This window comes from Macrotis lagotis, chromosome 1 (assembly GCF_037893015.1).
Source record: "Macrotis lagotis isolate mMagLag1 chromosome 1, bilby.v1.9.chrom.fasta, whole genome shotgun sequence".
NCBI lineage: Eukaryota > Metazoa > Chordata > Mammalia > Peramelemorphia > Peramelidae > Macrotis > Macrotis lagotis.
In genome coordinates, this window is record NC_133658.1 from 917,398,648 (window position 1) to 917,539,902 (window position 141,255).

Genomic DNA, 141,255 nt, shown 5'->3' on the forward strand with positions numbered 1-141,255 from the left:
ATGATCTCTCAGATTTGGCCAGGTTTTTCTGTACAGGATAGAATGGAAGTCAGCTTATCTTTCCTAAGTTAGTGATAGATGCTTAATAATTGTTGCATTGCATTGAATGACTCACAGCAAGGTCCTCTGGTCTTCTCTGTCTGCTATCCTTCACAGCCATGTCTGTAGGCAAGAGCAGAGAGGTGGGGGTCAGGACCAGGGATTGTCCTAGGATCATTCACTTCCCACACCCAGGTCCAAGCATCTCCACTCTTACTCACACAGGATCTGTTCCTGCCCACCCCTGACTGGGCTGCAGCTGCAGAAGAAGACAGATGATGAGGAAGGAAGGAAAGGAGAGAGAAGGGCTCAAAAGGAAGATCTCTTTTGGGCCCCCTACCTCTTCAGGATCTCCTTGCCTTCTGTATCTCTTTTCTTGGTCTCTGCAAGAAGAGTCAAGGGTAAGACTCCAGAGGAGCTTGGTCATCCCCCATCAGTCCTTGTCCCCCCAGTCCCAACTCTAAGGACTCACCACATCTGGTCAGATGCTGGTGGTGGCAAAGGAAGAGGAAGAAGAGGAAGAAGAAGATGAGGACTAGTGAGATACCTGTCAGTATCCCTTTCCAGAACCTCAAGAGTCCTAAGGAAATGATAAATGAAGACAAAGGTGAGAAAAGACAGAGTTAACACCGTCTTACTCCTTAGGAATCCTCAGTTTGAGGCAGAGACAAAAATTTGTCTTAAGGGAGAATTTCTAGACATGTTTTCTCTTCTAAAACTTGAGATATCACCAAATGGAACAGGTTGGCCAGGGGATGGTGGGGTGCTCATTCCTGGTTGGGAGTCTTCAAGTTGGGATTAGACAACCTCTTTTATATTATAGAAGGGATTATTTGGGGGGGGGGTCATCCTGGGGCTGGCTGAAATCCCTTTAAAGATTTTCTTCTTGTTCAGTCTTTTTCAGTCCTCACTCTTTGTGACCCATTTGGGTTTTCCTGGCAAAGATGGATGAGGAAAATGAGACAAACAAGGTGAAGTGACTTAGCCAGGGTCACGTAACTAGTGGTAAGTATCTGAGGCCAGATTTGATCTCAGGTTTTCCTGACTCCAGTCTGGCATTCTATCCACTGAGATGCCACTTTCAGTTCTATGATTTTATAATTCTCTGACTTGCCTTCAGGGAGGGCCCATTCTGGGGGAATGACCTATAGCCTCATACTCAGGTGATCCCCTTTAAGGAGATGGAAAGAAAGGTTGCATTTGGGAATCGAGAAAGGCAGAGGAGGTTTTGAAGGAGCAGATCTGTGAGAGGAAGACCCTTGGGCAGAGGGGTCAGAAAATATGGCAGCATTTCACCCCCTAGTCCCTGCCTTTGTCCATTATCTCTCCTTGGACCCCACCTGGTGATGGGATAGCTCACCTGAAAGGTTGTCCTGAAGTTCAGGCCTTGAAATGGATTCTGGGAATGAGAAGAGGAGTGGGCTGAGAAGTTGAGCAGAAGTTGCCCAAGGAGTACCTTGGACTGGGGTTCCTCAAACTTGTCTTCTCTTGATGAACTGACTTCTGGTAAGAGTCTTTCCCATGGTGTTTTCACTTTCCTCTCTTAACTAGAGACTTAGATGCAATGAACTGAAAATACTTGTTTATCTTGACAAAGAAACATTCACAATCCAGACTGGAAGGGCTCAACCTCTCATTTTATAGATGAGGAAACTGAGGCAAACAGGTGGAAGGAACTTGCTCAGTTAGGAAGCGAACTCAGACCCTTTGACTCCAACTCTAGAATTCCTTCTTGTTCCTTGCCAGACCCTTTGCTCCAGTTCTCTCTTCTAAACCTTTGGCAGTTTGGCTTCTGATCCCATCACTCAGCCAAAACATATTGATCTCATTATTGCCAGATCCCTTAGTAATCCTCATATTTCCAAACTTGGATGTACCTAGGATTCTTCTATGGATCCTCCCCTCTTCTCTCTCTGTACCCCTCAGACCCTGATTACACAGTCATCATCTCAACATAAATGACTCCCTAGGTCTGCCCTTGTCCCCTCAGTATACCCACACTTTTAAAATGAGACACCTCCAAATCCCAGGTAAAACCTCTCAAACCTGTAAACTTAAAAAAAATGTAGATCCCCCAGTCAGGAGGAAAGGAGGCTAGGTAGAGGCCACCATACCTGTGACATTGAGCTTCAGGGGGTCACTGGGAGATGACCAGTAGTAAGGGGAGTTGCTGAAAAAACTGTAACATCTGTAGATGCCCCCATGGGCTGTGGTCACTTCAAGGATGGTGAAGTTGGCTTGAGACTTCCATTCAAAGCTCATGGAGGTCCTAGCTTCTCCCTCCTTGTACAAAGCAAACCTGTCAAAGTTGGATTTGGCCTGACACTGGAGGATCACTTTCTCCCCTGTGCCTACCAAGTGGCTAGGCAGGGCCATAAGAACTGGTTTCCCATGTATCCCTGGGAGGGAAGAAGAACCTGGGGTTAGATTTGCCCTCTTCCTTGCCCATGTTGGGACCTCAACTAGGGAAGAATAGGGCATCTGTCAGTCCATAGTTCTTTTGTTCTTTGACCTGGGGAGAATGGACTGGGCTGGAAGACTCTAGAGGAATCCTAGGCTGAGATTCTGGAACCAGATTTGACAAAACATAAAATGGAAGACTTAGAAGGGCCTTAAAAAGCATCTAGGCCAATGGTTCCCAAGAATCACCCCTTCCCCTGCTCATAATGTATATAAGAATCACCATTCCCCTTGGCCATGATGGTCTCAGAATTCCCCAAGATCATAATATGTAGGGCAAGTGGTGCACTGGCTTCTGATCCATAACCCTCTACAAGAGGCAACACACCACCTTGAAGGGCAACCCTCATGGAAGACAAGTTCATACTTACATTAGATCCCATTGCTCTCCCATTGAGTTTCTCCCATTGGTTCTGGGGCCCAGGGGCACATATCTCCTCTCTATTCCCCAGGATGGCCCTTGAGCTCCTCACAGGCACTCTCACATTTCCCCTCCCATTTCCCCTCTATCCCCACAGCTTCTGTTTTCTGAATGGAAGGTTCCCAGGTTCTCATATTCTCTGTTATTTCCAGGTTAGGTCTGACTTCTTAAATGAATGAATGATTGGGGGGTGGGGGTGGAGGCAAGTCCTAGTGACAAACATATAAAAGGGAAGACAGTCCCTGAAGAAGTAGGATCAAATGTGGGGAAGAAGGGAGCTGGGGAGAGAATGCAGGAGAGACCCTTACTAGCTAGCCTGGCAGAGGATACAGGGGGACTCTCCCCAGGGAGTCTCATCATGGGCTCATGGCCCCTGGGTCAGGAGAGGACCTGGGCTCCTGCTTGCCAGGAAGCCTAGTTCTGCCCCATATTGTCTGTGTGATCCTGGGGAGAGGGGGCTTCCTATATGCTAAGCACTTTCATAACTATTATTCAATTTGTTCTTCATGAGAACCCTGATTATTCCCATTTTATAGTTGAAAAAACTGAGACAAACAGAAATTGTGTGACTTGCCCAGGGTCACACAGTGTCTGAGGCAGAATTTTTAACTCAGGTCCTCCTGACTTCAGACCTAGCAGTCCAACCACAGAGCCACCTGACCTCTAGTTTGGCTAAGTCCTTTGCCCCAAGTGCCTCAGAAACTGGGACCTGTTTCCCCTTTGTCAAATAAAGAAACCAGACTCAGTGGGCTCGCATGTCTCTTCAGTTTTTCTATTCTCTGATTCTGACTTCGAGCTAGCTCTGAGAAGAAGAAGAGCAAGGTACAGATGGGGTGGGAAGATATCTTGGATGGAGATCATCCTGGGACTCAATGTACAAAGTCCCCAGGCCAGTGTGAGAGACAGGGGCCTTCCCTTACCTGTCACCACCAGGTCCTGGGGGTGACTGCACTGGGACCAGTGGGATTGGTTCCAATATTCACAGCAGTAGGATCCTACATCCTCCCTTGTCACAGAAGAAATGGGGAACACTGCCTGTGTCCGAGGCCAGGATGGGGCCCTGAACTGAGAGATCCCGAATTTGATCAAGCGCTATTGTTTTGTCCCAACTGGGCCCTGGCACCAGAGGGTCACATTTGTTTCCTTGGGGATCAGAGAGCTTGGCTCGGCCCAGAGGGAGGGTCTGGTGAAGGCATCTAGAAGAGAAGTTGGGTCACAGTTTCTATTCTATGCATGATACTCTCTTCCTGCTGTCCATTGACTCTCCCCTCCCTCTTCAAGTCACTCCATCAGCCCAACCCAGACCTTTCTGTCCTTGGTTCCCAGGAGCTGTTGGGAAGGGGAAGAGGAACAAGGGAAGGGTCAAGGCTGAAGGATGCACTTACCTTCATCTCCCATCCCCAGGTCCAGGAACAGCCCTATGAGAGAGTACCATTAGCACAGAAATCTGCATCCTCCCCCAAAACACTCATGGGTAGGGAAGCCTAGAATCAGAAGGAAAAACTGGACACCAGGAGATCAACATCCAAATTCTAATTCTGTCCCCAATTTATGGGAGGATCTCACTTCCTCTTCTTGCTTCTCTTGAAAATAGGTATGTGGGGGCAGTTAGGGGATGAGGGTGAGGCTCAACTAAGTTATCTCTAAGGGATCTTCCAGTTGGGAAACATCCCCTTTCTCTGAGATCTTGGATCACCTCTTCCCAGAATTTACCAAGGCTCAACAGGGCCATGGGGGAAACTCTTCATGGCTGTGAGAAGATGGACAGAAGTGAATGGATGGATGGACAAGCAAATGGCAAATAGAAGGTACAGGATGTGGTGCTCTGAACGCCACTCTGAATTTCCAATCACTCAGCCCCAACATAAGCGGAACCAACAACCTCTTCGATGTGGTTTCTGGAGAAGACCCAGGCCGAAGTCCAACAAGGGACCAGCTACAAGTTAGACCCCAGCTGAACAGGTCTGAGGCATCAACCCCAGATGGGTTGTCAGAGAGCCTCACTTCAAGATTAGACTCAGCCTACATCTACTGGATGGCCTTGATGAATTCCCTGACCTTCTCTAGGCCTCAAGTGTCTCCAGTGAATGGTGGGCAAGATTGTTCTCAGGAACATTTTCATTTTCATTGATTTGGGCTCCAAGTGTCTCAACCTGTTCCCTATACCAGAGCCTAGCTCTGGGCAACTTTCCTCTTCCATTCATTGCCACCTGAAGCTTGGCCAGATGGGCAGGCAGGAAACTCCATCTACTTGTTCTGTTTCTTTGCTTTTCTGACTCTGTTCCATTCATTCTATCTCCTAGCCAATGTCTCTCCTCTCTTGATCTCAGTGTGAGCCCTCTCTGACTTTCTGTCTTTTCCTTGATTCTCTCTCTCTCTACCATCTGTGTGTCTCCCTATTTATATCTCTTTGTTCTAGTTTCTTAATCCTTGTTTTGCTATCTCTATATGTGTGTTTTTCTCTTTCTGTCCTTGTATCCATCTCTCTTTCACTCTATTTGTTCCCATCTCTATGTTCCTCTCTCATTTGTTCCTGTTCTATGTTTTCCCTGTGTCTCCATCTCTCTCTCTCTCTCTCCCCCCCACTCTCCCTTCTCTCTTTCTATCTCTGTCCCTCTTTCTCTGCTTTCTGTCTCTGTCTTTCTGTTTCTTTCCCCACCTCTTTTTCTCTCAAGTCTCTGCTTCTCTTGGTTTCTTTTTTGTCTGTGTTCCCTTCTGTCTCCAAGCCTCTGTCTATCTGACCATCCCTTTTTTCTCTGCCTTTCTCTCATCAATAAAGGCCAGAGAGGGCCATATAAAAGTAGATAATTTTGATCATATAAAAATTAAAGAGCTTTTGTATCAACAAAATTAAGCTGATTAAAAAAAAGAAATTACTAGGAAAAAAACAAGCTTTACAGAAAGTTTCTCTGATGAAGGTTTCTTTTTCAAGATATTTAAGAATTGATTCAAATCAATAAGAATAAAAGCTACCTCCCAAATAATATATGGTTGAAGAATATAAAGAGATAGCTTTTTTATTTATTTTATTTTTAAATTTTTCCCCCAAGCCACATGCAAAGACAAGTTTCAACACTGACTTCCAAAACCTTGAGTGTCATATTCTTTCCCTTCATTTTACCCCACTCCCCACACTGAGAAAGCAAGCTACTTAGTGAAGGTTAAAAATATATAGCCATGAAAAACATTACTACAATAATCATGTTGTAAAAGTAAACACAAAGAAAGAAAACTAAAGTGAGAAAAAAAGTATGTTTCAGACAGTGTTCATATAGCATCAGCACTGTCTTTGGGATGGACAGCAATCTTTATCATAAGTCCATCAGAGAAATTGCTTCAGCAGGAATGTCCCTCTGTCCTTTCACCCTGTTCCTCCTCAAAAGTGTATTGCATCTGACTACCTTCTCCCATTCTTCTATCACTTACAGTCCACTTCCTCTCACCCTATCCCCTTTTCTCTCCTATTTTCCTCTAGAATAAGATATTTCTATCCCAACTGAGTGTGTATGAAATTCCCTCTCTGAACTATTTTTTTTTAGGTTTTTGCAAGGGAAATGGGGTTAAGTGGCTTGCCCAAGGCCACACAGCTAGGTAATTATTAAGTATCTGAGGCAAGATTTGAACTCAGGTACTCCTGACTCAAGGACCAGTGCTCTATCCACTTCACCAGCTAGCCGCTCCTCCGAGCTACTTCTGATGAGAGTAGGACTCACTCACTACCCCTCACTTTCCCCCCTTCTGATCTACTGCAAAAACTTTTCTTGCCTCTTTTATATAAAATAATTTACCTTATTCTACCTCTCCTTTCCCTTTCTCCCAGTACATTTCTTTCTCCCCTATTAACTCAAGTTCAATTCAGTGTTGGTCTTAGCTGTTAGTTGGTCCAACTTTTATGGAATATTGGAGAATTATGTCCCTAACATCATTATATGTGCTCTTTGGCCCAAGTGATACCACTACTGAAATCTCAAGGGATCAAAGAAGGAAGAAGACTATAGGTGTTTTAATATATTCGTGCATGTATGTAACTGAAAACAAAGTTGTTGGTACCATATGAGTATGGGTACCATAACTGGGAATGATTGAACAAATTATAGTAAAATATTATTGTTATAAGAATAAAAATCACTGTTTCAAAGAAATTTTCAGAACTGATACAGAATAAATTGAAAAATATTTAAACATAAACATTGTAAACACAGCAACTTTGATAAGACATGGAAACTTTGGAATGAGGCAGTAGATAAATGCAATGACAATTATGAGTTCCAGAAGACTGATGGAGACTGCTACTCACCTCCAGAGAGAAGAGTAATTGAACATGGCCAATATGGGATTTGTTTGTTTAACTCTGCATATATGTTACAAGGGTTTATACTTTTTTCCTTTAAAGAGAGAATTTAAATGCTTGTTATTGAAAAATACAATATAATAGAAGTAAAAATTAAGCACCTATTAATGAAACAAATTTACACAGTTGGCAATGAATGAAATTGTCTCATCTTGCCCCCTAATTCCAACCCCTCTCTGTCAGGAAATGTATAATATGCTCAAACGTGTTTTGATCATCGCCAGGTTCAGAGTGCTTAAGTCTTGAAAAATGGATTTTCTTTATATATTGCTATTATTGGAAAATCTTGGTTCTATTCTTTTTACCTTGCATCAATTCATTTCTTCCCACACACTAATATTTTATTACCTCTGTATAATATAATTTGTTCATCCTTTGTTCAGTTGAGAGAAACTCTTAATTTTTGGTTCTTTAATTAATTAATTAATTAGGTTTATATATTTTGCTTTTTCTATGAACCCTTTATTAAAATTCATTCTCCAAAGGTGAAGTTTGGTCACTTCATGACTCATGTTCACCTCAAATAGTCACTCATGACTATTTCCCCCAATTTTCAATATTTCTTTGACCCCTAGTTCTTCTCTGAACAGCACATGTCTTGTCATTAGAGTTATCTCCTTTATGGTATCATATTTCCCAAAACTCTTTCTAATGAGCATTCTCTACTTAGTAGTGAAAGGAGGAGGTTCTGGTTTGATGAAACAATTTCTTGACTCAGAAAGCTGGACAGTGGTTACATCAAAGCTGCACTGAAGAAGGGTCACTGAACTAGATTTTAAGAGATTTCTTGATCTCTCTTCTTTTCTTTGGAACATGTTGGCATGCTACTGATTCTCTGCCTTTTTTCTCTCTCATTCAAGATCTTCCTCAGACTTCCCCTTTCAGGACTACCTAAGTGAACTTAAGCTTGGGTCTCAGGTTATTGACAGTTTTTTTCTGCTTCCTTGCTTGAGCATAGTTGACTATAAATAGATTCTGGGATATGGACTTTCTCCAGTGATTGAATCAGGAGCTATTGGTTCCCTCAGCTGATGGACCATAATGGACCATATCCCCTGTAGCTACTTTAGCATCTTAGAGAAGATGACTATGGACAAAGTGAGGAGTATATATAACCAGAAGATTTTTGACCTTGAACTATTTAGTTAGTCTGTCAGTCAATGAACATTTATCAAATTATGTGTCAGTTGTTGTGTTAAGTGCAGAGGATAAAAAAAAAGACAGTCCCTGCCTTCAAGGAGCTTACAATTTAATGAAGACAGCATACTTAGGAAAGCCAAAAATGAAGGAAGGAAGGCATGTAGCATGGGGACATGATGGAGTCTAGTCCAGTACAATGTAGATGTGTGGGAAATAAGAGATGACTGACCTGTCTGGTATTCTTTTTCTTCCCCACTTCTACATCTAGGATCCCTGACTTCCTTCAATGCTCAGTTCATGTACCTTTCCTAGGGATACCTTTCCTGATGCACTTAGCTATCAGTTCTCTCTCCCTTTTCCATTAAGCATGTATAATTTATCTTTTTAAACACTATCCCCTCTCTACTTCCCCCCCCCCCAGCTCCAGCATAAGCTCCTTGAAGAAAGGGACTGTTTTAGTTTTGTCTTGGTATCTCTTAGCACCACTTTGAACATAATAGATTACTTACTGGATTGGCTTGGTTCACAAAAGCAGGGAGTGTAACAATGCCAAAGGTTGTAGAGCTCAAGATTGAGTCTCCAGGAAAAAAATGTCATATTTTATCATTAGAAATGTAGATTTGGGGGTGACTAGGTGGCACAATGGATAGAGCACCAGCCCTGGAGTCAGGAGTATCTGAGTTCAAATCTGGCCTCAGATACTTAATAATTACCTAGCTGTGTGGCCTTGGGCAAGCCACTTAACCCCATTGCCTTGCAAAAAAAAGAAGTGTAGATTTGGAAGGAAGTCAGCCCAGAAGGTTGAGAATTATATGGGAGGTCAGGAAGTAGAGGTGATTATTTCTGCATTGGCAAAGTTGGATCCTTGTTAATGCTTTGTTCTCTTGTTGATGAAGTCTCCCTATAGAGAGGGCAAACATCTCCCCAATCCCATTTGAAGCTTATCCTAGGCCTGGGCTCTTTCCCTGGGCTTAGACTTATAAAAGTGAAAGCTACAGTCAATGAATGGAGAAAATCAGAGCTGAAAGAGATTCAGACTCATTTCCAGAGGAGACAGTGTCTGGAGGGAGCAAGAAGGAATTCTTGAATGAGCTGAGGGATTCCAAGACCCAGTCTCTTGGGCAAAGCCTCTCCAGATGTCCATACTTGCTCCTTTCTCAAATGATCTTCCATTATCTGTGTGCCCTCAGGACAAGGTAAATCTGAATACATTATTCATTTTTCTATCTTTAGTTTGCTTTTTAACCATACTTATTTTTAGACATACTCCTACATGTTCTTCTCTCCCTATATCATCGAGGAATATTCTCTTGTGAAAAACAAAACAAACAAGAACAATTGAGAAAACCAGAGACCATCTGACAGTATATATTCCACTCTATACTAAAGTCAACCACAGCTAGATAGTTATTAAACCATCTTCTTCCATATCAAAGGTAAGAGTAGGCCATGATTCCCAGGCCTAGGTACATTCTTATCAGATGGCACTGCTCAGCCCAAGTGAAGTGTGTTGGGGAGGGTTAAGCAATAGTCAATAGGCAATAGTTTTTTATAGACTGCTTTAAGGTTTGCAAAACATATCTTAAATCATTTTATCTTCACACCAACCCTGGATGACAGATGCTATTACCACTTCCATTTTATAAATGAGAGAAATTGAATACTTTACCAGTGTCAGGGGCAGGATTTAGATTCCTATGGTCCTGTGCTCTATCCACTGTGCACCTAGATGTCCCCATGGGAATCAGAGACTTCTAGTTGGCCTAGAAGGAGGGTCTGGGGAGTATTCCAAGAAAAGAATTTTTTGGGTGGTATTATTCACCAAGGATTCTCTGGACCATTCTTATAAATATACTCTAGAGTCTCTTATGCTTCAGCTGAAGTAAAAAAAAACACTGCAGGTAGTAATCATGATCTCAGACAAAGTAAAAACAAAAACAGATTGTATTGTGATTTTAATGAGGTTTGGATTCATTCCTGTAAATGACACTCTCACACAGTTGAAAATAAAAGTATTTAATAATGCAAGGAATAGATTGCTTACAATGATATTCTATATAGCAAATAATATATATATATATTATATATATATATGAGAAAGGATTATTAATACTATAACAAAAGTAGAAGAGAAAGATAAAGAAAACATCACCAATTCAGGGGAGCACCAACTCGTAATCAGTTTGGCTGGATAATTCTGGTTCAACAGCCATGAGTCTTGAATGGGAGAGCCACAGGCAGAATGTCTTCTCCACGGGTGGGATCCCCTTTCTTCTGCTTCTCCTTCTTCTGAATGATTGGAGTTTTAGGACATTTATTAGGGGAGAACAAAGGTTTGTTGCCAAATTCAATTGCAAAGGATCCCAGAGTTCTTATCATAAACATAGGAAGTCAGTAAGTGTTATGATGTTAGGAAGATGTCATATGGGGCCGTAAGACACAACATAACTAAGGTCAGTACTGTGAGAATAGCCAGTTCTTTTCAGTACTGTTTATGTTCCAAGGAATGGCTAGTTCCTGGGACTCTAAAAGTACAATCAAATCACATAGCACATGTTCCAGGGGGAAGGACACGTTCTCATACAGGCTCGAGTGAACTTACTCATATAAGAATTTCATTTTCTTATACATTTGGCCTTAAGGTCATGAGAAATATATGAGGATGGGTCTGTGGGAATAAACTGATTATAACAATTACAAATGCATAATAATAGGAAGAAAATCATTAACAATAATACAGGAATAGCTAAACTGTTAAAATATTTAGTATAAAGAAGTATAGGAAAGGTAACAATTTGGGTACCCAAATCAAATTCTTAATAACATCTGTATCGGGGAAAAGTAAAAATCATCACCCTGCCAGAGCAAATTCTTAAGAACATCTGTATCAGGGGAAGAGCAAAAACAAACCATCACCCCAACAGTGGAGATATGTACTTCATCCACTTGGTCAGAGTAAAAATCATCACCCTGCTAGTGTAGGAAAGAGATGTTAGCAAGACATCCAGAAAAAGGGGGGTTTCTGTGAGACAGAGGCTAAATCAGTACTATTATTAGAGGTTAAACAAATGTATTGGGAAGATACTTCATATAACATTGAAAAGTTAGAAATAGGACATACAGTTAAGTCACATAGGTTAGAGGAGTGTGAGAGAAGGCAGGGCTCCATCTGCCAGGTCATCATCCCACATGCAATACCTTGGTTAGTAAAAGTACAGTCCTGTAAAGTATGAGTTACATTGTCTTGATCTACATAGCTTCTATATACATGTGGCAAAGCAAAATAATCATGTAACACAAAAGGAATCACATGGAATTGACACATAATTTTCCACATATGAACTTGATAATATACTACAGTCCCAGTACACCAAAGGGCATCGAGCTTGTTCAGGTTTGTTTTGCTTCCAATATTTCATCATATTTGGGAGCAGCACATCCCAGATATGGGTATCTCCTTCTTGTAACAACCTCTGAGCATTCTCTTTTTGTCTTAAAGCATACATATTTTGTAAAGAACATTTGGGCCATTGAAACAGGGCACTTATCTGGGTATCCACCTGTATATTAGCTAGAATGCTATCATTAAAAACTTGTAAGAATTAGCCTTGGTATTTCAAAGTACCTTGGTGTGGCAGGATCATTGTGGGCAACCAATTAGCATTAATTGTTAAAGCTTGAGATACATCTTGTCCAGCACTGCACAGTCTGTTGGCCAAGGTCTCAAGATATATAGAATTTACTATACCCAAACCTGTTCCAGCTCCACCAAGTAGAGTATCATACCAGGTTCTTTTAAATCTATTACAGGGCAATAAAGGTGGGAAGGACACATTATAACAAAGTACTATTTTATGTTGAGCAATAGATACATTTATACAAGATTTAAGAACTTGGACTACTGAAGGAGGATGCTGATTAGGTGGAGTCTCTGGCAACAATGGTATATATTGTATCCATGTAGTTCGGTTAACTATAGTGGAAGCATTAGAGCAGACTAAATACCGGTATCTATTTTCAGTAGTAACCTTTATATTATAAGTAGAATTATCTATATTCCACTGTGTACAATTCTTAATTAGTTCTGGTTCCATTGTTGATGGACAAATTTCAATTAATCTGTTACCCCGTGAGGCCGGGGATGCAAAGGGAAGAGGAGTAATACAACATGAAATGTTTACTAACGAAGTAAAACTTAAGTTTACAGAAGAAGGCCCTTTCAGGATATAGGACTAAGGAGTCTGATAAAATGTAGCATTAGTGACAGCCCAATTAGCAACGTTACAAAAGTTGAATGTGCAGGGCAGGTATAATTTCCCTGTTGTGAAGGGTTAATAGCCGACCACCAATTCAATTGGATCTTGTCCCCAGAGAATCTCAACCGGGCTCCCAGAGTCCAAGTCTGTACTGCAGCATAAAACCAGAAGTCTATAAAACACTTAATTGTGAATAAACATTTGGGTTAGTGGAACATGATGCCAAGTGTCATCTCCCGAATAACAAATAATAGCTTTATTATTCCCTGGGACTATTAATTCAGCTGGCCTAGGAGCTCCTGTAGGGTGTCCTTTTTATCCATACTTTGGTTCCTGGGATTATCTTCTCAGGTACCCATTGCATGTCATCTGAGCTACCAAATCCTTGATCCCCTTTAGTAATTTTATCAGGGGATTGAGTTCTTTCTGTCCATTGTCCAATGAGGTATGGTAATATAACCATCTGACATATCCTTTCATTGGTCTTACAGGAGTAGGTTTCAGACACATGGGAATTATGCAACCAAACTTTAATTTCTCCTCTATAATCATTATCTATTACTCCTCCCAGTACATGTGCCTTATTGGCCAAGCTGGATCTAGAGAATAGCTGACCATAATATCCAGTAGGTAGTTTGACCCCAATACCGGGATTACATGATAATTGGCCTTGAGGTTTTATTTCCACATCATGTACTACATATAAATCATAGCCTGTGGACCCAAGTGAGGCCCTCCAAGGTTCCCTGGCATTATCATGAAATTTCCACCACTGTATGGTAAGAATGTTAGATGCTTTCCTTATTTGTAAGTTAGGAGTCATCATTCTGGACAATGGAGTACCTTCCCTGTCAGACAATGGTCTATTACTTAACTGTTTGAGAGCCTCAAATAGATTTTCCTTCCATTTGTTTAGGTTATTGTCTCCTAATTTCCTCAACTTTTCTTTCAATAGGCCATTCATTCTTTCAATGAGGCATGCTGCTTGTGGATAGTAAGGAATGTGATATATCCATTCGATATTATTATATCCACAGTCAATATCAATTTCTTTTCCTTTAAAATGAGTCCCATTGTCACTCTGGATTTGCATAGGGATGCCATAATATAAGGAAATAATATCAATAGTCTTACAAGTATTCTTTTGAGTTGCTCATCTATATGGGTAAGCAATTAATATTCCTGAATAAGTCTCTACACAAGTACAAGCATATTGACACCCTTGATTTAGAGGTAATTTGCCAAATTTGGGCAGGCAAAGTGCCTCTAGCCAATTCTCTAGTTACAGTTCGAGGTATGGAGCGCTGACTGAAGAGCTGGCATTTGGGGCACTCCTGAGTTATCTGTTTAAAAATATCTAAAGGAATATTAATTCCTCTAGCCAATGCCCACCTGTAAGATGCAAGAGCGCCAAGATGGCCTGCAGCGATATGAATCCATTTTCCTAGTGTCAAATCATCCCTATTCTCCAGGGGCATTATTTGCAGGGATTTTCCTTCTACTTTTGAGAGTTCATCAGCTTGGGCATTGTACTCATGTATTACTCACGAATTAGCTTTCACGTGGGCATATACATGAAACACAGACACATTAGTATACTGGACCCAAATACTTTTATCTTTCCACATTTCATAAGCCCAAACTTGTTTCACATAAAAATCCCAATTTTTTTGCATGTCATATGGTCATCTAAGTGGTTAGGCCATTTGCCACTACCCAGGTGTCTGTAAAAAATAAATAAATTATGATATTGTCTCCCCTTCTCCTGTTTCAATACTTGACATACAGCCATCAGTTTTGTCCACTGACTGCTTTCCTGTTCTTTCTAAAATATTATTTGTTACAGCCTTCCAATACCTAATTTATACTAAATATCTAGCAGAGCCATCCATTAAACCAAGTGTTTTTCTTTTATTCAGGATTCAAGGCATCATATCCTTGATTCCATTTAATTGGTGAAACTGCCTTCTGAGGGGGAGTGGTCAGTGGAGACTGCACTGAGGTTAATCCAGATACTTTCTCAGGCAGGGGAGAGATGCCAGATTCTTCTGGATTAGTTCTGTATGTACCATTTCCATTTAATTATGCTGGACTTCTGTGCATGTCCTATCTTATGAGAGATCAGAGTCTCCATTTATCCAGCTCATAATAGTTATTTGGGGCCTTAACAGAACTTCATGATTTAAAGGGAGCTGTTCAGTTTCTACTAATGCCCAACATGCAACTAGCAAATGTTCAAAAGGAGTATAGTTCTCTCCCACAGGTAGCAGTCTAATATTAATTTTTTTTAAATTGCTCCAATCACTTTTAAGAACACATCTCAATTTAGTACAAATCTGGGTTGCCAATCCCAGAAGAAATTCCATAACTTATTAGTTGATTCATAGCTCTCAATGTTCTTTCCTACTTTACATTGATTTTAAATCAATTCTCAAAACTTCCAAAACCAATATCTTATTTATACAAAGTCAAAATTGCTCATACCTTCATTCTACATGCTTTAGCTTCCATAAATTAAAAAAGAACCTAACCTCCTCTATGCCTCTTCATTTTTCTTTGCACCCCCTTTCATTATTCTCTTCACAGTCCCTTAAATCCAGTATTCAGACTGCACAACTTGCATTTTCTCTTAACATACTACTTAAGCATATTTCAGACTTTATTCACCCCTCCTTTCTTCTTCTTTTATTTTAACACATATTGTTCATGAACAGATCCAATGATTTATTTAAAACCTTACTTTTGCAGCTAAATAGGCATAGTTCTATTTACAAGTTCTTGGGCAAGATTTTTCAATGTCCCTAATTCCATTGTATACTTAAAATTTTACAGATTGTAATGGTCTTTGTACTTTTGCAAGAATAATTTCTCATCAGGTAAATTGAGAGTCATCCCCCTTAAAATGTACTAATATGTACTCTGGGAGAAAGGGAACAATCATCACTGAGTACTCCTTTTTGGGTAATTGACCTACCTTCATCATTATTTTAACTTGTTTTACCTAAATTTCTTTTTCTCCCAAGCCTGTAATTGTAACAGACATTCCATTTCTAAATATACTAGGATTGCCATCCATCAAAGAGGTCTCGCCCCAATTTCAAAACAAAACAAAACAAAGAAGCAAACAAACTTCAGTAACAGTTGTATATCCATTTTTCCAATTTATAATCAAAGGCACGTGGGGTCTATAATCATTGTGTAGGGTGTGGACATGTAAGGCTTGACCATTACCCTATTGTCCTTTAAAATGTTCTAATGAAGGATACAAGGAGGGGGGGCATAACTGTAGGCCCCACATTCAAGGTAGAAATTTTTCCTTTAATTCCCACTTTCTTATCCAAAGCTTGACATACCTTCCCATAAGGTTAAAAGAGCCCATCCCCTTCTGCAAATACCATTCCTCTCCTTTCCCTTTTCTATGGTAATTTTACTTAAGCACTCGGGAAGTTGGGGAGGCTTTCCAACCCTAACTGGCTTCCCCAATCTTCACACCAGCCCATATTTTGAGCCCAGACCTTTGCTAAAGTAGAAAAGGGAGGGTCTTCCCATCCCGGTACTTCAATTGGGATGGGGATCTCTGCTGTTTTCTTAACTAGAGACATTTACACAACAAATCCTGTTCCCGATGCCAATCAATGTATTGTGATTTTAATGAGGTTTGGATTCATTCCTGTAAATGATGCTCTCACACAGTTGAAAATGAAAGTATTTTAATAATGCAAGGAATAAATTGCTTACAATAATATTCTATATAGCAAATAATAATATATATATATATATGAAAGGATTATTAATACTATAACAAAAGTAGAAGAGAAAGATAAAGAAAACATCACCAATTCAGGGGAGCACCAACTCTTAATCAGTTTGGCTGGATAATTCCGGTTCAACAACCATGAGTCCTCAATGGGAGAGCCACAGGCAGAATGTCTTCTCCATGGGTGGGATCCCCTTTCTTCTTCTTCTCCTTCTTCTGAATGATTGGAGTCTCAGGACATTTATTAGGGGAGAACAAAGGTTTGTTGCCAAATTCAATTGGAAAGGATCCCAGAGTTCTTATCATGAACATAGGAAGTCAGTAAGTGTTATGATGTTAGGAAGATGTCATATGGGGCCGTAAGACACAACATAACTAAGGTCAGTACTGTGAGAATAGCCAGTTCTTTTCAGTACTGTTTATGTTCCAAGGAATGGCTAGTTCCTGGGACTCTAAGAATGCAGTCAAATCACATAGGACATGTTCCAGGGGGAAGGACATGTTCTCATACAGGCTCAAGTGAACTTACTCATACAAGAATTTCATTTTCTTATACACAGATCTAATTAAAAGAGACAAAGAATCAAACTACATCTTACTAAAAATACCATAGACAATGAGGCAATAGCAATATTAAACATATATGTACCAATTGGAATAGCAAGACATAGTTTTATCTGTCAGATCTATAGAGAAAGGAATAATTTGTGACCAAACAAGAAATAGTCATGACATGCAAGAAGAATATTTTTTGTTATATTAAATTTAAAAAGTTTTGCACAAACAAAACCAAAGCAAATATGATTTATAAGGAAAGCAGAAAAGTGGAAAATAATTTTTAAAGTCAGTATTTTTGATAAAGCCATCATTTCTCAAATATATGGAGAACTTAGTCAAATTTAAAAGAATACAAGTTATTCCCCAATTGATAATTTGATATTTAATGGTCAAAGGATTTGAACAGGTAATTTTCAGATGAAGAAATTAAAGCTATCTATAAGGAAATAATGCTCCAAATCACTACTGATTAGAAAAATGCAATTTAAACATGCAATTTAAATGCAATTTAAAACAATTTTGCAGTACCATTTCACACCTATTAGCTAATATGACAGAAAGGGGAAATGATAAATTTAGGTGAAGATATGAGAAAATGGGTGCATTAATGCATTGTTGGTAGAGGCATGAACTGATCCAGCCATGCTAGAGAAAAAGTTAAGGATTATCAATCTGTGCATACCCTTTGATCCAGTCAAACCCCTACTAGGTCTATATCCTAATGAAATCATAAAAAAGAGGGAAAAGATCTGCAGGTATAAACTCTAGAGCAAATTATTTTGTGATGGCAAAGAACTGGAAATTAAAAGAATGTCCATCAATTGGGGAAAGACTGGGCAAGTTGTGCTATGTGAATGTAATGAATACTATTGTGTTATAAGAGATGATAAGCAGATGGATTTTAGGAAGACCTGGAAAAGACTTAACATAAACTAATCCTGATGGATGAGCAGAACCAGGAGAATATTGTACACAGAAACATTGTATGATGATCAACTATGATATATTCCTCCCTCCATTCCTCCCTCCATTCCTCCCTCCATTCCTCCTCTCAGCAATACAATGATCCAAGACAATTCCAAAACATAGGAAAATACTAAGTACTGATTGAATCTGAATGCATATCAGAATTTACTATTTTCACTTTCTTTAATTTCTTTCCCATGATTTATTTTTGTTCTGTTTCTTCTTTCAGAGCATGACTAATGTAGAAATAAGTTTGACATGATTACACATATTTAACGCATATCAGATTGCTTACCACCTTAGGGAGGGGGAGTGGGGAAAATTTGGAACTCAAAATCTCACAAAAAAAATTAATGCTGAAATCTATCTTTATATGTAATTGGAAAAAATAAAATATTATCTACATAAAAATTAGGATAAGGAAACAATAAAAAGAATGAAAGTGGATAAAGAGCTGGTGAAACAGATGACTGGTGTGGCTTAGGGGCATGATGTAATATAGTAATAAAAGTACCTTCTGTTTATCCATACACTTGCTGGAAATTTCTTTTACTTCTTCCTTTTGTGAAACCAAAAGTTCAGAATCCATTTGCATAAGACTCTTTTCATTAAAGAGGATTGATTACTCAGTCTCCTCTAGTACCAGACCAGGAAGTTGGGGAACTTCTGAGAGGGGACACATTTTGGATTTCTGGCTTCCTGCTTCAAGAGAGAAGAAGACATTCAGATTCTCTTCAGCTCCTGAAGAGAAAGAAATACTCTGGAAATTCCTACATAAAGGAGGGAATTGTTTGATCTCTCTGTTGCAAGTTTATTATAATTTTCAGGTAATTTCCTACTAGATGAGCTATAGGAGAACTCATTTACTCCATCTGTTATCTGCTAAGTTTGTATTCTCATTTGCTTACCTACTTTGAGTTTAGTTTGCTAATTAGGTTTGAATAAAAGGAGGCCAATCCATATAGTATGAATCCTAAAATTATAAAAACCTCAAAAAACACAAGGTTAAAACAACAGAACAGAAAAATATAGATTATTTATGAAGTTTTATTCTCTGGGATTTACTGAGAAAAATCTATAGGTAATGGAGACCATCCCATGAGGGTCACAGAGAAACTGGGAAAACAAATGGATTCTTATACCATTTGGGAAATGGGAAAAATCCTTAAAATCCTATGCATAGGAACAATCAATACACCATGGGCTTAATATTTTTTTTTAGGTTTTTGCAAGGCAAATGGGGTTAAGTGGCTTGCCCAAGGCCACACAGCTAGGTCATTATTAAGTGTCTGAGACTGGATTTGAACCCAGGTACTCCTGACTCCAGGGCCAGTGCTTTATCCACTGCGCCACCTAGCTGCCCCCTAGGGGCTTAATTTCTAACTAGTAGGGCAAGATGACCTGATCTGAAGTCTAGTATTCTTTAAATGAAATTAATCTTCCATCACAATATAGTTACGAGAAATTATTATTGCTTTGACAATAGCTTTAGACATTTCCATTCCATGATGGGAGAGTGAATAGAAATTCATTATGATTGTTTCATTAGTTCACAATTATCATTTTAAAATTATTTCCATTAGACTAATAATATTTAAATGTAATATTTGTCTTGGATGCTTTCTCTGAAGAGAATACAGTGGCCAGACTCTTGGCACCAATTCCATGTTTTCCCTCTGGGCAATAATCAAAGCCTCCCTTGAAGAAGGGGAGACAGAGGAGATTCTAGAATCATCCCTCCAGTTGCTACATTCCTAGACAGACTCAATGTGGAGACATATAACCTACATAGGCAACATACAAATGAATACAGTCAACATTAATACCTTCTTGACTATTCTTAATAATAATTTCATCTATTCAAAGGTGGAGGAATGAATGGGGGAAATTCTATTCTGGATAACTAACTAAATAATAGGAATTTGGTGTTGGGGTGGAAATAATAGGAATTTTGAGAAAGAGGGGAGAGTCCTAGGGATGTTGTAAGGCTCAAATGAGTTAGTCGATATCAAACACTTTGCAAACCTTCAAGTGATATATAAATATCAGTTGTTGTTCCTGTTTCTCCTCCTCCTCCTCCTCCTCCTCCAGCCCCTGTTTTGAAGGAGATCACAATCTAATGAAAGAAACAACTTGCAAAAACTATATACAAACAAATTATATACAGAATAAATTGTATAATCAGAGGAGATGGGGTGCAAAAATGCCTGTATTCAAGTATTTGAAAGCTTGTCATAGAGTGGAAGAAGAGAGGGAACAAGCATTCAATAACTTCCAAGTGCTTTATAGATGTTATTTAACAATTGAGGAAACTGAGGCATACAAAAGTTAAATGATTTACCCAGAGTCACACATCTAGTAACCCAGGACATTAGGCAAAAGACACAAAGAGACATATTTAGACTTGATATCTGGAAAATAATTCCATTCAGTTGCAGCTTCCCAAGCTAGAATGGATTGTCCTGGGAGATAACTGGTGCCCCAGCTTTGGAAGTCTTACTTGATAACCATTTGTCTGGCTTTTAAGAGTGGGAATTTCTTTCAGGGATATGGGTTGTCCTAGAGAGCTGCTGAAATTCCTTCCAACTCTCAGATTCTGTGATTCTATAAAGAAGGTTAGGGACAGGGCAGCTAGGTGGCACAGTGGATAGAGCACTGGCCTTGGAGTCAGGAATACCTGAGTTCAAATCCGGCCTCAGACACTTAATAATGACCTAGCTGTGTGGCCTTGGGCAAGTCACTTAACCCCATTGCCTTGGGAAAAACAAAAAGGTTAGGGACAAATTGGAAGCAAGGACTAGGCATCTTGTATCCTGATACTATAACCCATAGACAACCCTATCAGTGAGTAACCTGATTATATAGAGCTTCTCATATCCTCTTCATCAGATTCCTCAGGTGATAACAGACCCAGAACCCAGGCATAAAAACTGGATTGAGAGAGTACAGCCAGAGATCAAGAATACAAGAGTCCTTTCCCTGACCCTACTCTCACTTGTTGTATGTCTGTAGTCTATTGAGTTTTTCCCTTTGGGTCTCGGTTTTCTCTGTAAAATGTAGGAGAGAAAGACTGGTCTGCAAGGTCCCTTCCAGTCTTGAAATCCCTATAGCTAGGATCCTGGGCCCCTCCATCCCCAAGGACTCACCACAAGATAGAAGAATAATGTTCATGGACATGGTAATCCTTGCTGGTAAAGGGGTGACAGAAATATGGAGACCTAGGTCTTGGCATGAACAAAACCCTGCTTCATATTTTCCAGTCCTTCAGTCCTTCTGCTCCCATAAACAGCTTCTTCCTTACTGTGGTTTTTTAATTCATGGAATGCACCTTGGCATAAGAAAAGGAGATATAAGGGAATGGTAGACTCAGACAAAAGATAAAGGCAGGATCTGAAGGCTAGTGCTTAGGGACCTGACTTTTTAGTAACAGTCAGACCTGGGTTGGTAGGCACTTGGGGGAAGAGTCTTGAAGAGAAATCAAGATGCTGCAATTTTAGTGTTAGCTCTGACCTGGTTTTGCTATGTCCTCTTAGAGTAATCCCTAGATCTTGCCAGGCTTACATTTTCTATCCTCTACAATGAGTAGAAATTAATTTCAGTGAATTCTAAACCCCCTGGAAACCCTAGTCAAGTATGATTATTAATTTGATCCCCAAAATCTCCTGACCTGACACTTAAACACAAACATAAATTCTCTTTTAACCAAGCTTATCTTTAACTGGACAATTCAGTTCAGTTTTAGATGAATTTAATTCAATAAACTTTAAAAAAATTACTAAGTTCAGAAAGGTGGGGATTTCTCTGAAATAGTCAAAGAATGAAAATGAAACATACAGTTTAACTGTATAGGGCTTGTGGGTGTTTAGACTGCAACTAACTGTGGTCCCAGAATAAGCCTTTATATGGTTTTGGAAACATCCTCACTAGCTTCAGTTTGCCTGTTTGTTTTGAACCATCCCTTGTAACAGTGAAAATTGATTAAATGAAAATGCCTGTAGAGAGGAAACTGGTCTTTGACCAATTGACTTCTGATTCCCAATCTAAGGACTGAAGGCAAAGGCAAGAAAACAGACAATGGGACACTCATGTCTCACCAAAGTGTTGATTAAGACACATATAGGATGCAGGTAGGACCATTTACACTTTGCATCACCACTCTTAAAAGCCCTAGCTCTATTCTCCCTACTGTTTCCTAAAACTATTAAAGTTTACACACCTTTAGTATAGGACAGGCTAATTTAAGTTATAGAAACCATATGGGATGGCCAGGTGCTCAGTGGATAGAGCACAGGCCCTGGAATCAGGAGTACCTGAGTTTAAATCTGGCCTCAGATTTTAATAATTACCTAGTTGTGTGGTCTTGGGTAAGCCACTTAACCCCATTGCTTTGCAAAAAATACTAAAAAAAAAAAGGAAACAATATTGGGGGGGAACCTCAAAAGATATTTTTCTTTTTTCTCTGTGTCCCCTGTCCCTAAAGTTATTCCTTTTAATATCCAGGCAAAGGTCTTCAAAAAGGGACAGCACCAATACTTATTCAGGATTCTAGGAAGATGGTAAAATAAGAAACCAAACACCAGGTTCTCCAAAATTATTCTACAGATAAGATAAAATCTTGCCTCATTGTGAACTTTTGATAGCAGAAAAAATTAAAAGGTTGGGTAAAAGAGCAGTTCTCCTAAGATACCTTGGGACCTTAGTAAAGATTTGGCTGGGTTAAAGTGAAAACACAGCCAGGGAGATGCAGCTGATTAAAAAAAAAAAGCCCTGATAGTAACTAAGTTTGGTGGCAGATTCAGCTGGCCAGTGTGGAGGTTGGGCAACTGAAAAGGGGAAAATTTAAGAGCCCTCTGCTCATCTGGGATGCCAGGCACAGTTATGTTGATGATCCTTGGTTCTGACTGTGGTTGAGTACATGCCCAGTGAGTATGGTTGCAGAAGGGCAGGGAATTTGCTGACTGTGGGCATTTGTAGGAGAGAAGAGTCTTCATTTCAATTTCAGGACGTTGGGGTGAACTCAAGTTGGCAGCCAAGTGAGAGACCAGAGGGAGTATAATCATGGTGAATTGTGGATGTAGGCCCCAGCTGTGGCTCAAGGGTAGAGAAGAGTGCTTGAAGTCATGCCCCCGGCAGAATTCAGAAAACAACAGATACAAAAAATCTAAGGCTTGAGGAATCATCCCCCACACCTCAGGACTAGAACCTGACTGTAATAATAAGCTGCTTAAAAACAACAAGCAAGCAAAGGAGAAGGAATCTAATCACAGTAACAATGGGAATAGAAAAATTCTCGGTTCACACGTAGAAGAAGATAGCGAAGTTAAAAAAAACAATCCTACTTCAAAGAAAAATGTCAAATGGTCACAAGCCCAAAAAGAATTCTTAGAAGAGCTTTAAAAGACTAATAATTAAATAAGAGAGGCTGACAAAACAATTGACCTTAATAGAGCATAAAAACATTATAACTAAATGCAGAGAAGTATAAATATTAAATGCATGCTTTCAGATCATAAGACAACAAAAATTAAATTCAACAAGTGAACATGGAAACAGAATAAAAGCAAAAAGGAGACTAGGCTAATATTAAATACTGAGCAGGTTAACAAATATATTTTTAAAAAATCAATAATTTCATTATAGTGACAATAATGAGTCAACATATCCAGACCTATGGATGGAGTAAAAGCAGTAATCAGAAAAAAAAAAGATTTATATCTCTAAATGAAGATAGAGCAGACCAATAAATTGGGTAGGCAAGTAGTAACAACAAAAATAAACAAATTAAACATCACCAACTGAACGGCAATTGGAAAACTTAAAAATTAAATGTAAAATTAATAAAGTTAAATGTAAAAAACCCATTGAGTTAATATATAAAACTAGAGAATGATTTTATGAATAAAACAATAAAATAGATAAACTATTGGTTTGTGATTAATAAAAATAGAGAAAAAACAAATTATAAGTATTAATGAAGAGCGAATACACCACATTTGAAAGTGAAATTAAAGCAATTATTTGTTCTTTTGCCCAATTATATGCTAATAAATTTAATAATTTCAGTGAAATGTAAAAATATTCACATAATATAAACTGCTTAGATTAACAGAAAAGAAAATAGAATATCTAAATAGGCCTATTCTAGAAAAAATTTGAACAGGTCACAAATGAACTTCCTTAGAAAAAAGCATCAGGAGCTAACATATTTTTACAAGTGATTTCTACTAAGAATTAGCATCATTTAATTCCAATTATGAAGCACATGATTTGAAATAAAAGTGAAAAAGGGAGTTCTGCCTCTTTTTACCAAGTGCACAAATAAAGAAAATTATATACCAATTTCACCAAAGAATATAAATGCAAAATTCTTAAATAAAATACCATCTAGGATAATACAACTAATACAATATATTACATAGGGAGCAGAGCCAAGATGGTTATGTGGAGGCAAGAATTCCCAGAAGCTCTCTTCCAAAATGTTCTAAACAACTTAAAATTACAGCTCTAACCAAATTCTAGAAGGAACTTCTCCGACACACTTGTTTTTTTCCTATAAATACTTCTTAATTTATTTTTAAAAAAAAAAAATTGTGCTGTTAACCCTTTACAGGGCAATGAGCTATGTGAACAGTACTGAACTTTTTGTCAAAGGTGATATTGAGAGTGCTTTTGACATAGTTCACTGGTTTATCATCTGGATCAGTATATACTGCGCAATAGCAAGGATAGAATCCATGACCCAAGCTGCAAAGATCTCAGGCTAAATAATGCAGAGAGATTTAGAGAAACAAGAGAAGGAAATAACTTTCCTATCTAACATATACTCTTCAGACTAAAGCACTTTCTATCAAGCCTTCTAAACTGTTAAATAAAGTTTTCCAAACAAGTATTTAAACTTCATTACACAGAAGAGCAGCAAGAATGGTAGCATGGTAGCCCGCCAGACAAAAAGGAAGGAAGGAAATATATATATATATATATATATATATATATATATATATACACACATATATATACTGAGTTCAATGAGTAGCCTGAATGTAGCACAGTTCTTCACAACCCATGGCGGGGGGGGCATAATTCAACACAGTATCCAACAATGTTCTAAGGATGTGCTTCATGTCAACTGGCTACTATGAAGCAAGGTGGTAAAATGTTTGGTCCCGATTGAGTTTCAGAAATTGCTCTTTTTTTTCATGATGAGCATGTCTGATGCACTTATGATAAAGAATGCGACCATTCCAGACACAAACCGATGTTATCTGAACATAGACTGAAGTACAATGTTTTCCTGTTTTTTTCTTTTTCTTTCACTTTATTTTTCATGGGACTTCCTTGTCTTTCTGGGAGGGGATAATATGTTTACTTTGCAACTAGACTATTTTAGTAATGTGTAAATTAATTAGTTAGTTAGTTAGTTAATTACTTAGTTAAAATTTAAAAGAAAAAGATTGAGGCCACTCTTCTTGGTCACCAAAAACAAGCATTTATTTAGTGCTTACTGTGGGTCAGGCACCATATCAAGTTCCAGAAATACCAATAGAAGCAAAAAAGAAAGTCATTCTCTGCCTTCAAGGAGCTTACACTCTAATGAAGGAAGGCAACATGTAAAATAAGGCTAAAAAGTAGGATAGGAGTAAGAAGAAGGTAATAGTAAAGAAAGTTCAAGGAAATCAGGAACAGGACCCAGAGAAAAATGAAGAAGTGACTCAAGCTGATGTTGAGTGAGAGTGGCATGACCCTTATCATAGACTGATTGTCTATTTAAAAAGAGGAATGATCTCAGAGGAAGAGTGATTCATTATATGATTGAATGGGGCATGAAGAGAATATGCCCCTTGGTATGTATGGGGAATGTCTAAAAAAAAAATCTGTTACTTTTTTATTTTCTCAGCTATGCTTTTGCAAAAGCTAATAAAATTTAATGGATTAAAGGGAATTGGGGTTTTAATCCTTGATGATTAATAGCAGGGAGAACACACAAGACCATAAGCTTGAGCTGCTGTCCTCAACATCCCAGGGGTGTCTTTAGAACCTTGAGGGGAAAATGCAGCTGGCCTGCCTCTGGAAGTCCAGAATCTTTCTATATTCTTGTGGCTTCACAGAACAGATTATCAGAGTCTTAAGAATATTAAGGGTTGTTTGTCTGATAGTTTAGATGTGAGAAAGGGGAAGAAGCCATAGATAAAAACAATTCTCTGATATTTTATCTCTTTTTGACATGAACATAAGGTTTAAAATCAGAGTCTACCCAGATTCCGTTTTGCTTTTTGAAATTTGTTCCCATACAGATAATGCTACATGGCAGTGGACCTGGACTTCATCTGAACATTTAAGAACCTAGTGCCATCTGGTGGCCAATGGAGATACCATCATCTTTTTTGCTCATTTTTACAAGGATGTAAATTTCTCTCAAAAGAATGGTTAAAAATCCTTCTCCACAATAAATGTGCATGGTCCAGCAAATGGTATGTTTCATATTCAATCTTGTGAATTCTTGAATTAATCAGCATCCAAAGTCTTTCAAAATTGTTTTTTTCCTCTATATGCATGTCATTATTTAAATTGTTCTCTAAATTCTGTTCACTTCACTCCCCATTAACGATGTCCTCTCAGAGCTTCCTCTAAAAGCCTTTTTTTCTATTTCTTATGGCACACTAATATTTCATTTCATTCATATGCAACAATTTGTTTATCCATTCCCCTATATAGACATTTGTTTAGATTTTCTTTTACCTACTATGAAAGAAGCATCTTTAAATATTTTTTTGTGTATATGATTCCCTTTCCTCTTTGATATCTTGGGACATAGGACTTGTAGTGGCATAGTTGGGTCAAAGAATAAGTACAGATTCAAATTCCCTTCTATAAGAGCCAGATCAATTTGCAACTCCACCAATAATTAGTATGTCTGTTTTTCTGTTACCCCTCCAACATTGGTCATTTCCTTCTTTCATTATCTTTGACAAACAGGTATAAAATAAAAACTGAGAACTACTTTACTTTGTATTTATCTAATTATTAATATTTGGGAAATTTTTCATATGATCTTTAATAGTTTGTATTTCTTACATTTCCTGTCCTTCCTATTCTTGGTTTTTGACCATTTATCTATTAATCTCAATTTGAATCACCATATAATATCTTAAATATGAGATCAGAGAAATTTATTACAAGGATTTCCCCCAGTTCCCCAGAAACTGCTTTTCTGCTAATTTTTTTTAGGTTTTTTTTTTTGTAAGGCAATGGGGTTAAGTGGCTTGCCCAAGGCCACATGGCTAGGCAGTTACTAAGTGTCTGAGGCCATTCCAGGGATGATGCTCTATCCACTATACCACCTAGCCACCCGCTTTTCCACTAATTTTAACTACATAAAATTTGTGCAAAAAATTCATTTCTACTTATTCAAAACTTCTCATTGTATTTTCTATGATCCTATCATTTGTTTAGTCATGTTCTTCTGTTCTCCATAGATCTGAAAGGTATTTTTTTGGTTCCCCTTTGCATGTGATATCATATTTTATGTTTAAGTTATATATATTCATTTTGGAGTTTATCTTTGTATAAAGTGTGGGACAGTGGTCTACCAGACTTTCTGATTTTCCCAGGAGTTTGTCTTAAATAGTGATTCCTTATCCACAGTTACCAATACACTAAGCATTCATTATATAATCTTTGAGTTTATCAAACACCAATTTGCTGTATTTGCTTGCTTCTGAATGCTAGATGCCTAAGCTGATCAATTTTATTGGGAGGGTAGAGTTATAGATTGCTTACCAACTGCATGGATGCCATCATTGTGTACTCTCCAGGATAAGCTCATCACCAGGAAACTCATCATCCCTCAGATTTTATCAACTTTGGTAACTTCAGTGCACTTGATCCCCCACCCCTTTTGATTGAAGTTCTGCAGGATGGAACCAAAAAAAATTCTTCCCAAAGTCAGCTTTTCATTTTCCATCAGTTGCTTTGCTTGATTTTTGACTTCACCAGCATTATTACGCCCCTGAGCTGAATACTTTCTGCCTCACCTACTTTCTGGCTTCCCTTTTTTGATTGTTTCCTTTATGAGAAGAGAAGCTCCTTTTAGGCAAGGAACAACTTTCTTATTTGTATAACCAGAGCTTGGCACAAAGAAAACACTTAACAAGTGCTTCTTATATTGATAGATACCCTATCCCTGCCTTTGCTATGATCCCTCCAGTATCACCTTCAAAATTTTTCTATCTCAAAAAAGAAAATTATTATTTTGCATGATGGGGCAGTTAGATGGCATTGTGAAGAGTGTATGATCTGGAAAACTCATCTTCCTGAGTTCAAATATAGTAACAGTAAACAGATATGTTCATTGGGCAAGTCTGTTTTCCTCAATTTCCTCATCTGTAAAATGAGCTGGAGAAAGAAATGGAAAATCACTCCCATATCATTGCCAAGAAAATCCAAATGGGATTCCAATATGACAGACACTACTGAAACAACTGAACAAAACTAAGTGTCAAATAAATAATTCAGATACTATTGCCATTTTAATTATATTTGTATGGTCTACCCATAAGCAAGCATTAGATTTATCTTTTTTTTCTACAAAGTAAGTTTTATAGAGACCACTAGGTGGCGCAGTGGATAGAGCACCAGCCCTGGAGTCAGAGGACCTGACTTCAAATCCTCCTCAGACACTTAATAATTATCTAGCTGTGTGAACTTGGGCAAGCCACTTAACCCCGTTGCCTTACAAAAATATAAAAAAAAAGTTTTATAGTTTAATTACAAGATGTAATTTGATAGATACATTTCAAAATATTTGGGAGCGTCTATAGTTATTTTGATTGGAATTTCTCTTTCAAGCTATTTCTGTTGGATGAGGTTGTTAATATGCATAAATGCTGATGCCTTAGCTAAACTTGCTTTATATCCTGTTATTTTGCTGAATTTTTTAATTATTTAAATTAATTTTTATGATTGATCCATTCCTTTATTCTACTTAGACAAGAAAACAATTCTTATAGGACCACTTCACTGAATAACTTAAATCCTTCTCTGCCCCTCTGATCAAACAGTCTAGTGCAACCCTTCTTCCCTAGAGGCTTAAGGAATAATCCACCTATATAACCAACAAGTGATCATTTCTTTTCCTATATTAATGTTCCAATGAGAAGACTGATACACACTCTTTCCCAAGGCTGCCCATTTCACTTCTGGATGACTCCAAATATTAGGAAGTTTTCCCACTACATTTGACCTGAATTTTTCTGTTTGAAGTTTCTACCCCATCACCCCATCCAAGGGAGCATGCAGAGCAAGTCTGTCTTCCTTTGCTTGAGGAGAGCTATCATGCCCTCCCTGAGACTATCCTCTAAGCTCAATGTTTCACCCGTTTTTGCCTGAGATTCTAATAATATGGATTCAAGGCCATTTACCATCCATATTTTCCTTCTCTGGGCCATTCTAAGTTTTTCTGCCTCAACTTTTTTAGTTGGGTTTGGAGGCCATTATTAGAGATCTATGAGACTGATCTTTCAGGGAGAGGTTCTAGGTGCTATGTTCTTGTTCGGGCACTTCCAATTCTTTGAGACTCCATTTGGGTTTGCCTGGCAAAGATATTGGCTTGCAAAAGTCCACCAAAAAAGGAAGAAAAGAAATAACATTGTCCAAGGAACAACAGACATATACAGAAAGGACACTGAGCATCCCAGAGACCCTGGAAACAGGGACAATTATGTCAAATGAGGCTAGGATGATGACATCTTTCCCAATCCCTGGGACTCCACAGTAGCAGAGATATGCATTGACCTTCCACTGCCACTGCCCATTTCCTACATGTGGGTCCCTCCTTACACATCCTCAATCTCCCCATTGGTGGTACCTATATTGATGGTACCTATATTGATGGTACCTATATTGATGGTACCTATATTGGTGGGAACATGTTCCCTTATGTTGGAGCAAGGTCCTGCAAAACATCTTACTTAACTCTTTCATTAAATATCTTTGCTTTGAAGCAATTGTGTGTCTGTCAAACTTGAGAAAAAGTAAACACATTGGGGAGAGACTAGTAAACTATTGTTTTTAGAACCTTGAATCTGCTGTAACTATCTTGGGGGTCCCATATGAGAGAAAGGGGTCTCAAAAGAGATACAGGGCCATAAAAATAAGAGTGTCACAGAATGAGAACTGAGTTAAGTTAACACAGAGTTAAGAGAGAAGATAAAGAAAAAACAAGAGAGGATGGGGACAGAGAAAATCAGATGACCCCCAAATTCTCAGTGAGTGACCCAGGGTGGAGGAAAGTCTAGGTCTTAGAAACTATTACTCTTCCCCCAACTTCTATCATTGAACCTGTTGTTTCCCCAAATGTCTTGGGGTGCCATGATTTCTTGGATCCCTTGGCCTTGGTCTTGGTCCTCCAGAAGGACTGAATCCATAAACTAGCTCCAAAATTTTGCATCAGAGATAGAAATATAATGGAGAATATCAGAATATGCATAACAATGAACTTCTTAGGTCAGTAAGAAGTGCTAGTAAAATAGGAATTATCAGTGAGATTTGATGGTCCTATCACTCTGACAAGATTGTAAGATCTAAGATTCCCATGGATGTGGATCTGTGTCCCACCCCTTGACTGAGAGAACTGCTCTGACTGTTCTCTAATAAGTTCTGGCATAGGTCTAGGAGAATGGACTCTAGACTTTACTACCCTTTGGATCTATCTCTTTCAAACATGTAGCCAAGTGGATGTGGTTGGAGGGAGGGACAGTTGATTCTTTTCTCTCCTCCAGATCAAGAATAACAATAATGATTGAAAAAATAGTTCAGGAATCTAATTCCTAAAGTCATCTTTTGACTTTCTGTTTCCTTTTCTCAGGCCAGATCAGAGACCAGCAATTCTGAGAATAGATATTTTTAGTCTTCCATATTAGTCATGTAATGCTGAATCAGAAAGTTCTTATGGTTGAGAATTGGGTGCTGCCCAACTAGATGTTGAAACTTTCTTCAGTGGCACAATTTTGAAGAAAAATGCAGCAGGATCCAGAGATTGGAGGCTCAGTGTGGGGAGATCCTAAAGCCAACTATGTTTCTTTTAAGTAAGGAAATCACAAAGCTGTCTGACTCAGGGAAATTTAATAGGTATAAATTTTAATTCACAGATTACTGCAAAAATTTGCAAGTTAATTCACGGAATTCTTTAGAAAGGTATAGAATGTGAAAGCTTTTTTATTTTTACTTTTTTAGGTTTTTGCTAGGCAAACGGGGTTAAGTGGCTTGCCCAAGGCCACATGGCTAGGTAAGTATTAATCATCTGAGACCAGATTTGAACCCAGGTACTCCTGACACCAGGGCCAGTGCTTTATCCACTACACCACCTAGCCGCCCCTATGTGAAAGCTTTTTTTAAAAAGGAGATAATAAGTTTAAGGAAAGAAGAAATGGCTCCAAGAAGACATCAAGGATAGTAAAGAATGGGAAAGGGGGAAGCAAGAAGAGGGATAAAGCTTTAACTAACCAGCCAGGCTGATTAGTTAAAGTCAATTTATTCATTAGTTTGGAAAAGGTGAGCAGAACTCTTATAGGGAGTGTAGCACACCTCCTTTGTAAGGGAGGAGTTAGAGGAGAAGTTAGGGTGGCATTGGGGGAACTAAGTAGTGACTGAAAACATGATATAACAATGTGTTTGTGCATGTCTGGGGAATGGAGTTTTAGATTAACCTTAAATTCTCAAATCTAGGTTAAGCCTTAACTGAAGGCATCAGCATAACTGGGAGTTGGGTCTTTATTAAACTGGGTCTCATGATTTAACATCACCACCAGAATCAACCCAAAATAGCCTCAGGGAATTTATGATGTATAACTAGAAGAACCCGGTAAGATCATTTGGAGACACTGTTTGAGATAAGAACATATAGCAGACTGCAACAGAATCAATACAGGGAAGGTTAACAGTTTCAAAGGGTTAACTATTTTTAACAGAGTGCCTGCTAGGTATAGTCCATGCTAATAAAGATTTGCTGGTATTATAACACATGTCTCTTAATACAGAAAAGGGGAAAAGACTACAATATTTCTTTCTGCTCAGGGGTACCTGCTTCAAAAGAAACATCCTATAGCTATAGGAGCATTCATGCAATGAGGGACTTGGAAGTTTGAGCCTTGCTTGTCTTCCATGATAATTACTATGAGTTGCTTACATAGTGATTTTTTTTTCAAGACAATGAGGTTAAGTGACTTGCCCAAGGCCACACAACTAGGTAATTATTAAGTGTCTGAAGTCAAATTTGAACTCAGGTCCTCCTGACTCTAGGGCTGGTACTCTATCCACTATGCCACCTAGCTACCCATCAGTTGTTTACATAGTGAAGACCTGAAATGAATGGTAGGTATTTTTTTTCTTTTTAGTTTAAAGGACCTTTACCTTCTAGGAGAAATCTCAGAGAACACTAGAGTAAATTATTTCCTATTGCTGACCTCCATGAGATTGACCTTGAAAATAAATGGGGCAGCTGGATGGTGCAGTGGATAGAGCACCAGTCCTGAGTTCAAATCCAGCCTCAGACACTTAATAATTACCTTGCTGTGTGACCTTGGGCAATCCACTTAACCCCATTGCCTTGCAAAAACATAATGATAATAATAATAATAATAATAATAATTTTAAGTTAAATATATGTTAGCTTTCAAAATTTGTCCTAAGCCGGGGAAAATGTTTATGTTCAGAGTTTGACCTCAAGAAAGAGTAAAACAGAATTAGGCTTACATACAAATGTCTTAATATTTCTCTAAGTTCACTAATTATGCAGGTATGTGGCTAGAAAACCAGACTCCCCAACTGGAATCTTAAAAAAGAGGGTTCTTATACTTTCAACTATCAGATAATAAGATCTGAAAAAAATGGCTTCTGGCTTTGTCCATCAACTCAGGATGGAGCAAGATAGCAGTCATACCTCCTAAGAGGTATATCCAGGATAACATGCCAGGAGAGATAGTTTCTCTCAGGATCTTTGTGCCTTACCAGTGATGCTAAGATCTCCATAAAACAATGGAAAATATTTTCACTTCAGGGTGTCACTGCCCAGTGACAATTAATAGGGATTAGAAGTCATCATTTTAATTCTTCAGGAGTTCCTGCCAGCATTTTTCACTTTACATATACTTAGTAGTGAAGTGAATTCCTGATCCATATTGTTTATCGAGTACTTTTGAGGGAGGGAATCTATTACCAGCATATGAAACTGTAGACAAGAATCATCTGGGCTTTGCTTTAGACATTTCCCTGGTGTTTTCCTCTTTGAGGGGAACAGATGCAGAGAAAGAACCTGAATTCTCTGGCATTAGTGTTCCAGGATTAAACCCTAGTTCATGGGACCCCAGAGACCCTTGTAGAGAGTAGATCCTTCATAAGGATCCCTAGAAGAAGGAAGTTCAGAAAGGAGCACTAAGAAGCAAGGTACTTTCCATAATAGACTCACTTTGAGAAGCCAGCTCTTGCTTACTGTTTGAACTTCACCTTCACCTGCTGCCTGGGAGCTGAGACCCTTAAATCTCATATGATTTAACATCACCATCTGTCACAAGGTTGGACATCGCTATGGATTTCTCAGGAGTCACTGAGAGTCTTCTGGAAATCAATCTATGGTTAGCCTCCTTCAACTCCATCATACTCTATCCCAGTTGATCTGAAACCCTGGCTGTCATTGTACAAATGTCATTCCTCATTCCTCTGCTACCCAATCCCTTATTTCCATCCCAATCAATCCTTCTCCTCCCCAATATCCCATTCCTGATCTACCATTATTTTCTCTATGCCCTCTGGAATGCCTGCTCTATTGGTAACCAAGTGCTTTCTTCTTAAACAGTTTCCTTTCCCTCTCCCTCCATAATCTGACTCTCACTGAGATACACCTACCCTACTGATGGCACATCCTCCCAGGCCACATTTTCAGTACTAGTTGCACTTTCATTCATGATCTCCCATCCTCCATTCACAGGTCATCATTGTGAGAGTGTCAGAACACTACTTGTCTCACCATTAATACTTCTAGATTCTCCCTCAACCTATTACTCAATATAATCTCTACCATTGAAGTTAATCTAATCCAATTTATCTCTCAGTCAAGGTTCTGGTAGTTATCTACTGCCCTCAAGACCCACTTATCTTACTTCCTCAATGAGGTCAATGTCTAGCTTATATTGTTTCCTCCCTAAGTCCTGCCCTTGAATTAGGAGACTCAATATAAATTTTGATACTTCATCAAATACCTAAATTTGCCATTTCCACAATTAACATTTCCTATGAATGGCTCCTCTTCTCTTTACCAGCTACCATGTCTGCTTTCTGGTTCCCTTTTTCCAAAGAGGAAAGAAACTTCCAGGGACTCTCTCCTTCAAAAATCTATGGGGGAAGGGATTGACTATAGGAAAGCAGTCAGATTTTATAAATTTCATAGGAATGACATAGTAAGAAGAGAAGTGGGAACAGAGGCTCTAGACAAGTAAAGGGTAGGAGAAAAATGTCCAGCAAACCATAATCTGTGTACTCTCTAAATTCAATGTTCTTGGAATGGAGGAAGACCTCTGCCAAGAGAAGCAGCCCAGTTTAGGAGAGGATTCTGTCTTAATTTAGATGACCAGGGGTGTAGCTCCCACCTCAAAATGTACAGTTAGCACTGGATTAAGAGAGGTTTTCCCCTGTGGCTATGAAGGAAGCTCTGGAGAAACATTCCTGGATGGGTAAGAAAGAAGTTGGGAAGGGTCAGATTGTCCCTTTGCCTTCATATATGTTCAAAGGGCAGCTTAGTAGTGCATTGGATACAGCACCAGCCTGGAGTCAGAAAGCCCTGACACTTGACACATATTAGCTATGGTATCTTAGGGTAAGTCACTTATCCTTGATTGCCTCCCATCTGGGTCATCTCTGGTCATCCTGATTCATATCTAGCCACTGAACTAGAAGAGAAAACAAGGCTTGTGACTTAGCACAGCCCCCCTCACTCATATCCAATTCATGTTCATGTCATGGCATCACCTCCCTGATGTCATGGTCTTCTTTCAGAACAAAAGACAGACATCATTATCATCACCTCTTCAAATGACTTGGAGGTGCTATCTGTTGACCATGGCATTCCTAACCCAGAAGCATGGTTTTGGGGAAGCCGTGCTGGTAGGTTGATACGCACCATCCATCTCCTTACCAAGATGGGAGGAACTAAAGTCATATTTTGGAAGTACTGGTCATTATCAAGGAAAGTGGGGAGCAAGGGATTTCCTGGAGGCAAGAAAGGAAGTAGAGACAGATCGGAGGTTGTCAGTCTGGAGGGGCAGAACTAGAAGGACCACCCAAACACAGCAATAAGGAAGACAGGAAAGCTGTAGGGAAAAGATGTTAAGTTGGGCTAGCCTGGGTACAAGAAATTGATTTCAAGGGAGGCATCTTCTATAAAGGGAGGTCTTGGAAGAAGATCATTGCTCCGCCTTCCGTCATCCAATCAAAAAACAATGAGATTTCAGGAAAAAATTATTTGTGGGGAAGCAGTATGTTCATGGAATTAAAACAAGTAGAACAGCAGATGGGAAATGAAGAGGAGGAGACATATAAGAAAGCTGTGACTATAGAAAGACAAGACTTAGCAATAGATTTTCTGTGTGGGGTGAGAGAGAGGAATTGAACTTGACTAAGATTATGAGACTGGGTGACTGGGATGAAGGTACTATCTTTGACAGTAATAGCAAAGTCCAGAAAAGAGAAGAGTTTGGGAGTTGCTGGAGCTGGTTCCTCTTTTTGTTTCTTTTGGATATCTTAATTTCCTTTTGACTGTCTTAAATTTGGAACATTGAAACTTTGAGATATTAAAAGGGATATTCAAGATTGGAAATCAAGGGAAAAATTTAGGGATCTTGGGATGTGGGAGTCACCTGTGTAGAGAAGATAGTTGGACCCATAGATCCATGAATGAAGTCATCATGAGAAGAAGTTTTGACTTTTGCGTAAGAAGAAGACTCTGAACCCAATCTTAGGTCCATTCCATGCTTCTTGGATATGATCTGAAGGTCTCAACCATAATCCATCAAATAAAAGGAGAGCTGAATATATCCAGTCTCCCAGGCTGGGAGAGTCAGATTGAGAAGACTGTATTTCTGGGCTCCTTCAACCCACACCCACCATTCTGGGAGGCGCCTTCATGGCCTAACTGGCACCAAATTAGCAAATGTGTTAAGATAGAATCTAAAAAAGCTTCCTGCACCTGGGTCACCCACTCAGTTTTCAGCCCCTTACAATCTGGTTTCAGACACCACCACTGAGCAAAAATTTTTCTCTGCAAGGATAGAGAAATCCCTTGATTTCTATATTCCATGATCCTTTCTCAGCCCTCATCATTCTCCTTTGTACAATTTCTGATACTGTCTGCACTGGCTTTTCCTCCCTTAAAATTTTGGAAACACTGCTATCTCCAGCTTGTCCTCTTTCAATTCTGATTGCCACTTCTCAGTCTCCTTCCCAGGATCATCGCTAACTGGTGACTCTTGTCCAAGGTTCTAACCTGGATTCTCTCCTTTTTCTATACTTTCTTTCTTTGGGATTTCATCAGCTACCATAGATTGCATTTTATCTCTATGAAGGACAAGCACCTCTGGTGTGAGGGCATTTTGAGTCCTTATCAGGTTACTCAACCTCCTTTGGTGTCCACCTTCACCCAACTCTCACTGGTGCTCCAAGAAACTAGTACATACAGAGGCCACACCCTGTTAAACCATTTTGACAGATAAGCTAAACTAGGCTGAGAGTAACCAATGGGCCTCAAACTTGTGGGTGAATTAGGGATATGCCTACTCCAAATTTGTGAAGACTTACCCCTGTTGGAATGGGTAGATGAAGACAATTTGCTCCAACAACCATGAAGGCGGCTAAAGTAGATATTATGGAGAATTTAGGATTCAGTCAGACATTGAGGACCCCAAGGTCATCCATTGTATCCTGATTGTGGCTAGTCATCTTGACTTGTATTGCCACTGCAATTTGATGACTCTGGAAGACAGAGTGAGACTGATGACTTTGTGAACACCATCTCACTTAAATCCAGTTCATATGCAAGCCTGAGATATCAATGATCCTCTTTGAAGATCTCTCTAAAGAACTTTAGAAATGATTATGTAACATGGGAGACACTGGCACAGAACCACCCATCATGGTGTGTCCTCATCTGAGAGGGGGCTGTGCTCTATGAGCAAGGCAGAATTTGAAGCAACTCAAAGGAAACGAGAGATACATAAATTTAGAGGAATCACTTCAGGTGTTCACATGGACTAGTTGTACCCATTCTATGGTAGAGCAAACCAAGCTTATATTGGTCTGAACAGCCACAGTTGTATGCACTGTTTTTTGCCTCTAACCTAAAGATGTCATTTTGATCTTCTTCGAAAACAAAGAACAAGAGCCTAACCTAACCTCTTTGAAAAAGTACAACAATAATCCTTCATCTTTCACTGCCTATAGCACTCCTCCAAAAGAGCGTTCCTTAGACACTGCAAAGTCAATCAATTCCATTCTTCCCTGCACTCCTCACTCCCCCTACCCATCTCTCTTCCACAATTCCCTATTTCTGTCGAAAGCCCCGCCACCTCTCCAATGACCTTACTTCATGAATTCCCAAGTACTCCCTGACTCATTCTTATCCCATACCTATCACTCGATAGATAATCAGAACAACTACTTGAAAGGCTTGCAAAGTGCTGTACAGAAATTATCCCATTTGATGCTAACAGCAATTTTGGGGGGAGGGGAGGAGAAACTATCATCATCTGCATTTTACAAATGAGGAAATAGAGGTTAAGTGATTTATCCAAGGTCTCCCACAACCAGGAAGCATGAGGCAGAATTTGAAGTCAAGTCTTCCAACACGCCATCTACTGCCTCATTTTTTAAAACTTAGATAAGTGCTGTCAAGCAGTTCAGCCCCTTGGTGTGGCACTCCCTTGCTTATTGGGCCTGGTGGTCTCAGCTGGGAGCCTGATTCCTGTTGAGGCTTGCACTTCTCAGAACTGGCTCCTCACCAGGCCAGGCTGCAGTAGCCACTGGCAGGCTCTGCTTCTCAACTCTTGTAGTTAAGCTTTTCTGTGGAAAAACTGGGAGATCTGAAGTTCTGTAGTTCATTACCTTGACCATTCCCACTCTGTTACTTTTCTTAATTTAGAAAAGCATAAACACAGAAGCAGCTCCATGACCTCTGGTCCTTTTGGAGGGGGAGGGGCTGGACACCCACAGCAGTCACCAGAGGAGAGAAAAATGTTTCAATGGATCCTGTGTTCTATACCCATCTTCAGTGCTGGCTCAACAACCCCTCTGTCACCATGCAGTAAACTGATAAAAATTGATGAGAGGACTCTCTCCCCCAATCTGATACATCATTCATTAGCTCAATTCAAAAATATATTAGGCAAAGAGTAAGGCAAAGGAAGGACCCCAGAGACAGGTGCCAGGGGGCAGGTGGGGCTTAGCCTCACTCCCTTACTCTGGCTGGATGTAGAGCTGCTTTCTCAGAATCTCAGTGATTAGAGAGGGGTCCATGCCAGTCCTGTGTCTCCAGTTCCTGCTCCCCCACTCTAGTTAATCCTCTGGATGGAAGTGGGGCTATTAAAAAATCCAGGACACTATGAATGAGGCAGACAGATCAGCTAAGGGGCCAGTTTTCCAAAGTCAAGGGAAGGGAGGAATGGGGATAAGCCCTCCTAGAGGGTTCTGCCTGAGTCCGCCCCCCCCACCCCACTTTGCCAGGGACAGCTAACTACAGGGAGGAGTTTATTTGGAAGTCCTTTCCAGGGATAGGACACCCAATGAACAAACACCAGCTCACCTTTATCTCCCCACCTAATGGCCATCACCAGGGGCCCTGGGGCAGCTAGCATTTTGAGAGGAAAGAGGGCTAATTACAAAGTATCAAAGGGCTCCTTTTATTGAATCTGTGCAAAGAAAGAAAACAGTGTATACAGTTGGGCAGTCCAGTCTACTGACAAGGTGGCCAAAGGGTCTAAGTCTTGTTACAAATTCACTGGTTCCCAACTTTGTCTTGCTCTTTGGCCTGGTGTGGCTGCTCAAGCCAGGGCTTCTGGCCAGTTTTGCGGTGCCTCCTCTGGCTGAACCAGGCTTCCATCAACACGACCCCAAGGATAATGAGGACCAACCCAGCCAGGCTGAGGCGAATGAGATTTCCCACAGTGTAGTTCTGAGGGGAAGTATCTGGTGAGGGAAAGGTTGTGGTTATCTTCCTTCCTGGGGTTGGTCAGGGGAGAAGGGGCCTGGTTGTGTGGGAAAGAGGACAAACCTGCCTCTTTCTACGGCCTCTCCCCCAGATGATCCTCCTCCTTGACCTAGGTCTGTCCCCATGACTGACCCTCCCATCATACAGAGATGAGGATGGGCATGGGGGGCTAGGAGGATATACTTCCCCTGACCTGAGAGTCTCTGGTTACTTACCAGTTAATGAGTCTGTTGATTTCCAGGCTTTGGTGGAAATTTGGGGATCCTCAGTGGTTCCTGGAAATAAGTTGAAGAGAAGAGAAAGGGTTGGGAGTGCTTTTCTTGTCTGCTTCCTTCCCTCCCCACCCACCTCATTTCTTCCTCTTCCTACTCCAGGCCAGGCCTTGCGAATTTCCCATTCTTTCCATCTATGTTCTACAGTTTTTAGATTCCTCTACCTCCTCCATCACCATTCCCTCTGACCCCTGCCTCAGAACCCACCCACTCTCCCAGTGAGCCCTGGGGTCTCCCTTCCCCAAATGCACCTGGCCTCTGGGCTCCCAGGGGCAGAGTCAGTTTGGTCAGACATTGCATTTAAAGCTAACAGGTAAATAAGAGTCCAGGCTGGAGCTCGCTCACCTCTGACCCTGAGCTCCAGGGGATCACTGGGGTCTGACCATTCATAGGGAGTGTCACTGTGAAAACCGTAGCATCTGTAGGAGCCTCTATGAGCAGTAGTCACCTCAGGGATATGGAAATTTGCATGGTACCAGCTTCCTTGACTCTGGGAAGGGGAGGCTTCGCCTTCCTTGTGAAGTGCATATTTTTCAAACCAACTCTGGGACCTACATTGAAGGGTAACATTTTCTCCCAAGATCACCTCTGGACTGGGCAGAGCTGAGAGAGAAGGTTTGTCATACCAACCTGGGGTGGGGGGAGAAGTAGACTGTAGTTAAAGAAGAAATGGTTCCTTTCCTGGGCTGATCTAGGGGCTGAAGTAGCAACTGTGGATCCCTTCTCTTTCATCTATTGGATTTGGTAGAGTCCTCCATCCCCATCCTAGCAAGACCAGGCTAAGTCCCAAGATCTAGCCTGTTTATTGAGGTTGGAGCTGAGGGTCCTCTATCATCTCCATTCCCAAGATTGAATCTGACTCCCTCAGAAAGGACCAGTCCCTGATAGGGGTGAAAGGAAGGCCTGGGGGTACCCTCCCACCTGTCATCACTAGTGCCAGGGGCTCACTGGGCTTTGACCACTGGGACTGGTGCTGGTAGAGGCAGTGATAGCTCCCAGTTGTGTTCAGTGTCACAGAGGAGATGTAGAACTCAGCCTCCCTTCCATCTGTGTCCTGAGAGCTTCCTTCTTTTCTCAAGCGGTACTTATCAGCCCCAGGAAATCCTTGACACCGCAGAGTGACAGATTTCTTCTGAGGGATCAGAGGGCCTGGGTCAGCCTGGAGGGTGGGTCTGGGGAGTGTTCCTGGAAGAGATGAGAGCCCAGAGGTCTCAGAGGGGCTTCTATACCTGTTATCTGCAGGCTCCCCTCCCAGAGAGCCCATCAGCCAACCCCATCTCCCATGTATTTCCTTCCCAGCTGTACAATGCAAACTAAATCTAGATAAGGGACAGGAGATGGGAAGGAGAAACACTCACCATCTTGGGCTCTAATCCATTGGCTCAGCCATAATCCTGCCAGAGAAGATCTCTATCAGACATGGATCAATACCCCCTTCCCAGTAAACCTTGGGTAGGCAGCCAGTGAGTCATTCAATAAACATTGTTTCAGAAGGCAGTTAGGTGGTACCATAGTTCATAGAATGCCAGGCTTGGAGTCAGGAAGATTCATTTTCCAGAGTTCAAACCCAGCCTCAGACACTCACTGGCTGTGCCACCTTGAGCAAGTCATTTCACCTTATTTTTCTCAGTTTCCTCATTTGTAAAATGAGTTGGAGAAGGAAAATGTAAATACCCCAGTGTCCTTGCCAAGAAAACCCCCAATTAGAGTCAAGAATGGTTGAACATGACTGAAAAAATGACTAAAACAAATGACCCTGGTGCTATGCTAAAGCTGGGAGAGAGGAAAGAGGGAGAAGCCTTAGGGTCTGGGGATGACTGGCTGGGCAGCAGAAGACTTGGGTTCCATTCCTGGCCCTGCCCCCACTTACTGTGTGACCTTCTGAAAATTAGTTCCTCTATCAGAACCTCAGACTTCCCCTCTGTAAATGGCAGAGATAAAAAAGGGAGTTGGAACTTGGGGTCTCTGGTGCCTCCCTGGTCTTTGTATCCCCTTCCCCACTTACCAAAACCCAACAAGGTGATGACCAAGGGGGGCATGATGGTTCCAGGCTCTGGTGAAAAGGAAGATAGGTTACTGTTCAGGCAAGCTGACTGAGACAAAAAATATACCCAGGGTCAGCTCCACCCATAATTTCCCAATCTTTCTGAGTCTTTCTGAGAACGCTTCTTCCTCCTGTGTGCATGGTAGCCGGGGGGGTGGGGGGTGATGTTCTGGAGAAGAGTAGATTAAGGTACATAATCTTGGCCCCAATCTGTATCTGTCTATCTGTGACTTTTTTCTCATGTTCCCTCTTTGTACAAATTGGCATCCTTCCAACTCTAGGATGCTAAATATTTTCTTTAATTTTATTGATTTCCCTCCCCCTGGGGCCTATCCCTTCCTGTAAATCTATCTCCTATAATAAAGAAAAAAAAAGGAAAAAAAGAGAAAAATTAGCAGAACTAATCAATCAACTTTGGCGTTCTGTCCAATGCTCCGTATCACACTAAGTGAGAGGAGAGGTCTTCTCATAGCTCTTCTTTGGTGTTGTTTGGTCATTATAATTTCACAACATTCAATTTCGATTACTTTATTTTGGTTGTTTTGTTTTTTCTATTTTTTGCAATTGTTGTGAATATAGCACCTGCTTACTTCTCTTTGCATTGATGTCCATGTTTTCCCTAACTGGGTACTCAGATCATTCATTGTGCCTCACATCATCATCATTTTCCAGCTGGAGCAACTGAGTGGTGCTGTGTATAGAATACCACTGGGCCTGGAGGATTAGTTCCTCTACATATAGAGAGAGCTTTCAGAAATGATGAGCAAGATGGTTCAAAAAAACATGAAAAGACTTAAAAATGAACTGATACAAAATGAGAAGAACCAAGATAAAATTGTACATTTTAATAGCAACAGTGTGTGATGGTCAACCATGAAAAACTTAGTTTATCGACAATTATCTAAGGCAATTTCAAAGGACTCATGATTTAAAAAAAACTATTCCCCTCCAGGTTGAGATTTTGTGTGTGTGTGTGTGTGTGTGTGTGTGTGTGTGTGTGTGTGTGTGTATGCATTTTCTTTTGTAGCATGACTAAAATAGAAATGATGTTGTTGTTCCTAATGTTATTTGTCCTTTTTTCTTGAAGAAGACCCTGACATCAGGGAGGTGATGCCATGACATAAACGCGAAATGGATTTGAGTGAGAGAGTTCTGTGCTAAGTCACCCGTCTCACCTTGTCCTCTGGAGTCATCTGGGTCCAGGGGTTAGCTATGAATCAGTATGAGAGGGAGACAATCGGGTTTTAAGCCACTTGTCCAAAGATGCACAGCTATAAGGATCAAGTGTCTGAATAGATTTGAACTCAAGTCCTTTTCAAGAGCATTGGGAAGGAGCAGGAAGGAGAAAGAGAATTTGGAACTTAAAGTTTTAAGGAAATGATTGTTAATTTTTAAAAATATATAATTGAAAAATATCTACCAAAATAAACATAAATATATTAAAAATAAAATTTAGAATAGGAAAAGAGTAGAGAGAAACAAAGCTGTGAATTGTGTCTGGCCCTTCTCTTTAGTTTATCAGCCAATGACCAAAGTTTCCTGGCAGGTGCATTTCTAGAGAATGGAAGAGAGAACACTGCTACCACCTTCTGTCTAGTCCAGAGTAGATAAATACTGACTCAACCAGCAGTGGCAGGGAATTCCTTTTCTCTTAGATTCATAGATCATCAACTAAGACTGATAGATTCAAAGTCTATAGTGTCTGCAAAGCCCACTTTCTCCTTTAGCTTTAGGAGGTGCTAAGACCTCTACTATGATTTTTAGCAATTTTGGCACTTTCATGGGTGGGTAGTCTAATTTCACACAACTTGACTGGTCATCACCAAAGAGAGGAAGAACTGAGCAAAGCTTACACAACTATCCTTGAGACAGCGTTCAGTTAAAAATATGCCCAGAGGGAAAATAAAATCTTACGCTGAGCTCAAAATAATCTGGTCAAGTACCAAGAAGTCTGAACAATGAAATGATCTATCACTATTATTTTTCATTATTATACTAAAAATGGGGGCACTTAATTGAAGCAGTGAATAGAGCATGGCCTTAGAATCAGGAGGACCTGAGTTCAAATTCAGTCTCAATCATTTGATACTTGTGACCTTAGGCAAATCACAGGTAGGTAATACAGTGGATAGTACACTAGCCCTGGAATCAGAAGGACCTGAGTTCAAATCTGACCTCAGACACTCAATACCTACTTAGCTGTGTGACCTTAGGCAAGTCACTTAATCCCATTGCCTTGCAAAACCAAAAAAAAAATTACTAAAAATGCTAGCCATAACAATAAGAAATGTAAAGAATAGAATAGACAATAAGGAAAGAAAATTATCACTTTGCAGATGATATGATGGTATTCTAGGAGAATCCCAGAGATTCAACTAAAAATGTAGTGCAAATGATTTACGACTTTGAAAAAAGTTATAGGATATAAAATAAGTCCACACAAATGATCAGCATTTCTATATATTACCAACAAAGCCCAGCAAGAAGAGATAGAAAGAGAATTTCTATTTAAAAAACTGTAGACAATATGAAGTTGCTTGGGAATCTGCCTGCCAGGACAAAACCAATAACACATGAGGTGCTGAATACAATTACAAAACATTTTTCACACAAATAAAAGTAGATGTGAACAATTGGAAAAATATTTATTGCTCATGGGTAGGATGAGTCAATATAACGAGCATGAAAAAATTAATTTCCTAAACTAATTTACTTATTCAATGCCAAACCTATCAAAGTAACAAAAATTATTTTATAGTACTAGGAAACATAATAACAAAACACATCTGAAAGCACAAAATGCCAAGAGTATCATGGAAATTAAGAAGTGAAGGAAGGTGACTTAGCCATAATAGATCTCACATTGTGTCATATGGTGGCATTCATCAAAATAATCTGCTCCTGGCACAGTGATAAAGCGGTGGATCAATGGAATAGATTATACACAATACAATGTAGTAAATCACCAAAGTAATTTAATATCTGATAAACCCAAAGATCCAAGTTTTGGGACAAGAACTCACTAGTTGACAGAAGCTACTGAGAAAACTGGAAAGCACATATAGAAACAGAAAGTATATATAGACAAATCTCTTATACCTTATTATACCTTATAACAAGATAAGATCAAAATGGGTACATCATTTAGACATAAGGAGACATACCATAAGCAAATTCGGGAAACATGTAATAATTTATCTGTCAGATGTGAGGCTAAGGGAAGATTTATGAACAAACAAAAGATAGAAAACATTATAGGATGTAAATGGATATTGTTGATTATGTTAATCAAAAAGGTTTTGCACAAACAAAACCAATGAAACCAAGATTAGAAGGAAAACAAAAGCAAGGAGTAGTTAAATTTTTACAGCAAGTTTCTCTAATTAAAGATTCATTTCTCAAATATATAGAGAAATGAGTTATTTGTTTAAAATGTTAAAAAATGTGAACCAGGCTGTTTTCAGAAGAAGTAATCAAACTATCTACCCATTTGAAAAAAAATACTCTAAAGAACTATTGATTAGAGAAATAGAAATTAAAACAACTCTGAGGTACTACCTCATACCTATCAAATTGACTAATATGATAAAAAAGGAAAATGACAAATGTTGGAGGAATTGTGGAAAAATCTGGGTACTAATGCACAGTTGGTGAAGTTGTGAACTCATCATCTGGAGAACAATTTGGAACTATGTACAAAGGTCTACTCTTTGATCCAACAATACCATGACTTGGCATATTCCAAAGAGATCATAAAAAAGGCTAGAAGATCCACATGTACAAAAATATTTATTGCTAAGAACTGGAAATTAAGAGGATGCTCATCAGTTGGAGAATGACTGAACAAGTTGTAGTTGATGGAATACCATTGTTGTAGAACAGATGATGAGCAGGCAGATTTCAGTAAAACCTGGAAAGACGTACATGAACTGTGGCTAGGTGCAGTGGGAAGAGCCAGGAGAATTGTGTGATGACCAACTATGAAAGACTTAGCTCTTCAGTGATCAAAGACAGTCCTAAAAGACTTCTGATGGAAAATGCTATCCACATCCAAAGAAAGAACTATGGAGTATGAATGCAGATGAAAGCATCCTATTTTCAATTTGTAAAAATTTGTTTTTGTTTTTGCTTTCTCAGACTTTTTCCTCTTCTGTTCTGATACTTCTTTCACAACATGAGTAATATAAAAATGTTTTGCATAATTACATATGTGTAAACTTTATCAAAAGCCTTCTCAATGAGATGAGAAGGAAAAAGGGAGAAAACAAAAGAATTTGAAATTCAAAATTTAAAAAACCCTAATGTTAAAAAGTGTTTTAAAGGGGCAGCTAGGTGGCACAGTGGATAAAGCACCAGCCCTGGAGTCAGGAGTACCTGGGTTCAAATCCAGTCTCAGACACTTAATAATTACCTAGCCGTGTGGCCTTGGGCAAGCCACTTAACCCCATTTGCCTTGCAAAAATAAAAAACCTAAAAAAAAGTGTTTTACATGAAAAGACCAATAGAAATTAAAATATAATATATTTAAAATTAAATGCTAAATATTGTTAAAATATATTAAACACTAAAAATAAAATATTGAGTAAAATATTCTATAATAAAGTAAAATACTTTTAAAAAAGAATGTATCCCATGAAATCCATCTCCCCTGGTATTGTACAGATAAGAAAGTGTCTCAAAAGTAGCTATAATGATAGAATAGGATAGCTATGGATCATACTTCAAGGACCATGGATAGTAAATATAAGATTACTAATCCAATGATCAAATAATTTCTGACTTTGAAGCCATAGCCATCACAGTAGAAACTGAAAAATATACTCTTGCAAATTATGAAGGAATTCTTACTCAAGAATTGGGGTGGGGGGCACTAGGTAACATAGTGGAAGGAGTCCCAGCCCTGGAGTCAGGAGCATCTGAGTTCATATCTGACCTCAGATATTGGCCACTTAATAGTTATGTGATCCTGGGCAAGTTACTTAATGCTGATTGCCAAGTGGGGGGGAAAAGAAGAAAGAAGAAAGAAGAGGAGGAGGAGGAGGAGGAGGAAGAAGAAGAAGGAGGAGAACAAGAAGAGAAAAAGGAAAGAAAGAAAGAGAAAAAGGAAAGAAAGAGAAAAAGGAAAGAAAGAAAGAAAGAAAGAAAGAAAGAAAGAAAGAAAGAAAGAAAGAAAGAAAGAAAGAAAGAAAGAAAGAAAGAAAGAAGGAAGGAAGGAAGGAAAGGCAAAGAATAGACTTGATTTTGAAGGGGTGGTTATATTTTTCACTATAGAAGTAGAGAATGAGATGAGAAAAATGGAGGAATAATGGACAAGTGACCAAGATTTAACTAAAAGCTCTAAGTCAAGTCACATGGAAGTATAACAGTAGTAGAGACAAGTGATCTCTGAATTGGTGAGTTAAGTCAGGAGAATAAAGAATATAGCATTTGTAGTTATATTCAACTCTTTGTGACCAAATTTGGGGAAACAACTGATTTGCCATTTCCTTCTCCAGCTCATTTCATAGATGAGGAAACTGAGGCAAACAGGATGGAGTGACTTACCCAAGGTCATATAGCTATTAAGTGTCTGAAGCTGTTTTTGAACTCAGGAAGATGAATCTTTGTGTCTCCAGCCCCAGTGTTCTATGCACTATACCACTCTGCTTCCCTTTGTGCCCCATATCTAACCACAAAATCTTTAGAGAAGAAAAAGAAATAGTTTTCTGCTTAGAAACCAGAGTCTGTTTACTAAATGGATTTACATCAGATTTATGAAGACTTCCTTAAAAAAAAATACACAGAGGAAATGGATGATTCTTGGCTGTTAAAATGAAAGAGGAAACATATAATGTTTACCTATCAGATAATGAATCTGTCAGGGTAGAACAAAATGGGGTTAAAAGTCCGGGAATGATTTATAATTGAGAGGAGCCTGACACAATTGAGGCAATGGTAGCAGAAGGCACATAAATGGCAAAGCATTATTTTATATTGGATTTTTCAGGCTTGGAGGAAGTGACAGTTCATCCTTCTCCTCCCCACCCCAATACAAATGAAAAACTATTTCTGAAGCACAGTTGCTATTAAAAATGACCCTAGTAGGATGAATATACTTAGAATTGAATAAAGATAAAGGAAGACCAGAACTATTAGAGTAAATTATACAAATGAAGAGGATATCAATTAGGGCAGGTGCAAACAGTGATTAAAACTGTGCACATCTCCTTTTTAGGAGGAGTGGAGACTACAGAATATGCCAAACATCTTGACCACTGAATGAGGACCTTAGCTCAGAAGCTAAATATACACTCTTCTTGGAGAAAAGAGGGTCTAGGTGTTGTAAAAATAAATTCAAGGGGCAAGATAGGGACAACTGTATTAATAACTTCAGAGGATGAGGATATATGACCAAAGGTAAAATAGACCCAATCTCTTTATACAGGTTAATCAGGCTAAGGTTAATATTCAAGCCCTGATAGGATAGGTCTTTATTTTACTATGGGAATGTAACAGTTCTCTTGCTAATTTTTGAAAGGAAAACAATTGCCCCTACTAGCAATTTGACATAATACTGATCAAGACCACCACATGTTAACTGTATTAGACACTGATTTATAAACAATTGTATTCAGAAAGAGAAAATGAGATTCCATATGGTAACTAGATACAGAAAAAGAAAATGGGGAAAAAAAGATATACCTCACAACAAAATCTGAATATATGATTTCAGAAACTCCATGCTGGGAAGTATAAAGAAAACTGATAATTATAGCTTGGTCAGAAAAACTTATGGAATAGAGGCCACAATTGTATTGGAACAACTGAGTGGCTTTGGCAATCTGGGCTTTTCCTACTTCCCCTCTGTTCTTTGTGCTCTTTAAACCCAAGTATTTTCTCTGTTCATCCTCCATGTCTGGAATGCTTTCTCACCTCATCTCTACCTCCTGACTTCCTTCAAGTTCCAGCTAAAATCCCATTTTCTCTGGAAAGTATTTTTCAAACCCTCCTAATTTGAGTTCCTTCTTCTGTTGATTGTTTCTGATTCATCCTTCATGTGTCTTGACTGCACACATATACATGAGCATGTGTCTCCCCTGTTGAGGGCAGGGACAGTTTTCACCTTTCTTTGTATCCTCAGAGTGTTTAGCACAATTTTGTTGTTGTTTAGTTATTTTTCAGTTGTGTCTGATTCTACATGATTTCCTTTAATGTTCTCTTGGTTTGCCATTTTCTTCTCCAGCTCATTTTACAGAGGAGGAAACTGAGGCAAATGAGATAACACAGGTAATAAGTGTCTGAGGCTGAATTTGAACTCAGGAAGATGAGTTTTTCTGATTCTCTGCACACTGTGGCACCACCTATGGTCCATTCTGGCACATGGTAGATAGCAACCCTAAATGTTTATCGATTGACTAGGAGGATCACCTTCCACATTCATTTTATCTATCTTGCATGGACAGTTTTTACCCCTTGTCTTCCTATTTAGATATAAACTCCATGAGGTCAGGGACTATATTTTCATCTTCCTCTGTATGGCTGCTAGGTGTCACCATAGTGTAGAGAGCACCACGCCTGGAGTCAGAAAGACACATCTTCCTGAGTTCACATTTGGTCTCAGACACAAGCTGTGTGACTTTGGGCAAGTCACTTTACCTTGTCAGCCTGTTTCCTCCTCTGGAAAATGAACTAGAGAAGGAAATGGGAAATCTCTCCAGTGTCTCTGCCAAGATAAACTCACAGTGAACAACAGAATTTAGTGGATTGCCAGTGTATAATGTTTACTGTGTTGATTTGTTGATGGTTGTAGAACAGGTGGAGTCAAAGGGACAGTGGTCAGTGTGAAGGTTGAGTTGGGGTGGAAGAGCTAGAAATAGTCTATTCCTTCAGGTTGCTCCTGAGTTGGTGATGATGCTAGAGCAGTGCCATACTAAGGCTCTGGGCTGGTGATGATTCCAGTGCAATGCCATACTGAAAGTCTAGGGAAGGTCCAGTAACAGGGCCACAATTCTGAGATTCTGCCTTCTTGGCAATCTCTGCCTCCCATTTTGGTGCTCAGGGTCTGAAGGAGTTAGAAGTAAACCCCTCCCCACAAGTCCATCATTTCATTCACAAGCCCCTGTTGCCCAGAAGATCCAGTTCAGCAGGGCCTCACATCCTCAGTCAATCCCAAAGGGAGAGGAACAATCTCTTGGGACAGTTCCAGCATCCAGTAGTGGCCAGCTAGCCAAATATGAAGGAAGGTCTCCAGCCCCACTCTTTTGAACAAGAAGAAAACCCAGTTTTGCCCTTGTGGACTAGACAGCATGATGTCATCCTGGATTAAAGGGGAAGGAAGGAGATTTGCTTGGGGGGACAAAACACTTGGGTCTTGAAAGGAGTAAGTGAAAGGAAGTTGTGTTTTCAGGGTAGGATTTCAAGAAAGATGATGAGCAAATAATGCAGCCCTATTCTTATTTTATTCATTTCATTTACTTCCTTTTTCAGTCAATTTCCTTGATTTAGCAGAATAAGGACAAAAAATATTTACTGGAGTAGGGAAGCCATCATCAGCCCCTGCACCCTTCTGGGCTGGGGGGGGGGGGATGGGGTAAAAGTGTAAGTGATGCTTACCCAGGTCTCAGTACAGTAAATGGCATGTAGTAGGTACTCAATAAAGGGTTTTTGATTGGACTATTGACCACAGAGCTGTAATGTTTAGAGGTGTTCTGTAGAGTCTCCAGGTCAGGGTCGAAGCTACTCTACTGTTCAAATTCCTGAGTGTCTGATGTTCAATGTCAATGAGGCTTTGAAATCTGTCCTGTGGTTGAGAATATGGTCTACCCCAGGGAAGGCACTAGGTGCTGTACTATGTGCTTACTGGATGGCCAATGGAGTATAGAGGATGGACTCTCCTGGTGGGAATGGTGGAAGGCATTCAAGATGCTGACTAGGGGTCTTGTGGATCAGGTGAGCATAGATCACTTCCTGAGAGTCTTTAGCCTCCTGAGAGAGAGGAGAAAAGATGGGAGGTGAGTCATTCAAGTAAGAAATAGTCATAAAGAGGGGACATATGACTTCTACACTCAGATCTTCTGGCTCCTTTGTCCTGAACCTGTCATCTTTTCCCAGATTTCAACTCTGTATTATTTACACCATCATTACTCACTCCATTTGACGCATGTGCTTCTGAACTCAGCAGGAGGAAGTTCCACAATTATGCAGAATCATAAGTTCATTCATATACAACCTCAACAGGGCTATCACGGCAGTAAGGTAGTCCTTTTATTCCATCCCCCCCCCAGCTGATTCCCCCTTTCCATGTTTCTGCAGCTCTCTCAAATTTTCTTTCCCTTTTGAAGCTCCTATAAGTCCTCTTAATAGACTCCCCAGGTATAGACCTTACCTCTTATTTTATGATGTGAGTTTCTTCTCCCATTCTCTTTACCTTGAAATCCCTGGAATTCATCCCTCTCCTCCTTTCTCCAGTCATTGACAAAGAGGTGCCCTTTCTACTTACAGAGGTCAACTCTTCCATAAGTGCTCTTGATCCTGTCCCTTCCCATATTCTCCAGTAGATTGTGTCCTTGAGTATTAATGGAGGACTAGCACTAAACATTTTCCCTGATTCTGTGACCTCTCAAACCTCTCCAAAATAGGAATTATGTGCCAAAGAAAAAGCAATTTTGCTACCTCCATGATCTAAGAAGCAAAGAACTCAAACAAGATAAAAACAATGAGAGGGGCAGCTAGGTGGCTAGTGGATAAAGCACTAGCCCTGGAGTCAGGAGTACCTGGGTTCAAATCCATCCTCAGACACTTAATTACCTAGCTGTGTGGCCTTGGGCAGGCCACTTAACCCCATTTGCCTTGCAAAAAAAAGATAAAAACAATGAATTAACAAGAGAGAAGATCAGAACTCTCTAACATAGGCTTGTTCAGCTCTTCCAAAGCTCATCATACAGTAGTCCTGTGCTCTTGCAATAGAACTCACCTTTACATTCTGACTCCCCTTCCCCAAGCCCAAGTTTTTAGAGCCGTTGAGAGAAATGAGCTCACAATACCCCTCGGACAGCATACAGGGAACTGGGACAGACAGGGCCTGGGAACTGAGGAGCAGAGGAAGCAGGGTAGAACATATGGAGGCAAGGGATTATGTGGCATTCCACTAAGCCTGAGGAAAATAGTCCATTGTCCATCTGGAACACATTCTGTCCCCCTAAAAGTCATTTGGGGTCAGGACCTAGACTGATCAACCCTAAATTGTCTTATGGGAGGAGACTGAGATATTTTGAGATCCAGGCCTCAGGGAAATTGTCATCAAAGGAGAGGGAGTCAGAACAATAGGAGAAAATATAGGAGAAAAAAATCTTGTAACTACCAAAGATATCAGAAGGAATAAAGCTCAAAGGAAAAACCTTGAGACAAACAAATGGGGAAGATAGTGATGGTACAGGGCAAAGAGCAAGGTTAAGTAAGAGAATTCAAACATCTATGAATAAATATTGCAGAACAAAGGAAAGTGTATCAAATTTGGGTGAAGCAGAGGCCCCTGTGGCTTCCCTTGAGAGTCTGAGGCAGCAGAATGGTGCTGTTCAATGGTTAAAAGAGAAATAAGAATTAGGAGAGCAGAATCTGAACATAAACAATAGAACAGAATACTTGAATCCACAGTAATATGTCTTGTCAAAGAAACAAAAGAGAGAATAACTGATTGATGATGGACAGAAATGGAAGTAAAGGACAATCTGGAAGAAGAGAAGCTAAAAGTAACAACATTCAAAGAAAGCAATGTCTCCAAATAACAAAACATATTTATCCCAAGACAGGGTGAACAAAGACAACTTAAGAATCACAGATCTTTCCAAAGAACAAAACAAGTCAAAAAATCTAAACAAAATAATGCAAGAAAATTATATATGTATATATATATATATGTATATATATACATATATATATATATATATATATATATAAGAAAACTTCCTAGAATTGCTGAAAACATAAAAAGAACCAATAAAAAAATCTATCAGATTGTTCCAAAGAAAAAAGAGTGGTTAAACTAAGCAATTCTTTTGGGAAAAAAACAAATGAATTAAGCAAGTTGCCAAGAGAAAATCTTCAAAAACAAAAGAAAGTAAAATTAAATAATACAAGATTATTCTACATCAACCAGAAACCACAGGAGGGAATAGAAAGTGTTCGGAAGAGGAAAGGAGCTAAAGATGCAATCCAAAGGGACTGTCCTACAAATTAGAGCCTAACCACAAATGAAAAAAAAAATGGAAATTCTTTAGAAAAGAGGTAATTAAAACTTTTCTAGGGAAAAAAACAAAACAACATCAGAGGGATGATTAAGCTATTTCTTTCAAGAATTATACAAGAAGAGTGAAGGCAGAAGCTAAATAGATGTGACAGTGGAGAAACAGGCCTGAAGTGTCATAGTCTACACTTCACAAAATTCTGTCTACACACTTCTTGTGGGTTAATAGGGATGGTAGATAGGGATAACAATAAGGAGGCTGGTACATTAATCCAGGGGAGAGGGGACCAAGACATACACAAGGGAAGTGAGTACTGTGGGAGAGGTCCACATGAGTTGTTAATTTATAAACTGATATAGTAAGAGCTATGGCCACATCCACTTTGTTGAGTTGGATGAACAGACTCACCAAAGCATTGGGCTTCCTGTGCTCATCCATCTGGACATGCTCCACAGATACATCTGGAGGACAAAATGGAAGAGAAGGATCTTGGTTCTTCCCAGGCCTAGACAATCCCCTCCAGTACCCCAGCCCCTGATACACTCCCCTTCCACTTACATAGGGACTCCGGGGGAGCATCCTTAGCCTGGCTGCAGTTATGGAAGAAAAGAAAAAAAATTAAGAAAGAGGAGTGAGATAGGAGGAGGGTACACTGGGAGGGGAAGAGGACAGAGAGATCAGGGTATTTCTAGGGCCCTACCTCCTGAGGGTCTCTTCAACACCTGCCTCTTTGTCTGCAGTCCCTACAAAGAGAATTGAAGATCAGATGCTATGACCCATCAAGATCCCAGACCAAATTACCCTCAGTCCCAAGGACTTACGGAGTCTGGCTCGATGGTGGTATGGTTGAAGGAGGAAGAAAAGGAAGAAGATGAGAAATAGCAGGATAGGGAGTGTTGAGATGCCTATCAAGATGCCTGCTTGGAGTCTGGGAAGACCTGAGAAAGTCAAGGGTGGACAAGAGTTGTAGGGACTGTTAGCTCCCTCCTGGTCCTTGGGGACTCCCAGTATGACTTAGGATAAAAGTCGAAGCACTGTCCTCAGAGAATCCCCAGTCTGAGGGGACATTGAAACACATTCTTGGAAAGCATGGCCAGGGGTTGAAGGACTGGGGGGTAGGGGAAGGGAAAAAGTAACAAAGCAGAGACATATGGGGGTGGTGCTTGGCCCTGGAACTGGCAGGAGGGAGAGTTCCATCCTCATTTAGCCTCTAGCCCCTACCTCCTTCCCACCCCCCACCCCCAGCACTGAGACTCCCCTCATTACTTACCAAAAAGCAAATCTGGAGGTTCCAGTCCTGGATCAGATGTGCCTGGGACTTGAGAAGAAACAGAATTAGGAGCTGAGCAGAAGTAGTTTAAAGAGGTCCTGGAAAGAGACCCCGGAAACCTGGGTTTGAGACTTGAGTCTGCCTTTACTCAATGGCTGTGAGATATGGGGACCATATTTTAACCTCTCCAAGTCCTTCGGCCACTGACATTAAATGGTTCCAGTATTCCTATGAATATCTGTATTTATTTGGCCTTCTGGAATACAAAGGGAAAATGAGGAAGACCTGTGAAGGAGCTGGTGTAGGAGAGAAGGAGCCTTCTCAGGACCCTCTGTATTGCCCTGGACTCACAGATTTCCCCTTTGTGCTAGTAGACAGAACCCTGAATTAGTCAGGGGCAGCAGTGTTAGGATCAAGAAGGGATGTTCCCAGGAAAGGGTGACTTCCCCATGGGAGGTGAACTAAGAACATGTGGGACACCCTCCTGCCCCCCCATTCCATCCCAGAACTGGAGGAATCAGGGCTAGGGAAACATCTAGGTGTTCTGGGGATTCCTTGCCCCCTTACCCCAACCTAAGAGGCTCTCAGGTTGGAGGTGGAACTTAGGTGTGCTGATAATCACAGGGTCACTAGTGAGTCAGGAGTAGAGAAAACTGAGGGGCTTCTCCTGAATATCCCTTCTCCCCACTTCAGTTCTGTTCTTTTCTTTAATGATCTCCCTGACTTCCATGTAGCTGGATCCCCCTTTTCCATCTCCTCCTTTCTGCTGGGTCCATCTCTTGGGACTCTCTACCCATTTAGACCCCCTGTCCCCTCAGACTTCCCAGTAAAAGGTGAAAAAAGGGCAGACCCTGAGAAGGCAGGACCATGGGGAACCACTGCCCCTTGGGGTCAAAAGTTTTCTGTCTTTCTTTCCTGGGAGGGGAGCTAACCACAGTCTTCCAAAGGGTGAATTTGAGGGGTGAGGAGAGAGCTTCAAAGGTCAATCAGTGGGAAGTAGAGGCCCAGGAGGAATGGGGGTGCTCGTGGAGGGGGCTTTGATTAAGCTCCCTGCACCTCTCCCCTTTCTTCTCCCATACCTCTGTGGAAGTGTGATCCCCATTTAGAATTAGGAGCAAGGTCTGCTTCTATATTTCTTTGCATCCCCAGGACTTTAATACAGTGCTTAGCACTTGGTAAGTGAAATGTTGTTTGATTTTTGATTGCAGATTAACCCTTAAGGTTTCACAAGAATTCTGAGGCAAAGATTCCCCAAGAAAGGGGAGAAAGGAGAAAAGAGAAATCATTGGAGTTGGGGTTTCCTCTTTAAATTGGCATAGGGCCTTCAGCAGGGAGGGAGAGGAGGGGCCCATGGTGTACTTTTCACCCCCCCCATTCTTTTCTGAGTCCCCCCTCAGAGCCTCCCCCATCGAGGACCTGGAATCCTCCCCTCCCTAGAGCAGCTTGACTGGGTCCTAGAGTCAGTGGGGAAGGGTGGGAGACATGGAGAAGAAAGGGGACAGGATGCGGTCTGCCTCACCTGTGACCCTGAGCTCCAGGGGATCACTGAGAGTAGAACACAGGAAGGGATGCTGACTGTGAAATACATAGCATCTGTAAATCCCACCATCAGCAGCAGTCACATTTGGGATGAGCAAGTCTGGCTGAGACAAGCTATTCTGAAGCTGAGAGATGTTGGTCCCTCCCTCCTTGTAGAAGACAAACCTGTCAAATCTCTGCTCAGTTTGACAATGGAGGGTCACATTCTGTCCTAATGCCACTTCTTGGCTTGGTGTGGCTGACAGTGAAGGCTTGCTGTATAGGCCTAGATACAAGATTTTATACTTAAAAAACATAATTCAAACAAACAAACAAAAGAGAGACAGACAGACAGATAAATGAAGGAAGGAAGGAAGGAAGGAAGGAAGGAAGGAAGGAAGGAAGGAAGGAAGGAAGGAAGGAAGAATAATTGCCTAGCTATGTGACTTTGGCCAAGACACTTAACCCTGTTGCCTTAAATAAATAAAAATTAAAAAAAAAACTATTGTCTTTCTGAGGCACTAGGTGGTTCCATAGTGTCCCTCAATGCTGAAATACTCATTTGCCAGAGTTCAAATATGACCTCAGATACTTTCCTAGCTGTGTGATCTGGGTAAGCCACTTAACCTGTTTACCTCAGTTTCCTTATCTGTAAAATGAACTGGAGAAAGAAATGGAAAAATGGACTAGTTTCATCTGCCCAGAAACCCAAATTGTCTTTCTAGGATTTTCTGGGTAGCTATGTCACCTGGAAATAGAAATAAGTTTTCTTCTGCTGAGGCTATTCATTTCCTGCTATTGTTGCATTTCTGAACTATGTCAAATAATCATGAGGAGGGGGGCTATTTTTGTTTTACTCTGAATGATAACAGGAAACTTCATTATATTTCAATGGGAAGACAATTCAAATTCTTCAGTTTTCAATTTGGTTCTGATCCTATGGAAGAAAATACCCCCCCATATCCATTTCTTTTCTTGTTTTAGGGACTTTTCTATACACAAATGTTCTATTTTGTTATTTCCTCATCTGTGAAAATTAAAATGGAATTTTTTTTCATGTGACCAGCTATGTGTTTGGCTTTCTGTAACATGAAACCAGTTGTTCATCCCTTATATGAATTCAACTGTACCAAATATCCACTTTAGCAGATTGCATACCCCCTTCCCCCTCCCATCCTTTTAGTCCTTCCCTTTCTCTAATCTTCCATCTTTCTCTGTCTCCTACTAGTTCCTCACCCCATAGGAGTTCTCTTCAGGGATCTCCTACCCAGTTCTGTCTTCCTGTTTCAATTTCTTCCTTCTCCACCTCACTTGTTCACCTCGAATAGCTTTTCTTGATAAGAGATAGCAGACATACTCTTTTCCTCATTTTTGACTCATTTCATACTATAAATTACACTGATCCCCTGCTCTTTTCTGGTTCTCCCCCTCCCTGTATGATTGTCCCTCAGCTTTTTGCTAAATCTCCATCCAAGTCATCGATATCCTCCAAAGTTGGATTCTGGGACTTCTGCCTCTATGAAATTTTACTTGGGGATGTCATCAAGATGGTTTCAACTAGAGTTTTTAGGCAGGTGGTAAATCAGATTGATTTGTCCTGGCCTCCAGTCTCACATCTCCAATTTCTTAGTAAACATTTTGAATTGGACATCTTGTAGACATGTTAAATACAGCACAACCCAAACTGTGCACATTATTTCCCCTCAAATTCTCTCCTCTTTTTAACATCCATATTCCTGTCAAGGAGAGCACCCTCCAGACAGTCTCTCAGGCTTTATCCTTAACCCCTCCTTCTTCTTTTCCCATATTCTTTTTTTTTAATTTAAGGTAATGAGGCTAAGTTACTTGCCCAAGGTCAATTATTGAATGTCTGAGGGTTGATTTGAACTCAGGTCCTCCTAACTCCAGGGCTGGTTCTCTATCCACTGTACCACCTAGTTGCCCTTTTTTCCCATATTCAACGTGATGACAACTCTCATTGTATTTACCTAAATAGTATCTCATGAATAGACACCCCCAGACACACAACAACTCTACCCTGGTGCAGACCCCCATCACCTCACACCTGATCTATTGCAATAGCCACTGTTTGTCTTGAGTCCCACCCCGTTAAACTTCATCATCCATTCATCCATTCCATCCATTTTGGAAAATGTGATTTTCCTAAAGGAAAGGTTCAATCATGTCCCCCCAGTGCTCCACAATCTCCAGAGGCTTCTAATAACTTCTTTAATGATCTCCCTGACTTCCATGTAGCTGGATCCCCCTTTTCCATCTCCTCCTTTCTGCTGGGTCCATCTCTTGGGACTCTCTACCCATTTAGACCCCCTGTCCCCTCAAACTTCCCAGTAAAAGGTGAAAAAAGGGCAGACCCTGAGAAGGCAGGACCATGGGGAACCACTGCCCCTTGGGGTCAAAAGTTTTCTCTGTCTTTCTTTCCTGGGAGGGGAGCTAACCACAGTCTTCCAAAGGGTGAATTTGAGGGGTGAGGAGAGAGCTTCAAAGGTCAATCAGTGGGAAGTAGAGGCCCAGGAGGAATGGGGGTGCTCGTGGAGGGGGCTTTGATTAAGCTCCCTGCACCTCTCCCCTTTCTTCTCCCATACCTCTGTGGAAGTGTGGTCCCCATTTAGAATTAGGAGCAAGGTCTGCTTCTATATTTCTTTGCATCCCCAGGACATAGCAGAAGAAAACTTATTTCTATTTCCAGGTGACATAGCTACCCAGAAATCTAATATAAATCCTTTGATTGGCATTCAAAACCCTTCATAAGGCAACCCCTTGTTTATTTTTAGGCTTCTTATATCACTCCCCTTCTCATTCTCACAACCCAGGGACAGTAATGTCCTTATTGTTCATTGCACAAAAATCTCTTTCTCCTAACTCTGTGTACATCAGTTGCTCCCAGTGACCAGAATTTTCTCATTTCTCATCTCCAGCTCTTAGCCTCCTCTGTCAAGTTACAGTTGAAATCCCAGCTGCAGGAAGTCTTTCTGGTTGAATATTCCCTATTTATCCTATCTATAGCTTGTTCAGGCAAAATTGTCTGCTTGATGTCTCCCTAATTAGACTGGAAGCTCCTTGAGAGGAGAGTCTGTCTTCTGCCTTCTTTTGTATTAACAGAGACTAGCATTATGTCTGACACACAGTAGGCATTTAATAAATAATGGTTCACTAACTGGAGAACCTAGGATGAAAGAGTAACCAGCTCCCCTGTTCCTGATCTCATCTGTGAGTGATGGGGGGAACTGTGGATCCATCCTCCACTCCCTTTCCAGATATAAAGGCTCAGCTCAGGCTGAGACCCTTACCATAATCAATACATCTCTCTATTATGACTTCCTGAAGTCTTATCTCCTCTCTGACCCCAAGATTAGGAGGGTGGGGCAGGTGTCATGGGGTGGCCTTGATGCGGGGGATAAGAAAGAGAAGGCAGGCATATAGATATAACATACCCAGATCTCAGACTGGGGCACATGCTCCCTCCCCGGTAAGCTCCATTGGTCCTTAGGAGCCTATTTCCAAGCTGGTCCCAGGGATCTTCTCCCTAGCTTTTTCCACCCCCATAACAGTAGATGATCAGCCTCCTTCTTTTGATTGGAGCATTTCCCCTAAATCTCCTCTGCAGTGTTGTGTCCCATTCCCCCAAGACATACACACACACACACACACACACACACACACACACACACACACACACACACACAAAATGCAGTCCAGCTTTACAGGCTCTACCTACCTAAACCCAAGCTGGGCTTGGGGGCAAGGGACATAATGTAGAATATTGAGTGAAGGGAGGGTGAACCTACTGGGGACACAGTTGAGGGGGAGAGTCAGATAGCTGGGGGTCCTGCCTCACCTGTCAACACCAACTTCAGGGGCTCACTAGGTCGTGATGAACCAGAATGGCTCTTGTAAAAGCAGCAATAACTCCCTGCATTTGCCTTTGACATAGAGGAGATGAGGAAAGAAGCTTCCTTCCCAGTTCCAAGCATATCCTGGAACTGAGATTTTCCTTTCTTCAGACCATACCAAGTAGCTTCAGGATGACCCTTGCACCTGAGGGTGACAGGTGTCCCCTGGGGGATCAGAGGACCTGAATCAACCTCAAGGATGGGTCTGAGGAATATCCCTGGAAAAGAATACGAGCTCAGAGGTTCATAAGGTCCTCCCTTCCCATCCCCAGTTTCTCTTCCATAGATACCCTCATTATCCATAGATACCCAGGCTCCTAAGTTCTCCCTCCCCAGTCACCCAGGCTATGCCAAAGGGGCAGGTGCAGAAGGACTTAGAGTGGGGAAGAGGCTCACCTGCCAGTGACTTTATCTCTTGGCTCATGCACAATCCTGTTGGAGAAAACCCCCGTTAGGCATGGCTCCCCATTTCCTTCCTTCCCACCCAGGCCTAGAGATGAAAGAAAGAAGAAACCAGAGCCAGGGTCTAGAAACTGTGCTGAGAGGGGCTGGGTGAGATTAAGGAAACCTGGATCCTGTTATCCACTCATTGGGACCTCCAGAAAATTAGCTTCCCCCCTGAACCTCAGTTTCTCCCTTTGTAAAAGGCACGTATGGCTGGGGAATGGCTACAATGATCCATAACAGTACCATTAAAGCTACAAAAGCCCCTGATCATGGAACCTCTTGAATTTCCCTCTAGAACTCACCAAAGTACAGCAGGGCAATGACTGTGGGGCCCATGGTGGTCCCAAGCTCTGGGGATGTCAAGAAGGGAGGCAGAGGCAGAGGATCCTGTTTTGACCAGCAAAGCAATGAATTTTGCAATCCCGTTTTTTTTTTTAGAAAGGGGAACTCACAGCTTCTTCTTATTTCTTGTGATCTACAGTGGGGGGGGAGACAGTTAAGCATAAGAAGAAGGAGGCCCAGGAACACACAGACACACACAGCCTTTGGGATGGAAATACATTCAACTCAGCCAAGGAGCAGGTGGGGGAGGGGGCCAGGAGAGGGAAACAAGAGTAGAATTGGGGAAGGAGTTGTTGATTTGTTTCAGTCATTTCTGAGTCTTTGTAAACCCATCTGGGTTTTTCTTAGCAAAGGAACTGGAATGGCTCGCTAATTCTTTCTCTGGTTCATTTTACAATTGAGGAAAAGGAAGTCAAAAGGGTGAAGTGATTTGTCCAGGGTCACCCAGCTAGCAAGTGTCTGAGGCTGGATTTGAACTCAGGAAGATATGTTCTAACTGCACTGTGATGTCACCTAGCAGCTTTGAGGAAGTAGGCACAAGTGAAACAAATGGCCCTAATGGGGGCAGATGAAAAAGAACCCATTAAAAAGACAAAAAGGGAGGGAGTGTTAGAACCGGTAACTGGGGTCAGAGAATGTGGACAGTCGTGGGAGCAGATGGGTTCCATAATGGATGGGAGTTCCCAAAGTCTTTTCTTCCACTCCTTTTTTCCTTCTTTGTAAAAAGTGGGAGCAAGGAAGAAGAAAGAAGATCATAGGAGACAGTAATGGACCCATCATAACTGAAGATGTGAATGAGTAGAAACAAGGATGAAAGGCAACTCAAACAGTACATTTTGTTGGTATCAGGAAGGGATCCCAGGGAGATTTTAGCAAAAGCTCAAATCAAGAACACTAGGCACTTATGAAGCACCTACTGTATACCAAAAAAAACTATGCTAAGCTCTGGGATACAAAGAGAGGCAAAAGATAGTCCCCTGCCCTCAGGGAGTTTACAGTCTAAGGGGGGAAATAAGCTACAAATCAAAATGTGCAAAAAGGGAAAAGGGAACAAAGAGAAGGTGCTAGGATGAAGAGGAATTGAGGAGGAAAGTCTTCCTGTAGAAGGAGGGATTTTAGCCTAGCATTGGAGGAACCAAGAATCCAGGAGTGCAGATGTGCAGGGCCACGGGGAAGCCAACAAAAGGGCAATAGGAGTTGGACCTTGTGCAAGGGACAGAAAAAGGTGGGTGTTTCTGGTATCAGAATACCAGAGGAGAAAAGGGACCATATCTGAGAGACATTATATAAAGTCCTATACAATAGGTTGGGTATAGGAGATGAGAATGAGTGAACAGTCAAGCACTAGGTTTCCAATCTAGGTGATAGGGAAGTGGAAAGGGTAATGGATAAGAGAAACTGAGTCACCCACATAGAAATAGTAATCAAATCTGCACCAAAGAAATAATAGAAAGAAGGCCAAGATCCAGATATGCCCACTTGAATGAAGAGCCAACAGAGGAGTCTGAGAAGGATAGGTCAGATATATAGGGAAAGAATCAGGAGAGGGCAGTGTTAAGGACAGGAAAGTTTATATGGGAAAAGAAGGTGATTGACAGCAGCACTGGCCACAGAAAAGTCAAAAGGAATGAAGACTGAGAAAAGGTTAAATTTGTCAAATCATTGATAACTTAGAGCATTTTCAGTTGAATGATGATGTCAGAAGCCCAACTGATGATGTTTGTCCTTTGATCTTGAAGAGGACCGTGACATCCGAGAGGTCATGCCTTGACATGCACATGAATTAAATTTGAGTGAGGGGATCCTGTGCTAAGTAACCAAGCTCACTTTCTCCTCCAAAGTCATCTTGTTCCAGTGGTCAGATGTGGATCAGGATGATTGGAAATGACCCTGGATGCCAGGCAGTCAGGGTGATCTGTTCATCCAGAGTAGAGAGGGATTCTCTCAGTCTTCTATTTACTTTGTGCTAATTGTTCAGCTATTCAAATCAGAAGGTCAATCGATGTCCTTATTTGAGAAAATGGAAGCAAAATTAAAAATGGACCTTTCTGCATCTCTGTTATCGTCCTGACTCCTCCTCCAAACAAAGATCCTTTCCCTTCTCTGATCCTTCTCTTCCTCCCAATAAGGTTAATACAATAAAATCCTTTGCTTATGATTCTCCTTCACTCCCTAGACTAGTTTCAGCTTCTTTTTAATTTTTGCATTCCTGATGTCGTTTCAACAAGATTGTTCTGTCTTCTTATCCCTTCATTCATCTCCCCATCACCTGGTTTTTTTTCCATCTTCTGGATGATTCTTTTAAAAATCTGTTTGGTGAATTCTCTATACATCAATATTGGTCTCTTTAGATAAATCCCAAGTTTTCTCTTCACTGGCATTATTTCTTTTGTGTCTGTAGATTTTCATTCCTTATCATCTCCCAATACTCCAGGGCAATCTTTCCCTGAAGCATTTTAGTCTGTGGGATCCTACCTATCTTTTGGGGGTGGGGTGGGAGTGGTGAGAGGTAACTAGGCATCTACCTAAGATTACAGGAAAAAAAAAACAGGAAAGTCTTGACATAAATTTATGTTGAAGGAAATGAGAAGAATGAGAACATTGTACACAATTACAGCAACATTGCATGATGATCAACTATTATTGACTTAGTTCTTTTCATCTCTAAAATGAATTGGAGAAGGAAATGGCAAACCATTCCGGTATCTATATTAAGAAATCCCCAAATGCAGTGACAGTCAGATACCATTGAACAACAATATATATTTTAAATTTTTTTTATCTGAACCCTTTGAAATCCAATTTCCCCAAACTGAAGTCAGATCATTCCTGAATTTCCTCTCCTTTCACAAAGTCTAGGATGAAGTGTTCACCTTCCCTCAGATTCCCCATATTTCTACTCCAGTACTCAGTTTTTTTTCAGTGAGAATCAGATCTCAAACAATGTAAAGGTAAAGCTGAAATCAACCCATTTCATCTCTGATAATTTAACTAGTCAAAAAGTATGTTTTGGTTGAATCAGACAATCATAACTGAGTGAGTGGGAAAAAGTCCTATTCATCTCCTTGTATCAAAGCCACTGAGAGAGTGAGAGAAGCAATAATGGGCCTAAACAATAATTGAGGATTCTCCAACAATTCAAAGAGGGAGCCTAGTTGATCTTAAGGAATCTGGCATTGCCTCCTAAGCTGAAAATGAGTTAATTATTGCCAAGTATATGTTTACAATAGTCAGCAAGAATTTATTTAGCACCTACTATTTGTCAGGTACTGTGAGAAGCAGCAGGGATATAAAGAAGAGCAAAGCACTGTCCCTGGGCATAGGGAGCTCATGATCTAACAGGGGGCAAATAGCCAGAGAAAAGGAAACCCTTGTACCCTTCTTGGTTCTACTGTTTTTGGAGGAAATAATTAGTGAGAAAAATCAGGGAATTACAAGCTGTTCTTCCTGTGAGTAAGAGGGGGGAGGGAGGAAAGGAGACAGAGAAAGAAGGTGGTAGATCAGTGGAATAGATTAAGTACATAGAACATAATAAAGCATGACTACAGTAATCTATTGCTTTTTAAACCCAAAGACTCTAGCTTCTGAGATAAGACCTTCCTATTTGATAAGAACTGTTGGGAAAAACTGGAAAATAGAATGGCAGAAATTAGGCATAGACTAACATCTTATACCGAATGCCAGATAGGTCAAAATGACAACATAATTTAGATATAAAGAGCGCTAACCAAAAGCAAATTAGGAGAGCAAGGAATAGGTTACCTTTCAGATTTATGGGAAAGAGGAAGAACTTGTGACCAAAAGAGATAGAGAGCATTAAGAAATGTGAAATGAATAATTTTGATTACATAAAATTTTAAAAGTTTTTGCACAAACAAAACCAACGCAACCAAGATTAGAAGGAAAACATAAATCTGGGTAACAATTTTTACAGCCACTTTTTCTGATGAAGACCTCATTTGTCAAATAGATAGAAAACTGAGTCAAATGTATGTGAATACAAGTCATTAATATATGGTCAAAGTTTTCAGACAGTTTTTAGATGAAAATATTGAAATCATCCAAAGTTTAATTAAAAAAAAACTCTAAATCACAATGAACTAAGGAAATACAAATTAAAACAACTCTGAGGTACTACCTCATACCTATTAGAATGGTTAATATAGGGCAGCTAGGTGGCACAGTGGATAGAGCACCAGCCTTGGAGTCAGGAGTACCTGGATTCAGATCCAACCTCAGACACTTCATAATTACCTAGCTGTGTGGCCTTGGGCAAACCACTTAACCCCATTTGCCTTGCAAAAAAAAAAAACCTAAAAAAAAAAAGAATGGTTAATATGACAGAAAAGGAAAATGATCAATGTTGGAGATGAAATGGGGAAACTAGGATGCTAAGTTCATTGTTGGTAAAGTTGTGAACTGATATAATCATTCTGGCGAGCAATTTACAACTATGCCCAAAGGACTATAAACTATCCATATCCTTTGATACAGCAATACTACTACTACTAGATCTGTATTCTAAAGAGATTATAAAAAGGGAAAGACCCACATATGTAAAAAATATAATAACTCTTTTTGTGGTGGCAAAAAACTGGAAATTGAGGGGATGCCTGTCAGTTGGGGCAAGTTAGGGATGAAATAAAATACTGTGTGCTAAGAGAAACAAAGAGTAGGTAAAATTCAGGGGGAAAAAAAACCTGAAAAGACTTACATGAAGTGATGCTGAGTGAAGTGGACAGAACCAGGACAACATTGTACACAGCAGAAACAACATTGTGTGATGATCAACTATGAGAGACTTAACTCTTCTCAACAATACAATTGATCAAAGGACAATTCTAAAAGACTAATGGAAAATGCCATCCACATCCAGAGGAAGAACAATGGAGTCTGAAGGTAGTTCAAAGAATGATTTTATCACTTTTTTGATTTCTTTCATCCTTCTCATGACTTTTCACCTTTTTTCTTTCACAACATGACTAATATGGAAGTATGTGCAACACGATCATACATACACAACCTATATTAGATGATCTGCATTAGGAAAAGAGGAGGTAAGGGTGGAAGGAAAAAAAACTTAGAACTCAAAATCTTATAGAAGAACAAATGTTGAAAACTATATATGTGTGTGTGTGTGTGTGTGTGTGTGTGATTGGAAAAAATATTGTTTATAAAAAAGAGCAGTTTTAAAAAGAACAAAGAAAAATGTAATATATGTAGGAAAAAAAATCCTCCCCATTTCATTTAATAAATTTGCAATTAGTCTTTTTTAACCTTAATTTTCTTAGGCTATAAATGAAATAAAACTATAAGCCAAGAGCTCAATGAGGAAACAGTATTTAAAGAAATCTCATAAAAGATTGCAACATTTTGACTGTCAATCAATAAAGTTATTCATTAATATATAAAGATGTTATTGATTAATTTATGATTCTCTAACTCATTGACAAGGATCCAGTTATCTTCAGGACTATTGTCTCCTATTCTGACTTGATATTTTATATTATTCTTTTCTATAATATTAACTTTTAAGCCTAAAACTATAAAAATATTTAAAATATAGGATTAAAATAAAATGACAGAAAATGTTAGACATTTAAAGTTTTATTCCTCTGGACTGAGAAAGAATAGAGTTTTATATATAGAAACAGAGAAATAGGGGAAATTATTAACCTTCTTTGTGGCCTAACCATAAAAATTGCATAATATCTCTGCCAAAACTGCTCTTCAAAGACTATCATTTTTGAATAATACTATCTTGTCTCTTCCAGGTAAGGCACATCTTCCATCATCCTGGCCATAGTCCTCCTGAGTTTGTAACATAGAGAAGACACCTTGGAACCATAATTTCTTTCTTACTGATATATGAAGACTGAGTATTCTTTAAAGAAATCAATCTTTTACCAGAATTATAGTTTTAATAACTTTTACTTCGAAAAGACATATAAAACATTGAGATTTCTCCCTTTCCAAAACATGATTAGGATTTATTCAGTCCCTTATAGAGATAACCGGACGTATTTCCTCTTTTCTCAGGATGGTCTTTACTCTGATTGTTTTATAATTGTGAAAACAATTGCAGATGTAATTAGAAGAGGACCAGGTTGCTTCACAAAGACAGAACCTGACTTCAGATTCGCAAACTGGAGAGACACAAATCTTGGGAAGGCTAATTAACATTCAAACTTACAAACTCCAATTAAAGACTGAGAACCCAATTTTTTTAGAAAGATTTTATTTTGAGTTTTACAAATTTTCCCCCATTCTTGCTTCCCTCCCCCCATCCCCCACAGAAGGCAGTCTGTTAGTCTTTACATTGTTTCCATGGTATATACTGAAGTCAGTTGAATGTGATGAGAGAGAAATCATATCCTTAAGGAAGAAAAATAAAGTATAAGAGATAGCAAATTTACATAATAAGATAACCTTTTCCCCCTAAATTAAAGGTAATAATCTTTGGTCTTTGTTCAAACTCCACAATTCTTTCTCTGGATATAGATGGTATTTTCCATTGAAGATACCCCAAAGTTGTCCCTGACTGTTGCACTGATGGAATGAGCGAGTCCATCAGGGTTGATCATCACCCCCATGTTACTGTTAGGGTGTACAGTGTTCTTCTGGTTCTGCTCATCTCACTCAGAATCAGTTCATGCAGATCCCTCCAGGCTTCTCTGAATTCCCATCCCTCCTGGTTTCTAATAGAACAATAGTGTTCCATGACATACATATACCAGTTTGTTAAGCCATTCCCCAATGGAAGGACATTCACTTAATTTCCAATTTTTTGCCATCACAAACAGGGCTTCTATGAATATTTTTGTACAAGTGATGTTTTTACCCTTTCTCATAATCCCTTCAGAGTATAGACCCAGTGGTGGTATTGCTGGATCAAAGGGTATGCTCATTTTTGTTGCTCTTTGGGCATAATTCCAAATTGCTCTCCAGAAAGTTTAGATGAATTCACAGCTCCACCAACAATGCCTTAGTGTCCTAAATTTCCCACATCCCTTCCAACATGGATCATTATCCTTTCTGGTCATCTTGGACAGTCTGAGAGGTGTGAGGTGGTATCTCACAGATACTTATGATTATGAATTGCTTTGATCTCCTCATCTGTAAATTGCCTTTGCATATCCTTTGACCATTTGTCAATTGGGGAATGGTGAGAACCCAATTTTTGATTAAAATATAGGATTAAAATCCTTCTTTCTTCCCTCCCTCTTTCCTGTGTAGTTTGTATCCCCTGAGTGTATGTGCTGGTCTCCTGGGGGATACAGTGTCTTGCTGTTTAGGCATGTCTGACTCTTCATGACCCCATTTGGGTTGGTAAAGTTACTGGAATGGCTTGCCATTTCCTTCTCCCGCTCTTTCACCAGATGAGGGAACTCAGACAAACTGGGTTAAATGACTTGCCCAGTGTCATACAGTTATTAAGTGTCTGACATCAGATTTGAACTCAGGAAGAGAAGCCTTTTTTACTTCAGGTCTGCCTTTCTATGCTGCCATCCAAAATATGAGACTGGGAGAGGCAGGAAGAGGCAGAGTGAAATTCTCTTCTCATTTCTGCAACAGTTTTTCCATGGACAACTCCAAATTCCTTTGAAGCTTATGGTTTTAAAGCCCTCCCCCCCCACCCCCTCCCAAGGATGTGGCTAATTTGTATGCTCAGAGGATCACCTCTTTGCTATCTTGACTATTAGGAGGGTTCACACCTCAAGAAAGAAATCACAGGGTGTTACAAGATTTAAACACTTTGAAACCTCCTCCGAAGTGACTGCATTCTGGGATTCCTTCACTTGGGCTAGGGAAGAGGGGAGGGGAGGATGACATCCCCCTTTCTCTATCTCATTCCTTCTCTCTCTCTCTCTCTGTGTGTGTGTGTGTGTGTCTGTCTCTCTGTCTCTCTGTTTCTCTCTTTCTGTCTGTCTCTGCCTGTCTCTGTCTCTTAATGGAGGTCCTTCATTGGGGCATCTGACTTTCAAACAGGAAGGAATGAGAGGGTACTCTTCAGGGTATAGACCCAGTAGTGGTATTGCTGGATCAAAGGGTATGCATCTTTTTATTGCCCTTTAGGTATAATTCCAAATTACTCTCCAGAAAAATTGGATGAGTTCACACAGCTCCACCAACAATGTCTTACTCAGACATTCATCTCCCATACATGCTGCCCTGACAAAGGTCCACTTCTGACTTATAGGGGGACCCTGGGGAACTCCTCCCCCATAGTCTGGTTGCAGCTGTGGGAGTAGAGACAGAAAAGTACAGGAGAAAGAGGAGGAGAAGGAGAGAGAAGGTGGGTAGGGGTATAGGGGTTGTGGGGGATCAGGAGGAAACAGGATGTTTCTAGGACTCTACCTACTACTTCAGGGAGTCTTCAGCTCTCCTCTATGTCTTGTGATCTTTCCTGTCTTCTATCCCTTCAAGGAAAGTCTGGGGTTTGGCTTCTATGGGAGCTGGCCTATTTCCCATCAGAGGCAGCTGGGTGGTTCAGTGAATGGCTCAGAGCTCAGGTTAAGATCTGACATGCCTTCAGACACCTACTTAGGACCAATCACTCCATGGCTGTCTGCCTCAGTTTCCTCAGCTGTAAAATGGAGATCATCATAGCCCATATTTCCCAGGGTGGTTGTCAGAGGATATCTGTAACAATGTTTAGCACGGTGTTCAGCACATTTTATTGTTGGGGTGTTTCAGTCATATCCGACTCTTTGGGATTCTATTTGGGGTTTTCTTGGCAGAGATACTGAACAGATTTTCCATTTCCTTCTCCAGTTCATTTAACTGATGTGGAAAAATGAGGCAAACAGGGTGGAATGACTTGTCCTGGGACCACATTTGAATCCACCTCTTGGAATCAGGACTCTACCCATTGGGCAACATAGCTGCCTAAGCCTTGAGTTTCTCTCTTTGCTTGAAGATAGAGCCCTGTATCAATAAGCTAGGTCAAAAGCAGTGTTAGGGGCAAGAAGGGATTTTCCTGCAGGAGGGTCGCTCAAGTGTCTTATGTTTCTTCCCCTTATGGACTATGTTGATTAGTGACAAGGGCCCCAAAGGGTCAGCTGAGAAAGCTTAGAGGCTGGGGCTATCTCTCCCCACCCCCACCCCCCACCCAGTTCTGTTCAAGCCTCCAGCAACTGCATTCCCCTTTCCTTGGCTCCCATCTTCTTGTCTGACTCCTCCTTTGGATCTCTCTCCCTGTTTGGAGCAGGCAAGGATATCACATAAATATGGTGACTGAGGCCAAGAGCATTCTGGTAGGCACACTCATGCACTGCATTGAGAAGTCTAAGTCTTGTGGAGGGTTTTTTCCACCTGGGGCACAAGAAGGGGAAGGAAGGACTCAGGTCAGAGGCCCAGGGACCAGTGTGTGGCTGTTAAGGGAACTCCTAGTCAGCAGATCTGGAAGGGGAAGGGGTGCAACCTCCTTGATCTTTCAAGTTTGCTGCCTCCCCTCACCAAGCCCCCATTGGAGTCCCAGCCCTGGGACCCTCCCAGGAATTAGGAGACAGAGTTCTTCTAGGGACCAGGGCCACCTCAAGTCCTCTGCGTCCTCATCGAGGCCGTCATCATTCTTCCTGTAGTCTCACTTCCTTCCTTCTTCTTGGAGACTTCCTATCTCAGCCCCAGGGCCTTTGCTATCCAATTGGGCTCTTAGTTTTCCTCGGGCAGGGCCCTGGGTCACCAGATTGAGTAAGGTGGGCAGGGATGGGGTATACTGAGAAGCTTCAGCTCTCTCAACCTCTCCTATGACCCTGAACTCCAGGGGGTGAATCATGAAAGGAATGATGATGATGATAAAAAAAAAATGTTAACTCCCTCCCTGAGCAGCAGTCAACAAAGACAGGGCCTGAGATTCCCTCTGGTGTTACTAGATCACCAGTAAACTGGGCCTTCCTTGTGCCATAGGAATAATAAAAATAGTATTTATATAGGGCCTTCTATGAGCCAGACACATACATATTACCAGGTAGATGCTACTATTAAGCCTCATTTTATTGATGTGGAAACTGAGGCAAGCAAGAGTTAAGTTTCTTGCCCAGGGTCTCACAGCTAGTAAGTGTCTGAGACTGGATTTGAACTCAGGTCTTCCCAATTCTAGGTCCAGTCACCTGTCCATTTCAGACCTTTCCTCTGAGGGACATTGGAGATTCACACTTTATTCAGAGACCACCTGGGGTTGGGAGATCCTATCCTACCAGCCAAGGGAAGAAGGAGACCTTGGAGGGCAGCAGGAGGCCCCCCCCCAAACCTGGATTCGAGTCTCATGTGTGGGGTGGGAGTCCAACTCCACCTCTCCCCATTTCACAGTCACCCTCATTCCCCCTCCAAATCCCCTCTTCCCCAGAAACCAGACTAAGGCCCTGATTCCCAGGATTAGAACTGGGATTGCTACCTCCTCTGGCTCCAGAACAGATGTCTCCCAAAGGGAAGTCAGCCCCTGATAAAGGGTGGGAGGGGTGGGGTAGGAGAGAAAGAGAGGTGGGGGAGGCCAGGAGGAGAAGTAGCTCATCAGAGAGTAGGGTAGACCCTGGGGCCCTAGTTGGGTTGGACTGAAAGGCTGGCCTGCTTGATGGGGGGGGGGGGTAGAGAGGTAGGGATCCCAACCCCTTATTGAACAGCAATCGGGGACATCCCTTACCTCTACAGAAATCATTGACTCCAGCAGAGACATGGCGAAACCCAATGTTTTCTGCCATAGTAAGGAGGAAAACAACTGAGACCCTGACATTCTGCTATATCTGTCAGCTTCAGGATATATTGGGCCCTGGAGGTTCACATCCCCCTTGGGGACAAGAGGCCCCCTGGCACTCTGGGGGGCTGCTTTTGGAAACCTGAAGACCTAGTTCCCCCATTGTCCCTATCAGCTGTTGTCTTCCTCAGGCCAGACCAGGCTCTCCATCCTCATTCACCCACAGAGCCCTGTCCCTTGTGGCCTTCCCACCAGGCTCAATCCTGACTTGGTCCACAGACACTGAGTTTCCTCATTGGGCTCAGTAATGGGGGAGCTAGGATCTGGGAACTGAGCTTGTTGGTTGAGCATTGAGAATCCCAATTTAGGTGCTGCCAATTTCCCTCTGCCTAGGAGGCCCAGTAAAGCATGGCAAGTGGGGGACTCAGTGGCCCTCTATCCTGGAATGATCCCCCTCAAATTAGCCCCACCTAGAATTTGCCAAAGCGCCACACCCCTAGAGGGATCCCTGGAAAGCCTCCTTCCCAGCCGGTTTCACAGTGCTCCTTGGAGAGAATCAGAGGTGGTGGCTGGGTGACTTAGAGAGGGACAGGGTGGGGGAGCGAGAGAGCCACGACAGGCTGCAGTCCCGGACCAGCCCAGCCCTTTGGGACAGCCCCAGGCAGAACTCTGGTGCCTTTGGCTGGAAACACTTCACCATGGTGGACCTCAATTTCTCTTTGTGTAATGGGGAGAAATCTTGTCTCTTTAAACCCTCATCGCATCAGGATTACCCAAAGCAAACACCAGACTTGGACTCCCCCACAGCCCTCCTTCTCCTCCTCCCAAACAGGGTCCAGCCAGCTTTAAATAGACTGCTTGCCTCTGTGTGTGTTGGGGAGGAGGGGTGTTCTGCCTTCTCCCCTCTGTAAGGGTTCTGTCTCTCTGTCTCTCTGTGTGTCTCTATCTCTCTGGTTTTTGTCTCTCTGTCTCTGTCTGTCTCTTCCCACCCCCACCCCCCTGAGACCCGGGCTTGGTCCCCTCAGTCCTTAGCTATCTCTGAGGTGTTTTCTGGTCTCAGCTTCTGCCCCCCCCCCCTGCATCTCTGGGTGCTGGTCTCTGCCACCCTGGCGGATCCGAGGGGGCGCGGGCGGGGGGCCGCTGGGGACGCCTCGTCCTCCTCCTCCTCTACTTGGTCGTGCATGACGTCACCGAGATGTCCACGAGATTGGCCCGCGCATCCTGGGGGGGGGGGTCTCTAGGCCCGCCCTCACTCTCCTCCTGGGGTCCGGGCTCCACCCTGCCATTAGGAACACCCCACCCCTAGCTCTGCCCCCGGGGCATCAAAGGCCCTTTGCTTCGCAGTACTCTGGGGTACACCCCGCCCCCCGCCTCCAGTCTGGGGTCTGTGTGGAAGTGGGGAAGAAGGGGAGGGGGTTGGGCGGGGAACCGGGCTGCTCTCTCCTCCCCCCGGGCAGGAGCCTTGAAGGCCTCACCCATCTTCATAACAGAGCCTTGAAGGACCCTCCTGATCCCCCAGAACATGACCTTGAAAGACCTTTCCAGAACCTTACAGGTCTTCCCCAGTCTTATCGATGCCCTCCTTGGCTGGGCTCTCCCCCTAAAGTCCTGGATGTTTCCTTCCTTGTCCCTTCTCCAGGGGGCAAAACGCCCCCCTGAAATGGTCTTTATTCTTCCTTATTGGAAGGGCAGCATCCTTCTTCCAATGAGTCAAAGATCCTATGAATGCACTATCTCCTAACTTCTTGGGCCCCCCCAAGCCCACCCTACCTCTGTCTAATCTCCCTCTTTCTCAGGACAGAATCCCTCCTGAGGCCCCAAATCTCTCCTCTTGTGGTATGACTCCCCCCTGCCCCAATCTCCATCTCTCCCCTAGGATCTCTGGGGAGCCAGGAGTCCCTGATTCCCTATTGGTCCTTCCAGCTAGGTGTGAGACCTGCAGTGGCCACCAGGGGGAGCCCTGGCTCCTCCCACCCAAGAGAAGCACCTCCCACTCCCCAAATCTCCCCCCAACCCTAGCTCCGTTTTCTCCTCCTCCTCCTCCTCCTCCTCCTCCTCCTCCTTCTCCTCCTCTGCCTTCTCCTCCAGGGCCATCTCCTCAGCTCCACAGCACATCCCGCCCGGAGCAGTTCTGGGGGCCAGGAGGCCATGGGGGGGCCACCCCCGGGCTTCCGGCCCTCAGGCTGGGTCCACTTGCTCCACCAGGTACCCCACACCAACTTTCAGCTCCGACCTGTGGCCAGCACCTTTGCCCCCCAGGAACAGGACTACCAGCAGGTGTGGAGGACACAGGGGTCCTGGAAAGGGGCAGGACTGGGGGACCTGAGGGTGGGGAGAAGCTAAGGGGGGAACCTGGATTCCTGAGGGAGGGTTGAGTCTCTGAGGGGGTTGATGCTAAGGGAGGGGGATTTTGCTCCCTGAGACAAGGGGACTGGAGAATGGGCACCTGGTTGGTTGGTTGGTTCTTGTCCTTCGATAGAGCCCTCAAGGCAAAGGAAAGGGCAGGGAGGTAGAAATCTGGTCCCTTGGGGGAGGGAAAGGAGAAATGGAAGCACTGGGATTTTTCTGGGTGGATGTGGGAGACCTGGATTGTGTCTGGCGGGAGCTGGGGGAGGGTCATGATAGCAGGGGCTAGTGGGTCCTTTGAGTCTAGTTAATTAGTCCAGGTTAATTGGGAGGGTAGCTGAAGCTAGTCTGGTTGGCTCAAGGACCCCAGGGGCTCCAGGGAAGCGGGAGCCAGGCAGTGAATGCTGAACTATTTAGGTCACAGTGATAAAAACTGAAGAGCTGGGAGGCCCCCACCGCAAGGCTGGCACACACTTGCAGGCAGACACATATAGACAGAGCCACACACACATCTTCACAGGAACAGGCTCACAGCCAGCAATGATCCAGACACACACACACACACACACACACACACACACACACACACACACACTTCACACCTGGACACCTGGACAACATATACAGATGTACTCTCACAGCCACATACAGATGCAGTCTCATACACTCAATTTCACACACTCACACATGGAGACTCACACACAGTTGCACACACATACACACACAGTTCACACCTGGACAATCACAGGCTTAGTTTCACAATCACATGCAGCCACACACTCAGTTTCACACTCACATATGGAGACTCACACAGATGTGCGTGTGCATACAGACACACACACACACACACACACACACACACACACACACATACAGCCAATGACTCAAGGCAAGTCACAATCTAAAACAAACTCCAGCTTCTCAGTCCTCCCTCCTAAAGTTCAGTCCCACAGCAGCAGGTGCCACACTTGTCCCTAAGGCTTAAGTCCTTTGGTTCTAGGAAGCCAGAAGATCACTGATAACCCATTTTACAGAGGAGGATAATAAGGTCTGCAGCTCCCTCACACAGACTCAGGGTCAGAGCTAGCACTCTACTTTGGGAACTGCTTCCTCTCACAGGGAGAGGGTATCACATAAGCTTCCCTGCCTGCTGACCCAGGGAGAAACGTGTCTATCCAGGGTCACAGGTTCACAGACCCAGAATCTAGTTCAGGCTTAGATTTCCCAGAAGTCATCCCCTCCCCATTTTCCAGCTCTGTGGACCCTCTCCTCCCTTCTCCCTTTCCTCAGGCCCTGATGCTGGTAGCAGCTTTGGCTGGACTGGGCCTGGCTGTGAACCTACTTGTTCTGGGACTCTACCTACTTCGATCCTGCTGTCATTGTCGCAGGCCCAAGGCTGGTCCCCCTGAGGTCTCAGGCTCTCCAGATGGAGGAGGCTGCGTCACGTGGAGCTGTGTGGCTGCCCTTCTCCTTGGCTGGTACCTGGGACCCCATGGGTGGGGAGGGGCGAGGCGTTCCTAGAAGACTCCAGGGATATCCAGGGATATCCAGCCCTAGGAATGGAACCCAAAGGGCTCTCCCAGTCCCCTCTTAGCCTCTCTGCCTATAGCCTACAGGCTTCCCTCCTTTTCCTGGAACAGTCTTTGTCTGCCAGCCTCCACAGGAGAGTCTCAAGGGTCTTCTTCAACTCCTAGGCTAGAGTCTTTGAGGAAAGCCTTGAAGACCTCCTTCATCCCCTATATAACAAAGTCTAGATTCAGAGTTTTGGAGGCTTCTACCATTCCCATCCCAGAAGACCCCCATGAGCAGGATTTTTGAGGCCCCCCCACTCAGCTCAGAACCAGCTCCTTTGGGGTAGAGGAGGTGCCAAGGACTCCAGATACCACAGTCCCATCCTTTTGAAGGGGCTGGGGCCAGGGGGACAAAGACCCCAGGAGGCAGTGGCACAGCTTGGGGTGGGGGGGGATGAAAATGAACAAGGGGCCCTTTGTATAGAATGGGACAAGGACAATGGACTCTGGGGAACTGAAGGGGGTTGGACCCTGGGAAAGGAGGGAATGAGTCCAGTCTACAATGAGAGCTCTGTGTCTCTCTCTCTCTGCCTGGGGGCTCCAGCCGCCTGGGTCCCCTAAGGGGTCTGGGCCTCTGGGGAAGAGCCAGCCTGGGTCCTCTAGAAAGAGGCTGGGGTCGAGGTCATGCTTGGGACTGGAGGAGGCAGGGCTGTGATGGAACGCCTGCTCCTTGAGGGGTGGGGCTTCTGAACAGAAACTCTGGCTGCAAGGGGTTAACCCCTTAATTTGCATCACAATGAATTCATCTTGTTCCCACCTCTCCTTCCTCTCCTCCACAGCCCTGGCAGGGGGAGTGAGCCCTTTCCGTTGCCTCAGCAACCCAGGCCGAGGGAGGCAGGTTCCCACGGGCTATACCATTGGAACTAGAGAAGAGGGGGTGGAGAGGATGGGGAGGCTTTGGGAGATGGGCTGAACCATCCTCTACCTAATCCCTCCCCTCCCAGTGCTGGTATCGGGCTCGGTTTCTATGGCAACAGTGAGACCAGCGATGGGGTGTCCCAGCTCAGCTTCTCCCTCCTGCATGCCAACCATACGCTCAGCTCTATTGACCGGCTGGTGAGGGCATCTTCATTCTGACTTACTTGTTGGGGGGGGAACCCCAGAACCAGTCACAGAGGCTGTCCTACTTCCTCAGGGCTTCTACTCTTCCCCAGAACCAGCCAAAAGGGTTGGAATGTCCAGTCACAATCTATATTTCTACCCAAGCTAACCACTGGACCAATCTGCTCCTCCCTCAGAGCCTTCCACAGGGGCCGTTTCATTAAGTCAAGGACTCTACTCTTCCCCAACAACTGCATTTGTCACAAATATCTGCCCTTTCTGCTCTGAGACACAGGCACCAATACCCTCTCCTGGCTGTGTCTTCCATGCTCTAGGTTTCAGAAACAGTGGAACGCCTGGGTTCAGCAGTTAGGTCTGAGTTGACAACTCTGGAGGAGGTGATGGCCCCACGGACAGAGCTGGTGGCAGCTGCCCGGGGTGCCCGGAGGCAGGCTGAGGCTGTGGCCCAGCAGCTAGGGGAACTGGCTTTCTGGAGGGGTGTGCCCCTGAGCCCAATTCGGGTGGCTGAAAGTGTCTCCTTTGTGGAGGAGTACAGGTGGGCCAAGGTGGAGTCACCAGGGTCACAGGTGGGAGACATTCATTATATTTATGGGTAACATAAATGCCCAGAGAAGAACAATGAATCATTCCAAATCACACAGGAAATTGGGATAAATCTGGAATTCAAATCCAGGCTTGTCTGTACTCCCTCCCTATGTCCTCCTCAGGTGGTTGGCCTACATTCTCCTCCTGCTCCTTGATCTCCTTGTCTGCCTCTTTACTCTCCTTGGACTGGCTAAGCAAAGCAAATGGCTTGTGATTGTGTGAGTTTGCCACACCCCTTCACTTCATTAGCTAACTCTGGAGCCAGATCTTGGGGTCTCCTTCTTGGGATTTCTCATTACCTGAGGCTTACCTCTTTAAAGTGGCCCTTTGATCACCAAGGAGCTCTGGAGGGACTTTAGGGAATCTCTCACCAGTCCCCTGAACCCATACCCAGGTAGGACTTGAATTCAGGGAATTCACTCAGGAACCAATCAGTAACACTTAGGAAGTACTCTGATAAGCAATGACATTCTTTTGTCTATTCAGATATGTGAAAGGTTCTCTGTTGCAGAGAGGGTGGCCTTAGGGGTAAACCCTTCAGCACCACGGAGCTGTCCAGGACATGGACTTAGGGATACCCACCAACAGGCCCCTTCAGCACCAAGGAGCTGTCCACAGGCATAGATAGCTTCGGTTGGTGAACTGGGGAGGATCTAGTCCTGGGGACTTTGGGGCAAGGAAGGAGATGGGTAGAAAAATAGGGATGGATATTTCCTTTATGTATTAGCATGACAGTCATGAGTCTACTGGTTCTCGTGCTGAGCTGGGGATCCCTGGGGCTGGAGGCAGCTGCTGCTGTGGTGAGTATCTGACTCCTGGGTCCAGAAAGACATGGGGTTGGTAGTACAGCCTCTTGAGTCCAAACAACTTTCTTTCTCTTCCTTCCCCATCCTTTCTCAGGGTCTCAGTGATTTTTGCTCCAGTCCTGATCCTTATGTCTTGAACTTGACTAGGGCAGAAACTGGCTTAAATCCAGGTAAGAAGAGGGCAACCTTAGGGTTGAGTGCCACCTACTGGGGGCAGCTTCCTCCATTCCCCCAGGCTCACTGGGTCTCTCTGTCTGTTTTTGCCTCTCTTCCTCTTCCCTTTCTCCTACTCCTCTTCCTCCACAGAAATTCTCCACTATTACTTCCTCTGCAACCAGGTGGTTTCCAATCCCTTCCAAGAGGTGAGTCTCCAGGTCAAAATCTGAGGGAAGCCAAATTAGGAGACCATTGTTTCTCTTTTCCTTCCTGGGTTTCCTCTCCAACTCCCCCAATCTGGGATGCGATGAATACTTCCTCCAAAAGATGCACTTTGGGCATGATTTGACTACTGTAGGTCTGAGTTAGACCAAGCTCCTCTGGCCCAGGGCCTCATAGGATGTGTAATTTCTGAAATTTCTATAATTTTCTTGGGTACCTAGAATTATAGGGCAGTGGGGCCTCGATACCTAAGTCCCCAGAGTAAAGAGGATAAGGATACAGATGTCTAAATTCATAATGCTGTCTCCGGGAGTGGGATTTCTGGGTCTCCAAATGGAGATCACCACCTGAGTGGGTGAGAAGACCCAGGTAATGACCCCCCTCCCTCCCTCCTTCTCCCCTCCCCACACTCATCACCTCCCCTAGAGGCTGACCTTGTCCCAGCGGTCTCTGGCCAGCATCTACTCCCAGCTCCAGGGGCTGGAACGTGAGGCAGTTCCCCAGTTTCCAGCAGCCCAGGTCAGTAGGGACCCTCCTGGGGGAAGGAAATAATAGGGTGGGGTCTGTGGGAGAGGGCAGGGCTCCCTAGATTGGGTATTAACCCCTTCTGGACTGGAGGCAGAAGCCGCTGTTGGCCCTGGAAGAGATGCTTAATGTGACAGAGGGAAACTTCCATCAGCTGGTAGCATTGCTGCACTGCCGGAGTCTACACAAGGTGACCAAGCCTTCTGCCTCATTCATTTTCCAGTTACTTCAGCCCCTCTCCTCTTCTCTGGAACCCCTGGGCTCAGTCTCCCTCACACCCATCTATCCTGCCCAGGGCCCAGAGCTGTTTCCTACATCTCCCTCCCCTCTCCCCTGAGCAGGAGTCAGTTCTGCCTCCTTGACCCATCCTTTGTGGTTACCTCTGTCTAGCCCCTGCCTTCCCCTCCATTCTTTTCTTCTTTGAAACACCTTCTTCACTTCATTCAGACTGGTCACTCCTGCTTCCTGTGACTGTTCCCCCTCCCCTTCCTTCAGCTCCAAATCTTCCCCTGCCCGATTCAGGTGACCCACTCCCTAGGAAGCCTTCCTGGACTTCTGCCATGAGATGTATGGGATCTCTCCCCTACTCTGATCTCTCCTGGACTCAGTAAATACTGGGAATCCTAAAATGTCAGATGAGCCCTTGGAGATCCTCATTGTACAAATGAGGAAATTGAGGCCCATTTCAGGGCAGGGCCTCCACAAGGTCAAACAGTGAGTTAAGAGTCAGACAGGGACTGGAATGAGGGTCTCCCAGTTAACAGCCCAGATCTGTTGCTCTGTGACTCCCTTTACTGGGGTGGGGGTGGGGGTGGGATGTACAATCAATCGGGGGGGTGGGGGAGGCAACCCTGCTGATGCCCACTCTGGCCCCCTGCCCCCAGGACTATGGGGCAGCCTTGCGGGGCTTGTGTGAGGACTCCATGGAGGGCCTCCTCTTCCTGCTCCTCTTCTCCCTGCTGTCCGCCCTGGCTCTGGCCACGGCTTTGTGCAGCCTGCCTGCTGCCTGGGCCCACTTTCCAAGCAGGTAAGCAACTGGAGGTGGGAGACTGGGAGAGGGTGGCAGAGTTGGGTAGATTTCCCCAAGTGCCAGGATCATTCCTTATGAGGTGCTAAAGGGGCCTGAAAGAAGAAGGGGGAGATTTGGGGTGTATAGGACTCCTCAGATCACCAGGCAGTGAGGAGGAGGGTGCACAGGGGTCTGGGAAAGGAACAGAGTATTTTGGGGTCCCCATCTATCAGAAGGGGAGGGAACTTCCCCTCCTGCCACCTTCCCAGCTCTGTGCCCCGCTCCCCCCAGCGATGACTACGACGATCCAGAAGATGATGACCCCTTCAACCCTCAGGCATGTGGGGCACTTGGACACCTGGGTTCCCAGGCGGGCATGCACCATGGGGGAGAAGGGGGAAGCCGGGGAATCTGATGCATGCCTGTGTTTCCTGAGGGGGCTCCAACCCTGCTTGAGTCCCTCTGGGGCAGGGGCTAGGGGCTGGACTTTTTACTAGGGGGTAGGGGAGAGCATCTCCTGAAATGTTTTAGTAACTCTTTCTCCCCCTCTCTGGGCTGACAGGAATCAAAACGCTTTGTCCAGTGGCAGTCGTCCATCTGAGACTCCCTCCTTGGGCTGGGTCTGCTATCCCCACCTCTGGTGAGCCACAGCTATAATGCTTTCCTTTTTCCTATACTTTATATCCCATTTAGCCTTGGATAGCTTCTAATATATTCCTCTATAACCCGATCTCTGTTCATCCTTCTGTAACTTAAGACTCTGTTTATCTTCCATTCCTAAATCTCATTTGTCTGTTCCTTTCTCCATCAGCTTCTCTATCCATCCTTCTGTCCAATCCTTAGCCTCTCTTTCCATTCCTCGCTCAGTCTCTTGACCTTTCCTCTCATCCTTGTATCTCTTAGGTTCATCCACATCACTATCCACGTCTCAACCCTTCTGCTCCTTTTCTCTTTGTCCCTAGGAATCGCCCACCCACCAGAGAAGTTTCCCCTTCCCTCCCAGGATTCTTCTAGCTATGATGACTAACACTGCCATACTCTGCCAGCTCAGGAGAGTTGGAGTCCTTTCTGCCCTGAGGATAGTTCCCTGTCCTCTCTAACCAACATTCAAGTCTTGGGTCCAGGGATCCCAGCCAGGGTGAGAGCCAGGAAGTTCAGGGCCCTTCTGGGAACAGCCGTCCTGGAGAACCTCCCCCTGGTTTGTCCCTTCCAGCCCCATGGGCCCAGAACTCCTTGTGCTTAGAACCAGCACCACTAACTCAGATTGGAAATAAAAAAGAAGACTTTATTTTACATGTGTCTGGAGCTATTTTGGGGTTTCTGTCCAACCATCACAACTCATCTCTAGGGGGCGGTTAGGTGGCACAGTGGATAGAACACCAATCCTGGAGTCAGGAGTCCCTGAGTTCAAATCCAGCCTCAGACACTTAATAATTACCCAGCCTTGTGGCCTTGGGCAAGCCACTTAACCTCAATGCCTTGCAAAAAACCTCAAAAAAAAAAACTCATTCCTATTCTATCCCCCCTTCAGGAAGCTCATCTATTGAGAAATGCTGGCCCTTCCTAGCAAAAGAAGTTTCATCATCCAATGGTATTCATTGGGATTCTTCAGAGTAGGCTTTAAGATCAACACCACTGGATTTGGAGGCAGGGAGTATGGGTTTTCACACTGGGTCAGTCACTGATGTTTTGACCATAGACAAACCACTGAGATGTACTTGTCAATTGAGAGTGTTGGATATGACCATTTTCACAGGCCTTTCAGAGTCCCAAGTGCCAGCTTCCATTCAACCTGTCCAGGGCTTCAAAATCAGCTCCTACAGCCAGTTCACACCCTCTTCTCAGGAGTCCCTGCTTAGAAGGCCTTGGTGGTTTCAGTTCCTCAGTCTTTCCCCCTTTGGCATCCAGCTCAGAGCCCTAGGCAGCAGATCTCCATTTCCTACCTTCCTTCCCATGCAACCCTCATGGCCCAGTCAAAGATCTGATTCCTTCTGTCCCTCCCTCTCCACTACTCAGCACAAGGGGCCCCACGCCTTATTCTTTTCTGTCCTCCTCAGCACCTAGGCATAGGACTAGAGTCTCTTTTTCTCTTTCATGCTCAGCACTGGATCCAGATCTCCAAAACTCTTTCCTACTCCCCTCAGGACAAAAGAAAGGGACCCGGGTCTCCTTCTCTATTCCCCCTTGCTCTAGTTCAGGGACAGAAAAGAATCTGGTGGAATTTTTGCTCCTTTGGGATAGGAAGAGCTTCAGATGCTTAGTGGGTGATTAATAAATGGTTGTTGATTGATTCTCCCCAAAGGTCCAGCCCAAAGCTCAGGGCCCAGAGACAGCACAGAGCTCTGGCTCTGAAGGCTGCAGGACACAGGTTCTCAACCTTGTTCTGACACCACTAGAGTCACCTCAGTGAAGCCATGTGACTTCCTTGGGTCTCACCTGTAAAATGGGGGGAGGGGTTAGGTTATATGACCTCTGGGGTCCCTGAGGCTCCAGAACCATGATCAATAGGAAACATTATCAGCACTTACCACAGTGGCTGATAAAGAGTAGGTATTTATTGATTGACATATTGGAATTTCAAAATAGCTCCTCTTTTCAAAGCTCTGTGCAAGGATTGGGGATTAAGGTCAGTGGGACAAAGTCCCTGTCCTCAAGAAACTTACTTTATCCTGGGAGACACAGTCCATAAAAAGGTTAAGTGGGGACAGTCTGTACAGCCTGCACAGGAGCAGGGTAAGAAGGGATCACTCAATCAATAATCATTTATTATTAAAAGCCAGACACCAGGTTAAGTGCTAGGGATAGGAAAAGAAGCAAAAGACAGTCCCTGACTTTGAGGAACTCCCAGTCTAATGGGGAGACAACATGCAAGTAAATGTATCCAAAGCAAACTGTGTCCAGGATAATTAGGAAATAATAATCAGAGGGAAAGATTTGGGAAGGGGGGGGTTGGAGAAGTCTCCCAAGGAAGGTGGCATTTTTAGTTGGGACTTAGAGAAAGTACGAGGAATCAGTGGCTGAAGCAGAGGGAGAGAAATTTTAGGAACAATCAAGAGATGGAGGGTCTTGTTCCAAGAACAGCCAGGAGGCTGGAGTCACTAGATCCAAAAGTACTTGAAAGGGGCAGGTTATGAAGGGTCTTGAATGCCAAGCAGAATATTTCATATTTATTTCTAGAGGCAACAGCAAGCCACTGGAGTTTATTGAATGGGTTGGTGGGGTGACTTGATCAGATCTGCATTTTGGGAAAATCATTTTAGTAGATTCCCACATCTAGCAGGTTATTGTAATAGTCAAATGTGAAGTGATGAGGTCTGTATGGTGTTGGAAGGTGGGGCAGCATCAGAGGAGAGAAAGGGACTAATACAAGGGTTGGTACAAAGATAGAATTGACAGTCCTAGGCAGAGATTGGATATGGGAGATGAGAGTTTAGGATGATTCCCAGGTGGTAAGGATGGCAGGTGGTAGTCTACTCTACAGTAGTAGGAAATGTAGAAGGAAGGGTTTGGGACTACCAAGTTTAAAATGTTCTATTGGACATCTAATTCAAGATATCACAAAGTTAGTTGGAGATATGAGACTGGAGATCAGTATAGAGATTAGGGCAAAATGGATAGATTTGAGAATCATCAGCATAGAGAAAGAAGTTCTGTGGGAACTGATGAGATCACCAAATAAAGTAAATAAAGGTCCTAGGGGACATCTAAAGTTAGAGAGCATGAGATGGAAGTAGATCCAGCAAAGGAGGTAGAGGAGGAGAGTTAGAGAGGTGGGGGGAGAAGCAGGAGAGAGGGGTGTCCTGAAAACCTAGAGAGAAGAATATTTAAGAGAAGAGAGTGATCAGCAGTGTCAAAGACAGCAGAGAGGTCAAAGAGACTAGAGATTGAGAAAAGACCATTAGATTTAGCAATTAAGAGATCATCAGTTATTTTGAAGGGAGTCAATTCATAATTACAACTCTGCTGAGCATTTAACCATTCTCACTCCACCTAATTGTACTGTAATTTAGCTTCCATCTCTATCATATTCATAAGGATAGGAAACGACAAATGCTATGCTGAAATCTAGGTTAGAGATTACACTCTTCCTCTGATCCAACTTAGTTTAATGAGAGGAAAGAAAGCAGAGGTCCCTATTGAAGAAGCCCTTTTCAAGGAGTTTAGCCACAAAAGCAGAGGAGATATAGGATAACAATTAGTGGGAATGGAAGGATCAAGTGATGGGTTTCTGTTTTTATGTTTTTCAGGATGGGGATAGGCATCTTTGTAGGCAATAGGAAATGAGCCAGTAGAGAGTGAGAAATGGAAGATGAGTGAAAGAACAGATATGTCAGAAGGGAAAATATGTTGGAGGAGATGGGATGGAAAAGCCACTTCATCAGGTGAGTGAGACAGGGGTCAGGGAGGAGAGAAGGTAGGAGGCATCTGAATGACAGATGAGGAAGAAGGGAGGAGTTCATGATCAATAATCTCAAGTTTTTTCTGTAAAACGAGACAATGTTCTCCATTGAAAGAGTGTGGGGAAGGGGAGTCAAGGGAAATTTGAAGAGTTTTGTTAAGATTTGCAGTGAAGAGTGGGATAGTGAGTTGATAGTGAGCAGCAGGCTCCAAGTTAGAAAGAAGTCCCTACCTCCTGTAACAGCCCATTCCCCTGTGAGGGGAATTGTTCAGAAATATTTCTTTATACAAACCTAATCATTTGTCTCCACAATTCCACCCACTTAAGATTCTTTTGAACCAGACGTCAAGTAGAACAGATTTCTCAGGATATCCCAGTCTTTTCTTGTCTGGGCCATATATTCCCTGGTACTTCAAATGTTCTTTTAATGGTACAAGACTGGGAGCCTTTCCTGACTGTCATGATGTCCTTCCTGAAGTGTGGTACCCAAGACACGGACACAAAAACACAGAGGTTTGTCTGGATGAGGTCAGGAGACCTTTGTCATGCCTTATCACAATAAATTGTGGATAATCTCCAAGCCTCATTAACTGTGTAAGAGGACACTAGCTTTTGGGGTTGTCTCCTAATGGGGTTCTAGTCCACTATAGCCCAGTAAGGATGCTAACCAGGCAGATTGCTGTCTAGTCATGTCTCCCCCTGCTGACGAAGTTTTATTTTTAAACCAAAGCATCAGAATTTACATCGATTCCTTTTATATTTCATCAGGGAAAATTCAGTTCCGTCTTCTTTCCTTGGGAGGTCTTTTAAGCTATGGATTCACTTTTCCAGCGGGCTAACTATTCTCCTAAATATAATTAGTGAGTATACTAACTCTGCTAGGCTAGGCAAATCTTAACAAAACCTCTTCAAATCACTGACAATAGCTAAGCCACTTAAAATGACCCTTTGTGAAAATGTAGGTGAATGTTCTGGCATTCACCTGACAGTCTAGTAGTTCTATCAAAAGGAATATAAGGTTAAGCTGGCAGGACCTGTTAAGAATTCTGAATCATCTCTACTAAGTGCACTTTCTTAAACATCCATTCTAGAATTTGACCAGGAATCAAAGTCCACTTACAGCTTTGGGTTTTTTCTTTTTTTTAAATTGGGACATTTTCTTTGTCCTTCCTTCAGGATCACATCCATTCTCCATCATCTTTCAAAGAAAGCTACCAGTTCTTTCAGGATTCTAAACTTAGGTCTGTCTTTTCTTGTCCAAAGATCTTTCTTCTTGGGACAAAATAACTGAACTGTTCTTCTTCCGCTCCCTCTTCAGTTACCATAAACCTATCTATTCATTAGACTAAAACCTCATGCGGATTTAGTTCTGGGGATCCTATCTTTTCTCAGGACCACTGAAAATCTCTTCCCTAATTCTAAGGTGTCTTTCAGACTATGTGACTTTTTTCTCCTTTTGTATCAAATTCTGAAATGAACTACTCATTTCCCTAAAAGGTTCCCATCTTTCCCAACCCAATGAGCATTTCCTCCAGTGTGATGAGACTCAAAACAGAAAGATTTCCCTCATTTATTCCTTTCTTGAAGGATGAAATGAAGCAGTAGACCAAGAGCAGAAAGTTCCAGCAGGTGTGTGTGTGTTGGGGGGGAGAATTGATGTTCCCTGGGCACCACACTCTTGTGCCCCTGTGTAGGCCAGTGCATTATTACATACTAAAGTCAGTAAGTCTGAAATGTTGAAACACCCTCTGTGGCCATGCAATCCAACCCTTATCTCATCCAGGCTTTACTGAAGGCTTCCACTGGTAGTCAATCAACTCCCTCCCAAGGCAGTCTGCTTCTAACTCAGTGATAGAAAGCTTCTTCCAATTCTTTTCTGATTTGTAGCCTAAAATTTTCCTCCCACCTCCCTGAAATCCTTTTGTCCCTCTACCCTCTGGAGCCAAAGGGAACATTTCTAATTGCTCCTTTATTCAAATGTCTTTCAAATATTGGCAGACAGCTCTCCGGTCCCCCAAGTCTTTTTTTTCCTTTGAATACACCAACCTGGTTGCTTTCCCAAATCTTCACAGGGCAAGGATTCTCCGGACATCTTTGAAATTGCTTTGCCTTTACTTGCAGGCACTTGGCACCAAACACACTACGTCAAGCCTGGTAGGCAAATGTTTTTGGTGCCTCATTGTCCCAGTGGTCTTCCTCTAGCGCTTCTCCAACACCAGTCTTTCCTGAAAGGAGGTGCCCAGAACCCAACACGAAGATCCAAGTGACAGTAACTTCCTCCTTAAGAGGCGGAGATGGGGATGGGGAAGCCTGTTCCGCTTGGAGTTCCAGGATTTGGGACCGAAACGCCCGCACTTTGATTCTGCAGTTTGTCCTCTGCAGCATGAGGAAGTTGGACTTGCACTTGTAAGACGTTCGGAGCCTTCTTTCCGGCTTTGGTGCGCCCTGGGGTTGGCGTTCCTTTGCTGGGCCAGTCGCGTGGACCCAAGTTCGGCCTGCAGTCACGGAGACCCCTGAGCTCGGTTTTCAGGCTCATGACTGCCCGGTGGTGCCACGGGATGGTGCTAAGGCCGCATCCTGCCTCCCTCGCGCGATGCGCGGCCCTGGCCCACGCCGTGCCTCACTTTACCTGGGCCATGGGGAGCCCGGGGCTCGCCTCTGGGCCGGTGCCCGGGGGGCGCCCACCAGAGCTCGGGCCGGCTCGGGCTCGGCCCGCCCAGGCCTGGGGACCCCGGCCTCCCATTTCTTCTCCCTCCACGGCTCCCCCCGCCCCCGGGGCCGCCTCGTGCCAAAGCTGCCCCACCCCCCGGCCGCACTGCGCCCCCGGCTCCCCGGGGCGGGGGGCACCCTGAGGGGGACCCCGCGGCCTCTCTGCCCAGTCCCGGGGGGGGGCGAGGACGGAGCCGGCCCCCGGCCCCCGCGACACCCCCTGCCGAGGAGCCCCGCCCTCCAGCGCTGGGGGGGGAGGCGGGCCCCCCAGCCGGGCCAGGCCCCGGGCCCCGCCTTTGGCCCAGGAGCCCCAGGAGTCGGGGGGCGCTTCTTGGCGCTGGGCGGCTGCCAGACGGGGACACTGAGGCGGCGGCCCGGGGCCGGGCGGGATGCGATGCAGGCCCCGCAGAAGCCACACACAGGACGGACACTAGGGGGCGGGGGGGCGGGGCTCCGGGAACTCAGGCCCGCGCCGACCCCTCCTCCCCTCCCGCCCAGGTCAGTTGGGGCGGGCCCGTGGCGGCCCCGCGGCCTCCCATTGGCCGAGGCTCCGCGGCCCGCCCCCTCCTCGCCTCAGGCCCCTCCCGCGGGAGGGCCAGAGCGAGCTCCCCCGTCTCGCTTCCCATTGGTCCGTCTGGTCGTCACTCCGAGTTCTTTAAAGCGTCGGCCGGAGGCAGGGGCCCCTTGGGAGCGGGCCCGCTCCGGAGCCTCTCATTGGCCCCTGCCATGGCCAAGAGGCGGGGCGCGAGGTGACGCGATGACGTAGCGTGCGTGCGCTCCCTCGCCACGTCCCTGCCTCCCCTGTGGCCGTCTGTCGCGCGTTGGAGTCAGCGCCGGAGGAAGAAGCCGCCCTCAGGTGAGGAGGCCTTCGGTGCCGCCATCTTGGGCCGGACCGGGCCGGGCCTCCGGCGCGGACCGCGGGAGTGGGGGGGGGGGGTCCGGCGGCGGCGCTTCCGGGCGCCTGCGGGGTTCCGCCCGGGCTCGAGGCCTCGCTCCCTCCCTCCCCCGCTCGGTCGCGGGGCCTGGGCCAACGGCGGGGGCGCGCGTCCACGGCGAGGCGACGGCGCTACCGCGCCTGCGCGGCGCCCGCCCCTCGGCCCTTGGCGTCCCGCCGGCGCCGGCGCGCGCGCGCGGCCTGCGCCCTCGCCCAGCAGTTTGGGACGGGGATTGGGCAGCGCGCGCCCGTGGCGGGACCGAGCCGCGGGAGCGAGCTCGGGCCCGGGGCGCAGGCGCAGTAGCAGAGCCCGCTGCCCCCGCCCCGCCGGCCCCGGCCCCCCGCCTCACCCCCGCCTCTGCCCGCAGCCAGAAGCGGACGGTCCCGGGCGCCCCCCGGCCCGGCCCAGCTCCGAATGGCGGCCAACGTGGGTGACCAGCGCGGCGCCGAGTGGTGAGTGGGCAGTGGGCGGCGGGGGGCGCGGGGGGCGGGGCTGGCCCGCGTTCCAGCAGTCTGTGAGGTCACGGTCACGGCCGTCCCCGCAGGGCGGCTCAGTACAGCCTGGGCAGCGGCCCGGCCCGGGACGGCGCCATGGACGCGCCCATGCACGAGAACCCCGAGTGGGAGAAGGCCCGCCAGGCCCTGGCCAGCATCAGCAAGGCGGGCGCCACGGGCAGCGCGGCCAAGAGCGGCGGCAACGGCCAGGTGGCCGCGGCCCAGGTGAGGCGGGGGCGGGCCCGGGGCGGCCCAGGTGAGGCGGGGGGCGGCCCGGGTGAGGCGGGGGGCGGGCCCGGGGCGGCCCCGGGTGAGGCGGGGGGCGGGCCCGGGTGAGGCGGGGGGGGGCGGGTCCGGGTGAGGCGGGGGGCGGGCCCAGGCGGGGGGCGGGCCCGGGTGGTCGGGGGCGGGCAGGGCGGCCCGGGGGAGGAGGGGGGCCAGCCCCGGTAAGGCGGGGGGTGGCCCCGGGGCGCCCCTCACCGCCCCGTGTCCCCCCAGTACGTGGCCCAGGCCGACGCGGCGGCGCTCCAGCAGCAGCAGTACTACCAGTGGTACCAGCAGTACAACTACGCCTACCCCTACAACTACTACTACCCCATGGTGAGTGCTGGCAGCGGGCCGGGGGGCGCGGGGGCCGCCCCGAGCCCCCCTGACCGCCCCCCTGTCTCCTAGAACATGTACCAAAGCTACGGCTCCCCCAGCCAGTACAGCCTGACCGCCACCTACGCCGCTGCGGCCCCACAGCAGGCGACTACCCCCGGGCAGCACCAGGGAGCCCTCGCCCAGGTGAGCCACCCCCGAGGAGCCCGAGGCCCGCAGCATCCTGGGGGGCTCTTTCTACTTCGGCGTAGCTCCCCTCTCCCCAGCATTTGGCTGCCACCTCTTGGGATCTTCGTGGGCTCCCAAGATCCAAGGAGAGTCTCCAGGCCCCTGGATCATGTGGAGTCATGGAAAGAGGCCTGGGCCCCGGGCCAGGAGACCTGGCTTAGAGCCTGGCTCCTGGCACTTGTTGGGGCATGCTGTTTGTGTATGAAGAGATGGTTTGGGCTGGATGGCCTCTCTAGTCACTCCTACCAAATCTCTTTTCTGAGCTTGCCTTTCCCTCTCCACAAATTGGGGATCCTCTGGCTCCCCCCAGGGTTTGTGTGTAAGAAAACTGTATAACCCTGGAAACACTCCACTTTTTGATTGGCTCCAGGGAGGAACATTGTGTTTTTCTGTCTTCATCTCTAAGGGTCCTTCCTGCGACTTCTCCTACCCCTCAATTACACTCAGAGCTTCAGGAGTTCCTAACCATGACAAAATTCCTGGTGATTCTGAATTGGGCAGGCACAAAAAATAAATGACAGGTTTAATAATTTCCCTTACAAATGAAATTTTACACATTTTTTTGTTATTATTATTTGGGGGGCTTAGCAGGGCAAATGGGGCTAGGTGGCTTGCCTGGGACCACACAGCCAGGTGATTGTTGGGTGTCTGGGGCCAGCTTTGGGCTCGGGTTTTCTTCTTTTATCGGTTGTGCAGGTCTATGTTTCAGTAATTTATATAAAAAGTCATTTATACAAAAATAAGAATATATTAAAAAACAGAAATGAAGCTTCATCAGCAGTTCAGGGTTTTCCAAGAGAGCCAACTCTATTCTGAGAAAGGGCTAGAGGCTTCATGAGGCTGTCATTGGAGTCTGGGAACTTCCTTCCTGCTCCACTTTGCTTTCCCCAAAACCAAATTTGTGAACTGTGGGTTCAAACTCAAAAAGGAAACTGTTCTCTGTGGGTCACACGTTAACATAGGAAGAAAAAAGTAAACTCATCTAATGTTGTTTATCTTATAATAAACACATCCTGGTGACATTTTCATCCACTTCAGGCAGGCCTCCTTTGCAAGTTTTGTAAGCTGAGTAGCCAGGGCCAAGAGTTTGAAGTTGGGTTTCAACTTGATTTGGGCTCTTTAGACCTCCCTTCAGAGATCACCTTTCTTTTCCTCCTAGCCTCCAGTTCCTGGCATGGAAGAGACGATGTCCTACCCAACCCCTCCTCAGCAGTTACCGGCGGCCCAGCCTCCCCAGCCACCCCCACCCCCCCAACACTCGGGTCACACTCTGGGGAGTGGGGCTCAGCCTGGGGCCTCCTCAGCTCAGCACGGGCAAGCGAGCCCGGTCTCCAGTCAGGCCTATGGGCAACATGGTTACTCAGAACCTCCCAAGCCTAAGAAAGGACAGCAGCTGTGGAACCGTATGAAACGTGAGTTTTGGGGGGCTTTGTTGTCAGGCTACTTAGGGCTAAAAAAGGCCCTGATTGTCTAACGTGAGCATTCAGTTCTAGGAGTTCACTGGAGGAGGGGCAGGTTTTGGATGCATCTCCTCCTGGAATTGCTTCCTCCCTTTATAAACCAGGACCAAGGCTTGCTCTTCTTCCCCAAGGGTCTTATGACCTAGTGGTGCATCTTCCTCTCGTCTTCTCCACGGTCCTGGAGGTGCATCAAGGGTCACCTTGGCCCTTATTGTTGCTGTTTTCCATCTTCCCCAGAAGCCCCAGGAGCAGGCAGCGTCAAGTTCAACATCCAGAAACGACCCTTTGTGGTCACCAGCCAGAACTTTAACTCTAGCTCCGAGGGGCAGCACAGCAGCTTTGGGACCCAGGCCAATACCGAAAAGCCACAGAACCACAGGTGAGTACCACGTTCCCCAGCTCTAGATCCGAGCCTGCCATGGTGTCTCCCATTGAGTTCAGGGGAGGGTCTCGACCAAGCCAAGCTTCCTTTACAAGTCTCCTTCCTCTCCGTAGCATGCCCACAAACCGGAACTTATCGGGGAAGCCTGAGGACTGGCCTCAAGACATGAAAGAATATGTCCAGCGCTGCTTCACTGCCTGTGAGTCTGAAGAGGATAAGGACCGAACGGAAAAACTGCTCAAAGAGGTCCTGCAGGCCCGACTCCAGGATGGCTCGGCCTATACCATCGACTGGAGCCGCGAGCCGCTGCCGGGGTCAGTGGGGGGGGGGGGGGGGCTCCATGCAGTTGTGTCTGAGCTCTCCAGTTGGCTCGTCTTCAAACCGTTCTCAGTCCCTTTTGTTTAGTGACCTGTTGTGCCTCCTTCCCCCAGTGCAGCTTACTCAGCTGGAGAGAGGAGGGCAGGCCCTCACGAGACTTAGCCCTGGCTGGTGTCCAGGTGGCAACTACTGCCAGTCACTGGGTAATCATCTAGAGCTAAGGCTTGAGGTGACTTCTCTTTGCCTTTCCTTTCAGGCTAAGCCATGATGCCGTGACAGAGAGCCCCAAGAAGAAGCGGTGGGAAGCCCCGTCCATTCTCCACCCTGCCCGGGGAGCTGGGGGGACGCCTCGGGGCGGTGGAACTCAGCCCCAGCGGGGGGCAGGGGGCACTGGGAGCGCTGGCCGGGGGCGCGGCAGCAGCTTTGCCACCAAGTTTGGAAATCGGAATGTGTTCATGAAGGATAATAGTTCTTCCTCAAGCACAGACTCCCGTTCCCGTTCCTCCTCCCGCTCCCCTTCCCGTCATTTCCGCCGCAGGTAACGGGAATGGCATGGGGTGGTCGACTGGGCCAGATGGAGCCTAGGAGACAGGAAAGCCTTGCCTCTGTTGGGCCTCGGCCTGACCCCACCCCCCACTTTTTCTTCCTCTTTACCCCATGTTTGCCTGTAGTGACTCACACTCGGACTCTGACAGCTCCTACTCAGGTAGTGAGTGCCACCCGGGGGGCCGAAGAAACCCACCACCCAAAGGCCGGGGTGGCCGGGGTGCGCACATGGACCGGGGCCGAGGACGTGTGCAACGTGGAAAAAGGTGAGGGCACAGAGAAAGAAGAGGGGTGTCCTTTTAGGGGTCCAGGGCTTCCTGGTAGACTGCCACGGCTTGGCCGCTTCCTAGGGCGTCTCCAGCAGCAGCATCTTTGTGGCTGGGGCTCTTCGGTTTTCCCACTGTGTCCTCACTGCCCTTGCCTGGTGACCAGCTTGGACGTGTCTGACAGGCCTCTCTTACAGGCATGACCTTGTCCCCACCAAGCGCAGCCGCAAGAAGCCAGCGGCCGCCATGGAGTGTGAGGACCCGGAGCGGGAGTTGAAGAAACAGAAGCGGGCAGCTCGCTTCCAGCACGGGCATTCTCGGCGCCTACGCCTGGAGCCATTGGTGCTCCAGATGAGCAGCCTTGATAGTGGGAGCACTGACCCCGACTGGAACGAGCTCAAGATTGTGGGCACCTGCCCGGACATCACCAAACACTACCTCCGGCTCACCTGTGCCCCAGATCCCTCCACTGTGAGGCCCGTGACTGTGAGTGCGATTCTTGGGACCCTTGGCCTGGAATGGGGTTGGTTGGAGGGGGTGGGGGGGGGGGTGTCCCTGTGATGGCCCAGGGCGGCAGGAGTGTGTCTAGGCTGCTGTGGCCGGCCTGGAGTTCTTGGCCTGCTGCCAGTCCCTGATCTCTTCCTGTCTCCCTGTGATTGAGGCAACTTCTACCCCTTCCCCCAGCCCTTCAGTGGCCTGAGCCCAGAATTGTCCCCTCCCCTGCAGGTGTTGAAGAAGTCCCTGACCATGGTGAAGTCTCACTGGAAGGAGAAGCAGGACTATGCCTTTGCCTGTGAACAGATGAAGTCCATTCGTCAGGACCTGACCGTGAGTCCCAGGGACTAGCCAAGGGGGACCGAGGCGGGCTGAGGGGGCCACCAGGGGAGTTGTGCCTGGAACCTCTGCTTCCTTCTCAGGTACAAGGTGTACGAACAGAGTTCACGGTGGAGGTGTATGAAACCCATGCGCGCATCGCCCTTGAGAAGGTGAGGAGGGCGTGAGCCAGAAGTGGCCTCTCAGCCCCAGGTGGTGGGTGTTCCTTCAGCCTGACCCTCATCCATTTTTCTGCCATCCCATGTCCACCTCGCAGTACCCTCCGTCTTCTGTGGGTCTCCCTCCTTTGTGGCACGCTTGCTAGTCTTCATGTGCCCTCTTTGTCCTCTCCAGGGTGACCACGAAGAATTTAACCAGTGCCAGACTCAGCTCAAGTCGCTGTATGCGGAGAACCTGCCAGGCAATGTTGGGGAGTTCACGGCATATCGCATCCTCTACTACATCTTCACCAAGAACTCAGGGGGTGAGCCAGGGCTTTGTGGGGCCGGGGGTCCTCGTGGAAGAGATGGGGCACTCACTCCTCCTTTGCCTCTAGACATCACCACAGAACTGGCGTACTTGACTCGAGAATTGAAGGCAGACCCCTGCGTGGCCCATGCCCTGGCACTCCGGGCAGCCTGGGCTCTAGGCAACTACCACCGTTTCTTCCAGCTTTACCGGAACGCGCCCTGCATGTCTGGCTACCTGGTGGACAAGTTTGCTGATAGGGAACGGAAGGCTGCTCTCAAGGCCATGATCAAAACGTATGTGAGGGCCGCCCAGTCCCCCCACATCCTCATTCCTGTGACTGCCCCCTCCTCACCGGCCGCCCCCTCCTCTCCCAGCTCACGTTTCACCCTTCTGCAGCTCCTTTGGCCTCTCCCACTGTGTGTTTGTCTCTTCACACCCCCTCCCCCACCATTCCTCCCAAAGCCTCTGTTAACGTGTGTCCGTCTCTCTGTTTTGGAGTTAGCTTAGGAGCCTCCCCGATCACATCTAGGATGGCCCTGAGGGGGCTTGGGAGGCCTCTGGGCCTCTGTAGAACAAGCCACCCCAGCTTGTGTCTCACTGGCAGAGCTTGCTCTCGTTATCCATACTTGTGCCTTCAGGGTAGAACCCCCCCCCACTAGGTCCCCCCCCTCAGCTCAGAGCTTCTGGTGTGGTCTCCAGAAGTGCCCCTAGGACACCTCCTTGTTGCTGGTGGTTGTGCCTCTGCCAGACAGCACCTGTGAGCCCCCCTCGGGTTTCTCCCTGCTCAATTTGGTGCCTTGTGGCGACTTTTCAGAAGTCGTGACCACCCAGAGTCCTATACCAGAGGGGCAGAGCTCCTGGGCAGTCAGATGGCTTGGGTTCAAATTCCATCTCAGATGAGTCACTAGCTGTGTGACCTTGGACAAATTGGAAGCCTCCCTGGACTTCAGTTTCCTCATCTGTTAAAAAAAAAAAAAAACCAAAGCCAGAAGGGTTGGACTAGAGGAGGTTTTCCTCCTGGGCCAGCTCAAAAGTGGGCAGTGGGCTGGTGGCATCTGGACCAGCTCTAAGCTTGCCCCTGGCTCTGCCCTGATGTATTTGCCCTTGGCTTGTATGCCCTTTTTGTTCCTGAGGGTCAGTCACTTCATCCTCGCCACTGAGCCCTTGTCTCTGATAGTGAGCCCCCTCCCCATACACACATCTGTGGGAGCCCCGATCCTGGTGTCACTGACCTGGGGCCAAGGGACTTGCCTCTGCTGCCACCTTGCATGTAGGAACTTTTTTTTGCCCAATTGCAGCCCTCAGGTCTCTAGTGGAGGCTGTGGAGACCCCCCAGTTATCTCCTAGTGTCCTGCTAACATTCCTGGGAGGGAGATTCTGGGGAAACTTGTCCAGTCACACAGCCAGTGAGTATCTGAAGTGGGATCGGAACTTGGCTCTTTCTGACTCCTGGCCTGGTGCTCTGAGCACTTTGAAACCCCTAGCTGCTGGGTGAGCCAACAAACTGAGGGGTTGAGATCCTGAGGCTCAGCAGCAGGGAGCCCCCATCTCCTCCAGAAGCAGAGGGTCTTTATACTCCCGGGCCAAGAATGATCTTGCCTAGTGAGAGATCCTGGTCGTCCGCCTGCCCTCCCCGACCAGCCGTATCCCGGTCCTGCTCCTCACTGTGAAGGCCGCGGGTGCTCTGCCCCGGCTCCTAGCTCTGAGGCTCTCAAGAGCGTTACCTAACCTCCCCTGTTCCCCTCTCTAGAGGCTCCGGTGTCGGGATGGCCAGATCCAGGGGCTCCAGCCCTTGCTGGGCTTCGGGCAGCCTTTAGTGGCATCTTTTGTCTTTGTAGCTAGCTCCACTCAATGTGGAGCAGGAGGCCCGGGCCTGACTGTTGGACAGCAGTGCCCCCCTGCAGATAGTTGTGTTTGGACCCAGTTGTGTCTGGACCGCAGGTTCGGCTCCTAGGACTTGGAGTGGGGCCGCACCTCAGGGGCCTACGGTCAGACCTTTGTTTTTAATGAGCCTTGGGGGCCGCTGGGGAAGCTAATACCCAAGGCCCTTTGGGGATTTGAACTCAGAGCTTCTGATTGGAACACCAGTGCTCCCCATGGACCCCAGGGACACCCCCCCTCCCCCCAGCCTGAGGCCTCCGGGCCTCAACCCGTGTTGGCTGTTTGTGTGACTTCCTTGTGTCCAACCTGTGTGATCTGTGCTGTCGGGAGGCCGGCTGGCCGTGGGGTGTGTGGGGTCCGTGCAGACTGCGCAGTCCGGTGGCCGGCCCGGCTTCCTCCTGCTCTCGTTCTTGCTCTGCTCTGGAGGCAGCTGGCCTCTCTCTGCTCCTCCCAGCTCCGCAGCCAGAGCTGTGGCTCCTCTGAGGGCCCTCGCGCTCTCTGTTCTTGTCCTTGCCCCCTCACTTTCCCCTAGCACCCTGCACAGGTAAGTGGGGGGAGGGTGGTTGGGGGGACGGTGACCGAAGGAGCCCGGCTCATCTCCCCCACGCTCCGGGGGGGGGAGGTCGTCCCGGAGGCCCAGTTCCCCGGCCTCGACTGCCGCGGACCCTTCGGCTGGAGCTGGGGTGGGGGGGTGGGGAGAAGCACCTGTTCCCCGTGGGTCCCCGGGCCCCTTCTCTTCCTCCCGCCCTTCATCGGTGTCTCCTCTTGTCTCCATAGCTTCCGCCCGGCGCTGCCCGTCTCCTTCGTGCAGGGGGAGCTGGCCTTCGAGGGCGAGGCCGCCTGCCGAGCCTTTCTGGCCCCCTTGGGCCTGGGCTACATGGGGCCCGACAACACCAGCATCGACTGCCGGCTCAGCGTGGCGCAGCTGCCCACCTTCTGAGCGCCTGCAGGGGGCGGGGTTGGGGCCGGGGCCTGGCCTCGGATTAGGACGAGAAGGGGCTGGTGGAGGTCTCTCCCCCCCACCCCCATCTGCGCTTACTGGTCTAAACTGGTTTCTTTGAGCCACAGACTGGGATGTCTACATGGGAGAGGTCCGGCCGGAGCCTCCTCTCTCCCCCCGCCTTTGACACCCCAGGGATATTTTGTACAGAGAATTTTTCTACGTTTTTATTTTCATGAGTGGGCTTGGGGTGGGGAGTGGGGGGAGGTTGGAGAGTGGGTGGTGGGCCGTGGGTCTGTAGATCTGTGCCCTGATCTCTCACCCCCCCACTAACACTCTCTCAGTGTTTTCTCTCTTTCTCTCCTGAGCTCGTCCCAGGCGCCCGGCCGGTGCCCCACGCCCCCCCCTGCGCACGAGGGGGCTGGGGGGAAGAAGGAAGAGGGGGTGCCTTCAGCCAGCCGGGGGGGACGACGACCCTCCAACCAGCCGCCACCCCGCTGCTCTCACCCCCCACCTTGAAGAGACTCTTGCCGCCTTTCCCCAGAAGCGGGGGGGCTCTATCTTGTCTGGGGCTGGGGGGAGTCGATTCAGACTGTACACCTACCCCCCCACCCCGAAAGGCCGCCGCAGCCAAGAGGACGTCACCACGAATGTCAAGTCGCCGTCGCCGCCGGGACCTCGAGTCTGATGCATCTCAAGTTGTATTAAGTTGTCTCCGTGTCTCCCGTCCCCCCTTTTCCTCCCCTCCCAGTGTCTGTTTTGATTTCTTTCCCCCTCCCTCTCCTCTCTTTCCCCTTCCCCTTCTGGTTCTGCACAGGTAAAAAGGTCATCCCTCCCCCTCTTGCCTCCATGGGTCACCAGGTCGCATCATTTCTTCCTTTGATATTTTATTTTTTAAATTATTTTCCCCTCCCCCTTTCTTTTCACCCCTCTTCTCCCCTCCCTTTTCTGCCATGTAACTCAATAATGTGCAATGAGATCCGAAACAGCTGGACTGTCAGGCCGCGGCCTCTCCTTTCCGGATGTCCCTGCTCCCCTGCCCCTCCCCTCCCTCCCCTCCCCTCCCCCCCTGCACCCCAGGAGTGCTGAGCACGGTTTGGAAAAAACAAGAGAAAGTTTCATTAAAGAAAAGAGAGAGAGAGAGAACCCTGGCCCTGGCTGTGCCGCCTTCTGTTCCTCCGCGCCTGGGTGGGCTCCGGCTGGGCTCCCCTCGGGCACCTGGGCCAGGGTGAGGGGGGACCCCGGGACCCGCAGCCGCGCCGGGCGGCGAGTAGACGAGGGGGTCGCGGGCTCACGTCGGGGCGTCGCTGCTGGCCCTGCTGCGGCCGCGGGGCTCCGGGACCGGCGGGCCGGCCTCCTCCTCCTCCTCCCCGGGCTCCGGGGCCGGCGGGCCGGCCTCCTCCTCCTCCTCCTCCTCCCCGGGCTCCGGGGCCGGCGGGCCGGCCTCCGCCTCCTCCTCCTCCTCCGGGCCCCCGCCCGGCCCCGCCAGCCCGTCCAGGATGGTGGCGCCGCGGCCGGCGGCCGAGCCGAAGACCAGGTCGGTGCGGGAGGCGCGGTCCCAGACCAGGCGGCCGCGGTGGCGGAAGTAGCGGACGCGGTGTCGGGGCACGGCCAGCACCCCGGGGCCCAGCGCCGCCAGCGGCCGGTCCCAGCAGAAGGCCTGGAAGGGCTCCTCCAGCACCCCGCGGAAGCGGTCCAGGTAGCCCACCGAGAAGTCGGCGGGCCGCAGCCGCGGGTCCCAGCGGATGCGGTCGATGACGGCCTGCGCCGTGCGCATCGGGGGCTTCTTGCCGCCGGGCTCGGGCTGGGCCGCGGCGGGGGCCCTGGGGGGCGGGGGGGGGCCCGGGGGCCCCGGGGTGCGCCTGCCGGCAGCGGGCCCCGAAGCGGCAGCGGCCCTCCAGGAAGAAGCGGCAGGGGGGCGGCGCGGGCTCGGCCATGCCCGGGGCACCCCGCGGGGCCGGGGCCGGGGCCGGGGCCGGGGCGCGCTGGGCTGGGCTGGCCTGGGCTGGGCTGGCCTGGGCTGGGGCCCCGGGAGCCGCCCGCCGCCCTTCCGGCCTCCGGGGCCCGCCCGCCCGGGCGGAGGCTCGTCAAGGGCCCCGGCGGCTCGGGGCGCCCCGCCTCCGCCCCGCGGGGGGAGGGGTGTCTACCGTGCCCCCTCCGGAAGTCGGGGTGTCCCTAAGGGCGCGGGCTCGGAAAGGGCCAGAAAGAGAGGCGGGGCCCCCGCGGGCGCCCCGAACCCCAAACACTGACGCGGGGCGCCGAGGTCCACGTCGATACTGCTTTATATATAAAGATTTGGGGCGGGGGCTGGCACGGGGTGGGGGCCGGGGGAGTGGCCTCCGAGCTGGGGCCCCCCCTCAGAGGCCGATGACCTCATCCAGGTCCTCCTCGGAGCCGAAGCCGGGCGGGGCGGGGGCCCTCGGGGCCGCGCCCCCGCCGGCCGGGCCCCCGCGCTCCATCGCCCCCAGCACCTCCTCCAGGAGCGAGGGCCCCAGATCCAGATGGAAGGACAGGAACGGGTCCCCCGCCGACGCCCGGGCCTCGGCCTGGCCCTCCGAGGGCCGGGGGGGCTGGGGGGCGCTGGGGGGCGGCAGCGCTGGGCGCGCGGGGGAAGGGGCGGCCGAGGGGGCGGGCGAGGGCCCCGGGGAGGGGCCGGGGGACGGGCCGGGGCCGCCGCCGCCGCCGCCGCCGCCGTGGCGACTCAGGAAGGAGGTGTCCCCGAAGGCGTCGCCCCCGCGCCCCACGTGCATGGTGTGGCGAAAGTCCCCCAGGGGGGCCGAGATGGCGTCCCGGTCCAAACGCTTCTTGGGCAGGGCCGGGCCCAGCTGCTTCAGGATGGGCATCTGGGGCGGGGAGAGGCTCGGGTCAAGGGGGGGGGCGGACTCCCGACCTGGGCCGGCGCCCCGGGAGCCCCTTGGGCAGCCTGCCTCCGGCTACATCACCGCAGGACCCTCCCTCCTCCACGTGTCCTCGGGTCCCCCCTCCCCGACGGAAATCACACCCACCTGGATCCCGCCGGACTGGTTCTCCAGTGCCAGGGCAGTGTGTGTGGGGGGAGGGTCTAGCCTGCCCTGAACACCCTCTTCAATATATTCCTGCCCCCCCCAGCCCTAGCCCACGTGGCTTCTCTGCCCTCCCACCCACTCACTGCCCCCCTTACTCTTTAGGGGGATCGTCGGGCCCGGGAGGGTCCGCGGTGCTGGCCAGCTCCCCTCTGCTGGGGCTGGGCCCCCTCGAGTCCGCCACCGGGTCTTCCTCCTTTCACCTAGCCAGGGGAGAGCCAGGAGGGGGCCTCAGGGGCCCAGGCGTCCGAGCCCCCTCCCCACCCGCACCCCTTGCTCCACTCAGGGCCGGGCCGGCCGCCCCCCAGTCGCCACCCCCTCGGGGATCCAGGCATGCCAGCCCCCTCCTACCTGGCCGGGCCCAGCAGCAGGTCAGCCCCAGTTGGAGGGGGCCATGCCAGGAAGGCAGGCGGGAGCGGGAGCCGGAGGAGTGGGAGCCTACGCCCAGTCTGGCCCCTCTCGGGGTGGGGAGAGTTAAGTTCCTGGCCCCTCCTCCCCATCCCTCCCTCTGGCAGCCCCAAAACTTTGGCTCTGGGATTTAAAGGGCCAGCTAAGGCAGGAATTCCCCCCAGGGTGCTTGTGGACCGCCCTCTGATTAGGGAGAAGGGGCGGGGGGAGGCTGCAATCTCTCCAGGGGCTTGGGAGCTAAAGAAGGCTTTGAGGGGCAGGAGGAGATGCCTGCCAGCCCCTTGGCGGAGCCCCTCCTCCGGTGCCCCCAGTGCTCGGCTTCCTGGCCTGGAATTTCCTGGAGCCTGGGCTGGGAAGAGTAATGGCTTCCAGATTCAGCCCAGCGGGGAGGGGGGGCGTGCTAGACAGGATGGAGTGGGAGGAAGAGGAGGAGAGACCCAGAACGTCCCCCCAGCCTCCTTGCATTTGCCCAGCCAAGGCCTGCCAACTGGCAATCCGAACCCCCCCCCCTTCTGTTTCCAGGAAGGCCCTCTTCTTCCCCGGGGAGCTAGCCCCAGCATCCGCTCCCTAGCTCCGGCCCCTCGCCCCCTCCTCCTGGGCCAGATCCCTGGATAACTCACTCTTTTCTCCAAGCTCAATGTCCTCCTTGCTCAATGGGGGGGGGGGGGGGGGGTTTGCTCTTTTGCAGCTCCAAAGCTGTCCTCTCACTCCCTATTTCTGTCCAGATTGGGGGATTGTGGGGAAGCCAGTTCCTTCCCTGGGGCCTCTGGCCAGGGCTCTCCTCTCCCCCAAAGCACCAGAGTATGCGGAAGCCACAGGGTCAGAGACTGGTAGCCAGAGGGACCGAACCCCCAAGGAAGAGATAGCAAAGGAGCCGAGCTGGGACCCACTCACTGGCCCTTTCCTGGAACCCCCTGTCAACCAGGAGCAGCCCAAACATCCTCCCATTCCCCAGCGCAGACAACCCAGGCTGGGGAGGTGGCCTCCCCATCCCGGGCTCCCACGGTGCCACATCTGGCTCCTCCACCCTGCTCTGTGGACCAATGGACCTGAACCAGCATGGGGGAAGCACCTCTTCCGAGCCAGGCTTGAGGCTGAAGAAACAAAACTGGGAGGGATGCAAGGCCCGGCCACCCGAGGGGCCTTTCTCGCTGGTGGCCTGATTTTTTTCCTTCGACCCTGTGAGCGCTACTGGGTGCTCTTGTCAGCTCAGTTTCCCCATTTGTAAGGGATGGATGCGCTTTCTCCGTCCCCTAGGCAGGATGTCTTGTCTTTCCAGTCTTAAAGTCTTAACGGGAATGGATGGAAGCTCTTATGGGTTCTCTTCTCCTTCTGGGCGCGCTGGCTGAGGGAACAGGGAGAGAAGGAAGGAAGAGAGCCCTCCAGGGCCAGGTCAGGGAGGCCTGTCTGGAGACGGTGGGTCCTGAAGGATGGGGAAAGGACGCACGCAGCCTTGCTCTGGGTGGACTGTCCCTTCCCGTTCGTGGAGAACTCAGAAGAAGAGAGTTGGGTTGTGGTGGCGAAACGGGTGAAGCTTGCAAAAGAGACCAGAGGGAAGGGGTGTCTCAGGGCCCCGGGGGAAGGGTCCTGAGGAGGGGGGCTGGGGCCTGGATTCTGATTCCAACTCTAGAACCTTGAGCAAATCTCTTTCCTCTCTCTATGCCTTCCCTTGGTTCGTGGACATCTAAGTCCCCAGTTAGCATTGACTGGGGAGTTCCACTGGAGTGTTTAGTGGGGCTTCCTGGGAGATTTCCATGCTTCTGTTTGGAGCCCATAAGCTTTTCTTGGCCTCTCTTCTCTTCTCTTCTTTTATTTAGGGGTTGGTTTTTTTTTTTTGTTTGTTTTGTTTTTTTGCAAGGCAATAGGGTTAAGTTGGCCTGCTGAAGGCCAAACAGCTAGGTCAGCCTCTATTCTTTAAGGAGGTCTCAGACCCAGGAAGGAAGGGAGGGAAGGAGGAAGGGAGGGAGGAAGGAAGGAGGGAGGGAGGAAGGAGGAGGGAGGGAGGGAGGAAAGGATTGGATGGAGGGAAGGATGAATGGATGGATGGATGGATGGATGGATGGATGGATGGATGGATGGATGGATGGATGGATGGATGGATGGATAGCCAGACAGACACAGATGATGGATGGACACGGGTTTACCAATATTTCTCTATATTTTATGAAACTGAGACCAGGCCAGGTCCTTGGATCTAACAGGTTCAGACTTTCCCTCTTCCTCTGCCTCATGCCTTTAGCCCCCTCCCCACTTAGGATTCTCAGAGGCGTCTTGCTTTCACTTCCCCCAGACCATCTCTGGACCAACTACCTGAGTCCAGGATCATTAGGGAGGCAATCCCTTCACCTGTGAAGCGGTTGGGACCTGAGCTTGGAAAAGAGGCCCTGGAAGTGCATGCAATTTGCCCCTCCAGGCTTGCCAGGCTTCAGCTAGAAACCCCCCTAGGACTGCCACTACCAATCCAGCCAGGACCAATCGGACAAGGTTGGACACAGTATAATCCTGGGGGGTGGCACCTGTGGGAACAAAGTTGTTATTGGCTGAGTTCAGAAGACTGAACAAAGACATAGCTCATAATTTAGAATCCCTCTGTCCATGGAATCTCTAATTTGGGGTCCCCTTTACCTCAGTAAACAGACTGAAGCCCCAGGGACAATTCAAGGGGTTTCTGGCTTGGAAACCAGACTCAGCTCCCAAGGCTTTTTTCTCCCAGTCCCCTGGGCATGGGCACTGGGGTCCTGAGTCAGAAGTTAGGCAGGGATAGGGAAATATGGAGGTCCCTCTCTGCCCTTGGAGATCTGGCTAACTCACCTGTTGGGACGTCCACCTTCTCTGGGGAAATGTGGGGGGATGTGGGAGCTCCTAGGAATGGGGAAGAGAAAAGAGCGAGGGTTAGGGGCTGGTCCACCTGCCTGCATCTGCCCTCCTCCACCCACAGTGTGAGTAACCTTTGTTCTTCCTGGTCAGTTCAGTTAAAGATCCAACCTTCTTTATATAGAGAAAGAGCTGTCTAGAGAGAGAAAGAACTGTCTAGAGAGAGAAAGCTCATAAAGCTGGTACGATGGCCGAGTTGGATGTCTTGACGTGAGAGCCGAGCCCCAGGTTGCCTCTTGTTCTTTCTCCAGTCCTTGTCATCTCCCTGGAGACAGCTCTGGCTCTAAACACTCCCTTCCCCCCCAAGGAGGGCATATGAGAAGAGATTAGACCTGGCCACTGATGGGGGACAGATGCCCACCTTGGGGAGCCTTTAATCCAGAGCTTGGAGTCTTACTTACCAGCTGAAGTCTTTGACAGATCGATCAGGGAAGGGGTTCCAAGGGTTTCTAGGAAAGGCAAAGTAAAGGGGTTTCTCTCTTCTTGGTTTCCTAGCCGCTTGATCTCAGAGAGCAGAGCTGGATGGAATCTGGCCCAACCCTCATTTTACAGATGACCCAGACAAATTAAGGGGGACACCAGTAAATCACCGGTCAACAGTGGCAGAGCCCAAATCTGGACTCTAGGTTGTTTCCAGACTCAGGGCTCTTTCCACTCCACTGCACTCCCTCTCTCCTCTCAGCTCTGCTGACTCAACTCAATTCTGGAAGCTTGCCTGCTCCCAACTCCCAGAGTCTAGGGTCCCCACCATGAGATCTTTGGCCTCTGCTGGAACCCTGAGCAGCCAGGCTGATGGGGTAGGTGGGTTTGGGGGGCAGCTTGCATCTAGCAGGAAAGGGCTCGGGGTTGCTGGGGCGGAGATGCTTTACCTTTGACCCTGAGCTCCAAGGGGTCACTGGGGGTTGTCCACAGGTAGGGTAAGTGACTATCAAAGCCATAGCACCAGTAGGTGCCTGTGTGACTGGCCTTCACCGAGGGGAGGGGGAAGTGGACGGGAGGCTTCCCTTCCCGAACCTTCCAGATGCCAGCTCTTCCCTCCTGGGCTACTGCAAACGTATCAAAGCCAAGTTCAGAGTTGCAGGAGAAAGTCACATTCTGCCCAGCAGACACCTCAGTGTCCGGCAGGATGGACAAGGAGGCTTTGGGGTACAAGCCTGGGGAGGAGGAGAGGGAATGTTCCAGGGAGCCTCCTGCTCCTTCCTGGTGATCTCTGTGTGTGTGTGTGTGTGTGTGTGTGTGTGTGTGTGTGTGTGTGTGTGGTGTATCTGTGTGTGTGGTCTGGGTGTATGGTGGTGGTGGTGGTGGTGTGTGTGTGTGTGTGGTGTGTATATGGTTTATACCACTTATGTGTGATGTGTGTTATGTTTGTGTGCATGGGGCATGTGATGTGATTGTGTATGTGTGTTTGTTTTGTGGGGTGTGTTTAGATGATATGTTTGTGTGTGGTGTGTATTGTGGGGTTTGTCCATATATGTGTCTGTATACATAAGGGGTGTGTGTGTGGGGGTGAACTTGGTGCATGTGATGTGTGTGTGTGTGTGTGTACCCAGGTTCAGTCTTCCTCTTCCTCTGGTTGGAAAATAACCCCTCCCCCTCCCAGCCCCCCCCCCCAAGCTCCTGATGTCTGGGCTCCCAGGTTCTCACCTGTCACTACCAGCTCCAACTGGTTGCTGGGTGGTGACCAGTTGTCCCCATTCCTATAGGAGCATCGGTACAGGCCGGCTGTGGCACCTGAGATTCTGCCCAGGGGAAATCGAGCCCCGGATCCCAAAAAACCAGGCACGTCCTGATAGGTTCTGGGGGGGCTCAGCCGCTCCAGGCGGTACATTTCAACTTCGGGGGGACCCTGGCACCACAGGATCACATCTGTGCCCCTGGCAACCACAGAGCGAGGCTTTGCCCAGAGGACAGGTTTGGAGAGTGTGTCTAAAAGAGAATGAGGGCCCAGATCTCCAGGGCTGTCCCCCCCACCCCATTCTTCCCCACTCTGCCCCCTCAGTCCAGAGCCCCTCTCTCCTCCTCAGGGGGTGGAGGACTCACCTCCATGGGCTGTGATCTCCAGACTCAGACACAGTCCTATGGGAGAGGATCTGATGAGCAGTAGATTTCCCTCCTGGGGATGAGGGAATGGCCCTTGGGCTTCTCAGAACCACCAGGAATCACCATATGTTTCCTGGTAGGGACCTTAAGATCTTGGAGTATGACCCTTATTTCACAGAGGGGGAAACTGATGTTCGGAGCAGGAAGGTATGAGAGGCCCAGTGGGTAGAAGTGGCAGTCAGGGTTCTGGCCAGTCCTCCAGCCCCCTCCCTCCTCAAGGTCTCCCAGGAGATCCCCTTCTCTTTAGGACCCTCTCCCACTTTCTTGGGACTCACCGAAGGAAAGTAGTATCGGGAGTGAGGAGCCCATGGCCCTGACCAGGATCTCTAGGGAAGTAGGAGGGCAGAGGGATCCTTGCCTCCTCACACCCTAAAGATGTTTAGCAAATGGGGGGGGGGCTGGGTGAGTGTGGCCCTAATCATTTGGTCTGCCTTAGGAGGAGGGTTTATCTCCCCATTCAGAGCTCCCCACTTCCTCCTGGGATGGCCATCGGCTTCCTCCTCGGATGTGGTGGTTCTCCCCAAGAACATAGGGTGGGATCTTCAAAGCTCTCCTTTCCCCCTGGGAGCTCTTGTTAGTTGGGACCTAGATGGCAATGATCCTGGTACACCCTTGCAGCACCTTCTTTGCTGCAGGCCTCAATACCCGCCCTCCACACACCCACACACACACACACACACACACACACACACACACACACACACACACACACACACACACACTTTAATGTCTAAGATCCCTTTTGGATCAGGAAGTCTAGGTTTATCTTTGCTTGGTTCTTTCCTTCCTTTTCTAGGGCTCCTTACCACACTTCTAAATGGACTGCCCTCCTCCTCCTTTCCCCTTCTCTGCAATCCCCTCCCTTCACTCCTTTGCCCTACTGATCCCCCTCCTCCTGTCCTCCTCTCCCCTCCCTTCCCCTTCCCTCTCTCCTCTTTCCTTTAGTCTCTCCCTCCATTTTCACCCCCCCCACTCCCCATCTTGTCCCCTCCTAAGGTTTCTCTGCCCTTCAAGTCTCCAGCCTTTATTGTCCTTTGACTCACATCTCCACATACTAGTGGAATTTACTCAGGAAAGGTCCATATGAAAGGAGGCTTAGAGATGATCACCTGGTTCTCTTGTTCGATGGTTGGGGCCTCCAAGGCCCAGAGAGGGAAGCAAATCTTCAGAGTTCTCCCCTGAGTCAGAAACAGAACTGGAGGCTTGGTTGGAGCAGGGCTTGTCTCATCCCAGACATTAGGAGGGAGGTGGGGGGAGGGAATGTTGGGGAGCCCAAGGACATTTCTACAGTCATAGGATTCTGGAACTAGAAGATATCTTAATACATACCTCATTTTACAGATAAAGAAACTGAGGCCTTTCATTGGGAAGATACCGGCTTGAGGTGCCTCAGATACTAATTTTAAAGCAAACCACAGGCGATTTTCCCTTGGTGCCCGTGTCTTCTTTCTTACTCTGATCCAATTCTTAGACAAGACACTACTCCATTAGAAAAACCAAACTTCTTCATATGATTACTGTGGGGGGATGGGGTGGGCAGTAGCCTCCTGAGTAGTTTAGGGATGAACAGCATTCTACCTAGACCTAGCTGCTGTTGGTTCTTCCTCCATTTTTAATCATCCCTGGCTCTAGCCTTGTCTGCATGGTACCACTCTACCCCCTGCCACTTCCTTTGATAGACCAAAGAGAGCTGGAGGACCTCCCATCCCCCACCTCCTCCAGAATTGGCCCCAGCCCAGTTCTCATGGCAGAAGCCCAGGCCAAACGTCTGCACAAAGCCACCATGCTGGATCCTGAGGCAGGTGCGGACTTGCATCAGCCCAGTCATCAACACTGCCCCTGCCCCATCTTCCCCCTGCCCAAGCAGGCTCATGCTTGGCATTGGGCCACACCTGGGCCTAGATAATTAGAGTCTGGGCATGTTGTCATGAGATACCCATGCTGCTCCTTTTCCACCTAATGGCTCACCGCCACTGAGGGAGATTGGAGATTTTCCCCAGAAGAGGATCACTATGACCTCAAAGCCTTAGAGCTTCCTAGGGGCAACCCTGGTTTGTGCGGTGGCCTTGGTTGCACTTCTCCTTCCCTTGAACCCTTACTTGTATTCATCTCATTCATAAAAAAAAAAGTTACTAATGACACCATTGATTCTTACACATGAAACTATTCTTTATATAATGATAATTATTCATGCATGAATGTAAAACGAGAAGGCAAAAATAGGAAGGAATACTTACTTGATAGAAGTAAGCATTTTGTATTCCTGCAAAAGCAGGAATGTTCTAATATAATGGTCCATTATAAACTTTTGTCATCCTTTTCAGGAAATTGGCACAATATTTTTAGAAGAGAATGGCCACATTTAGAAGCCTAGCAGTGAGACACATGGTTGGGGAGTCTATGCAGTCAGAGCTATTCCTAACTCTGGATTACTGGCCTTGTTTTTGATCTCTTTAGGGAGTAGTCTGCTCCATACACTACCTATTGGGCAAAACACCTTTTTAAAAAATTTTGTTCTTTTTTTGGTCTTCAAAGTTCCTTTACTAGATAAAGAGGCTTAATATTATTCTCAGCTGAAAAAGCAAAGCTCTGAGCACATTGACACCCTTGATATCATTCTAAAAAAAATGTTAAGCTCTTTCATTGACAAACAGTTCCCTTGAACCAGGGTTGACTGTTAAGCTCTCTCAGATTTGCTCTGGGACTCTGAGGAGTTTCTTCCTCCAAATTCCTAAATCATTGACAGGTCTTTATACAATGTGCTCTTTCAGTAATAGAAGCTATTATTTTATTCAGTTAACTCTCAGCAAAGCAGATGAAAAACCTCTCCTCTTCCCTCCCCACCCCTGTCCTCCTTCTTTCTTTCCTTCCTTTCCTCCTCCTCCCTCCTCCTCCTCCTTCTTTTTCTTCTTTCTTCTTCTTCTTCTTCTTCTTCTTCTTCTTCTTCTTCTTCTTTCATCTTCTCCTTCTCCTTTTTCTTCTGCTTCTTTTCTTCTTTCTCCCCTCCTCCTCCTCCTCCTTCCTCTTCCTCTCTCTGTCTCTGTCTCTGTCTCCATCTCTCTCTTTATCTGTCTCTCTTTCTCTGTCTCTGTTTCTCTGTCTCTGTCTCTTTCTCTGTCTCTGTCCTCTGTCTATCTGTCTGCCTCTCTGTCTCTGTCTCTGTCTCTCTCTCTCTCTGTCTCTCTCTCCACCCCTCCTTCTTTCTCTCTCTCTCTGAAGTCAGGATCCATTGAGAAATAGACAAATAGATAGATGAGAGAGATTGACAGAGTAAGAGAGAGAAAAACAAAAAGAAAAAAAGGAAGGGGGGTGGCTAGGTGGCACGGGGCTGCCAGGTGGTGCAGTGGATAAAGCACCGGCCCTGGAATCAGGAGTACCTGGGTTCAAATCCAGCCTCAGACACTTAATAATACCAAGCTGTGTGGCCTTGGCCAAGCCACTTAACCCCATTTGCCTTGCAAAAACCTAAAAAAAAAGGGGGAAGGAAGAAATTAGGGAAGGAGGAAGAAAGGAAAGAAAAAAGAAAGGAAGAAAAGGCAAACCCTTGAAAGATTTTTCTCTCTCTCAAACTATAGATAACATTATATGGCAGTCTTGCTTTTCTCCAGTCATTCAGCTCCCAGTCAAATAATGCCTCTCATTGCAGGCCCTGGCAAAACCGCTGTAGATTTTCTCTGGCAGCCTGGATCAGCTCCTGAAAGTTTCTTCTGTCTGCATGCAGTCCCTCTCCCCATCTCCTGTGCCTTCTGTCCCCACTCAAAGGCTCTTCTTCTACCTTCTATCTGCTTATCTTCTACATGTCCTTCCTTCTCTGGTTTCTAATGTCTCAAATCAGGACTTCTTATAAGCAGTGAACTAACCCCCTATTTATAATGTAAAACTAACCAAACCACTTTTTGGATGGATGTGACTCCAGTCATCCTTTTAAAATCTCATAGTATTCAAACATTTACTTGATTTATAATTTATCTCGTCCTTCAAAACTCTTAAAAAGTCATTATCTGAATAAACTGATGAGCCACAGCACAATCCCTCCATTTTAAATACATTTTCAAATGCTCTGCCTTCAGACTGGTCCTCTCAGTACATTTATCTGCGAAGTTCTCTCTCTGGGTCTTAGGACAGGTTATTTTTCTTCCGTAGTTTATCTGAGACACTGCATTTCTTTACAAGTTGATTTTTATCCATGTTACATACTTAGGGTATGTTCATGTGATCCTCCTCATTGAAAGCTCTTTGTGAGGAGAAGCTGTTTCATTCTTTGCATTGGAACCTTCAGTGTCTGGTGGAGAGCAGGTGTCATATAAATGTTTGTCTGTTGATTGACTGGTTGATTGGTTGAAATACAGTGCCAAAAGGTTCAAAGTCCTTTCTAGACTTAAACAACTGCTATTCTAAGGGCTTGAAGCCAAGAGTGATCAAGCAACCTGGCCTATCTGGGACCCACGAAGAAGGAAGACGCCCTTCCCCAGCCCCAGAAATGAGTTCCAGTGACTCATACCTTCCTTCTCTCCCTCCCTCAATTGCCCTTCAATCGAACTCTTATTGTTAGAAAATTCCCCTTTTCTCTTCCTTCTTGGCATTCTCTCTTCACTGCCCAACTCTGCCAAAGAGGCTTCTATCTGGCCCAGAGCAGAACAAGCCCAGGACAATCCTTCTGGTCTTTGATGGGAGTGGTCAGAGGTATAGGAGAAAAATCACTGAATTGGAATTCAGAGTCCTGAGTTAGAATCTGCTTTTGCTGCCTAGTGACCTGCATGGATGTGTGCTTTGGAAAGAGGGTTTCAAAGTTTCAGAGCAAAGCTAGATAGGGCTGCTATGGATCCTGGCCATATGTTCTTCAGAAGCTAGACTGGGAAAGAGAAGAGCTCCCCCACCATAAAATGCTGAAGATGTGAACAGAAAGTATTCTGATGAGAGGGAAAATGGGGAACTGCTTCAAGAGACTGATGTGGATGCTGATAATTATTTACCATTTAATAATATAACTTTATGTGGCTAGAAGATTGTCTGATCCCCAAAGTTTCCTTATTCTAGAGGTCACACTGACCTTAGAGACATTTCAGTGGAAACTAAGTGGGTTATAGGAAATGCCAAGATAGATATCTCAACTAGCCCTTCTCTTGTACACTACCTGCTTCCTACCTGAGGCCAAGCAGGCCAATGTCCTTATGTCCTTATCTAATCCCTCAATAATGTCACTTCACAAAGACCTGAGGAGGATGTTCCTCCTTTGCACCTCTGTGCATTTTGTTCTAAAACGATTTCAGATTTGGGGATTTGCTCTTAAGAACAATTCACAGGGAACTCATTGGTCAAGCTGTTTGGAATTTACTTACTCAGTGATCCTTGGTGATATTGTGATTAAACAAGCTACTTCCTTGATGTCTGAAATGGGTGGAGTGTGTGTGTGTGTGTGTGTGTGTGTGTGTGTGAGAGAGAGAGAGAGAGAGAGAGAGAGAGAGAGAGAGAGAAGGAGAGAAAATAACATACCCTTCCTTGACATAGCTCAATCTAAAAGCATAAAAGGGGAAAGAAATGGAGAAACAAGCATGCCTATTAGGTATCAGTCTTTACAGGTATATTCACCTCCTAGACCTGGTGAGGCTCCAAGATCCAGAACCAACAGGTTTCAGGCTCTTGGAGATCCTTGATTTCCTCTGCTTCTCAGTTTCTTCTCTGTCATTCCCATGGGGTTTCAATGTGAAAGGAAGAAAAAGGAGCATCTAGCAACTGGGTCAACCCCATATTTTAAGACTCCTGTATGATCCTTTTGTGGATATTTTATCCTTCTCTGACTGCATTGTCCGTATTGGGGTCAGAAGGATTTTCTGTCTTCTCTCTTCTTTTCTCCAAACAGTCCCTGACTCCTGGAAAGGAGTCCAGCCAGTTCCAACAGCCACTAGAGGGGAAAATCAGCAAGACATCCTCCTCCCCCACCCAATTCAGTTCCTTTGGGCATTTTGTTTTCCATGACTGTTTACATCATGAATTGGTGTGATAAGGGAAAGGAAAAAGACCAGAATGTTAAATTTTCAAAGACCATGCCTTTGTTTACCAGTGCTTAAAACTATTTCTGACCCATGAGAGCAAAATGTGGGGTGAGGGGTCAATTGGAAAGGTGCCATTTTCACCAAGAAGATAAGACTGAAAAAGTTGTCATTTTATGGGAACTGGAAGTGAAAGGTTTTGTTATATTTATATTTTAAAAGTAATATTTAGTTGTTAAATTTTTTGTTTCTTTAGTTTGTAGAAAAAATAATGCCCTTTATGACTAAATGTTTTTTTACTATATTTTAAGTTCCAAACTGTCTTCTTTCCTCCCCACCCTACCAGAGAAAGCAACTATTTGACACAGATGCATATACACACACACATAATATAGACATATATTTCTATTTGTATATCTATATTATGTATATATATAAAACCATGCTACACATACTTCTGTTTAGTTATACTTTCTCTGGAGGTCTGATCTGTCACAGCTGGACACACTCTAATTTGTTTCAAAGAATGACGTCATTTTGATCTTCAATAATCAAGGACAAGAATCTACTAACCATGCGTTCTTTTATTTATTTATACTTTCTCTGGAAATAGATAGCACCATCCTTCCTAAGTCCTCTGGAGTTGATTTTTGATTTTAGTATTTGTAATATTCAGAATAACATAATCAATAACATTGTTATTACTCTACAATATTCTCTTGGTTTTGCTCATTACAAATTTTCATTATTTCATGCACTTCTTTCCAGGTTTTTCTAAAATCAACCAGTTCATCAATTCTTTTTTTTTAGTTTTTTCAAGGCAGTGGGGTTAAGTGGCTTACCCAAGGCCACACAGCTAGGTAATTATTAAGTGTCTGAGGCAGGATTTGAACTCAGGTCCTCCTGACTCCAGGGCCGGTGCTCTAGCCACTGCATTTAGTTCATCAATTCTTATAGCACAGTAGCATTCCATCATAATCATATACCACCATTTGTTTAGTTATTCTCCAATTGTTGAGCATCCCCTTCATTTTCAGTTCTTTACTACCTCAGAGAACATCTATAAATAGAAAACAGAAGTTCCTTTATCTTCTCCCCAATAACCTTAGGAAGCAGGCCAAATGATGTTCTTGCTGGGTCAAATAGTTTTATAACAGAGCCAAATTCCAGATTGCTCTCCAAAGTGGTCAGAACAGTTCACGGTTTCACCAATTTATGTCCCAATTTTTCCACATCTCCTCCAATATTTGTCATTTTCCCCTTCTAGAATTTTAATTAATCTATAGGCATGAAATTATACCTCAAAGTTGTTTTAATTTCCATTTCTTTAATTAATAATGATTTAGAGCTGTTTTTCATATTGTTATACATAGTTTTAATTTCTTCTTTGAAAAATTGCCTGTTCTTATCCTTTGGCCATATTTCAATTGGGGAATGACTCCTATTCTTATAAATATGACAACGTTCTGTATTTATTTGAGATATAACACCCTAATTTGAGAAACTGTCTATAAAAATTTCCCAATTTTCTGCTTTCCTTCTAATCTTGGCTACATTGCTTTTATTTATATAAACTCTTTAATTTAATGTAATAATTATCCATTTTATATCTTACAATGTTCTCTACCTCTTGTTTATTCATAAATTATTCTCCTATCCATAAGTCTGATAGGTAATATGCTTTATGCTCTTCTAATTTTCCTCAAATATTTCCTTTTTATGGGAAATGGCTCCATTTTTTACCTTATCTGGGTAAATGGTATAAGATGTTGGTCTTACTCAGTTTTTGCCAAACCACTTTCCTGTTTTTGCAACAATTTTTTTTAATGACCAAATACGCAATTCTTATCCCACAATCTTCAGTCTTTACATTCATCAAACACAAGGTTATTATAATCATTTACTACTGTGGATTCTGTTCCATTGATCCACCTTTCTATTTCTTAACTAGTACTAGATAGTTTTGATAAGGATTGCCTTATAATATAGCTTAGGATCTGGGACGGCCAAATATCATTCCTTTACATCTTTTCATTAATTCCTTTGATATTCTTAACATTTTGTCTTTTCTCTAATTGAATAAACTTATTTTTAGTAATTTATGTGGAATGGCATTAAATAAGTATATTAGTTTAGGAAGAATTGACATTTTTATTTTATTGACTCTGCCTGCCCATGAGCAATGAATATTTACTCAATTATTTGAATCTGACTTTTTTGTATAAAAATATTTTATAATTATGTTCATGGAGTCCCTGGGTTTGTCTTGGCAGGTAAACTTCCAGACATTTTATACTATCTAGAGTTATTTTAAATGAATAGCTCTTCTTTTCTCTTCTTGTAGGGTTTTGTTGGTGATATATAGAAATGCTGTTTTGATTTGGGTTTATTTTCCATCCTGCTACTTTGTTAAATTATTTCTACTAACTTTGCAATTGAATCTCTACAATTTTCCAAGTATATCATCAAATTGTCTGCAAAAAAAGAAATAATTTTATTTTCTAAGTGCCCATTCGGTTCCTTCAATTTCTTTTTCTTCTCTTATTGCCATTACTGGCATTTCTAATATTATTGAATGATAGTGGTGATCATGGCCATCTTAGTTTGACTCCTGTAACCAAGGAACATACCCCTTGATCGGCACCTTGAAGAAAACCCTGGGTCTGGAGAATACAAGTGAGTGGGATTTGGCGATGTATCCTTTCCTTTTCCCTTCCTCATTACTTGTTTTTTAAAAAAGAATACTGAGGAAAGGAGTTCATTCCAATCCCTGGAACTTGAAAGTATGAGAAGAGAGAGGAATTCAAACAAAAACTCTTAATTTTTTGATTGCTTTGCAATTGAGAAATGGACCACTTAGTCCCCAGAGTCTCTGAAAATCTGGAAATTATGAAATATGGTCAGATTATGATAGATAGATGCTTTCTATCATTTTCAAGTTTTTTCTAATAGGAATGAGTTATGTTCTATCAAAAAAATTGTGCACCTACTGACAATCATGTGATTTTTTATTACATTTGTTATTGATATAATCAGTTATGTTAATAATTTTCCTTATATTAAACCATCCTTGAATTCTTGACAGAAATCCTATTTGATCACCATGTTTAATCTTTGTGATACATTATAGTACTCTCCTAGATAATATTTCATTTAGAATCATTGCATCCATATTCATTGATGAAATTGTAAGTTTCTTTCTTGACTTTTGTTCTTTCTGGGTTAGGTTTCAACACCATATTTGTTCCATAAAAAAAAGCGGACTAGTACCCTTTCTTTGCATACTATCTCAAAGAATTTTTTAAATATTAGAATTAGTTTATCTTTAAACATTTGGTAGAATTCACTTGTATAACCATCTAATACTGATACTTTTTTTCTTAAGAATCTCATTTAAAGCAAAAATCCTTGGATTGAAACAAGAGGTTATGTATGGTTAACAGAGGGGAGTCAAGTCAACAGAAATTTTTTAAATTAAATTTTATTTTTTTGATAAAAAATTATTTTCTTTCTCTTTCTTCCCTCTCCCAAATGAAAGGAAGAAATATCTTTGTGGTAACAAATAGGCATAATCAAACAAAATAAATTTCTACATTGGTCAGATTAAAATATATGTAGATGTTTGCTTCTGCATCTGGAGTTTATCATTTCTCTGTCAGAAAGTGGAAACCACAAGAAGATGATTATCACAGACTGTTACAGAAAGGTCAAAAAAGAAGAGGGTTGAGAAAAAGATCTTTAGATTTGGCAATTAAAAACCACTGATAACTTGAGAGAGGACAGTTTCCGTTAAATGATGAAGTTATAAGTCAGACTTAAAACACCCTAGAGGAAAGGAAATGGAGGTACTGTTTGAACGAGTCTTCTTAGGAAGTTTAACTAGAAAAAGGAGAAGAGACATGGGATGGCAGCTGGTGGGGCGGTGAATGGATCAAGTGAGAGGTATTTTTTGGAATAGAGGGCAAATGGGTGCATTTGTAGGTAGCAAGGAAACCCCAATAGATAGAGATTGATGATTAATGATAGAGGGGGCAATCTGCTAGAAGAGATGAGATGGAATGGGTTCTCTTGTGCATGTATATGATTTGGTTTTGTCAAGGAGAAGGACCACTTCTTTATGTGAGATAGGGATGATGGAGTAGGTGGTTGGAGCATAGAGGGAAGTGAAATCAGAGAGAAAGGAGAGAGTTCTTTAAGAAGGTTCCATTATTTATTTGTTTTTTGCTTACTCATTTTTTTTTCCAGCAATATGCAATGGTAGTTATCGCCCATCATTTTTTTTACAAGATTTTGAGTTTTACATTTTTCTCTCTCCCTCCCCTCTCCCCCTGAGAGAAAGCAAGCCAATATAAGCTCTGCATGTGTAATTATGCTAAACATAGATCCATATTAATCATGCTGTGAAAGATGAATCAAATCCAAATGAAAAAAAAATAGAGAGAAAATAACATAATATATAAGAAGAGAGTTGGTCAATTTAAAATTAAATTTTTTTGATAAAAAAATTATTTTCTCTCCCTTTCTTCTCACCCCTTCCCAAATGGGAGGATGAAATGTCTTTGTTGTAACGAAAATACATAGTCAAACAAAACAAATTTCTACACCGGTCAGGTTAAAAACATTTATATGTCTGCTTCTGCAGATTGTTGACTTTGTTCTAAATTTAAATTCCACAGTTCCATTTCTGACCATGGATGGTATTTTTCATCACAGGTTTTTTAGAATTGTCTATGATTATTGTACTGCTGAATTGAACAAGTCCATCATCGTTGGTCATCACCCAATATTGTTGTTCATGTGTATAATGTTCTGGTTCAGCTTATTTCACTTAGCATTACTTCATGTAAGTCTTCCCAGGCTTTTCTGGAGTACTGTTCCTCATGATTTCATACACCACAATTTGTTCAGTCATTCCCCAATTGGTGAGCATCCCCTCAATTTCCAATTCTTTGCCACCATGAAAAGAGCTGCTATGAATATTTTTGTACATGTGGACTTTTTTTGCCTTTTTTGTGATCTCTTTGGGATATAGGCCTAGTAGCGGTATTGCAGGATCAAAGGGTATACAAAGTTTTATTGCCCTTTGGTCCTCAGTCTTTTTATGAAAATATGAAACAAGATTCTCAGCTGAGAGGGTAAGGGGAGGGATTCATGGGAGGCATAGAGAGCATTAAAAAGGTTTGAAAAACTTTTGTTGTGGAGGATAGTGAATTGAATTATTAAGGAGGTGTAAAAGGATTGCCTTGTGTTAGTGAAGATAAGGGGTTTTGAGAATGAAAAACTTGGTCAGGACTTGTAAAAAAGGGGGAAAGAAAATGATAAAATATAAGAAAATAAAGGAATTTCAGGTTCATAGATGTGCACTTGCAAGTGATGACAAGGTCAAGAGTATGACCATCTCCAGATGTGGTTGAGGTGGCCATGAGAATTGGATGTTTATTAATGGGGCAAGACCTTTTTGATTCTAAAGAGGAAGTGGACATTGACCTTGAAGGCTTGGGAAAGAGAAAAAATTAATGACCTGGATCTTAGCATGTGGTCTGATTAGGTCAAAGTCTTCTGGAAGGATGATGACTCACTCTCTTCCCTTATCCCAGGACAGCAGAGTAGAGCAGTGTTAAAGATATTAAATAACCCAGGGCCAAACACAAATCCCTAGAGAGGTTGATTGGTAATTCAAACTGTCTTGCTTGCCACCACTGCAAATAGAATTGATAATTATAATACCAAGACTATAATACTCATAATTATTCCTGAAAAGATGATGGCAATGGATCACCGATTACCACCTATCCTGGGTCAGCAGGGCCTGCCACTGGAGAAAGGCAAAAAGAGAAATCGTCCATGGTCCATTCCTAAGAAATAAGAAGCACCACAGAGAGCCCTCTACTGGTCTCTGGACTGTATGTCTCTGCTCAGAGGACTTTCCCTATCTACAGCCTGTCAACCATCCAGTGAAAACAAATCTTCATTGATTTTCCATCTCTTCCCAGAACACCAGGTGTCCCATTCAATGGGTTCTTATCCCATGCAACAACTCTTAGCCCAGCTGGTCCCTAATCCAAGAGTCTGAGTCTTCAAAGGTCTGTTCCACACTCGTTTTGATTTTTTTCTTGCCAAGGAGAAAAGAAAGGCCAGGACAAAAATACATAATAAGGACTTTATACAAGAGAGTTAGAAATCTCCCAAATGTTCTTGCTGAATTCTAGTCCTGTGGCCCAGATGAATGGCATCTCCTTTGTAGAGTCACTTATCACCAGCATTCTTGGTAAAAGCAAATGAAAATTGGAGAGTGCCTTGAGATGGGAAAATGGCAAATATTATCTTGGTTATTTTTTTCGGGGGGGAGAAATTAAGAGAACATGAAAGTGACTGGGTAGGGAATTTTGCTTTTATTTCTGGCAAAATCCTAGAATTGCATTATTTGCAGGGGAAAGGGGTTGAGTGACTTAAGCTAGGCCATTATTAAGTGTCTGAGGCCGGATTTGAACTCAGATACTCCTGACTCTAGGGATGGTGCTCTATCCACTGCACCACCTATCTGCCCCCATCAAACTTTGGCTACTTAGGTGGCAAAAAGATCTCTACGAGCTAGAATATTGGGCATGATCTAATGAAATAAATATCATAAAGATAAACATTGAGTTGAATGTTGACCTTGGGTACAAAAAAAACAAGTATGAGATGGGGCAAGGTATAGCTAGACATTGTTTTATCTCAAAATTATTTCTGTGAATAGAAGACTCAATGTTAGTGGAGACTTCATGGAAAGAATGCCGCCATAATCTTGGTCTGAATGTCTAGAACAGCAAGGGGAAGAATGTTTCTCTGCTCTGTTTTGATCAGATCATATTGAAATTGCTCTGCTGTTTGGGGACCACCTATAGTCAGGATGATGAAAAATTGCAAAGTGATCAGAAGAAGGTAAGAGGTTGAGGAAGAACCTTAAGACTGTGCCCTTCAGAATCAGTCAAAGGAAGCTGGAACAGAAGCGCTGGGGGAGAGGTGAACATTAGAGCTCTCTGCAAGGATGTGAAATGTCAACCCAGGGAAGAAGTCTTAGGACTATCTAGTTCCAGGTCAGAAGACATAACTAGAAGCCAGCCAGGGGAGCAGGGAGGGTGGGGTATAGCGTTGCACAGTGGTAGGCTTGGCACAAGGAGAAATTTCTTAATCATGAGAGGCATCAAAAGGGATCATAGACAGCTTCAGGAGACATCTCTGCCATTGAGATCTGAAGAATCAATTATTAGGAATTTTATAAAGGGGGTTCCTAGTTAGGTTCTGGCTGAAGCAGATGCCTGTGAGACCCTTCCCAGCTTGAGAGTCTATGATTCAGAGTCAATCAATTCACTTCCTGGGAGTTCTTTTTATTCCATTGATTTCCAGTTGATTTTCTCATTAATTATAGGGTTTTGTGATCAGTGTTTTCCTTTCCAAATGGATGCAGACTCTCAAATGCCAGGGACCAAAGTCAAAGGTGCATCTCCTTATCTCTATTCTCTTTCTCTGAACACATCTTTTCTTATACTCCTCTCTCCTCCACCTCCATTTCACATTGCTGGTGTTCAAAGCCTGTCCTGGGATAGTAGGAGGATGGCAAGAAGAGGGTGATAGTGGCACAAAGGTTTAGGTGTGATACCAGAGGTACCAGGGGGATCAGCTGATAGCTTTCTGAGCTTGAAAACAGGAAGACCTGAGTTGGAATTTTCATTTACTCTGGAATTTTAAAATGTGGAAGAATGAGTCTGGGATGTTGTAGTAGCCTGCTGGTGGGTTTGCCTACCTCAAAGCTTTCCCAACTCCAATCCATCCACCACTCAGTTCTCAAAATGAGTTTCCTAAAGAAAGATCTGACCATGCAATGAACTTGAGTGACTCCTATCACCTCCAGAAACAAGTATAAAACTCTCTGTTTGGCATTCTAAACTCTTCATAAGTCATCCCTCCCCCTTTCTTTCCGGTCTTCTTACATTTTACTCTCTTCCTTGCACTCTATGATGTACCAACTCTGCCCTCTTTGTTTTTTCTTGACCAATCACTCCATTTCCAGTCTCTAGGCATTTTTACTGTTTATTCCCCCTGTCTAGGATATTCTCCTTTCTCAACTCCATCTACTGACATTCCTGACTTCTTTCACATTCCAGTTAAAATCCTACCTTCAATAAGAAGCTTTTCCTAGCTCTTATTAATACTATTGTCTCCTTGCTGAGATTTTCTCCAATTTGTCTCATTTATATCTTGTTTATACATGGTTATTTGCATATTGTCTTCCCCGTTAGAGTATGAATTCCTTGAGGGCAGGAACTGTTTTGCCTTTCTTTGTATGTATATAATAGGCTCTTAATAAATGCTCATTGTCTAACTTGCTCTTCCACATTTTAAAATTCATGCATAAAAGGAAAAAATTCATGTGGCTCTAAGGATCAGGCTCAGGAGTAGAGGGGAAAGGTCTCTAGAGACAGATTTGGTTCAAAGTAAGGGCAACAGTCCTATGCATTAATTATATTTTGCTAAGCGTTAGAATGTTTTCAGACATAATTTTTGCAGATGATGCATGTCATCTAGTTGGTAATATTTCAGAAAGATTTCATATTCAGGTTGGGGTTGCCAGGAACTCTCAGGTCCCTTCCAGACCTAGAATGAGCAATCATTCTTTGAAAAATTTTTCTCAGGAAGGAGTCAGCTTTCAGGTGAGTTGTAGCCTACTCCTCCAGAGGGTTTCCTTCTCTTTTCGTAGACTCACTGCACCCCACGTCCCATAAGGGGATTTATTTCATCTCAAAGACATCCTTGCTCTTCTGGCTTCTAGTCTTCAGAATACTGAATATTCAGAGCTGGAAAAAATTGTGCACATTCTATTGCCTTGTTCTTCTAGAATTGGATGGTCTCTAACTCCAGTATGGGAATTCTGGGGTAGGAGAAATTGGGGCTTGAGGTGGCATTGACCTTTTTGCATTGGTGTGTTGGCACCCACTCCTGAATCTAACATGGTGGCCAAGTAAGGATGTTCTTCTGAGTAGAAGCCAGAGTGTATCCAGCCCTGGTCATAAATAACTTAGTAAGCAGTTTTTGAGAAAGGACATGGTTTCTGGGATCCATATGTCAGGGTTTGTGGACTCCTTGGCTCTCTTCCTTAAACATTTGGAAAATCTTTTCAAACCCTCACATATGTGTTCTGTGAATAGAATGAGTGTGGTGTGTGGAGAGAATGAGTGTGGGGTTGAGAAGGAAGAAGGAGGGCAGAACATGTGTGCAGATAGGGCCAATGGTGACAAGATGAAGAACAAAAGGGAAGGTTTTGCATAGAGAGGAGAAAACACTCTGAGTCTGAAGGGCTTTAACTGGCCCCTTGTTCCAATCTATGAGAAATGACTGTTTCTTCAGAAAGATAGCAACGTTTTCATATCTAAAGGTGGGGAAGAGGGTGGCACTTTTCTAGATTCTGGAAAGGATTTACTTGGTTGAATGGACTTCTGCCCAGGAATGAGAAGGTAGCTGTGACCAATTACACCAGGACACTGGCCTCAGCAAAGAGTAGAAGATAAAAGTGATTTATTTTCTCAGAGCCTCAGTTTCCTCACCTCCAGATGGAATCAGTACCATCTGACAGCACCTGTCTTAACAGGCTTGTGAGGAAGTCACTTTACCAAGTGTGATGGACTACGGGCATCTAGTTCATGGTGTCAGCACCATGGCTAAGGACAGCAGCCACAGCCCACACAGTTGACCTGCTAAGAGGCCAAGGCTGGGTTTCCCCGGCTTTGCTGTGGTGATGGGCTGGGGCAGGTGTGGGGAAGGGAACAGTAGTTTAGTTGCAAAACTTGAGGAAGAATCCAGATGCTAATCCAGCAGTAGATAATAAGGCTAGATGGTAGACTGTGAATTAGGTGGTAGAATGAATAGATGGGAGTTCAAATGGAAGATGGGAGTTCAAATCAGACCTCAGATGTTTTCTGACTGTGTGACCCTGGGCAAGTCACTTTCCTCATTTTTCTCATCTGTAAAATGGGAATAATAAAATCACTCATCTCCCAGGGTTGTGATAGCACAGTGTTTAAGATATAGTATAAATGATAGCTACTATTTTGCCTTTGTTTTCCCAATATTTATCACAATGTCTGATAAATAGTGAGGCCTTGAAAAGAGTTTTGGACTGGTTGACTGACTAGACACCATTTGATAGTGTGGTTGATGTGAAAAGCCACACTCAGGTAAGCCCTCTGGGCATAGGAAGAGCAGAGGTAAATTATGTTGGAGTGGGGAAGAGTCCCTAATATAAATGTGTTGTTGTCTTTCTTCCCTGGTTCCCTGGTCATTGGGGAGGAAGTTGGTGAATATCAGGTTTGTCTATATTTCCTCCAGAAGTCCTGTAATCTGTGGAAGCCAGGGAGTCTAATGGATCGTTTTCTTGACTTCGAATTAGGAAGACCTGAGTTCATGTCCAGTCTCACACTTGGACAAGACCTTGGACAAATTATGTTAACTTTGTTAGTTTCAGTTTCCTCAACAGTAAAAGGGATATCATTATAGCATCTTCACCCCTCTGCATTGTTGTGAAGTTCAAATAAGATTATATTTTTAAGGTACCTTGCACATATTAAGTGTTTAAAAAGTGCTGCCTCCCTTCCTTCCAGTCATTCTTCCATCTTCCCTCCCTCTCTCCCTCCCCTTCTCTCCATTCTTTCCTTCTTTCCTTCCTGCCTCCTCCCTCCCCCCTCTCCTTCCCTCCTTCCTTCCTTCTTCCTTCTTGTCTGTTTCCTAGAAAGGGCTGTGTTTGTGATGAGATCATTTAGAAACTATGCTGGTTGCATTTCTGATATGGCAGGTCTCAGAGTCATCATACCGTTCTCCTAAAGGCTTGTGGTTTCCAGATGTTCTGTGTTTGGGGACTATTTTTAGCTTCATTTTCATTATTGGTAGATATCATATGTGCATATTAGTCTTTGGTGTGGGAAGAGGAAGTGGTGTTAGTGGTTTAGAGAGTCAACCAGACAAGCAGGTTGTGGTTTAGGCAGGGGGAGAAGATTCATGAATCACAACAGACACAAAGTATACCAGAGGGAAGGCAATAAAGTGAAAAAATTAATCAATCAATCAACCCATCAATAAAATAGCACAATTATTATCTTTTTAGGTTTTTGCAAGGCAATGGGGTTAAGTGGCTTGCCCAAGGCCACGTAGCTAGATAATTATTAAGGCCGGATTTGAACTCAGGTACTTCTGACTCCAAGGCCGGTGCTCTATCCACTGTGCCACCTAGCTGCCCAAGATAGCGTCATTATACAAATACAATAATGTACTATGTTCTAAAGCCCTAGGTTAAGAGTAAGAGGCCATAAAAAAAACACCCCAGTCTCTTACCCCAAGGTAACTTCCATTCTAATAGGGAAACATTAAGTAATCATGGTTCAAACAAGATGTGTGCAGAGTAGATCTATCCAGAAGATTGGTTTGACTTCACCAGCTACAGATGGGGATGGATGCTTTAAGACCTGGAGAGGGGTTAGGAAACGTCTCCTTCAGAAGGTAAACTGAACCTTGAAGGAAACCAGATGAAGAATGAGATGAAGGTTATGAGGGAGAGAATTTCAGTCATGGGGATGGTCAGGGCAAAGACTTCATACTTCCCCCCACCCTGCCCCAGGAACAATGTCTGATAATGATAAATGCTTGTTGGCCATTGGCTCACACAAAGTTCTTCTCTTTGCCACTGTTCCTAAGAGACTGATGTTCCTTTGAAGTTTGTTAGGTGGGTTTCATGCAATAATCAAAATCATGCCCTCAAAGCAGTCCCCCTATACTGGAAAAGTGATCTGCTCTTCTGGCTTGAACCCTTTGGGTGGGTGGGTGGGGATTTCCTTACTTCTCTTTTTTTAGGTTTTTGTTTTTGTTTTTTTGCAAGGCAAATGGGGTTAAGTGGCTTGCCCAAGGCCACACAGCTAGGTAATTATTAAGTGTATGAGACAGGATTTGAACCCAGGTACTCCTGACTCCAGGGCCGGTGCTTTATCTACTGTGTCATCTAGCCACCCCCCAAATTTCCTTACTTCTGAGGCAACCAATCTCATTTTAAGAGATGAAACAGTGAGTGTGGAAAATAACCTCCAGTTTATTCAGAACATGGAAATAAGGCAGGAATGGTGAGATGGAACCAGACTGTTGGGGATATGATGAATCCTGGTAGACCAGGGGCTCTAATCTTATTGGACATTGTCCCTCTTGCCCCCTTGCAAATCTGATGAATGCTATGCACATCTTCTCACAATGAAATTAAATGCATAAAATGAAATAAAGAATTACAAAGTCAAAAGAGCAAGGGTTATAGGAAAAATAGTTTTGTTTGGAACATGCCAGCTTTTAGTTAAGGATGAGGCATCGAGATAGTAAGTAGGGAGGATGTTGGTCTTGGAGTCAGGAAGATATGAGTCACTAATTAGCTATATGGCTGGGCAAGTCACTCAAGCTCTGTCTCAATTTCCTGGACTGTAAAATGGAGATAATGATCAGGGTTGTTGTGAGGATCAAATGATCTAATATTGGTAAGGCACTTACCTTGGTATCTGGCACTCAGTTGTTTAGTCATTTTTTTTAGTCATATTTGTCTCTTCATGACCTAATTTGGAGTTTTTTTGGCAAAGACCCTGGAGTAGTTTGCCACTTCCTCCTTCAGCTCATTTAAAGATGAGGAGACTGAGGCAGACAGGGTGAACTGACTTACCCAGGGTCTCACAGCTAGTATGTATCTGAGGTTGCATTTGAATTCAGGTCTTCCTAGTTCAGGGACCCACTGCCACCCAGTAGCCAGATCCACAGTGCCACCTAGTGGCCAGATTATGTCTAGGTTAATTCGACTTCACTAACTGGCAAACTCCAGGTGGCATAGCCCTGGCCATTCTCTGCTCCTTTCTCAGTTCTCAGACTAAACCATGGATCATTCTAGGAAAAAAGCCTGAAGTCTCTCTCCTAGGCAGAAAGAAAGAAGAATCATCTACCCACATTGGGAATTCATCATGACTCTGTCCTCTCTCTGGCCTGTTGCCTGCCATGGATCCCTATCTTCTGCTTCTTCCCAGCCACCTTGAATGCCATCCTCTGATGTGCTTTATACAAGAAAGACATAGTGACGCTCAAAGACTGTACTCTCAATAAGGGGGCAAGGGCACAGAAGGGGCTGCAGATCCCAGATGACCTCAGGATGAGACTCTGAGGCTCCCCTGAGTATCAGTGCTGCTTCCATGTGTACCATTTTTGGACTAGACCCTAGGACTTTTGAGGCCAAGCCCACTTTGTGCCCCTCATAAGCATGTTTAAAGAAAGAAATCACCCTTTACTAACCAAAGGCTACCATTCCCAACTCCCCCCCCCCAATTTTCTTTTCCTCTTGGAAATCCACACCCCTTCCTTAGGTCTGTATTTTAAGGTTTGAATACATGGCTCTACACACAATAGGTGCTGAATATGTAGTCGGATGGGGAGATGGGGAATGGGCCGGTACTTTCCCAAGTGTCTGTGTGTGTGTGTGTGTGTGTAGCACTAAAGTTGGATATCCTGCCAGGCAGAATTCAGGGATGACCTGGATATCCTGCCTCCCTGGGACTGTGGTTGGGGCAGAATGAGACAAAAGGAACACACCCTTCTAGGTCAGGGTCAGATTTTAGTCCCATGTGATCCCACCTATAGGATCCCACAGTTAAAGCTGCTGGTACTGTAGCTAGAAGAGCCCAATTGGAATGGGATCTTTAGGGCTTGGCAATTTTTAAGAGACAGAGGAGAATGACAGGAGATATAATTTGAGAGAAATGATGGAGAAGATAAAGAGGAGAGGAAAAATGTCTTTCTTGGGAGAATTGTTAACTTGTTTAATGATGCACATGACCCAAAACACCTGATGAGGGTTTTGGGAGAGACTGTTAAGGGACAGGCAACCATGGGTGAATCTAGAGATTTTATTCTTGGGCAGCTTAGGTGGTGCAGTGGATAGAGAACCAGTCCTGAAGTCAGGAGGACCTGAGATCAAATCTGGCCTCAGATAATAATTCCCTAGCTGTGTGACCTTGGGCAAGTCACTTAACTCCATTACCTTGCAAAAACAAAAAAAAAAGAGATCGTATTCTTATCCCACCTAGACAGGTGCTCAATGAAACAAAGACAAAGAAGATGGAGATATTTTCTGTCATTATATAATGTTTGAAACCTTTAAAGAGGACGAAGAGGATTCTCAAAAGGGGACCATCCTTGAGTATGGGATGGGATAGTGTTTTCAAAAGAGAAGTCATCTGCCATTGGAGTGGGGATCTGAGGCAACCCTGGTTGTGCTTGTTCTTCTGGTGGTCGATGCCCAAGAGTTCCTAGAGAAGCTACTTGGTCTTGCTCCTCCAGGGAAAGCAAAAGAATCTGAGTCACCATGTTCCTCCCCTTATCACTCTAGGTGGACCTGAAGGTCTCTTCACCCACTGAGGAGACTGATGAGATGCTTGCACAAGATGAAATTTTTTAAAAATTATTTTGCAAGGCAGTGGGATTAAGTGGCTTGCCCAAAGTCACACAGCTAGGTAATTATGATGTGTCTGAGACTGGATTTGAACTCAGGTCATCCTGACTCCAGGGCTGGTGCATTATCCACTGTGCCACCTAGCTGCCCCTGCAAGGTGGTTCTGGAAGAACCTTATCTGTGCACAGAAATAGTCCCCCAAATAACCCGGATACTTTGATTTCACAGCAGAAAACTACAAGAGGATAGAAGCAATTGTAAAGAATGACCCAGAAGGGCATAAAACAGCAGCTCTTGGACTTAGCTCAAAAGGCAGAATGGCTGGTTGCCCATCTCTGCCATGAACAAGGTGGTTGAAGTTTTAGAGTATCTTCAATGAGAGTTTATGAAGTAACAATTTTTTAAAACAAAATATAATCGAAAGCCAATCGGAAAGTCTCCTATTCAAGAATGTAACCACACCACCTTGCATGTTTTGAGATTCTGACAACATATGGGGCCCATTCAGAAAACACTTGGTATGAAGGTTAGAGAAACTACACCCGATAAGTTTTGCACACTGATAGGAATGTTTGGGTGCCTGGGTCTGTTATGAAGATTTAACACCTAAGGATACTGAAGAGATACTTGGTGAGTCAGATTGAGGAATGGACATCTCTCTTGTGAGTAGTCTTTCGTCTTTAACTGAGTCACCCAATGGATCCAGTTTTGATGTACAATCTCTTTAAAAAGAAAAGAAGAAGCCACTTGGTTCAAGAGACTTGGTTCAAGGGCCTTACCTGGCCTAGTCACTCTTCATGTTAGGCTCTGCTGGAGGATGGCGACAAAAGACAGAGAGTATCTCCTTTTTTATCTTTGGCCTTGCCATCTGGACTGGATAGTGACCTGGGAGATCTAATATCACTACAGGTGTCCTTCCCCCACTTCCCTTCATCCCTTTTCTAAGCCCCAGCTGACCCAACTATCATGTAGGATGCTTTGGCTGTTCATCCATGAGGTGGGATCCACCAGTTCTCCTCCTTCCAGTGAGATAGAGGGGATCACCAGCCTTACCCTCTGTCCACTGCCAGACCTTCCTGGCACCCTGTCCTCCAGATCCTCATCTCTTGGTGCTGCCCTCTTACTTCCAGCCTTTCATTGTGACTTTCTGCTAAGGTTTTCATCTGTGTTGTCACTCCCAATTTGAGTCTGGTCTCGAAGAACAAGGTTTGAATCAATTTTTCTATTTATGTTTATTTGATTACGGCTTACTCTGAGTCAAGTTTATACTTTTTTTCATTAATTCATTTAGAAAACATTGTAAATTACCTACATCTTTGTCTTTTTGTTAATAAATTGCATATATGATAACTTTATTATTTCATCCTAGGAGGTTAAGAGATTTAAAACTTAGTAAAATATTAGTACAATTGGGAAAGTTTCTCCATTACTTTTTTTTTTGGAAAGGCAATGGGGTTAAGTGATTTTTCTCAAAGTCCCACAGCTAGGTAATTATTAAGTGTCTGTAATAAGTAATTATTAAGATTTGAACTCAGGTCCTCCTGACTCTGGGCCGATACTCTATCCTCTCCATTACTTTTTGAAGAGGTGAAGTGGGGTTTCTGAACTTGGTAGATTCATGAGATGAAATTTTACTGGGTAAATTTTTTTTTGCTTGTTTTGTTTTTTGTTTTTTGCAAGGCAAATGGGGTTAAGTGACTTGGCCATGGTCCACACAGCTAGGAAATTATTAAGTGAGGCCAGATTTGAACTCAGGTACTCCTGATTCCAGGGCCAGTGCTCTAGCCACTGCACCACTAGCTACCCCGGAAAAATATTTTTGCAACCACCCCCTGGAGCACCCTAGTGTGAGGGTGATAAGATTCAACATGAGAATGAGTCTAGCAGCAGGCTGAGGGGAAATCCATAAGGGAGTATGATTAACCCCAGAACAGCTAGGTGTGTAGTGGATAGAGCATTGGCTTTGGAGTCGGGAGGGTGGGAGCTCAAATCCAGCCTCAGACACTTGCCACTTACTATGTGACCTTGGGCAAGTCCCTTAAACCTGATTGCCTCACATCCAGGGCCAAATCCAGTTGCCCTGATTTATATCTGGCCACTGGACTCAGATGACTCTGGAGGAGAAAATGAGACTGGGGATTTTAGCACAGCCCTCCTCACTCAAATCCAATTCATGTCATTGATGTCATGGTCTTCTTTGAAAAATGAAAGACAAACATTATGATGATGATGATTTAACCCCGAGCTCTGTATTCCATTCTACACATGGGCATACGCTAAAAAAAATCTTTCTGACAACAAAGCTGTTCTACTATGGCCCAGACTGTCTTGAGTGGCAATGAACAGTCTATCCCTGAAAGTCTTTGAGCAGGTGCTGGGTAAAATATTTGGAGCGGTTACTGTTGAGGCAGTTCCTACTTATGGGTTAGATAAGATGAGCCCTGACAATAAGGAGACCTTAGCTACTTTCAATCAGAGTGGTTAGGTGATGTTGGTGTTGGAACAGGAGAGATGAATGTTGTGTCTGCCTCAGATTCCAACATGGCAACTGAACAAGACCCCAAGACCCCCCCCCCAAGAACCTCTTTGGCGTTAGATTTGATGAGAATGGCCATTCAGGTGACTATCATTGTTTTTATTGTTACCATAGATGGATGTAGTTGCATAGGTGGAAAGCTAAGCATGACATACAGATAGCGTCCTCTTCCTGGAAACTCATCCCATTCCAGGGACAGCTGCCCATATGGGAGAAAAGAATCCTGCCAAGTCATCGAGGCCCCAAACCCTTCCCCACTACAGTGTCTCTCCCCTTCAAATCCCAGATGCCATCTTCCTTCGGGGATCACTTGAACAATTTTCTTTTTTTTTCTTTTCTTTTTGTTTTTGTAAGGCTGTGGGGCTAAGTGACCTGCCCAAAGTCATATAGCTAGGCAATCAAGTGTCTGGGGTCAAATTTGAACTCAAGTCCTCCTGACTCCAGGGTCGGAGCTCCATCCACTGTGTCACCTAGCTACCCCACTTGAGCATTTTTCAAAAGAATCATTAGGGTGGGTTTGTGGCTACATTGCTCAGACCTTTGCAATTGTTTTTTTCTGGCTCACTCAGATAAATATCTAATGTGTTCCTACCCTTGGGACATTCCCTTGGTCTTACTCCATGAGTGTAATGAGAACTTCTAAGGGCCTTTGGCAAAGGCTCAGCCTGGGACCCCAAAAGGAATTAACTGGCCAAATGAAGGGTTTCTGGGAGAGAATGCTTGGATTCAATAATTCCATGTTTTTTTAAATTTCTTTGGAAAAGAACATAATATGTTTACTCTTTCCTACAAGTGGGAATCTCTTGAGAAATTTCTGTGCAATCAAGGTCTAGAAAAGGAAGGTTCCTCCTTAGAGAGAGAGTGTGTGTGTGATCTGCTGATGGGCCAGGAGCAGAGAAGAACTTGTTAAAAGGGGGACCACAAAGAGCAGGAAGGAGGAGATCTGGGACTGGGTGTTGGCAAAGGGACAAACTTGTTGGATCCTTTCCAAGGAACATCCAGCATGGGAGCTTCTTGGGTGGGGGAAGGGACTATTTTGTATCTCTGTTCTTTGCCTTGTTTTTGGTCCAGTTCTAGGGGGCCTGAGAGTAGGAAAGCCCTCCTCCAAGGCAGATGGGTTACTGCTCCATAATTTATAGTCTTAATTGTCTGGGTTGAGTGAAGGAACCTGCTCATAGTCACAGAATTTGAACCCAGCTTTCCAGACTCCAAGGCTGATCCTTTGCCTATTATTCTGCCTGCCCCTTAATTACCTATGTATATAGTAGGTGATTAATAAATATTTGGGGCTTTCCTCAAGGCTTAGACTAAATGCCTTCCACATGAGGCTTTCTCTGATCTTCTCCCACCTCGAGTCATTAGTGTCCCCTTTCCCAACTATTTTGCATATACTTTTGTGTTGACTCATCTGGACTTTCCATAGAATGTAAGCTATTTGAGGGGAAGAATCATTTCCCTTTTGCCTTTGTGTCCCTTGTAGAGTCTTAGTAAGTACCTGCTAGATGACATGACTTTCACAGGGGACCTAAAGGACAGGTCACTGGGAAAGAAAGCAGGTTCCAGGGTGGAGTCTAAGGGGTCCAGGACCCAAATATTTGTGCTAGAAATGGGCAGAATTAGACAAGAACTGGGGCAAGTGTCTGCGGTCTCTGGGTAGATTATTGCTCAGCCCCAGTGAACACTTTGCTTGTAATCTCCAGGTCATTGCCCACCTTGGGTTCATAGGATTGAGTCATGGCCAAGGGCAGGTCTTTCTGAGAAGCTGGGAAACCTGATGCAGGAGGAAAAGTGGAGGAAGGGAGAAGCAACTGAGTGCAACTCATTGAACCTGGGAAGGAGGCAAAGACCTTCTGGTTTGGGGGGTAGGTCAGGTGGATAGTTAGGTGTCAACCATTTGAGTTTCAATGAAATATTTATGACCTAGAAGGAGAGAGGTTACAGAACACTATAGAGGAAGACAGATGGTGACTGCCAGGGCTTACATCATTCTCTTTCCCATGCCAGGAGATGGTAGTAGAATTTCCTCAAGACCTCTTACAGCTAGTAGAAATGAAACTTTGTCTTGACATCTGAATAGCTTGGCTTCCTTGACAGGATGTCCCCTGGATCCCTCTCAGGGTCCTTCCTGCTATACCAGTCCTCGGCCAACAATGCCCCCAGTGCTACTAGGACCAGGGAAGAAAGACCACAGCGGAGGAGATAGCTGAATGTGGAACTGCTGTAAGTTAAGTCTAGGGAGACCAAAGAATACAATTAGAAGAGTGATTGGGTTGCTGCTGCCCCAGAATACCTCCCTTGGAGAACCCCCAACTCTCCATAAGGCCCATCCCAGACAGGGCAGCCCTCAGGGAGAGGAAGTCTGATTAGCCTCTCTGAAATTTCCAGTCACAGCTACCTGAACCAAGCAAAGTGTGCCTAATCCACCCTTCAAATGCTTGGGGATATTATCATGTCCCCTCCCCTCACTCTCAAGTCTTCTCCAGGTCAAATATTCTTGGTTCCTTCAACCAATCCCTTTACCATCATGATCATTCCTCTTTGACCTCTCTCCAACTTTTTAAACCATGGTGTTCATACCTAAATACAGCCTTCTAGATGTGGTCTAACTAGGGCACTCACACAGGACCAACCCTCTTGTTTGGGACACTGTATGACTATTTAACACAGTCCTAACATTGTCTTAGCTGTCCTGCTGTCCACACTCCTGACTCATGTTGAGCTTGTGTTCCACCAAAAACCCCAGATCTCCCCTCTCTCCCAAGGAACAAGCATTCAACAACACTCCCCACCTATCTATTGTCAAGCTGACTTTTTAAACTGATGAGTTTACTTTGGTCATTGGTGTATATACTATAGGCCACCTAGGCAGTTAGCTCTCTTAATCATCTCTATCTGTCTGAAACTATGGTGTCAGAAAGATCTGGATTCAGTTCTTGTTCTTGAAACTCTCTGTGTGTTTATAGCAAGCCAAACAAACTCTCTGTTTCCTAGACAACTCTGAGAGATTGAAAATAACTGTTGCCTGTCTACACCACTGATATTTCCACCCCATCAAGACCTTTCTGGATCTTGTACCTGCCATCCCAAACATAGACTATCCCTCCAAGTATGATGTCCTCCATGAGCTTGAGAAACACTACCTTCCCACCAAGCCATTGATGAAAATGTTAGGATCAGGTGAACTTTGCAGAGGCACTCTAACAGAAGCTGCCTCGATGTTGTCATTGGGCCATCTCTGAACACTTTTCATTTCTGGTCAACAATTCCTCCTGAGTCCATGCCGCTGCATTATTTTTTCCCCACCTTGCCCACAAGAGAGAATGAGGCACTTAATCCAATGCTTTCCTGATGTTCAGGTATACCAAGTCCAGAGCATTGCCTTAACAGGCCTATCAAAAATGGAGATGAAGTGAGCTTGTTATGTCCTGTTGATTCATCCATCCCAACCCTTAGTGACCAGTCCTCCTCTTTATATGTTCTCATAAACCATTCCTTTCAGAACACATTCTAGAATTGTACCAGAAGGTTCCAGTCCCACCTTGTGCCATCTCTGGAGGCCAATGTGGTTGACTTTGTCCTGGTGGCATGTCTCTTGGTGCTGGTGGTGACTGCTGAGAGGAAGGATTTCAGTCCTGAACTCTCTCCATCTCATGATGATGATTTCTGTTCCCCCTGCCTCTTGGGGACCTTGGGGACCAGAATTAGCTCTGACTCCCTGGGAAGTCAGTCTCATCTTAGAGACCTCAGAGATAAGGACTCTGCTTAGGAGCCAGGGACAGAATTGGGAAGAGGGTGTCTCAGCTTTCGTCCTGAACCAGGAGGGGAGTAGGACGGGATTCGTGGCCTCTCCTCACCTCCTGTCCCTATGCTCAACCCAAGGAGCAACCTAGGCAACCAGCATTTCCTTTTGTTCCAAATTCTTTGACTCTGGGAAGATCCAACCCTGGGGAAGATGAGAGCCTCTGTGATTTAGTAGGGCTGAGTTTGTCAGAGTCATTTGTCTAAGGAGGGAGGATCTTCCATGGTTCCAGGTGTCTCCAGTACTGGCCAAGGACCTGCCCCAGTAACCAAGGACTTGCCCTCAGCTCCCTCTTATGAAATTGGTGATCTCATTCCCTTGGGCTCAGTCTTTATTAAAACCAGGTCTAGGGGCAGCTAGGTGGTGCAGTGGATGGAGCACCGGCCCTGGAGTCAGGAGTACCTGAGTTCAAATGTGACCTCAGACACTTAATAATTACCTACCTTAATAATTACCACCTGTGTGGCCTTGGGCAAGTCACTTAACCCCATTTGCCTTGCAGAAAAACCTTAAAAAAAACCCAGGTCTAGAGAGTCAACCCTAATCTCTCTCTTGGTCTGGTTTGCCATTGCCAGAGAGCTGATGGAATCCTCACCTAGCTGGCTCATGGATATTCCAAAGCAGATCCATTATCACTGCTCCTCCTTCAGGTGGCCCCACGCTGTCATGGATGGTTACTAGGGTCCCTAACTTCAGAGTGAATCTCTTCTACAGTCCCAACCAATTGAGGGTGTCATTTCCACCCAAACTTCTATTCCCTTCTCCTTCAACATGATGAGTCCTAGCTTCAGAGTCAGAGAGAATGGGACCAGGCATGCAGCAAGCATTGAATAAATGTTTATGAAGTAGAATCAATGCATTGAATAGGCTCCAAGTGGTCTCCTGGTTTCCTGTCTTCCTCCCACCCCCAATAGCTTGCAAATCAGTGTTCAGAGAATCAGTTTGACTGTGTTCTTCCCCTGCTCAGAAACTTAATACTTTCAGAATAAACACAAGCAGGGCATTGAAGATTGATATTTAAAACTGGGATAGGTACAGGCGTCAGTATAGAGCCTGGAGTCAGGAAGATCTAAATTCAAATCGTGCCTCAGATTTTTATTAGCTTCATGATCCTAGACAAGTTATTTTACCTCTGTCTACCTCAGTTTCCTCATCTGTAAAATAATCATAGCACCTACCTACCAGAGGAGTTGTGAGAATCAAATGAGATAATAGTAAAGGAAACCTTCCTCATGATCAGACTCATCCAAAGTGAAAGGGACTTCCTTAGTAGAGAATGCATTCATCTTCACTCTTGAGTCTTCAGGCAGAGGCTGGATGCCTGCATACCAGGTCCGGGGCTTAAAATTTGCCTGGATTGAATCCACCTGAGGTCTTTTCAGCACAGAGTCTCTGATTCTAAAGTCTTAAGAATTTAATTCAACCATCATTTATTTTTAAAATGTATTTTTTCCCAATTACAAGTTAAAACAATTTTAAAACTTTTAAGTTTTGAGTTCCAAATTCTATTCTTAGTCTTCCCCTCCTTCCCTTCTCTCCTCTCTGTAATAGCAAACAATCTGATATAATCTATACCTGTGCAATTATGGAAAACATTTTCATATTGGTCATATTAGTCATTTAATCATATTTGAGAAGACTCAAAAAATAAAGTGAAAAATAGAATGCTTCAGTCTGCATTTAGAAAGGATCAGTTCTTTCTCTGGAGATGGATAGTATGCTTCATCATTAACGAAGTTTTGCACAGCTGTTCATCATTCAATATTGTTGACATTATGTACAGTGTTCTCCTGGTTCTGCTCACTTCACTTTGCATTAGTTCATGTGAGACTTTCTAGTTTTTTTCCAAAATCATCTTATTTCCTATAGCACAATAATATTCCATTACAATAACGTACCACAGCTTGTTTAGCCAGTCCCAAATTGATGGGCATCTCCTCAATTTCCAATTCTTAGCTATCACAAAAAATTGTTGCTAAAGATATTTTTGTACAAATAGGTCCTTCCTCCTCCCCTTTTTATTGTTTTAGGGTTACAGAACTAATTGTGGTATGGCTAGATTGAAGGATATGCAGTTTTATTGCCCTTTGGACATAGTTCCAGATTGCTCTCCAGAATGTTTGGGTCGGTGCACACAACTCCACCAACAATGCATCAGTGTTCCAGTTTCCCCACATTCCTTTCAACTTTTTAACAGTTCCTTTTTTTTGTTTTATTAGCCAATCTGACAGATGTGTCAGGTGTTACCTCACAATTGTTTTAATTTTCATCTTCAATACATAGTGATTTAGAGCAATTTTCCATATGACTATAGATAGTTTTGATTTCTCTTTCTGAAATCTGTTTGGGTAACCATTTATCAACTGGGGAATGATTCATATTCTTAGAAATTTGACTCAATTCCCTGTTTCTGATATGAGCCTTTATCAGAAATGCTGGTTATAAAAATTGTTTCCCAGCTTTCTGCATTCCTTCTAATCTTGGTTGCATTGGTTTTGTTTGTGCAAAATCTTCTTTTAATGTAATCAAAATTATCCATTTCTCATTTTATAATGTTCTCCATCTCTTCTTTGGTCATAAACTCTCCCCCTCTATAGATCTGACAATTAAACTATTCATTGCTCTCCTAATTGGTTTATTGTGCCTCCTTTATGTCTAAATCATACACCCTTGATATCCTTGAGCTTTGTTCTTTCAGATTAATTTTTCAATCAATTACTGACCATAGCCAGGGACTATGCTAGCTCCTAGGAAATAAAAACAGCAACAACAACAAATAAAACACTGAAATCACTCCTGCCCTCAAGGGTATTTTTTTCAGAATGGGAGATGTATTGAGGTAGGATGAGGGTGGGTGGGGGGGCTGGTCAGGGTGTTAAAAGGAATAGCCCTCAAGCTAAGTAATTTCAGGAGACAAATGAGTGGGTCATGGTTTCCTATAAGAAGTAGCCTCTTCTAGGGAACAAAAGAATCTAGGTATAAATACCTTTCAGGGCAGGGAATGGCATCACTTGGACATTAGGAACGGATAGGGGGACAAGTTTAGAGAGGGAGACCTGAAACCAAGAGCTTATAGACTGTCTCATAGCAAAGCCATCAGGTAGACTAAGTATTATGCCCATTTTGCAGAGCCAGAGAAGGGACTGACTTGTTTCAGTGAGGATTAGAACTTGATGACTCAAAGTTCAATTTGTTACATCATTTTATATCCAGATAACTAGCTTGCCACCCAACACATAGCTGTATATTCCATTATGGGAAGGTTGCAGAATTCCTTGGGACCATCTGCCTTCTCCTTAAAATCTCACTAAAGCTATTTGCTCCCCAGAGCAACTCAGACCAAACCACAGGGATACTGAGGGTGACTAAGACTGATAGTTCCTGGACCCCTGGGTTACTCTGACCATCTTGAGGAGCCCATGGCTCGGGGCAGGTCCTGCTTTCTACCAGTTGGAGTGACTCCCCTCAGGGAGATGTACCAGGATCTTGGTGCATGACCACCCTTATCCTCATGAATGAATGAATGGATTCATTAAGTGCATACTGAAGAGGCAGCAGAGCTGGTAATGAAGTGCCATTCTCTGCCTGGGCTGCTTTGTTCTAGGATCCTTCTGTTCTGCTCTCCTAATTTGCTTCTCAGACCCCTGATTTCTCTTTTTTGCTCCTAAGTCATCTTCAGGAATGATGGTCTGCCCCTTTGTCATCTAGGTTTCCTCGGTCCCCCTGTCATCCTTCTCAGGACAGGGAGGGATGGGGAACTCTCAATCACTCTCCTATGCTCAGATCCTGTGGTCCAGAGACAGACTTGGCAGAAGAACTCCATGAGAACCAGAAAAATCCACCTAGCTAGCCTCTGTCTGGGTCTAGGTGAGAAACTGAAGATCAGGGCTAAGGCCAGAAGAAAACTGGGCAACTTGAGGTCTTTCTAGTCCCAGAGCTTCAGATTCCTACTCCTCTCTCCAGTTCAGCTCTGGGAAATGTCAAGGGAGACAAGGGAGGAGATTGTAGGGTCACAGTGGATTCACTTTGGGTGGGGGAAACTCCTCTACCTTTACCTCAAATCTTATCTCTGCTATCTCTTAGGAGCTAGTGCCCAACTATTGCCTTTCTTTATACTCAACCTCTTCCTATTTTCAGGCTATTCCTCTTCTTAAAAAAATGAACTCAGGTATACATCATTCTTTTTTGTAAAGCCCTTCTTTCCATACCTCAAGCTATCCAACCTCTATTCCTCCCTTCTTTTTTTACCAACATATTGGAAATACCCTCTTACCACTTCCTCAGCTTTAAAGGAATTTTTATTACCAGTTAACCCTCTACCATTTGCCTGGAAAGTTTGGTCATCCATCAGGCCCTGCCTTCTCCATCTTTCTACAATCTGAACCCTGTTGACTGTCTTCTCACCTTCAATCTGCTACTGTATCTGTTGCTTGAAGGAAGGTGGTAAGGAGCTGAATCATGTCCCCTTCTATCAGTTGCCAGCTCAAGTCTACTCTAATGTCCTGCTGCCAAAGTGGAGAATCTCCAGTACAAAGAGTAGCCATCTTCCCTTTGACCTCAGACCTCCCATCTCTTGCTGTGTGTGTCCCTTGAAGGAAGAGAAGGATGAAAGTTAATAGGAGGTGGGACTTCCTTCTATTACTATGTAGCATCAATTACTATCTTCTACCTACTCTCCAAACTTCATGGGGGGAAGGAATAGAAAAAAGGGTCTGACTCTGTGGACATTCCATCTCATGCTGCACTTGTCTCAAGTCTTAGCTTTATCCTTCTTTGGGAAGAGTAATGAGGCCATTCACTCATTGATGGACCTTCTCATACCCAGTCACACCCTACATATCCCAATGGTTCTGAACCTCTGTAACATTGAACTTCCAAGACGCATTCTCCAAATCTCACCCCATCCCCTTCCAATCTTCCGCCTCAAAGTTCTAATCAGACTCTACTCTTCCCTTCTCCTGTAGAGTATCTGTGTTAGGGGCAACAAATTTTCCTTTGTCCTATAGCGTTTCTTCTCCCATTCTTTCCATCTTTTAACTATTATTGAAACCTGATTCCCCACTGATGACATCCTTTTCAGCATTGTATGAACTTTTACTCATTACCCTGGACTCATTGTTTGAGGTGGGACAGTTGGATCACTCCATGTTCCCCTCAGTTACTTCTAGTAACCTTTCCTCCTCTGAGATTCATGCTGTTCATCACTATGACTCAATTAAAATCCTGAGCACCACTATCTACAGATCTCCAAATCACTCCCTTTCCTTCCTCAATTAGCTGATACCTGGTTTACCATATTTCTCTCCTTCCAAACTCCTGTCTTCATAAAAGGGGATTTCAACCTACATAATGATTCTCCCTCAAACACCCTAACCTCATTGAAGTCATTCACTATGAAATCCCTCTTCTCCTCTCTTTCTCATCTCCTATCACTCATATATTTTCTGTTCTCTCCTCCTTCATGCCTGTCTCACATGAGATAATCTTTCTCATTGGCAAGGCTAACTTCCATTCCATCCCATATCTTCTAGCAAATTGCCCCTTTTCTCATCACTAGATTATTACCTATTTTCAATCTCTTCCTATCTACTGGCTCCTTCCTCACTACTTACAAACATATCCATACTTTCCTCATCCTCAAAAATTTCTCACTTGATCATTCCTCTCTACTAATTATCATTCAATATTATTCTTCCTTTTGTGACAAATTCTTTGAAATGACCATTTACAATCAGTGCCTCTAATTTTTGTCATTTTCCAGTCATATTCTACTTCCCCTGATCCTGTTTGGGATTTCCTTTGCAGAGATTCTAGGGTAGTTTACCATTTCCTTCTCTACCCTATTTTATAGTTGAGGAAATGGAGACAAAAAGGGTTAAGTAACTTGCCCATGATCACATAGCTAATATTTGTCTGCAGCCAGATTTGAGCTCATGAAGAGGAGTCTTCCTGACTCTAGGTCAGCCCTTTATCCACAGCATCACCTAGCTGCCCTTATAGGTATCTCTTACAGGTAGGCTTTTTCCATTATCTCAAAGACTCAGAGTTACCTTTCCTGGTTCTGGTTGGTTGACCAGGTTGGAGTTTTGGGGCCTTCACTTTGACACTGACCATCTTTCCTTCCCTTACTACCCCCATTTTGTCTGAAGAAGGATCTTGTAAGTTGTAAAATGTCTGGGGGATTGGGGACTTTACATCTTTCCTTCATCTCTTCACATAGTCCCAACCTCTGGTTAGCAGTGGCTATTTTGGGAGCCAAAACACATTGAATTCTTGGCTCTATGAGGAACCCAACAAAGAAATATAAGGTTCTCTGTGGAATATAGCTTTCAAAGCACTTCAGTTTTAGCTCTGTAGGTTCTTTTCCACTGAAATCTCTCAGATTGCCTCTATCCATAGTATATAATCGAAGGAGGAAGATGTTTGATAATCTGTTTGGAAATATGATTCATAATAAGTAAGTCTGATCTCAATAATAAGAAAGTTTTTCTGTTGTGTATGTAGATATACTGTACTGTCTTCTTCCACTTATGTGACATTTTGATGAGTAATAAGTTTCTTAAATATTGCTTCTGTGATGAAGGAGCAACAAAAATTTCTCAGATAATTTACAAACAGGATAGAACTGCTCCCCTCTATGATTATTTCATTCTCAGATGTCTGGACTGATGGGCCACCTGTATTTAATTTTTAATTTAATTTAATTTTTATTTTAAAGAGGATTGAACATGAAAGAGGGAAAAAGCACTAGTTGAATAAAGGAAGATTCAGGGAAATAAATATATAAAATAATGATAATAATGAACACAAATGGCATGAACTCACCCATAAAATAGAGAAAGATGACAGATTGGATTAGAAACCAAATCCAAAATTTTATTGTTTACAAAAACATTTAAAAAATAGAGTAAAAGTAATGGGTTATAGTGGAACTGACTATGCTTCAATCATTAAAAAGCAATCTTGAATAGTAATCTTGATCTCAAGCCTGGTAAATATAATAAACACAATTATCAGGGAGACTGACTAATACTTAAAGACTTTGAATAATAAAATGATAACAGTATTAAATACTGTTGCACAAAATAACATAATATCTGGGAGCTCAAGGGACAAATTAACTCAATTATAGGCAAATCTATTGAAGAGAATATCTAATAGGAACTTAAATATAGAAAAGATGTTAGTCAATTGAAAATTCATTAAACATTTATTAAGTATCTATCATGTTCCAGACATTAGGGATAAGAAAACAGCAAAAGGAATGTCAGAATGTCGTGATGAGGAGGGAAAATGTTCAATGTGTGGGAGACAGAAAATTCCTGAATTCAGGAGATGGAGTCTCTCATTCTAGGAACTAAAACAAGATCGGTATCACTGAACAACACACAGAAAATGTGACATTTGATCTTGGAAGTGACAAAAAGTCACTGGAGTGGAGGAAGTGATTTGATTGAACCACTTGAATTTTTTGAGTGGAGAAAGTGACTACGTTAAAAAAAATCATGTTTGCAACTGAGTGGAAAATAGAATGAGGAGATGCTTGATTCAGGGAGACTGACAACAGGAATGGTGAAAATGTGAGGTAATGTGGGCTGTACCAGGATAGTGTAGTATCAGGGAAGCAACAGAGGAAAAAAAAATATATGTATATATATATATATATATATATGGCAACAAATTGGATAGGGATGGTGAGGGATAGCAAAGAGTAAAGGATGACATCGAAGACATCTAAGTTTGGAGTACGGTTGTTTGGAAGGTTAATGGTATTAGAAAATCTAAAAAGAAGGATTTTTGGGAAAGAATGAGTTCCATTTTGGAACTGTTGAGTTTAAGATACCTATGGGACATATAGTCTGAGATGTCCAAGAGTAAACATGAAACGTGAGACTAGAATTTTGCAGAGAATAGAGAAGTAGATTTGAGAATCATCAGCAGAGAGATAATTGAATCCATGAAAGTTAATGAGAGGACCAAGGGAAATGTAGAAGGACAAAAAGGCCCAGGACAGAGTCCTGTGAGATATCCAAAATTAGTGGGTAAGATCTGGATGAAAATTCAGTAATGAAAACAGAAGGACCAGTCAGATATGGAGGAGAAGAACGAGTAGAGATTAACTTGGAGAAAAGAAAATATAAAAGAGAAGAAAGTGATCAAGTGTTAAAAGCTGCATAGAGTTAAAAAGGAGTGAGGACTGAGAAAAAGTCATTAGATTCAGCAAATTCCAGTTTTAGATGAATGATGAAACTGGAATTCAGGCTTAAGAGGAGAGTGAGAGGAAAGAAAGGGAAATAAACCACTTTCTCAGGGAATTTAGCCACAAAAGTCAGGAAAGATGGAGGATGATAGTGAGAATAGATGGATCAAATGGAGAGTATGAGCTTGTTTGTAGGCAGAGGGGGGAAGAATGAGTAGATAGGAAGAAATTAAAGAGAAATGAGAGTGAAGATGAAGGAGGGAGCGATCTCCTAGAGGGGACAGGATTGAAGGAGATTGTTAGTGCATTTAGAGGAGTTCACTTTGGCAAGGAGGAGGACCTCTTCATCACCTGAGGCAGGGATGAATGTGGTTATGATGACAGAAGGTGGCTGAGTGATGTGAGGAATTGGTATGACAGGAACCTCTCAGAAAATGGCTTCAACTTTTCAATGAACTATGAGTCCATTATCTCAGTTGAGAGGGTTGGAGGAGGAGAAGTCATGGGAGGTGTAAGGAAGGGTGAGAAGGTTTAGAAAAACCACTGGGGTAAGTCAATCAGGAAGGTGTAAAAGAAACTGAATTTCAGTTCAACTGAAATGGGGGGGATGTTGGAGACCCTGAGCCCACCCACCTCAAACACTTGTGAATCTTTTCAAGGGGGAAACCCAAGCCTCTGGGATGGGAGTTGCTTGCTGGGAGTTTCTATGCTTTGATGGGTAGGGAAAAAGGTCCAAGACAAGACCCCAGGTTTCCTGATGCCTAGTTAGGTCTTCTCACTGCAGTCTTTAAGTTTGGGTTATGAACTATCTCCTTCTTGGGATGTGGGTGTGGTGGAAAGCAGATGGAGAGTCCTGTTTCACGGGAGTTTTCCCCAGTTAAGATTGTGTCTACATCAGAAAATAAGGGAACAGGCAGATGAGCCCTTCCACTTCTCCCAGTTCTCTTGCCCCTCATTTGTCTTAACATGGACTGGGAAGCTGGGGAGGGAAAATGCGGGAGCCTGGTTTGGACTGATTAGGGTATCTGGTAGGAGGGAAGGGAAGGAGGAAGGACTGCCTGAACCACTGGGCTCTGATCCATTTCTATGGAGATATCTCAAAATGGGTCACCAAGAATTAGAAGTTACTAAAACAACTAAGCAACAACTTCCCTAACTTACCTTATACTTCCTTCTTCTGTGTCCCTCGCCCCCAGCTGCTCTCTGGTTCAGTTGAATGCATTTTGATTCCAAAGTCTCTGGTGCCTGTGTGTCCCTGGGCCTCCATTATCTTGCACCTGACTGTCCCCTTCTCCGTCAAAAAATCACACTCATTTTGAACTGGAAACCAAAAGAAAGAAGAAGCTATTAATTCTCTTTCTTAAAAACCTGAGGATTGCAAAATTAATTCTTGGCTGGCCCCCTCTACCTCTGCCTCTCTTCTAGGACCCGGGGCCAACATAGATCCCAAAGTTTTTGCTTTGTTATGTTTTGATGAGTCCTGGGGAAGGAGTTCCATGAAGGCTCCAGGGATAGAGTCTCTTGTCTTACAGTCTTACAGATCATTGTAGCCATTTTCCAGTCATACGTGTCTTTTACAAAGGAAGAAACTGAGACTCAGTGGGAAACTTATTTTCTGGAAGTCCCCACTGAGTTGGTGGCAGGATATGGATCAATGAAACCCACCTAACTCCGGGCCCTGGTCTCCTTTCTTTCATCTCTAGGACTGGTAGGAAGGAAGCTCCTAGGAAGGAAGGAAGTGAGGAGCCATGCCTAATGGGGGTTTTCTCCCAGAGTACTATGCATGAACCAAGAGATCAAATCACAGGCAAGTGAACTCCTTCTTCATCTGATCTCCATTTGGTACAGATTGGTTGGTTGGGGAGGGAGGACATGGGAACCAACCAATAGAGGATTGGGTGAGGTTAATGGGGGTGTCTATGGGAAGAGAGACTGAGAATGAAGAGACAGGATTTTCCATAAGTATAATCCTGGGGGTTATTATCTGGGGGAATGCTGAATGACAATAAATATGAACCTAGATTTCATTGTCCACAGAGAATTCAGCCCCCAGCTCACCTCAACTGGCTCACAGGTTGGAGAGTCTGATTATGCTGTTGAAAACTGAAGATCTAATTAGATTTCTAAGGATGAGGAAGAAGAGTGGGAGCCTGGGAA

At 44.6% G+C, this 141,255-nt stretch overlaps 6 protein-coding genes, 1 long non-coding RNA gene and 1 pseudogene across 14 annotated transcripts; 2 read left to right on the forward strand and 6 right to left on the reverse strand.

Annotated features, from left to right (window-relative positions):
- Positions 1-2,133: 2,133 nt before the first annotated feature.
- On the reverse strand, positions 2,134-4,318 carry LOC141509137 (platelet glycoprotein VI-like; annotated as a pseudogene).
- Positions 4,319-38,860: 34,542 nt separating this feature from the next.
- Positions 38,861-60,250, reverse strand: LOC141509142 (leukocyte immunoglobulin-like receptor subfamily A member 2). The gene is made up of 17 exons (XM_074218439.1): positions 60,179-60,250; positions 59,826-59,861; positions 59,375-59,647; positions 55,520-55,804; positions 54,001-54,048; positions 53,552-53,668; positions 53,431-53,473; positions 53,289-53,320; positions 53,139-53,191; positions 50,348-50,472; positions 49,712-49,804; positions 41,470-41,567; positions 40,823-40,858; positions 40,386-40,649; positions 39,810-40,094; positions 39,408-39,467; positions 38,861-39,170 (listed from the first exon to the last, which is right to left on the reverse strand). Exons 1-17 carry the CDS (start codon positions 60,210-60,212, stop codon positions 38,980-38,982), a joined length of 2,073 nt encoding a protein of 690 aa, XP_074074540.1. The 5' UTR covers positions 60,213-60,250; the 3' UTR covers positions 38,861-38,979.
- A 12,749-nt stretch (positions 60,251-72,999) lies between these two features.
- TTYH1 (tweety family member 1) lies at positions 73,000-80,469 on the forward strand. 2 transcript variants are annotated; one of them, XM_074219871.1, is made up of 14 exons: positions 73,000-73,188; positions 74,548-74,735; positions 75,773-75,884; positions 76,205-76,425; positions 76,598-76,693; positions 77,203-77,275; positions 77,376-77,451; positions 77,588-77,643; positions 78,086-78,178; positions 78,282-78,374; positions 79,069-79,211; positions 79,485-79,530; positions 79,756-79,833; positions 80,156-80,469. In XM_074219871.1, the coding sequence occupies exons 1-13, from the start codon at positions 73,060-73,062 to the stop codon at positions 79,792-79,794; spliced, it is 1,365 nt and encodes a 454-aa protein (XP_074075972.1). In that variant the 5' UTR covers positions 73,000-73,059; the 3' UTR covers positions 79,795-79,833; positions 80,156-80,469. The 2 variants fall into 2 exon arrangements, with proteins under 2 accessions (XP_074075972.1, XP_074075973.1); XM_074219872.1 differs by lacking the exon at positions 79,485-79,530.
- A 6,579-nt stretch (positions 80,470-87,048) lies between these two features.
- Positions 87,049-96,450, forward strand: LENG8 (leukocyte receptor cluster member 8). Of its 5 annotated transcripts, none has more exons than XM_074219851.1 (16): positions 87,051-87,157; positions 87,604-87,688; positions 87,781-87,955; positions 88,229-88,330; positions 88,403-88,516; positions 89,718-89,970; positions 90,256-90,397; positions 90,514-90,714; positions 90,975-91,256; positions 91,390-91,530; positions 91,728-92,016; positions 92,257-92,358; positions 92,448-92,516; positions 92,698-92,827; positions 92,900-93,107; positions 95,473-96,450. In XM_074219851.1, exons 2-16 carry the CDS (start codon positions 87,651-87,653, stop codon positions 95,633-95,635), a joined length of 2,409 nt encoding a protein of 802 aa, XP_074075952.1. In that variant the 5' UTR covers positions 87,051-87,157; positions 87,604-87,650; the 3' UTR covers positions 95,636-96,450. The 5 variants fall into 5 exon arrangements, with proteins under 5 accessions (XP_074075953.1, XP_074075952.1, XP_074075955.1 ...); XM_074219854.1 differs by having other exon boundaries at positions 93,016-93,107; XM_074219852.1 differs by having other exon boundaries at positions 87,049-87,157; positions 92,900-96,450.
- A 476-nt stretch (positions 96,451-96,926) lies between these two features.
- Positions 96,927-97,572, reverse strand: LENG9 (leukocyte receptor cluster member 9). Its single transcript, XM_074218452.1, is given in 2 exon segments — positions 96,927-97,440; positions 97,442-97,572. Coding segments are annotated over 2 exon segments (645 nt in total).
- A 187-nt stretch (positions 97,573-97,759) lies between these two features.
- CDC42EP5 (CDC42 effector protein 5) lies at positions 97,760-99,667 on the reverse strand. 2 transcript variants are annotated; one of them, XM_074219910.1, is made up of 3 exons: positions 99,049-99,667; positions 98,796-98,900; positions 97,760-98,478 (listed from the first exon to the last, which is right to left on the reverse strand). In XM_074219910.1, the coding sequence occupies exon 3, from the start codon at positions 98,476-98,478 to the stop codon at positions 97,993-97,995; it is 486 nt and encodes a 161-aa protein (XP_074076011.1). In that variant the 5' UTR covers positions 98,796-98,900; positions 99,049-99,667; the 3' UTR covers positions 97,760-97,992. The 2 variants fall into 2 exon arrangements, with proteins under 2 accessions (XP_074076011.1, XP_074076012.1); XM_074219911.1 differs by lacking the exons at positions 98,796-98,900; positions 99,049-99,667 and adding an exon at positions 98,641-98,748.
- A 1,546-nt stretch (positions 99,668-101,213) lies between these two features.
- Positions 101,214-104,468, reverse strand: LOC141509967 (platelet glycoprotein VI-like). Of its 2 annotated transcripts, none has more exons than XM_074219881.1 (7): positions 104,355-104,468; positions 104,020-104,055; positions 103,624-103,905; positions 102,849-103,133; positions 102,381-102,428; positions 101,917-101,967; positions 101,214-101,621 (listed from the first exon to the last, which is right to left on the reverse strand). In XM_074219881.1, the coding sequence occupies exons 1-7, from the start codon at positions 104,386-104,388 to the stop codon at positions 101,431-101,433; spliced, it is 927 nt and encodes a 308-aa protein (XP_074075982.1). In that variant the 5' UTR covers positions 104,389-104,468; the 3' UTR covers positions 101,214-101,430. The 2 variants fall into 2 exon arrangements, with proteins under 2 accessions (XP_074075982.1, XP_074075983.1); XM_074219882.1 differs by having other exon boundaries at positions 101,217-101,621; positions 102,849-103,025.
- Positions 104,469-128,992: 24,524 nt separating this feature from the next.
- LOC141509990 (uncharacterized) lies at positions 128,993-130,559 on the reverse strand. Its single transcript, XR_012474739.1, has 2 exons — positions 130,240-130,559; positions 128,993-129,330 (listed from the first exon to the last, which is right to left on the reverse strand). It is a non-coding gene; the product is annotated as an uncharacterized LOC141509990 (long non-coding RNA).
- Positions 130,560-141,255: the final 10,696 nt, after the last annotated feature.

Excerpts from the sequence above, each read along its gene's own strand:
- LOC141509142 (XM_074218439.1), bottom strand. The coding sequence starts at position 60,212 with ATGGGCCCCACAGTCATTGCCCTGCTGTACTTTG. Across the intron at positions 53,474-53,551 it reads CCACCATCGAGCCAGACTCC|GGACTGCAGACAAAGAGGCA; the intron begins GTAAGTCCTTGG and ends TTCTCTTTGTAG. Across the intron at positions 49,805-50,347 it reads TATACTCCATTGGCCATCCA|GATGACATCATGCTGTCTAG; the intron begins GTAAGCACATAG and ends CCTTTAATCCAG.
- TTYH1 (XM_074219872.1), top strand. The coding sequence starts at position 73,060 with ATGGGGGGGCCACCCCCGGGCTTCCGGCCCTCAGGCTGGGTCCACTTG. Across the intron at positions 74,736-75,772 it reads GCTGCCCTTCTCCTTGGCTG|TGCTGGTATCGGGCTCGGTT; the intron begins GTACCTGGGACC and ends CTCCCCTCCCAG. Across the intron at positions 78,179-78,281 it reads CCCAGTTTCCAGCAGCCCAG|AAGCCGCTGTTGGCCCTGGA; the intron begins GTCAGTAGGGAC and ends GACTGGAGGCAG.
- LENG8 (XM_074219852.1), top strand. The coding sequence starts at position 87,651 with ATGGCGGCCAACGTGGGTGACCAGCGCGGCGCCGAGTG. Across the intron at positions 87,956-88,228 it reads GCCAGGTGGCCGCGGCCCAG|TACGTGGCCCAGGCCGACGC; the intron begins GTGAGGCGGGGG and ends GTGTCCCCCCAG. Across the intron at positions 90,398-90,513 it reads GAAAAGCCACAGAACCACAG|CATGCCCACAAACCGGAACT; the intron begins GTGAGTACCACG and ends TCCTCTCCGTAG.
- CDC42EP5 (XM_074219910.1), bottom strand. The coding sequence starts at position 98,478 with ATGCCCATCCTGAAGCAGCTGGGCCCGGCCCTGCCCAAGAAGCGTTTG.
- LOC141509967 (XM_074219881.1), bottom strand. The coding sequence starts at position 104,388 with ATGGGCTCCTCACTCCCGATACTACTTTCCTTCG. Across the intron at positions 103,906-104,019 it reads GGAGATCACAGCCCATGGAG|ACACACTCTCCAAACCTGTC; the intron begins GTGAGTCCTCCA and ends ATTCTCTTTTAG. Across the intron at positions 101,968-102,380 it reads TCTGTCAAAGACTTCAGCTG|GAGCTCCCACATCCCCCCAC; the intron begins GTAAGTAAGACT and ends CCCCATTCCTAG.